We start from the raw sequence: 144,179 nt of genomic DNA, 5'->3' as shown, positions 1-144,179 counted from the left end.
CATCTATTATTCACTTCATAAGCTCAAGTTCTCTCACTATCCTAGACTACTATTAACCTTTCTTTTCTTGTGTCCCAAATATCTTCAAGTTAAATTGAATCTCTTGCAAGAAAAAAAAACCAACAAAAGGGAAATAAACTTGGGTGTGATAGTGCACTCTTGTTAGAGTAGTTGGGTGGATCAATCTACTTTACATCTTTGATGTAGCTTCTAATTATTGGAGTACTTTGTTGGCATAAAATAAGCATATGAAAGTATGATTAGATGTAGAAATACAACTTAAGTATTCAACCTAAAAAGGTACATGGGGTACATTTAAACTTTGTTTCTTGTGAAAAGTGGATGTCGAAGGGAAGGAAGAGATGAGACATAATTGGAACCTATAAAATAGTACTAACATAGTGATGACACCTTGATGACACTACTATTAAAGAGTACTTTTAAATATACATCAACACTAAATGATTGATGTTATAGTTAACTATTTTCTAAAAAATGATAGTGAAATGTGTGATGGAAACCAAGTACTAATTCAGACCTCATAAACATTATTTAGACCCAAAGTAAACAAAGAACACACGTTTGATTGATGTATGACTAACTATCAACTTCAATGATAGTGATTTCCATCAAATTGATGATTAGGTTGAAAAGGAATCACTCAATCCACCCACACTAAGCTTAGTTGAAGCTTTAGGATATACTACTTTTGTTATATAATGAATCCTCTCTGTTCTTTCTCGATTATTGTGACATGAGCATTATAGATGTTTTATGATGTTAAGAACAACTTTATTCATATTACATCTCAAGATGATGGTTTTAGTTCAAGTTATTTAGCTCTCCAAGTTGGTGAGTATGTGTAGACTAGATTAATTACACTTTTTTGCCAACCATAATGTAGCCTTGATATTAGGTGATGTAACCTAGATCTGAGTAATCTCAATGGCTAAGTTCTAGATCACTTTGAGAAAGACATATTTTCTTTTTTATACTTGAGAATTTTAATGGTTATGTCAGGACCAAAAATGGGTTCGACAATGGCTCTATTGGCTCTAGTCACGCTCCTACACACACCATAAAACCTTCATGGCCTTGCCGGTAGGAGTGTATGGATGATTTGAAATGGTTTATTTGACTAATGAGTTTGTAGGCATAAGTTTCAAATTGTAGTCCAATGGTTTGCCCACCCCAACTCCAAGAATAGGGAGCTTCCCTCATATAGGTGACTACTTCACCTCGATTTACACATACAGAGGGCACCCCCCAATTGAATTCTATAGCCCCTCTAGCTCTCCTATACCCCAAGGACTAGTCCTAGGATTCACTACCTTAACACATAAATAACAATGAAACATAGTCCTCTCTTTATATTTTTTTGATCTAGGAGATTTATTATTTTCTCACACAAACTTTTTCCAAGAATAGCTACTCTAACCTATGGCAAAGGAACCTCTTTCACTCAATGTAGGTCAATAATTCAGTAGATAAGTACTATGCATCCATGAGTTCTTCTTTGATACCATGATTAATGAATATGCAGTGTGTCATGCCCTAGTATGCTCAAATAGTCTTGACTAAAAACCAACCATGTGATGTGCAAATACATTTTTTCCATGCTTTTCCCTAACGCAGTGCGATGTTGAGAAGATAGAATTGGGCTAACTTGTGCTTCCACTCCTTTAGATATTCAACAAAACTTATGCCGCACTTCAATGCACAATCATTCATTTCTCCATGAAAGAAAACTTGGCATTTCAGTTCTTCATTGCACATTGATTTATTATATGGACCATTCTTCATGTTATATGATGTTTTTCCATAGAAATATCCTTTTAGATTTAAAAATTATTTTTAATTTTTTTAACTATTCTCTTAATTTTTCTTAAATATTTCTATTATAAATACTCATTATTTTGCAATTTTTGATCATACATCAACAAAAGCAATCAATATACACTATTGCATCCAGATACAATATTACTTCCACCAATTTTATCAAGTATCATCATATTTCTCAATTTTATGTGTTTTGCATGTACTAGATAATTAATTTTTGCATAATGACAGGTACACATTCTGAAATTTTGAGCTTGTAGCCTTTAAATATAATACATATCACTTTCATATCAAATTTTAACCCATACACATCTCAATTTCATGTTAAAAAAAATAATAATTGAATTTTCTTTAAAACTATGACTTACTGTAAGAAAACTACTTAATTTTTAATGATTTCGGAGATGCATAGACCGCGTTGACACTCCACATAGCTACTATTGACCACCTTTGTGCTTCCTCTCTCCATTTCTTGCATCTTGTTGTGGGATCCAACACCCCTCCCCCCGCATCCTCTCAACCCACATGAACAACAATTATGGCAAGAGAAAAATAGGAGAGATAAAGACCAATTTTCCAACTTTCAATATAGTGTATAATTTCTTGTGCTTGTTGTGGTGATTTGAGGTGAAAAATTCTACATCTCATGCCTAGGGCTACTCCTTTTGATTCAATAAATTGCAAAATGTATTTTTTAAAGCCAGTGGGTGTGCCAAAAAATGCGTCCCCCCTCTCCTCTCATGAAGATTTTGTGGATTTTTAACTCCCTTAAGCTTAATTACTCAAAAAACTAGTTCAATCCTTTTTGTTCATACTATTGGCAAAATGGTTTGCTTAGAATCAGAGGTCCAAACAAACTCATATTTGAGATCTGAAAACACAAATGCATTCGTGGTGTTGTTTTCTACTAAGTTGGCCTCTTGGATGTTATTTTCGCCTTCTAGATCACATAGTTGCTTTGTAATGTGAAAGTTGTGTCTCTTAAATGGACCATTTGATGAAGTTTGATTGAAGAACAAACACCTCCAATGCATTCTGAGCCACTTACTTTCATTAAGAAGACTCTGGAGCCTCTTAATTTTTATTCCAAACACTTCATTTTTGGCGCCTAGTCCCGTTAATGCTCACGATGTGCCTCTTTAAATGGAATGTCTAATGAACTTCGATTGATAGACGACTGCTTCCAACTTGTTTCTGGACACTTGCTTTCACTTAGAAAACTTTGATACCTCTTGATTTTTACTAGAAATGCTCTATTTTTCGCTTTAATTAGGGAGCCTAAATACACCTCTTATTACTGACACGGACTGGGTGACTTAGCTCGTCGAATCCATGAATGGATTTGCACACAAAGAAAACATAAACAGCATCAAGTTGCTTCAAATAAATACACAATATAACACAAAACACAGCCCTCACCCTACTCCTTGGCAAAATCAAGGCATAAATTCTATGAGAGATAGGCTAAGCACAATCTAACAAAGAGATCAAGAGCTAGCACCAAACCAATTGCTCCAACATAGACTAGTTAAAAGAACTATCAAAGAAGTCATCCAAAGAGGGGGTCTGACCTACCTAACTATCATGGGACAACTAGACCAAGAACTCCTACTAGGCGAGGACTCCTATAGCCTAGTCCACTCGAGTTTATATATTTTTCATGTTTTTGCATTCTTTATTCTTTAGTACTTACTACTTGGATGTACAAAAAGTAGGAGCTAAGTATATTGTGACCCAAGGAAAATAGAATCAGCCTAGTCTCGGTACCCAAGAACCTACCAATCGCTCACGAGGTGACACTAAATCTTTTTTTCCTGATCACATTTATTTTTGCTCCAACTATCCTTATTTTGTTTTGTCTATAGTTTATCCCCAAGAAGGGCAAGGCATTAGACTCATCCCCATGAACCTACCAGGCCTCTACAAGGCGATGAATATTTACTCTTTTGATTTTATTCTCTTTATTTTCTTATTTCAGGGGTTAGAATCCCTTTTTAATCTCTCAATATTATAGGTATTTCAAACATATTTACCATTTTCTTCTTTTATTTGGCAGGCTTTCCTAACTACCTCACAACTAACATGAATTCCTAGAACTAGCTTTTTGGAGGCTAGCAGGACAAGGTCACTAGGGATACCACTAAGATAAATCTTTGCATGCCCAACATTGTCTTCACAAGAGGCAACCACCAACTATCCAAACCTCCCTAGACATGTCTAAATAATCCTAGGACTTCATGCCTTGGACGTTGATCCCCAACAAAGTAAAACCATCCCCAATTACATTGACACATTCTCCTTAAAGAGACAAAACATGGAAATGAAAGATATCACTTGGACTAGCCACAAAAAGCGTCCATGTAGCAATTGGTTTCCTTGAGGTGATTCTTTAAACTTGTCTACTACAACACTAAAAGAACCATTAAATACACCCGCACCAAATAGACACATGACCCTCTTGGCCTGACAAGATAAATCATTTCACTGCAGCAAAAGACGTGGCTCTCGTGGCCTAATGAAATAAAGCAATACAAATTATCCTACATCTCCTCTTGAAGTGGGATTGGACATACAACAAGATGCACCATTCCAAGGAGAAAATAGGGCCCTTAGTCCTAAACTTAATGCATCAATTTATGATCCATACCTCTTGCATATACATCAAGAGGTGTATGCATAACATGCCATCTAACGAGCTGATGGGTCCAAGATACTAATAGTAGATGGGTCTCAATTACTTTTTGCATCACCTAAACTAACCATTGCCTACCATATAAAGCATGTTTAAATAATAGTCCCCATAATCGACCAGGTCCCATCTCATCATCAAGAGATATATCCAAGACATGACCATTGTTGAAAAAGAGATCCTCTTCATACAAATAATTTGCTAATGAATTGGCAAACTTATTCTAATGTTGTGGAACCTTTTGAACTCAATGATAAGGTCCATAGCAGCGCAGTAATACATGTGAATGATGGGATTGTTGAAATGGAAGTGGAACCCAAGACAAAGAAGCTTGGCGAGGAGAGCTATGGCGGATGGAGAGCAAGAGCCAAGAGAGAGAGAGACTCAAAAGTGGGAATACCAATAGCTACAATGTGTGGCCGGGCCTTCCTTTATTCAAACTGTCACTAAAAGAATCAGGAATAAGTGACTATGATGGGCGCCCATCACCTGCATTATGTAGTGGCGGGTACTGTTAGTGTAGTAATACACGGGCGGCTAGGCGGAGGCACCTTTACCCCCAACAACCTCCCTCTTAAAGGCGAATCTGGCCCAGTGAGAGAGAAAAAGAAAAGACAGTACAACATGTACACATGTACAACAGGATGAGGAAAAAGATGTCATCTCATCCAATGCCCATCAATCTCCTGAGGAAGGCAAAGCGCTCGGTAGTGAGGCTTTTCGTGAGCAAGTCTGCAGGATTCTGCTCAGTCGAAATCTTGACAAGGTCAATAGACATGTCCTCTTAACGACCTTGCGAATGAAGTGATACCTCACCTCAATATGTTTCGTCTTCACATGGAAGACCGGGGATTCTTGGCCAACTGAATGGCACTCATAGAATTTGAATGCAGTGTAGGTATAATATCTGTCATACCAAGGTCTGCAATCAAATGGCCTAACTAGATAGCCTCCTTGCAAGCCTCTGTGGCTGCAATATACTCGGTCTCTGTAGTAGAAAGAGCCGTACACTTCTGCGCCCTGCACATCTAAGAGATATCCCCTCTAGCATAAGTGAACACATAGCCAGAAGTAGACCTCCTACTATCTGCATGTCTTGCATAATCAGAGTCAGTGTACCCCACGATTCCTGTATCTTCGCTACCATAGCAAAGACACATATCTATTGTGCCTTTCAGGTACCTCATGATACCCTTCACAGCATCCCAATGTTTCTTGCCAGGTGTAGCCATATAACGTGCCACAACTCCAACTGCAAAAGCAATATCTAGATGGATGGATATCATAACATACATAAGATTACCCAGGGATGATGCATAGGGAATCTTAGCCATCTCGGTCCTCTGCTCATTTGTTTGCGGACAATCGGCATGTGAAACCTTCACATGGAAAGGTAATGGATAGCCAATAAGCTTAACATCCTGCATGCGGTAGCGCTCAAGGACTTTATGTACGTACTCCCTCTGTGACAGATAGAGAAGTCCCTGAGATCTATCGCGCGTGATGCACATACCAAGTATATGAGAGGCATGTCCCAGATCTTTCATCTCAAAGCTCTTCTTGAGCTGAGCCTTAAGAGCATCGAGCTCCTCATGACCTATCCCTGCTAAAAGTATGTCATCCACATAGAGTGCCAAAATCAGTAAAGAGCCATCACGAGCATTCTTCATGTATAAGCACGGATCCATAGCACTGCGGCTGTAGCCTTGTGACTGCATGAATGCATTGAACTTATGGTACCATTCCCTAGGTGCCTGCTTTAAGCCATATAGACTCTTCTTTAGCTTGCACACTAGGTGTTCCTTGCCAGGGTCTGCAAAGCCCTTAGGCTGCTCCATGTAAATCTCATCATGCAAGTCCCCATATAGAAAAGCTATCTTGACATCCATCTGGTACAAGTCCAGGTCAAGCTGTGCAACCAAGACCAAGACTAAGCGTAGAGTGGTCATCTTGACCACATGAGAAAAGACTTCATCAAAGTCAACACCATGCTCTTGCTTAAAACCCTTAGCAACCAATCGAGCCTTGTATGCCGGCTTGGGATGTCCAGGGGTACCTTTTAGCTTGTATACCCACTTACATGGCAAAACCTTCTTAAGGAAACCAAATCCCAAGTCTTATTCTTATGCAATGAGTCAAGCTCAGACTGTATAGCCCTCTCCCAAGAGTGATAATCACCCCTGTGCATAGCCTCATCATAAGTAAGAGGCTCTCTTACATCTCTAACTAGTACATAATCCATAGAGGGTGCAAAATGGTCAGGAGGTCATCTATCTCTAGTAGAATGCCTCAACCCAGGCTTGACCAATATCCTGTCTAACATCAACATGTCTAACATCTGGGCGATGAGCATCAGGTGATGCTACATGCTGTCTAGCTGGCCGTGGAGTGGGCTAAACGGGAGCAGGTGGCTCCTCTTGAAAGATAACTATGCGTACCTCAACCACTTTTTTAGGTTGCATATGCATTTTATCCTCATGAAATATGACATCATGGTTGCGGATCACTTTCCGCACTTGCGGACCCGAAAGATGGTAATTGATCTTTCCTACATCTCCATAGCCAATGAAAATGCATTTGACACTCTTACAATCCAGCTTATTGCATTTGTCCTAGGGCACATGGCAGAATGCCTCATAGCCAAAGACATGCAAATGATCATAAGAGGGGGGTTTGCTTGCCCATACCTCCTCTGCAACCTAAAAGTCAATGCCACCGCTAGGCGACCTGTTAATGAGATGCACTGCAGTAGTAACTACCTCAGCCCAAAAGTGCTATGATAAGCCAGTCTAGCTAAGCATGCTACGAACCCTTTCCTGAATGGTCCTATTCATGCATTCAACCATACCATTCTAGGGTGGGGCGTAAGGGGCGGCCAACTCATGCTTAATACCCCGCTCATCACAAAACTGCTCAAAAGCACATGATACACATTCACCCCCATTATTTGACCTTAGGCATTTGAGCCTTTTCCTAGACTGGTTCTCTGCCAATGCAAGCCAATGCTGAAATATGTTTAAGACATCGGATTTTCTCTTTATGGGATAAGCCCAAACCTTATGTGAGTAATCATCTATGAAAGTAACAAAGTGCTTTGCCTCACCAAGTGACTGACAGGGCATGGGCCCACATACATCTGAGTGCACAAGAGCCAAGGGCTCACCCATGCGTTTCTTACTAGACTTTTTATGCGTATTTCTAGTCTGCTTGCCATACAAACAATGATCATAAGAATCAAAATGCGAAGAGTCAAAAGACGGAAGATACTGCAAAGTAAGGAGCATTTTCATTCCTTTAAGAGACATATGCCCCAAACGAGCATGCCAAAGGGATACATGGAAAATAGAACCCACAGACAAAACATGATCCAATGTAGCTCTAGATACAAGTAAGGGATAGAGGATGCCAGACTTGGCACCTCTTGCAAGTACAAGCCTGCCACGAGTAATCTTCCATGTAGAGTCTCCAAAAGACACAAAATACCCTGCATCATCAAGTTGTCGAGCTAACATAAGGCTACGAGTCAACGCAGGTACATGGCATACATTAGGCAAAACAAAAGAGCTGCCAGAAGGAACCTACAGTCTAACAACTCCAATGCCCACAATGTCAAGAGACTTGTTATCACCAAGACGCAAAAACCAGATGGTACGATAAGTATGAAACCAATCTCGATAGGGTATCACATGAAAGGACGCACCCAAATCCAAGAGCGAGCACTGCGCATACATAGAATGTATCTCAGAAGTCTATAAGGCTTCGCATGAAGAAGCTGCAAGTATGTAATCATCATCTGAATTAGTGGCCTGCGTGACATTAACCTCTTTTATCTTCACACTAAAATTTGCAGGTACTATGCTACGCTCAAAAGACTTTTCTTGCACATTATCTTTTTCCTTTTCCTTGTGCTTATCATCGTACATTTTATGGCACTGCAGCCTAATATGTCCTACTTTCCCACAGTAATGATAGGTAAGATCAGACTTTTATCCATGGGACTTACTACGACCACGTGAATTGGACCTAGACTTTTGAGAGTCCCTACCCTTATGATCATTATCATGCCTGCCATTTTTGCCATCTCTAACAGTCAATGCATGTGAAGAGCGGGAAGCATCATTGTTTCTCCTATTGATTTTCTCAATCAATAAAGCACTCTCAACATTTTTGATTTTTAGCCTATCAAGCTTGTTCATGCATATGGCAGTACGGAATACATCCCATGATTCAGGAAGGGTGCCAAGCAGAAATAACGGGTGCAAGTTATCGTTGAACTCAATACCCAGTGACAACAGATTCTTCATGATAGCATGAAACTGACTGAAATGAGATGATAGGGATGACCCCTCCTTCATGCGAAGGTCCATTAACTACTTCAACCAATACATCTATGACGCAAGACTCTGTTGCACGTAGAGCTCATGAATCTTCTCCCATAAATCCCATGCACTCTGATTCTCATCTTCAACAACATTATGATGGACATCTTCTGAGAGTGACAAAATAATGGTAGACTTGCATAGCTCATCAGCTTCCATCCAAAGATCATCATCCATATCCTTAGGTTTGACACCTTTGAAACGCAAGGGTTTAATCTGCAACTTCTATACCAAAACCTACCATATTTGGAACCTTCAATACCCATAGTTGGTACCATCCAACTTGGCAATGTTAAAGAGAGTTGTGTCTTTCAAATGACTAGCCATACTGTCCCAAATCAATGCAAAAAGGCAAAATTGTAGGTTGCTGTAATTAGCGGAAAATGCACTAAAACCATTGCTAAAACTGGCTGAAAGAGTGGATTTTACCAAGAGAAGCACATGTCTACCAAATATGGCCAAGATAACATCAAATAGTAAGAATTACCCTTAGAGAAGTGCTCAAAATCTACAGATTTTAGCTTGCTGTAATAAATGATAGATTTGAGTAAATGAGAGTTAACTGTGCTAGAAGCGGATCCCAAGTCAATCATAGACTGCCAAGACCATAAGCAGCATCATGCGGGCATAACATAGGCATATGACAGTCGATAAGCATGAATCCAACACCGAAACATGTCATGAAATATTTGCGAGTGAGTAGACACACCCCTAGTCAACAGAGCAAAATGTTTCTGCCACTACCAAGACTTGACACAAGTGGGTGTCAGCTCAAAAAGAGAGGGACCCAAGTCAAAGAGTCAGCTCATAAGCATAAAAAATGAACCAAGACATATAGACCATGCATCATCCCAAAGGTAAGAGATCCCAAATAGTTTCAAAAGCTCAAATAGCAAAAGATCCGCTTGCTCAATGCCGATAAAGCATGCAAAGACACTCCCAATGGCACAAAAGCCGTAAATATCAAGCAACAAAGCTCGAACAAAGCATGTACAAGCACCAGTGTGACAAGTGTCCAAGATCAAGCATCAATGATACATCCCGAATATGTAGGCGGTAGAGCATCCATATGTAGCATCCATAGACATCAAGTACATTCCAAAATAATCTTTGGCAAGCCAATAAATCTTCAAAGTATGCTCCAGATAATGGAATGTCAAGCCCAAGTAAAGCTCCAATAGCATCCAAGCTCAAACAATGTAACTGACATAGGTAGGTGACATGAGCATGAGTGCATGTCCAAAGTGGCCAAGCATAGACCGATAAGATACATCCAAGATAAATATCCAAATTCTATGGAAAGCGGATCTCAAGCTCAACCAATAATTAAGAAGCAATGTCGAACTCTTTTTCAATCCCCGATGGTCAATACATCAATGTACATCTCCAAGACATGACCTGAATAGCATAGGCATAAGCATACATGAGTAGAATAGCTTCAACCCAACTATTTACAACAGACATTCACTACTCCAAACTGAGTATTTCAAGCCTCAAATCAGTACCAAAATGATGGCAATCCATTAACATAGCATCTCCATACATGTAGACATCATCCGGGCATCAATGTGCATCAAGTGATCAATCTCGATAAGCATAGACTTCAAGAGATAAGTGCTGCCTTATTTTGGCCAAATCTAGGACTGTTCAAAACAATCAATGGCTGAGCTAAATCAGCTCCAAATGTATCTCACATAAGAGGCATAGCATCCACAAGTGATCCGGTATCAATAGACATTAGTAGAAGCATCACATAAGCCATAAGCATACAAATACATGCCGTCTCATACCTGAAATCTATTGCAAAATATTATGTCATCAGAATTTGGCAAATCTAACATCACCATCATGTCCGGAGTGTGCCAAAACCCCAAGTTAGACTCTTACCTTGCCTGAATCGGGTTCCGAATGCCCGAGATATGATAAAAAGAGTGATTTTTGAGCCATTTTTGCAAACAAGCGCAAATAAAATGTGAGCATGATCATGTACTTGAGGGGCCAAATCAGGGTGGGTAGGGGATAAGCAAGAGCCCAATGAAGGCCTACAATAGGCCTACACAAGCCTAGGACAAGTCCAAGCAGCTTCAATGATGGATGCTATGGCTGCCTCTTCATAAAACTATGCTGTTCATGTCAAAGAATGGCTGAGAACTGAGTGAGAAGCAAGCTCTCATACCTCGTGTAGATGCCGGGGAAGGCCGGGAAGTGCTTGCAAAGGACCTGCTTTGATACCAGTTGAAAGGTGAGAAGGATCGAAGCTTGCACGCGAGAGCTATGGCGGGAGAGTAAGAGCAAGAAAGAGAGAGACAAGAAATGGGAACTGCAACAACCACAATGTGTGGCCGGGCCTTCCTTTATTCAAATTGTCACTAAAAGAATAAATAATAAGTGACTATGATGGGCGCCCACCACCTGCAGTGTGTAGTGGAGGGTATTGTCAGTGTAGTAATACACGGGCGGCTAGGCGGAGGTGCCTTTACCCCCAACATTAGCTTGTTCTCCTCTACGATGGCCAATGAATGTAGTCAATGGAACAGTCCATAAAGAAGTATATATCTCTACCTGCTATGATCTAAGATTTGATCAATGAATGTGGCAACGAATAATAGTCCTTAATTGTTTGTTTGTTGAGCTCTCTAAAATCAATGCAAAGTCGAATTTGATTATTGTTCTTCTTTTTTATGACCACATGCAAATACTACTTTGTGTGTTACATGAAAATATCAGGCTATCCTTAAGTAATTTCTATAACTCTTCGAATAGCCCATCCCTTAGCTCAAAAGCCATGCATCTCACTTTTGTCAGACAAGTCGACTTTTCTCTTTTAGGGGAATGGTATGCATAGCTAAACTAGATGGAAATACCCCTCAATTCATCATAACTCCAAGTGAATATATCATAAAATTCTTTGATTAAAGACATATATCCTTCCTTTCTTCCATGCTAATGAGTATAGACCCTAATTTGATCGATTGCGAATCATTTGACGTACCAAGGTCTATCTCTATCACATCCGCATCTCAGATTCTATCTTGAGCTTCTATTAGGATTATTTAGAGTTATCTGGTAAATGTCCTCCATAGTAGACTCCTCTCTTGATTCATCACTTGATGAAGTCTCACTACTAGAAGACCCCTCTAGCACATCCAATTTTGTTGAGGATACGGATGCTCTCTTGATTTGAGATGATTCTGGGTAAGCATAAATTACAACTTGTATGGCATCTCTACCAAAGATTAAACGAATGGTTGGCATGGTGACTAGGCAGTTAGATTGTAAGATCCATGGCCTTCTTAATAGTACTTGGTAGCTTGGCTGCCTTGTAAACCTAATAACCCTAAAGTCTAAGATACATTCAATGTTAGCAACAGTTACATGGACTTTGGTAATACAACCTTTTTATTATTTCAAACTATCATCAACCATCCTTAGAATTATAAGGATATCTTTTTGGATCTCTAATCCTAGCCTCTCCATCAATTCTGAGCTTATAATGTTGAGGGAGGATCCTATATTCACAATGGCATGATCCACCAATACACCATCAATATAAGCTAGGACCCTTGGGCAATGTTTTTCGACATGCTCAAACATCACCGACACAAGCTATACCCAAGGGCTTGACAATGTATCTAATGTGAAGGATCTTTTCAAACTCCTTACACACTATTGGGGATAATTTAATTAAATGTAGGAGGTTGATTTTGGGCTTGAACACACAAAGAGAACTTGCTAAGTAAAATTCCTAAAAGTAGCAATAGTCCTCTTCTCCCAATGAAACCATCCACTCTCTTGGTCACTTCATAGGCTTAGGTGCCTCTTTCTCGGCCTTCACTTTTTTCTTTGTCATCTCCTTATTCCGGCATTCTTTGCCATCAATAGCCTTCAAAGGACCACCTTGCACATCACAATTAAGAATTTTATTACCCTTGTCCTTATGTTTAGGGGTTTTCTCAATAGGTTTTACATCATCTCTATCTCCCTTTTTGGTCTTCTGACTTCTTGTAATTACTCGTAAATTAGAAGCGTCAGTGCTATTAACCCGAACTGCTTCTATTGGACTTACACCACTGCTACTAGGCAATTCTCCTACTATAGCCTTTCCTCTTTGCAAAATCTACTTCGGTCTCTCATTAAAGATTGTGTCCTTGTCCTGGATGATTAATAGAACCTAGTTGTCTACTTCCTTGTTTCTAAAGGAAACTAATCTTGCTCTAGTATGTGCTCGCTAAAGTGGCGAACTTCCCTCATATGTCACATTTTACATTGGGATAGTTTTGAGGGAAGTGTTGACTACCAAACACCCTCTTCAGGGCATGACTTTCTATTAAGTTTTATTGCTTCTTTAAGAAGTTTATGTCTATGGCTATTTGTCTATAGTGTTCAAATATCATGTTAGTATAATGCTTCATCATGTCCTTGACTTCCCCAAGAACATTCGATGCACTAGACTCATGACAATAATCATCCACACGGTGTGCCAATGGCTTAACTAGCTGGTTAGGTATTGGTAGCTGATTAGTTGGCATTAAATTGGGATTCATCATTTGGCTTCTGCTATTTAATGGGCCCATTTGGCTAGCCGTTGGCATAGAAGTATTAGGAGAAGATGGCAACATAGGTATATTTTGCATGACACCTCCTCTTGCATTAGGGTTTGTTATGGGTGGATTTATTACACCTTGACCTCTACTAGCTATAGTTTATGCCAAATTATTGTTAGGGCGGCCTAGAATTGACTAGAGATTTTTCCTAGATGCATATGCCTCTTGTAATCATGACTCTATCTCCTCTACTTGTGTAATGGAAGTATCTACATTAGAGAGATGAACACTACTCAACTGCACTTGGATGTTGAAATCCAATTCATGTAGGAAGTACTATAGTTGGGTAGTAGATGGAATGGGAATTGACGCTTATAATTTGCGGAGCACATCTTCAATTTCTTGGAGGCGATGAGGATTGTTTGGTGTGTGTAGGAGCTCGACTCCAAGCACATGGAGCTTCCTGTATATAGGTGACTACTTAACGACTACTTCACCTTGTTTTACACATATAGAGAGCACCTCCAATTGAATGCTCTGGTCCCTATGGCTCTCTTATACCCTAGGGATTGGCCCCAGGATGTGCCATCTTAACACATAAACAACAATGAAATATAGTCCTTTCTTTTTTTAAAATTTCATTACACAAACTTTTTCCAAAAATACCCACTCTAGCCTATGGTTAAGGAACATCCTTCACTCAACATAGGTCAATAATCCAATAGACAAGTATTATGCATCAAGGAGTTCTTCTTTGATACTATGCTTCATGCATATGCAATGTGTCATGTCCTAGTGTGCTTGAATAGTCTTAACTAAAAACTAGTCACGTGATGTGCAAATACATTCTTTTCATGCTTTCTTTAACGCAGTGCAGTATTGAGAAGATGAAACATGGCTAACCCATGCTTTCACTCCTTTAGATATTCAATGAAACTTATGCTACTCTTCAATACACGATCATTCATTTTTTAATGAAAGAAAAATTTGCATTTTGGCCTTCATTGCATATTGATTCATTATATGGACCATTGTTTACGTTAAACAACATATTCCCATAGAAATACCCCCAAAACAGGTACTCTAACACACAAATGGATGTAGACTAAGGCTAAACCTCATACCCTACATCGCACAATGCATCTGAACATGTTTTACTAATTTTCCTTCATTTTTTGGATTTGAAATTATTTTTATCTAATTTTTAAATGATTTCTATTATAAATGCTCATTATTTTATAGTTTTTGATCATATAGCAACAAAGACCAACCATGACAACTAGCATAAACTATTTCATCCACATATAATATTACTTCTACTAATTTTATTAATTATCATTATATTTCTTAATTTTATGTATTTTGCATGTATTAGATAATTAATTTCTACATTATGACAACTACACATTTTGAAATTTTATGCTTGTAGCTCTTAAACACAACACATATTACTTCCATATCAAATTTCAATCCATATGCATCTCAATTTCATGATAATAATAATAATAGAATTATTTTTCCATTAAAACTATAACTTACTACAAGAAAGCTGCTTAATATTTCATTATTTTGGAGACATATAGACCGCCCATTGACACTCCATATAGGTGCTACCGACTACCTTTATGCTCCCTTGCTCCATTTCTTGCATCTTGTTGTGATTTGACACCCCTTTCCTCTCATTCTCTCAGCCCACATGAGCAATAATTATAGCAAGAGAGAAAGAGGAGAGTGAAAGACTGATTTTCTGACTTTTAGTATAGTACATAATTTATTGCTTGTTACGGCAAACCAAGGCAACAAATTGCTATATCTCATGCCTAGGGTTGCTCCTTTCGATGCCCTCCCTCTCCTCTCATGAAGATTTTGTGGGTTTTTGACCCTCTTAAGCTTAATTACTCAAAAGCTAGTTGAGTCCTTTGTGTTCACATTATCAAGAAGTGGTTTGCTTAAAATCAGAGGCCTAAACGAACTCAAATTTGAGATCTGAAAATATAAGCGTGTTCCTAGTGTTGTTTTCTACAGAGTTAGCCTCCTAGATACTATTTTTGGCTTCTAGATCAAATAGTTCCTTTGTATCATGAAAGTTGCGCCTCTTTAGATGGGCCACCTAACAAGCTCCAATTGATGAATGAAAGCTTCCAATTAGTTCTAGGTCACTTGCTTTCACTTTAGAAACTTTGATGCCTCTTGATTTTATTGCAAATACTTCATTTTTTGTGCTTAGTCGTGCTAATGCTCAAGTTGCGCCTTTTAAAATGGCCTATCTAATGACCTCAGATTGACAAATGGACACTTCCGATGAATTCCTAGCCACATGCTTTCACTTAGAAAACTCTCGTACCTCTTGATTTTTATTGCAAATGCTCCATTTTCCACTTTAACTTTGGCACCCAAACACACCTCTTAGGTTAGATTTTGAGATGTCATCTCTACGAAATTACATTTTGAAAAAGGTTACTATTTGAAAATTTCACTCAAATATAGACATGGGTTAAATATTTATGCAAATAGTTAATTTTTTGTAATTAAGATGCATAATTACTATGCTTATATGCTTACATTGATTTTTGATCACTCTTGAGCAAGTAAAGGGTAACTTGGAAATTGGGCAAAACCTCGGTGGACTTTTTAATTTTCCTAGTGAGCTCTGTAGGAGCATGAGATAACTTGGTAGGCCCAAGAAAAAGCATGGCAGACTTCAAAATCTACAAAACCAAAGCCCAGGTGACCCACATGGCTTCATTCTACTCTTTCTCTCCAAATAATCTCTCTCTCTCTCTCTCTCTCTCTCTCTCTCTCTCTCTCTCTCTCTCTCTCTCTCTCTCTCTCTCTCTCTCTCTCTCTCTCTCTCTCTCTCTCTCTCTCTCTCTCTCTCTCTCTCTCTCTCTCTCTCCTCCCTTGTGTGTGTATATGGTAGGGTAGGCTTATCGATTGGGATGTGCTATGAATTCAATGTATGCATGTCATGAGGGAATCATGTCCTAATACTTAGTATATATGTATATTTTTGTGTATGTGTGGGGGCACATATGCATATATACATGTGCGTAATAGAAGGGGCCATCCAATTGGCATGCATTATGAATTTGACATTTGCACATCATGAGCATTGATGAGGCAATCCCCTACTATCACTCATTGTTTCTGTCTGTGTATGCTTCTTCGCATAGATTATATGGGAGGGGAGATATTGTTGATTGGCATACATTATGCATGTTATGAAGGGGTTCTCTTTTGTCATGTATTACCTACATGTGTTGTACATGTGTTATGTTGTGTTGTCACTTGTTAGACACGTGGATTGACATGTGCCATATATTTAGCGTATACATATCATAATACTTGTGTCCAATTATGTATGTGAGTAGGGCTGAAAGATGCTTGTCAAATAAGCACTCGAGTGAGTTCAACAACAACAAGTGAGTGTATTTTGACAAGTATATCTTAGTCACTTGGCATTGTGTCATGAACCCACCATAGATTTGTCATTTTGATTGTTATACCCTTCCTTTCCCCTTGGGTATGGATGGGCATTTGGTCATGAATTCAACAAGATAGTATCTTGATGGGCAAGTTTTAAATAAATTAATGGGTATTTGGTCAAGCATTTAGCCAAATAATGTCCTGATACATAAATTTGTTTGGTATTACTTGATGGGATAAACATTGTGCAACGTGTATTTGACCTGAATATGTCCTATGAGTTGTTTTATTTCAAATCTTGCAATGTTTTTGCCTTGCACTCAATAATGAACTCATACAATTACAATTTTTAAATAAAAATTATCTACACCTCTACTAAACTTAAATTAAAATTAAACATTCTAGTTTTAATTAAATATTCTATGCAATTGTTAAAATACTTAAAATCGTTTCATAGAATCATGTAATGTTTTTACTTTGCACTCAATTTGTGAACTCATACAAGTACAATTTTCAAATTAACAATATCTACACTTCTACTAAACTAAATTAAAAGTTAATAATTATAGTTTTAATTAAATATTCTATGTAATTGTTAATTAACTTAAAACCATTTCATACAATCATGCTTCTCAACTAAAAATTGTAGTATTTACCTTAGGAACGAAATAGGATACACACATACATACACATATTTTTGTTAGAGGAGCAAAACATGCATCGGAATAATGAAAGACACAAGATCAATGAAAGAGACAATGCGCAAGATGTAACTGAGAATAGGCATCCACTATAACACAAGTACAATGGTTGAGTGCCAGCTCACACACTTCATCAGCTCTCTCTCTCCACACCAAGAATCTGCAAGTACATGAATGGATAATTGGCTATGGCCACACTCCCTCCTTTTATAGACAAAAATAAAAGAGTTGTCTTATCAAAAAATAGATTGACCAATTACCAAATAAAGAATAAAGAGAGTGCCATAAATTAGGTCATGGATGTCCATAAACTTGTGATGTTACCACTTCTAATACTCTCTCTTAGAGCACATGTGAATGAGCAATGAATAAGAACATCCAAGATACACCATGGATACTCCAACACCATGCACTCTGATGGATGTGCCTCAGTAAGAAAAAACCCTACACAAAAAGTTGAAATGCCATAATCCCTCCCTAAAAACAAAGTAGTTAAGCTACCCATCTTGTACTTCCTACAACCATACAAGCTCCACGGATAGCTTGCCATGACACCAAGATTCCTCTACTATAGCATATGCATGTCTTTAGGTCTCCTCATGCAAGACCACATGAACACATCATGTCACTCATCCTAGCATGAACTTAGTAGTGGACATACTAGTCCAAGGTTTGGATTGCTAGAAGATGTGAAATAAATGACACACATGAAATTCACCAATAACAAAAGAGCATCAACATGTCCTCTCTTCACCCACACACTTGTCTCTTTTGGCTAGGACCATGTACAGGTGTGCAATATCACTAGAATGGAGAAGAACCATCCACTCGAGCCATCGATAGGCCTTGAGTGAACTAAAATGATGTAGACATGTGTGCGGTCTCATCCTCCACCAAGCAAGACCAAGATATCAATTGTAGGAAGTAATAACATGCCATTTGTATCATCATTCTTCTCTTCACATGTGTTGCCATGCCACATCATTCCATCTCTTCATCTTCATGTGCATGATCGCCATGTTAATGTCACATTGTGATGGAAGCGGAGACTCCTCCAAAGGTTGGAGCAGTCTGACACTCTCTTTGAAAATCACTAGGAAGTATAGTAACACTCAACAATAGCTCCGTGAGATGGATTAGATTATTGAATCTCTCGGTCACATTAAAGGGCACTAGTACAATCATAATGAAGTGAAACGAGAACAAAAACCTACTTACACATACCTTGATAGGGAGAGTAGCAAAAACAACGGGAATGCGATGTGCCTACAAATGTGGAAGCTCAGACCAAAATACAATACTGAGATGAGCCATTGCAAATAGATGGCATGTATAGCACATGAACACCACTAAGTACTAGGTCAAAACATTCAATGGGAAGCATCCATTAGGTTAGAATGAAAACCATTATATCAATGCACGGAAGATGATGATGATGTAAGAAAATACACACATGACAGCACAATCATTGTCAACATAGGATCATGTCAGCATTGCCAACATTCATGGTCGTCAGCCATACCCATGTAAGGTCAATGGCGCAGCAACATCGCATCATCAACAGCATGCACATCAAAGAAAGAGGTGGTGCATGTCAAGCAGGAACGGAGCCAGGTGCAGTTCAAGTCGAGTCGGCCATGGACAAATCCACGTGCGACAATAACATGCAGGTCGGACATGGATGGCCTCTAGACATCGCTCGTGCAGGATCGATGGCACAAAACCTATATTTCCAATCATAGCAGCACATCCAATGTCGGCAACGCATGTAGGAGTAGGTTGCCGAACGACGCAACCCTAGCCTGGTCAATGGCTTCACACCCACTCATGTCAAAACTCCACACATCATTAGAAATTCCATGTCAAATGTAGGCCCCTAGGCATGGGTCTACCGATAAGGTGGAAACTCCACCAAGATCACGGTAGGCCATAGCAATAGTCGAGACATAGAGAGTATTGCATTACTGGTGTTCATAGTAGTTGGCCATATCAATAGCCAATGACTCATATCTTGCTAGCCACCAAAACCAATGCACCAACATGAATTGGAACACTTGCAAGGTACTCTCAACTAGGGTTGGCCCCAATGCATCAATCTATGTGCAAGAATCACCTAGCCGTGAACATCTGATACCATGTTAGAACATCAAAACATGCAGTAGAATAATGCACACAAGATTGGATGAACATGATAATGTGAGATGTAACTGGGAATAGGAATCCACTATGACAAGAGTGCAATAGTTGAGTGTCAGCTCACACACTCCACAAGCTCTCTCGCTCGACACCAAAAAACTGCAAGTACATGAATGGATAACGGACTATCGCCACACTTTCTCCTTTTATAGACAAAAATAAAGGAGTTGTCATATCATAAAATAGGCTAAACAATTACCAAATAAAGAATAAAGAGAGTGCCATAAATTAGGCCATGGGTGCCTATAAACTTGTGATATGACCACTTTTAACAATTTTCACACGTACACACACACACACACACACTCTCTCTCTCTCTCTCTCTCTCTCTCTCTCTCTCTCTCTCTCTCTCTCTCTCTCTATTTCTCTTGTTTTTTGAACATGAATTGCAATGATAATATACAACCAATACCAACCACATGATCCTCTAATGCTATAGCAATTCCAATGATGCTATAAATGTTATGTAAATTTAACCGAGAATAAAAATATGACACCCCACACACACACACACACACACACACACACACACACACTCTCTCTCTCTCTCTCTCTCTCTCTCTCTCTCTCTCTCTCTCTCTCTCTCTCTCTCTCTCTCTCTCTCTCTCTCTCTCTCTCTCTCTCTCTCTCTCTCTCTCTCTCTCTCTCTCTCTCTCTCTTTAAACATGAATAGTAATGGTTTTAAATATGAACATCAACTACACATATAATCAATTTTTGTTATTACATGAATTTAAATGCTTTTATAAATATCATATAATTGAGTTGTTTTGAACGAAAACAAAAAAATGGCTATTCTATCTCTCTCTCTCAATCATGTTTTTAAAGTCAGTGTGTGGAACAAATTGATGTATTTTATGTGGTATTTTATACACTTTTCCTTTGTTATGGAAGATTATAAGAAACTATTTTTATATTGTAAAACATGATAATAAATTATAAGATATTGTTTTCATACTTGTTCTCATTTATTGTAGAAAGTCAAGAGTTTGTGAGTCACCAAGATGGCACTAAATCTAGCAAAAGCCCTCAACATTTCCTCAGTGCAAGCTATATCCTTGAGCTTATATGAGTAGATAGAATTTATCAATAACAATGAGATCACACTTGTAAAGTTCTACAATGGGGCACACGCGAGTATATACTCACTATTGCAATAACATGGCCTTGGTCATTTGGTTGTTAAGATTGTTTGGAATACCGAGAAGAATTTGCATTTATACCACACATTGTTAGGAAACACACTCAATATGTTGAAGGATCTCAAGGAGTTGGCATCAACGTCAACTTTAAGGGAGAAGTTGGCTCTTTAGATGCAAAGTGAAAGGCAGGAGTAGATTCCAAGTGAGCAAAAGACCTATTGGGTGTAACCTCTTTGCCAAGCAACTCAAGGTCGCCATAAGTGGCAGTTCATTCTCAGATCCTGCAAGGCAAGCAACCAAAGCATCAGAGGTGTGCACACTCATGCGTGCTCTTCGAAACCATCAAAATGCTCCAACCATTGGTATAATGTATGATGCCCTCAAGATCAACAAGCTTATAGGCCAAGGTACCTTCAAAGAGCGTGTCAAGGTCACCATGGAGAGCATCACCTATTTCCCTTCAGATGCAATGTACCGCGCAAAGATATACGAGGGCTCGAATAATAGAAAGTTGTAGTAATTCCAAGTGGAGCACAGAATGTAGAAGGTTAATGCACAATTGTGTGATGCATTACCTTCACCTACGAGGTCCCTTGGGTTATTGTTTTCCTCTTGCTCAATAGGAGCACATTGAGTGACAAATTTCATAGGCTTCATTTCGACAAGTGTAGATATAGGACACTTGAGCTCCTTTACAAGCCTTTAATTGGATTTAGGCTAAATCTTGATGTGCCAAGCAGCCTAGTCTTGATTTGCAAGCTAGAATCATAGGTGTGATTGAAAACATGCCCAATATCCTTCACGCACATGGATGGGATGAAGGCCATACACATCACTGGTATCATCCATTGGGACCTTCATAGGAACAACATAGTATTATACTTTAATAGGGATAATACCTCAAGAGTGGGTATTATTAATTGGGGCATTGTGCTCATATGCGACATAGTGAGGCCATCTTTGAACTAGAGTGCTAATATGCTTGATGCAGAGCCACATATACTACAAAAACACCAATGGAGAGGCAAAGAAAAAAGGAGAAAAAGATCATGGATTGTGCCAAAATCTATGGTCCACTCTACCAATTTTTATACATCAAAGAGTCAGATGTTTGCATGCTTGATTGGCTCTTCATCTACCTTGTCAAATTTTGGCAGTCTTCCATACTAAAATAGATGAAGGCTATTCTAATGCTAGTTTTCAAAGGTTTGGGTGTTCATTGGCATGCCATCAATATGTATGCTAGTACAATTCTTAATATTTGTGTCAATATATACACTCATATAAGCATCGGTATTTTTGTATTGGTATTTGCACTAGTATATGCGTCAATATATGTGATGGTACATAAAATTGTTTGCATTAAAAATATGAACAATAAAAGACCAAAGCTAAGAGAAAAGTAGTAGGCAAGAATTAGTGAGGTAATCTTCTCATTAGTGGGAAAGCTTGGGTGTGGATAAGATTCTCAATGATAAGAAATTCTAAGTGGGAGAGACTTCTAAGTGGTAGGTAAGCCTAAGTAGGGTAAGCTTGCTTCATTGTAGGTAAGCTTACGGGTGGGTATGATTAAATGGGTAAGCTTGGAGAGATGTAGAAAGTGACCCTGATGATTTTCCTATTATTTAACCACTTTTTATTATTCAATTAATAAAAAACAACAAAACCTCAATAGAAGGAGAGCTTAGAGAGTACTTGACTTGTAAATGTGGATAGCTTCCCTCTTCATGCTTCAATACCTTGTGCACTTATCTTTATCTTTCTCTCTTCTCTCATTCCTAGTTGGATAGCGCCCCCTACATGTAAGTATGCTTTTGCCTCTCCTCCTTGGAATTGTGAGGTGTGGTACCTCCTATGAAATCCTACCGAAGATTATAAGTGACTAAGATATTGCAAATTCATTGATGGGGGAGCTTGTAGGTCACGGCCTACAACATGATCAATAGTAGGATCTTTTAAGTCATTCCAAATCATTTTACAATAGTAATGGGCTATTTTAAAGCAACCCAATCATTATAACAGAAATAGTAGGTTTTTGGAACATTTTCAACCATCCCAAATCTTTTGGATTAGTGAAAATCTGTTGGGCATTAGTCATGCTCATTATTTCATAGCGTTGGCCTATTTCTAGAAATTCTCAATAGTAATGAGCTATTCAAATAATCATGCACAACAATTATGTTTTTCAATTAGTTATGACAACAGTATGAAACTTATGCATATTTTAGGTGTAAGCAAGGTGCTCATTAAGAATGATAGAAATATATCTTCTAAGCAAAGGTGACCTCTCAAGCCACTATTGATGGAAGGTTCTCAATCTTCTGCTTGTAGAATCTATTTATATATGTAGAGTAGAAGATCACTAGGTTATAGTAAGCTATACACCCCTACCCTAGCACATGACCTAATAGATTTATTACAATATTTCCAAACTAGAACAAGCTATATATCCATATGCCAACACATGGCCTAGTAGCTTGAGTACACAAAACATCATTGTTTCTTTTTGAAATTGAATTTCCCACAATATCAATGGTAAAATACTCTGACCTCAATACCTTCTCTTCATGTTGATTAGCCTCCTCCTCATCTTGTCTACTTTCCCACAATTTGTGGTGTCTTCTTTTAAACTACCACTATTGGTGCCACACACTAATTAACAATAGATCCTCTTGGAACAATCAATCCTATTATACAAATTGGCACTTACAATCACTATAAAGAGCCCCAAATCTTGAGTATGACAACCAACCTCTTCACAAATGATGAACTCTCCTTCTCTATCCTATGATTACTTCCGATTCTCCACCATACTTCTTAGTTTGACAGGTTGCAATTACTGATAGATGTTCAATGTCCTAGCCACCACTGTTTCAAATCTACCTAACGCAACAAATACACCCTAAAGCCTAGTCCAATTTGCTATCCCTCCATCAATATTTCCAAATTACATATCTTGAAACAATTTTAGGCTAGAAATAAAAAAACAATTAGTGACTACATTTTATTGACAAGTCTTTCTTAAGAAATCATAGTGCATATCCTATTTTGAGAAAACCACCCATATTGATGTTTCTGCATGCTTATCAAAAAGAAGTTTTTCATCTTGCACCAAAATTGAATCCTCATGTACACCTTTTTCGTGACACTAGTGAATTTATTTGAACATGCCCTGCTATACTTGATAATCAAACTCTATTTTTTAGATTATTAGTGCTACACATATGCAATCCAACATAGGCACATAATTGCAATATACTCATGGTTTTCTTTCTTTAGTTTCAAAGCCATGCATGAAAAATTCTACACCTACTTAGGCTTAAAATACCGTGGATAAAAATATTTGACTCGGGAAGTATCATCGATTTTGGATAAAGTAGAGAAGCACTATAAATACTTTTGGGTGAGCGTTTTCATAGTATAGTTCATTCTAGTGAGTGGATTTTAAAGTATTTCATGGTCTGGTTGCTACTTAGCAAGAGAAGGGGAAGTAAAGGGCAACCATGTATGTGAGAAGAGAAGGTAAAACATGAAAAAATGGGAAGTTTTTTGATAGCTTGCAAACTCCAGAGAGTTGAAGATGAGTGGAGCTAAAAGTTATGTTGCTTTTGAGTTAATTGGCAATGTTGACAGAAATTGGAGCTTTGGATTTGGATGTACTAGTTTGAGAACCTAAAACCATGAAAATCTAAAAGCTTGAATAGAGATTTGTTTGTAAAGTAAGTGATGCAAGAAGGATTCAAATTGGTCATAATGTCAACTTGGTTCATTCATTAGTAGGAAGATCCTCAATTTTCATCCTATTCCATGGAGTTTGTTGCTATTAGAGGCTGACCATTAAAGTTGTCTACTAATTAACAATATGCCATAGTCAGGGGAGCTTGACCCATCATTTTGGGACAACCTTGTCTTCTTTTTATGTAGGTTAGATAGGACTAGCCCATTATTTTGAAGAGGGAATGTTGTAGTTGGAAGTTGGAATACTTTCATTAACTATCTAAGACAACGATAAAGAGGATATAGAAGAAACCATTGAAATTTTGGAATAGTAGTATACAAATGATATACATAAAAAACAAGCAATTCAAAGTTAGCTGCATAACCATAAGGATTTTAGAAGCAACCATATGAATAAATAGAGATTCAAGTGCCTCTAATGAAGTAAGAAATCATGGTAAGAGCATGCATGGAAAAAAGAGGATGGATAATATATGCAAGAATTAATTTAACAATGGTAAATAAAAGTACCACACTCTCTTGTGGGGACTTGAAGAAGTGAGTAGCATAAAAAAGCCAAGGAGTTGAAGATGAAGAAAGAGCTTACGTTCATAATGCAAAGGAAGCTAGAAGAGATGGAGTACCCTAGACAAAATATGCAGATGAAGATTGCTATTATAGATGGTATAGTAGGATCTATTGATGATATGTGTAAGAAAAATTAGGATTCTTGATCCAAGATGGCATGATGATATATTAATGATAATGAATTAGCCCATACTTTTGTTAACTTGGGGATAGCTAAAACTAGGCTTACATAACTTATAGACATGCTACAACAAATCATGATAGTTTTAATTTCCTAAAATTTGGTATTGAATAGTAAGTTATTGATGGCATATGACATATCATGTGCATTTCAAGACCTTAAAAATTCCTATACCAAGTTTGGTGACAATCCAAGTTAGTATAGGGAAGATATGAGCTTTGGAAGTGCAACAACATGATGGAATTACATGCAAGAAAAATGTATTATGGTTCATGGAGGACTATTTTGTAGCAAAGTTCAAAATTTGGTCATAATTTCTTGCAAAAATTTGTAATTTAGAATTTGGGCTAGAAAGCTTGGTGACCTAACCTATGGATCAAGAGTTATGGACAATTTTTTGTAGGATTGTCTCCCAACAAGCTTTTTTGAGCAAGATTTATATTCTAGTCAATGAACAGAATCCTAGCAAACCATATATGTTGTAGATAGCAAGGAGCAATACGAAGTGATTATGTAAGTTCTTTTGACCTTTTTACTCCCTAGCAATATTCTACTCAATCGACAAAATCCTAGTAAACCATATCTGTTGTAGACTAGCAAGGAGCTGTAGGACGTGATTATCTAAGATCTTTTGACTTGTGTATACCTTAGGAAATAAAATTATATTCTCAATAAAAATTATAGGTATAAAGTATTAAGCACTTACTGTATTAATATCAACAACCTTCTATTTTTTATATTCAGTTACACTAGGTCAAAGCATGGTTTGGATCAAGGTACGGTAATTCCAAGTAGTAGCTAGTAGCACACATCTGTTAGAGTAGTACATTATTCACTATCATAAACTATGAGCTCAATTTCCACCAAGCAAGCAAATACATAAGGACTTTAGTTGCAAACCTCTCTTTCTACTTGAAAACTTGGAATATTTCTTTTGCTTGATTTCTTAGCATTCATAATTTTGATATTCTCATATGCTTTTGCTAGCTAAATATAACATGTTGATAAAAGAGTTTACTAAGCAAAACACTAGATCCTAAGTATTAGAAAGTGGAGCTAAATAAAGTGGTAGTGATAGTAGATTTTAGCAATTTTATCTCTGCTAGTCTGCTACATGTTTAATAGCATCCGAGTTTTTTTCCAATATCTTGCCTTTTCTCCTCACATTGGAGCACCTACCACACATTTCATCTAGCATTAGACTTGGTCTTCACTTGCACTAGCCTTGCTTTCAATTTCACTTGAACTCGCTTCATCCTCTTCACTTGAATTGGGCTCCACCTCTTTTTATGGCATGGGTTGCCAGTGCAACATCCTTACATCTTGGTGGGTTGTATGAGGGATAGTAGCGCATTTATTGCTAGTCCCTTAGCTCATGGGCTAGATTGTCCCTTGTCTATGTCCTCAACCAAGATCAAGCACTTTAGGTAGATCTTTAGATCTTTCATAGGGAAACAAGCACTCTACGCATGACAAGAGATCATATTTGGATACCAAGGATCTCACCTCTTCCTGCTAGTTCATCTTCCCTACACTTTTTGGTATATTGATCAAAATGATTCTCAACACGCATTGATATTTGCACTAGTATATGCACTAGTGTATGCAAGAGTATATGCTTTGGTAATTCCAATAATCATACCAACATGTAGAGATCAAATCTTTTACTGATTCGTATTTTGATGGTGGGGCTTGACATTTTAAAATAAATTAATGCATATTTATATCTTAGTTATTATTGATATACCCTTCATATGTTCTAATGCCAAATTCAATGCTATATAGTCATCTCACATTTCATAAGTGTCTCCACTTTTTGATGTAGATCTTCTTCCACAATTCCTCAAATTCTCCATTTTTGCACTTGGTATATGGAAAGAAACAATCTTGTTTGGAAAATTCAAGGGTTTCTTGAACATATAATAGTCAAGATGGTGGCTTGGGATGTTATGGGCCCTTGTCCTTGTTTTATCAAAGAGAACCTCTTTACAATGATAGGTATAGAGCATTTCACCAAATGCTTTGAGAGATACATGATTTGCTAATGCAACTATAAGTAATTTAGCTCAATTCCTTATACAAGTGGTGATGATTCATTGAGTTATTCACCATGGTTGTGTAGACAATATTTGCTCTCATCTCAAGAAACAATTTTCGATTCAAAAATATTGAGAAAACAGTTTCTCAATGCTTGTAGATCAATGAAAAATCGTGTCACCATATTATCCATAAACTAATGGACTTTGCGTGAGAAATTGAGTAAAAGCAATCAAGAAAATGTTTAAAGCATTCATTAACACTTTATAAGTCAAAGTAGGATGAGTATTTCATGTATATTGCATGTATACATGTCTTCAAAAATTTATACCATAATCCATGGTACCTCAATGAATGCCATTATCCATGAAAGTCCTAACCTTGGTGCTCAATGTACATCCTCATTCCCACTTTCTATACTTAAGATCCATGCTTAAGTGCCTTACACAAAATTTAGCATGAATGAATGAAACATGAGCTGCTATGCCAACATGAACTACTATGTCTCATTAATGTATCATACCATAAAGAATACCCACATTGTTATTCCTTATTGGTGGAGTATAACTATCCTCATTTTAGAAACTCGCAATATGTTATTGTTCTGGAAAGTTGAAGGGCAGTTTGGGAATATTAAGGAGAATGGAAGTGTCATATTGTTCTTTTGGCCAGTTATGAGGGTATGTTGATCATAATTTAGAATTGAGTGGTATTTTTGAATGGTATTTTTTAGAATTGAGTGGTATTTTTGAATCTCCACAAAAGAAGTGTCCTTGTACTTTAGATATTCTCTCTAAACGTTAATAAAATCTAGTTGATTAACTAGGTATTATCTAAGCCATATGTGTGTCAAGTACCCTCAATTGATCTTGAGTTTATGTATAGAGCTATTGATTTGTAATCAATGCATAGAGAATATCAAGGGAGTGTTCATAAAACATATTGTGTCATTCAAAATGTGTTTTTCATTTAGAACTTCCTAGATCATGTTTTGAGTGAGGCTCCTTTTTGATTGATACTCAACTTCATCATGGCCTCATATTTCCATACGAAACTAGATCTCAACCTCACCAAGCAATTACCTCCATTTTGAAGTGGCCATTGTCCATTTCAAACTACTACCTTTGCAACTTGTGCTTCCACAATTAGTGACTTCCCATATTGCTAATGCAAACCTTGTGAAGTGTATCCATTAAAAGTATATGATATAGGATCTACATTAAAATTTTCCTTAGTAGGATCCTCTAAGACCTATAAATCCTAGAAAAACTCTGTTTGACTAGACTCTAATGATGTTGATTGTGAACCTACCATTTGATACTGCTTGAGCTTGAAGCATATGCTTGAGAGAGAGAGAGAGAGAGAGAGAGAGAGAGAGAGAGAGAGAGAGAGAGAGAGAGAGAGAGAGAGAGAGAGAGAGAGAGAGAGAGAGAGAGAGAGAGAGAGAGAGAGAGAGAGAGAGAGAGAGATGAAATGAATGGAGATCACATTTCAACTACTTTCAAGTTTTTGGAAAAACTAATTTGTCTTTAAAAGCATTCTTTTTCTCTATTAAGCGTTCTCTATAGCAAGCTTCATAGCTCAATATCTAGGTGTTCATGGACTCCAAGGATTGAGCCATATAAATGAGACTCGTGGAAATCCCCCCCATCCCCATCCCCATCCCCATCCCCATCCCCCTCCCCCGCCGCCCACTGCCCCCCTCCCCCCCCCACGCACACACACTCACTCACTCACTCACTCACTTGGACATGTGGGTGTGCATATGTACATGTATGTATATATGTATGTATGTATCTGTTGCCTATGTCTTGCCTCTTTTGGCAAGACCAATAAAGTGAAGAGTACTAAGTTTTGGGAAGAGACGAAAATGCATCACACACTAAGAAACAAAAAATACAACAAGTGTATAAGTTCATAATTGTTTTAGATTGAATGCTTTGAACATTTAATCAATAAGAAAATTTAAAGAAAAATGTGACACCCCCTCTATCAAACTCTAAGGCATTTCATTGAGCAAACCAAAACTAAGACACTAAAGGATAGTGTGACCTAAGGCACATGTTAATGTGCTTTTGAGGTGCCTTTCAACATGTAAGCAAATTGACAAATATATTATAGAATTTAAACAAAACCTTTGTATTTCAAGGTAGAAGTTTTACAATCTTCAAATATCTAGATAAAGTTATAAGAATATATGAATCCTAAAAAGATGGCATGTAATAACTTATAGATTATTAAAGGTTTTCCCATATAACCTTGAAGCACAGAAGGCATAGATTTAACTATACGTCTCATTCCCTTTGATTGGGGTTTCTTGTTAGCCCCAAGTATAATTTAGAACAATTTCTAAGGGAAGCATTTGAGTCCCAACGATTTATTTTAGCATGGCCTATTCTTAAAACATAGGATTGATTGAGAACAAGACTTTGTGTGATCTTTGCCATCCTCAATCAAATGTGTGCATCGAGGGGCCATTGAAACATTAGGACAAGTAAAATATCTATACAAAATTTTAAGATTTTCATAAATAATTCCATTCATTGTGTATGCATATAAAGTATTTCCAATCAACCATTCTCATCATCCTCAATGTGACTCTCTCTCTCTCTCTCTCTCTCTCTCTCTCTCTCTCTCTCTCTCTCTCTCTCTCTCTCTCTCTCTCTCTCTCTCTCTCTTTGTGGATGTGTGCGCATGTATGCCTACGAACCCTCCCCCACCTCCCCAATCACGTATGGGAGAGGGTTAAATTTGAAGCCTTACCCTAGAAATGAGATGTACCCAAAGACTTTCTCGATGATCTTGGCATCACTACCCAAGTCAAATCAAGAGAACATGAATGAAGTACATCCATCATTGATTTTGCAACTTGGAAGCAAAGAATGTAGTCTTCAAAGACTATGAGAGTGCTATCCACTTGGTAGAGCTAAAGGGAAAGCTAGCAATATTGATATAGCTACAACTAATAAGAATTTGAAGATGAAGTAGGGACATGGCCATCAAAGTACAAGAGGAAGTACATGAAGGAAATTGAAACAAGGAGGAAAACAAGTAAGGTATGGCATACACTATCTATTGAGCTACTAATAAGCTATATCAACAAGTAACATTGTATTTCATGAACATATAAGAGACCTCCTTCACTAATGGCATGAAGGAAAACACCACAAACTGAGGCCAATGTGTGAGATAAAGGGTTCACTTGATGAAGCCATAAAAAATCACCAAGCTACAAATAAATCAAGAAACTTTACAATTTGGAAGCATGCAAGATAAAGTCAAAGCATCAAGAAATGAAATTATTTCAAGGGAATCAAAGTACAGATCATATTGGAACTTACCAATACAAAAGGCATGATCAAGTGAAATCGCCAAGATAAAGACAACTACAAAAGAGGGAAAATGGGCAATTATTGAGATGGTAAATCCATTGTACAAGAGTTTAGAAAGCCAAAGCACTGAGCTACTTTAGGGGTATGATGTATTTTGTCACTTTTTTAAGCTTTAAAAGTGGTTTCTTTTTTGTACCAATGGTACCTCAAAGTGGATTGTAACTAAATTCTTGATGTGCTTCTCTTTGTCCCATATGCCTTTGAGATGTTTGAAATCTCTCTCTCTCTCTCTCTCTCTCTCTCTCTCTCTCTCTCTCTCTCTCTACAAACTCCATACGAGTGACATGTAAGCAAGCAACAACCTAATTCGACTAGGGACACTACATGTGTTGAGTGAGCTCATGGATTAAAAATCTACTTGGATGGGTTCTCAAGGTCTTTCACCTCTAGGTGAGCGACACCTTGGACCAATACTCTTCTACTCAAATAATACAAGAAATTCCAAAATGGACTACATTATTGGAAAAAATCCATATGAACTTAATCATCTATCCACACTCAAATAGACTATAGCAACGATGAGTAACATATCCATGTTCAAGATGGACCATCACTCAGCAAATTTCATTTGTACTACCTTGAATACTAGTAAAAGATAATAAAACCCAAGTATTAATCCAAAGTTACCATTCAAGTGGATTTCTAGGATGCCCTTTAAGGTTGGATCTAAAGATGTTATTATGCTTGTGTGCTAATCATGGTCCATTCACTCAATTTGATAAACTCTACTCTTGACAAGCCTAAATTTAATAAGTCAAAAAATTGCATTCTCTCATTGCAATCTCTTAATATAAACTTCTCAATTTCATTGAACCATCTTTGACTTTATATTTGAAGCCTACATAGAGGCTATGAATTTGTGAGTGCCTCTAGTGAAGCCATCTCTGCTCTTGCCAATCTTGGAAATTTAAAAATGAATAAGTAGACATTATAGTATATAAAATAACATTGCTAAGAAGTAGGCAACAATCGGTCTCCTGAACTCTACATGAGGAATACATTTCATTGGAAGATATATAGGGTAATCTTACGAGATATTCTAATATTTTAGTTCTTATGATAATGATGGCATTTCATAACATTATATATAAGCCAATTGTGCAAGGTATTTCAATATTTCACTATCCTATTATGATGATGCCAAGAGTTTTGCATGTTGCAACATAAACAATTTCATGCATCCTCAAACAATTGGTTCTCTTCCCTAAAGTCTTTTGAAAATTATGATGAAAATCTTGTGTCCAACCCTTTATATGTCCTTACTATATTCAACCATAAACCTTGCTTTGGATGGACCTAGAAAAGTAATGTGAGACATTCAAAATATACAATTTGAGGTGTTATAATTAGCATAACATATTGAACTATCCACATCCATACAATAGGACAATTGGATATAACACATCTAGAGTGGCTAAGTTTTGGCTTCTACGTTTGAGAGGTTTATAATTGCCTATGGATAGAATAGCAACTTGCATGCTTTGTTAGGCTAGATCTTCCATGGACTCATATATACACGCAAAAGATTGTAATGTTGATGCCATATTGTAGGGGTTATTTGAACATGGTCTTGGAAGTTCTCATTCTAACCTTGGCTGTCTGCGGAATGTTATCACTTTACATGTATATAGCACAAGCGTCCCTCCCTCACAACATTTATGCATGACACCATCTTCACATTAACAACACACCACACATTGCCTTCAAAGGAAACTAGCAAGGCCTGTAGCATGGTTATCCATGTAGATGCAAAGCCCTCCGCATATCCACGATTATCGCTAAGCATGCATATTGCCTTTTGCTAGTTTTAGCCAAGTTGGTGACACCTCTATACATCCATTGATAGTACTAAATATAACTGCAGTACTAATGACCCCTCCACTGCCTTATCAAACAAAATATGATTGAGCAAGCTTTGTATTAGCTTCAATGAAGCCAAAAAAAGCCGAGCTAGGAGGCACAAGAACAGAGAAGAAGGTGGTCTAGTATTAGCAGCTCATGGCTTTGTGAAGGTACAAAAAACCAACAAAACTGGCTCAGCAGGCCATGGACACTTTTCAGGGTATGCAAGCTATGAGCTTGAATGGCGTTTGCAAGCACGTACACAAATTTCATGATTTTATTTTCGTTTCCCCATACGTCTTGAACTTCACCAAGTCATGAAAAACCTAGTTACCTTGAAAACTACTCATGCTCGTGTACACAAGCTATGTACACAGACTTTTCAAGTCCTTAATCCTCTTAAGTTTGTGAGGTTCCACCAGTTGCCCTCTTCCTCAAGAGGGCTTGCACATCGAGCTCGCTTATCTTTGCAGCAAGGATAAAATCGTTCTCTGTCAAACCACCTGGAAAACGGGGGAAAAGAAATCAAGGTAACTGAAATCCAGATAATGTTACTTGTATGCAAAAGTAAGCAATTGCATGAAACAACAAGAAAACCCAAATAAAGCCAAGACATTTGAAGTTTTTAGTCTCTTCCTCATCTTGCTTGGATTGTCACTATTCAGTCGAGGTTCAAGGGTGGACTTAGGGTCATTCTTCCAAATTGCCGAAGTAGAGTCCTGCTTGTGAAGCTCATCATTAGAGGCCTTCTTCACATGAGGAATCATTGAGGAAGTTGTTACTCTCAAGATTGGAGGAGATTAGACCTAAGTGAGTGGTCTCCAGCAGCCAGGTTTAGGTGGATATTTCATCAAACTAGAGCTAGAGACTTGGAAGCCAAGTGTTTGGGGCTCTGAGGTCAGGATTGCAACAGCCATCATCAGACCATGGAGGTCAGATTCTAACTGCCTATTCTTAGATGTTTCTCAGATTGCTGAAGACAGGATAAGGCAGCGTTTCCTCCTCAATAATCAGATTAGGATTATATGGAGGCATAAATCAAGGTAAAGGCCTCATCTCTCATAAGGGAGAAAAAATCTTCAGTATGAGAGATTTTCTTCAGAGGTTGCTAGCAAAGTCATAGAGTGGTTAGCCTTCACAAACAAGTTTTAAAGTGAGAGATTACAGACTCGAAGGAGGTGATTTGATGATCCATTGTATTCAGCGCGGATTTTTGGGAGAGGATAGATTTTGACATTTGGCAAACTTGGGTGGGTCTGTTCTCTAAAGGAGATTTTGTACTAATTGTAGACATTCACAACCAAGGATCCTTGGATCTCTTTGTCATATTATAGAGTACGAGAACCAAGCCTAGGTCTCTTCCTCTTGGAGCTCTAGAGGGGGGGAATAGCACTACTATAAGATGGGAGACCAGCTCACCCACAGGGACCTACACAGAGAGTAGTGGCAGACTTTTTCCATAGATTAGGCCCTACAAATACTATTGGTCCTGCAGGGACAAAGCCACCCTGCCAAACAACCTTATTCCATGCACCAGAGCCACACCAAATAGAGCTATCTCACTCCACCAAGCATCACAACTCCATCTACAAGGAACACAACTAAGGAGACTGCACCAAAATCGGATCAGAGCCATCATTGCAAGACACCAAAGACCCACCACCGAGCACATCAATCAAGCGGTTAGGGATTGCATCATAGCTGACATTGTGCAAAGAGCTTGAGATTAGCTAGTCTCCACATCTTACATATATAGATCCAAATGTACACTGCAGCTTCCTATAGTCTCCACCACAATTCCTTAAAACATTAGTGTTAGATTGGGATTTCTCTATCATTCTACCAATCAGACGATATTAGACATGCATACACTCTAGCATTGTCTCATTGTACACTTATTCTCAGCATAGGCCACTTATTGTACTTTTATTGTTACCTCCACTTTACTAGTGAGATGACATTAGATGTGGTTGTACTTTGGATTGTCTTATAGCCACATTGGCCTTGTGTAGAGATTAACGTGTCTTTTTTTTTCTTTCTTTGTAAGTTATTATTGCTTTCTTACGAGTGTCCAATTGAGATTTGAACTCAACGATCTCTTTGTCTTTGGTTGCTACGCATATGTTCAATTGAGAGAGAGAGAGAAATGAAATGATTTATTAACGTCTACAAGAGGCCAAAATGACCTATGAAATGCAGGCTGTAATGATGATGTGGCAGAAAGGCGACAGCTGCTAACTGCAAAATGTAGGGGGGGCTAAGACATCGGACGAAGGGTGCTCGATGACCTTCCAAGGCCTAGAAATATAGATAGAATTACAATAAACTTATCTTTTTCTTTGATTTTTTTTTTTTGAAGTGTTAACCAATAGTTTTCATCCTATTGAGTAATCTATGCCCCTATTGGGGAATAAAAGGGATAGTTAGACCCAACACCACTAAAAATGGACAAACTATCCTGGCCACATGTGGGTGTTGAAGAGGAAGAAAGTTATGGGGATATGTGATGAAAGCAAGGAATGGAGACCACCATGGGAGTTGTTGTGAATATGGTGGATCCACATCCAACCACTCTCTGACTAAAAAGGGATAAATGCACAAAGATGCATATTTACAAGAATAGAATGTTGTACATGGGGTAATGCAAAGGGCAATGCAAGTCATCGTACTCATACAAAATGCTATGCAACAGTGCCACTTGGACAATGCTCTCATAGGGAGATTATTTAGCTGCCCAAGTGCTCTTTTAAAATCATGGTCATCCTAATGATGCAAATGATGATACAGTAATACAAAGAATAAAATGTCAATGAAGCATTCCGTAATGAAAATCTTGTCACCATCAAGAGAATAAGACCGTTTCCAACAAGTATTGAAGAATTGGACTAGCTTGGTTAGGATATTTGCAAAATTATTTGATGATCGCACAAACTCTAGGCGGATGGTGACTAGGTCAACCTACTCTCTTGTAAAGTGATAGTACATGACAATGTGCCTCATCCACTAACTAATGATGGGGTTACCAACTAGTGTAAAGAAAAAATACCCTAACACAAAAGCATAAACAAAAACCGTACGACAAAGCACAAACTGATAAAAAGAACACAGTTAGGGTTAGGGTTAGAGTAACTCAGAGACAATGAACACAGTGAATAAATGAAATAATACGACTACTAATAATACGATGCTCGTGCAGCAAACACACTATGCAGTGAATGAATACAAAACCTCGGACTCCTGTATCTCTAGGATCAGGGCAAGGGTAATGAGCTGGAGAGTGTGTCGTACTCCGAACAGATCCCGAATTGTAGCAAGGCAGCCTCCGGATGTGGAACACCAATAAACGCAACAATGAGAAGCTGGATTTGATGCAGACAGCAGTGAGGAGAAAGAAAGACTAAAAACGGAGCCTGCAGGAGAGAGAAAGACTAAAAATGCAGGCAGGACAGTCTGCAGGAGAGAGAAAGACTAAAAACGGAGCCTGTAGGAGAGAAAAACTGAAAACGCAGGCAGGACAACCTGCATGAGAGAGAAAGATTGAAAACGGAGCCTGCAAGAGAGAAAGACTGAAAACGCAGACAAGACAGCTTGCAGGAGGGAGAAATACTAAAAACGCAGGCACGACAGCCTGTAGGAGAGAGAAAGATTGCAGTGACTGCAGATAGGAGAGAGAAAACTGTCAGGGTGGCAGCTAGAGCCTGCAAACGCAGCAGTTTGCTGGCATGGCAGGCTGTACGACGGTAGTGCAAATAAACAGCAGTCAGTTGCCAAGCAGAAACAACAACAATCAGCGTGTGGAGGACTAAAAGCAAGCGCCAGACTGTAGGGAACAGTGATGGACAGCAAGGGCTGAGATGTCCTCCGTGACCAGGGTGTGGGTAGCAAGCTGGTAACACCTGAAACCTGCAAAAACGAGATTGTAAAAGAGTGAAGAGCTAGCTGCAAATTTATAGAAAATTAGGGTTTTAGATCCTCTCCCACTTAACTTTCTCGATCCACTCCCCGTTTCAGGGTTTTGGCTAAAATAAGCCTAAAATAAGTATGTTTTGGGACTGTTTAAGTGGCTAAGTGTATTTCTTAACACAACAACTAGTGCAATAGCACCCTCGTTATTGCAGAAGATGATAGTTGATATCATGCATAGAAAATATAGTGCCACTAGCTAGCCTCTCAAGTACACAACCTTTGTGATGCCTTTGAAGAGTACTTGATACGTTGCCTTAATAGTGGAAGTTGACACTATCTCCTCCTTACGGCTTCATGATGAAATGGGAGCCATACCCAAAGAGTAAATGTAGCTACCATAGCAATGCCAAATGTTAGGATCACCTATCCAGTCGAAATCAATATAACCTTGTAAATCCAAACCATGACCATAAGTCAGTCTATAAGAATAGGTATATTGAACAAAATACACGCAAACAAGTAGTCCAATGTGACATTTTAGGTTAGGTGCATTGAAATACTTACTAAGCAAAGACATTGAATAAGCTAAATCTAGCCTAGTGTGACTCAACCAGAGTAATTCCCCTACAACACATCTATGTGTGTGCTTATCACAGTGCAAACCATGGAAATCCTTAGCTATTTTGACATGGGAGACGTGGCCACAAGTCGTGTCTGATCAATGTAAACTTGTTCAACTATTGAAGTGTATACTTCTACTAAGAAACAAAAATAGAATCCCTAGATCATACTATCTCCATCCCTAAAAAATAACACATCTGATTGAGTTCAATTATCTCAATGGTAGAGCTAAGTTGTGCCTTAATATCTACAATGGTAGTAGAATCTGAGCTTGTAATAAGTAAATCATCTATCTGTAGAAGAATATAGTTGAGCCCCTCTGAAGTAGATTGGATGTATAAGTTTAGGTTGTAAGGGATAGAATGGAAGCAATGAGTTCATAGAAACTCATCTATCCTATGGAACTGTGATCGTAGTGCTTGCTTCAGTCCATAAAGACTTTTTCGCAAACAAAAGACCTTATCTTTACGGTTTGCAAGAGAAAATCCTCGAGGCTACTCCACATAGACTTCCTTCTCTAGGTTACCATTCAAAAGATACTTTTGAGGTCCATCTCATAAATTAGGCGACTGTGGTGAGTGGCTAATGCAACTAATGAAGGGGAGAGTGCGCAATGGAGTGCAAGGTTAAGGCGTGTTGAAGAGCAGAGTTGAGAGAGTGAATGCAGAGATAGGTCAGGTTAGACATGAATCTACTAACAACTCCCACTACATGGGCAATGTCAGAACGAGTTGTAACCATGACATACATCAAAGATCCACAGGTTGATGCATAAGGTATACCCTTCATGGCACTAGCAATTGCATCATCCTTAGGGCAATCAGCTTTGCTAAGCTTTGTATGTGGCAGTAAAGGCATACCAAGAGGCTTAGCATCAGCCATATTAAACCTGTCAAGTACTTTGCTGATATATTTGTCCTGTGAGAGAGACAATAAATGTTGCCCTCTGTCTCTTTTAATGCGCATGGCCAAAATGTGTTTAGCTGCTCCCAAATCTTTCATGGAGAAGGCTGAACTTAGCTGCCTTTTAAGAGCATTCAAAGTACTCTTATGCTATCCTGCAATCAGCATGTCATCCACATATAAACCCAGCACAATTAAGGCTGCCATCATCAGCCTTGTTAGTATATAAGCAGTGATCTGCATGGCTGCGTTTAAATCCATGGCTGAGCATAAAGGTATCAAATTTCTTGTACCATTGTCTAGGGGCTTGTTTTACCCTATATAAGATGCGTTTCAACTTACAAACCAAATGCTCTTTTCTTGGAATAATAAATCCTTATGGCTGCTTCATGTACAACTCTTCATCCAAGTCACCATGAAGAAAAGCAGTCTTCACATCCATCTGATCTAACTCTAAATCCAAGGATGCAGTGAAAGCAAACAAAACACGAAGCGTAGTCATCTTTACCATTGGTGAAAAGACTCTTAGAAGTCTATGCCTTCCTTCTGCGTATAGCCCTTAGCAACCAACCGTGCCTTGTACTTGGGCTTCCCATCAATACATTTCACTTTGTAAACCCATTTATTAGGAATAGCTTTCCTATCCTTGGCCAAAGGTACAAGCTCCCATGTGTTATTTACATATAGAGACTTCATCTCTTCCTACATAGCAAGCTCCCACTTTCTCTTGTTTTCACCTGGCTGTGCCTCTTTAAATGTTAGAGGCTCACCCTCATCAATCAACAAAATGCAATCCAAAGATGGCTGAAACCTCTGTGGTTGCCTTCCGACACGCGTCGACCTTCTTACCCAATGATCTGTATTATCAAGCAATGGGCCTACATCCTGAGGAATGTGCACACCATCACCAAGTAGCTAATTTTCAGCATTTTCTTGCTGATGTGATCTATTTTCAGCATGTTCTTCTTGCTGTCCTATTTCATCCCGTCCATCTATTTGCTGTTCACAATCTTCTAGGTGTAGCACAATAGATTGCTACTCATTTTCAGCATCAAAAGGGACAAAACTTTCAGCTAATGGCTAGCTGTTCATGCTGAAATTTGACCTTCTTTTTGTCAAGATCACCATGTGAAGCATTTTTCAGCAACTTTGCCTCATTAAATACATCTTGGCTACGTACTATCTTCCTGCCCTGAGGAAGACAAACTCTATAACCCATCTCTCCCTTGTCTCCATATCCCATGAAGACGCCCTTGATGGATTTCATGTCTAGTTCGGTCCTCTGTTCTACAGGTACATGCACAAAGGCATCACAACCAAAGATACATAAATGGTCATATAAAGCAAGTTTGCCAGACCCAAACTCTTCAAGAATGCCATTTTCCAATGCACGATTGGAAGAGCGATTGCATACATGAACTGCAGTTTTAAGAGCCTCCCCCCAAAACTACTGCGGGAGATTAGTTGTGGACAGTATGCATCTGACTCTCTCACAAACTGTGAGATTAAATCTTTCAGCCATGCCATTTGATGCAAGATTATAAGGGGCTATCAACTCCCTCTTAATGCCATGCATCTCACAAAACTCGTTAAATTCATTTGAGACATACTCACCCCCATTATTTGTTCTTATGGCTTTCAACTTAAGCCCTTTTTGTGTGGTAATAAAAGCATGAAACTTTTTAAAAACATCCAACACTTTCTTTTTGCTCTTAAGTACACACACCCATGACTTTCTACTGAAATCATCAATGAAAGTAACAAAGTAGCGCGCACCTCCATATGAATTAACAGGTATAGTGCACACATGAGAGTATACTAAGTCAAGAGCATTAGACTTCTTAACGACACCAGAGTAATAAGGAGGCTTCACTTGTTTTCCATATAAGTAATCATTACAAAATTCGAGACAAGAGCCTTTTACATCAAATCTTCCTAAAGAGGAGAGAACCGAAGGCCTTTCTAGCTCATATGACCAAGTCTTTTGTGCCAAAACTCCATCTGTGAATGGACTTTAACCATAGCCAAGAACTTGCTAGGTAATGCTTTACAATGCAAGTAATATAAAGTCCCCCTTTTGTCGCCTTTAACAATCAGCATAGAGCCCTTATGGACCTTCCAAGATCCACCACCAAATGTAGTAAAATACCCTTAGCATCAAGCTGCCCAACTGATAGTAGACTCTTCTTTATGCCAAATACAAATTTGAAATCCTACAAAATCAACTCTTGGCCATTTTTAAGAGCCAAGTGAATGGTGCCAACACTCTCACCTGTATAGTTATTACCCAAGTAAACCTTGCCTAGGCAACCTGCAATGTATTCAGAAAATGACTCCAAAGAGGGGGTAACATGAAAAGAGGTACTGTTGTCCACTGTCCATGATTGTGATAGCCCATCATGAGCTGAGAGTAAGGCATCAATTACCTCTTTTTGGTGATGTGCATATCACCTGTTGCTGCCATAATATCTGTATCATTACATGAGGCTACAACAAGTATCTCTTCAGTGTCAAGAAGCTCTTCAATGACCATACTAGATGCAACATTTGCCTTTGCAACTTCTTTTGAGGAAGTGTTGTCATCATCCTTCTTTTTCTTACCCTGTCGTTTCTTTCTTCTTGCACTTTCTTGAAGTACCGGCAATCGGGCTTTTTATGCCCTTTACACCCACATTGATAGCATGTGACATCTTGTTGTTTGCCCTTGCTTTTGCTTTTGCTTTTCCCTTTACTGACTGCATTACCCCTCTTTTGAGACCTGCCTCTTACATGGTAAGCTGAGCCACTGCTTTCACCACTAGACTTTCCTATGATTTCTTCATTAAGGATTGAACCTCTAACACCATCAAAAGTCAAGGCGGGGTTGTTGCTAAGTGACACAACCAAAGATTTCTAGCTGTTAGACAAAGTCATCAATAAGAAAATAGCTTTCAATTTATCATCGAAAGCTGCCAAACCAGAGTCTTGCAACTGACTCAAAACTCCTATGAAAGCACTCAAATGCTCAAATGCTGGCTTAGACTCATCCAATTCCATGTTCATAAGTTTACGCATAAGATGCATTTGATTCACAGGAGTTGTATTTTGATAAGTTTATGCATAAGACGCTTGATGTTTGTAAATACATCATCAGACACTACCATCTTAATGTATGCAATAGCCTTCTTATTGAGTCTAGCCCAATCCACATCTGTCATAGCTGCAGGCTTAGTCTGAGAGCATCTTGACAGTCCTTGAGAAACAAAATGCCTTGCATCCTATCCTTCCACAAGTCAAAGCTAGTGTCATCAAACCTCTTGATTTCAAAGAGGGATTTAGTGTCATTGCTGCTAGAAGCATTTGCAGCCATTTTTCAGCAATAAACCAGAAATTCAATGCTGCAATTTATGACAGCAAAAAATGAGCTGAATGTTCAGTTGATTTCAGCCCAATTTTTCAACAAATAATAGCAAGATTCAGTCCAAGTACATGTACAGCAGTAGAACGAATGACTTTCAGCAGTATGACTGCAATTTCAGCATACATTAAATGCATACATCATTGCCAAGTAACTCCCACTTCAGCAATGTCACCAAAAATACATCTGCACCAATCCCAGATCTGCAGATGATCATTAAGACTGCTGCAACATGAATAATCAACAATACATCAACTCAATGGGAGCTGTCCAACATGTGTACCACACACATATGTGTTCGTATCATCTTCTGATACCCAAAACACCAAGAAATCTCTGCAATTTCTCCAAAATCGCACAAGCGGGAGATAAAAAAATGCTCAAATCACTCTACTTATAACCACAAGATTTCTTCAGCAATATTCCCAAATGCATTTTAAGTATTAACTTTGCCAAAATCCATAGATGTCAGCAAAAGCCCCAAAATTTCACTGACCGATCTACTCTGATTGCATTAATACATGTTCCCGAAAGCATTAGACGGGCAAAATTAGCAAAATTTCACAAAATTTTGCAAAAGCCCCAAATTTCTCGAGTCCAATTGTGCACCAATGTCAACCAATCTGACTCAACTGAACAAAATTTCACCAGTACAGCAAAAGCCCCAATTTTATGGGTCCAATGTTGAGAAATTTCACTCGAATGGCGAAATCCCCAATTCAAATGCGCACAATGTCTGCAATTTCTGATGCAAATGCCTCAATTTTTCATGAGCAACACTCAATCTGAAAAGACCCAAATTTTCGGGCATAAATATGCACAAATCTGAACTTTGTGCTTGCGCACGCAAACCCCTGTTGAGCCAAGGGGAAATTCCAAGAGAATTTTGAAGAAAAAAAACGAATTTGTGGCCCAAAAAAGATGAAGTGACGAGGTTTGTTGACCTGCCAGTCACGTCGTCTGCCCGATCGCCGTCCCGTGATGGTCGCATTGATTCCTGGTCGCTAGCATGTCGCACTTGGTTCGTGTGATGCAAGAACCCCGTCGTCGACCTATCTGTTTGACTCGTGACATCTGATTTTGCTGGCGCTTGGTTGTCATGTGTAGCGGTTGGTGCCCGTGTGCACAGTAAGTCGTGGTTGCTGATTTGTAATGTCGCGCAGAATACGAAGTCCATTGCTACTCCCCACTGGTCCACTCTGGTAGCACTGGAACTACCGCCTGGTTCTGCTAGACTGCTACTCGTCTCCTATCTGCTGACGGTCACAAGCTACCTTCAACCTCGGGAAGCATGCACTCTGGCTCTGATACCAGTTTGAAGGGGAGAATGCGCAATGGAGTGCAAGGTCAAGGCGTGTTGAAGAGCAGAGTTGAGAGAGTGAACCCAGAGATACGTATACCGTTTGTGTGATGGTACACAAAGAATAAAAGAATGTATTTATATGTTAGGGTACATTAAGGGCGTGTTTACACCCATAAGTCTATTTACACGGAGATAAAGAGACTTTACACCCAACAACTAACAAGTGGAATGATATCAACAACATTCCGTCTATGAAGGTCTCCTCATAATCTATGCCATGCTTCAATTGAAAAGCTTCGAAAAGCTTGCAATACAAGGAGAGCCTTATATTTATCCAAAGTTCCATCAACTTTCATTTTGACCCTAAAGATCCACCTAGTCCCAATGCCCTTGTGTCTTGGACAATCCACCAAATCCAAGTTCCATTCCGAACAATACTCTCAAGCTCCATTACCATGGCCTCATGCCACTAGGGATTCTTTAGATTCTACTGCTCAGAATACGCTATCTAATCTGTTGCAAAGACAAACGCAAATCATGCAATAGATGCCAATCGAGTAGGTCTTCTTGAGTCCTTTGGAATGGAATCTAATGGAAGGATTCCCGAACCTCACATAGTATACTAGTATCAACGAGGTAACGGGCCTCTAAGAGAAGGCTTGAGAGCAGAAGACTTTACAGGTGGATAACGAGTGGGTAGTAGACTCAGCTCAAATGGCACTATTTCGATGTCTTAGGCTAAGGATTCAGCTCAAAGGCAGTGCAGTGGGTTGTACTATATCCCTTTGGGTAAATTATCATTTCATCTAAGGATTGAACAAGCAACAAACTTTCGCCTCAAAGGGGTATCCTATAAACTTTGGATAAATCATCATTTCATCCAAGGATCGAACAAGCAATAAACTTTCACCTCAAAGGAGTATCCTATAAAAATCAAGAGATCAGCTTGAGGATCGAGCTTTCCTATCTTATTATCGAGTGTATATGTGTAGGCACAAAACCGAAGACTCTAAAGGGGGAGATGACAGACTGAGTACCAAAGAATACCTTGAAGGGCGTCTTCTAAGGCATCGCTCTAGTCGAGCGCTAGTTAAGGATGTATCCTCAATCCATAGGCGCTCAAGGAGCTCTGTTGCAAACTCCATTCTAGGACGGGGAGTTCGTAGAGATGATCTCGTGAGAGGAGATGTGCTCATGCAAGAGCTCAGAAAACTCCTGGGAGGTAAACTCACCACCACTATTACTTCTCATAGATCGTATATGAGGACCAATCTAATTTTGTACAAGGCACACCCATGTAGAGAAATATGTAAAGATGTCACATATCTACTTTAAGAAGTACATCTACATGTATCTTGAATAGTTATCCACACTTGAAAAGAAGTACAACACGCCATTAAGGGCAGTAGTGGATACTAGCCCACAAAGATCAACATAATATTGAGCTAAAATAAGCATTACATGTTGAATTAGCAACTTAAACTGCCCCAAGATGCTTAATTAGTGAAAATCCTAAAATGGTGCACCCTTTGAGAAAGTTTTAAAACAATACGTAATATGAGGTCTTGAAACTCTCAATAAATAGGTAGGCTATCCTCCATTCAAAAAAAGTTATTTTTTGTAGGTTTCCGACTCTCTAGCTTTACCGCCCACACCCTGTTCACGGAGGACATTTCAACTGAAGCTGCATGTTGGTGTCTACATCCATCACATGCCTGTTTCCAACCTCCATCATGCAATCTACATCAATTTCTGATGTGTTTGCTGATCAACCACATCGTCTACAGCTCGTGACCTACTTAACTACTATATTTGTGATCTGCAAAGCTGTTGTTCAAACTGCCATGTCATCATGCCTATGTTTATCAACCACATCATCTATAGCTCATGACCTGCTGAACTCCTCCATTTCTTATCTACAATTGTTGTTGTTGGGTGTAAATGCCCTTTGCTACTCCCGTATATAAATTTACTTGTACATGTGATTGCACCCTTGCAAATGTAAGTATACCGTACCCTAAGTATAAATACATTCTTTTATTCTTTGTGTGTACCACACTGGTATACACCCAACTTGAGTGTCCACTCTCTCTACACTCTCTACTGCTACACACGCCACCTGGGCACTCCCGCTCCCCTTCAAACTAGTATCAAAGCCCCGACAAAGGTGTATGTGATTCCTAAGGCCTGTACGGGTTAGCTTCTATGTGCATGCGCAAGGAGATCGGCAAGTTGTCACTTCTTTGAGTAGACGACAATGTCTTCAATAGGCATGACCAATCGGCAGTAATTGGTTGTTTATGCAAAATAGAGACCCAGAAATTGCAAACATTGTGTGCATTTGCCTTAGAAATTTTGCTCAACTAAGCCAATTTCACTAAAATTTGTGCACATTTGGACCCTGAAATTTGGGGTTTTTGCAGAATTTGTGAAATTTCTGCAGCATTTGCCCATATTTGACACTTGGGACAATGTATTAATGCAATTGGGGCAGATTTATTGTACAAATTTTGGGCCTTTTCGCATCGCTGATACATTTTGAGCTGATTTGTGCTTTGATAGTGAAATTACAATAGATTCACTACTAAATGGGAGAAATTTGGACTTGGGATGTATCAAATGTTGTAAAAGGGCAACTTCTCTTGGTACATGTATTGCTAAATGCTCATTGTGTAGTGAAACAATGGCACATACAACACTTGGGTTATTGCATTTGGGCATTATGGTGATGTATTATTAAAGTGCGAGCAATCTTTTATGCATATGTATCAGATTAGGTTGATGTATATGTTGTAATCAGCCCTTCGGACTGAAATTATAGTAAAATATGTGCTTCTTGGGCACTTTTTGGAAGTGCAAGTTTGCATACTTGCTGTTATATTCAGAACCTTGCTATTGGCTGAAAGTATTCAGCGTTTTATAACAGTTTTTATTGTTGTAAATGGTTGGCAATGCATCTACATCTAACACAGAATCTTTATGAGATTCGCAAATTTGATGACAATGGCCTTGATCTTTGGAAAGATTGTATGCAGGGTATACTTTTTCTAAAGGATTGTGATGACGCTTTGACAGAACATAAACCTGTTGCTTTGTCAGATGAGGATTGGGCTAAAATGAATAAGAAAGCCATCACTTATGTCAAAATGGCGCTTACAAATGATAGCTTGGTTGATATCAAGGGACTCACCACTGTCTATGCAGTTTGGGAGAAACTCACGGCTATGTATGAGATTACAACTCCTATCAATCAGGTCCATCTCATGAGAAATTTGGTCAACTTGAAGCTTGATGAGTCTATGCCCACCTCAGAGCATTTAAATGCTTTCGCTGGTATTTTGAGTCAATTATAAGATGCAGGCTTGCTTGCTTTTGATCCTAAGCTAAGGGCTATCTTCTTGCTCATGACTTTGCCAGATTCACGAGAAGCCTTGGTTGTGTCATTGAGCAACAACCCCAACTTGACATCTAATGGTGTGCATGGTTCTATTCTCAATGAGGAGATTAGATACAAGGCAAGTGGGGAAAACAATGGATCAACCTACAATGTAAGAGGACGAACTGAAAAGAGGTCAGATGCTGTAAATAAGCACAAAAATCGCAGCAAAAGCAAGGAGAAATAGAAAGATATCACTTGCTATCAGTGTGAATGCAAATGGCATAAAAAGCTTAATTGCAGGTATTATAAAAGGGAGCAAGAACACGAGAAGCAAGCTAATGCAAAAGGCAAAAAGAATGAGAAGGATGGCAACTCTAGCCCTAAAGAAAGAAAGAAGGCAAATGTGGTGTCTAATGTTGTTATTGAGGAGATAGAAGAAAATAAAGATGTTGATTTGCTAGTTGCATCTTCAGATCCACATGCTATGACAGTGGAAGACATGTATATCACTAAAAGGGATGTGATGGATGCCTTGTTGTCTACTCATGATGGTTTGTCACAATCATGGAACAGTGGTGCTTCATTTCATGTCACTCCATCTTTGGAGTGTTTTTCTTCTTATGCAGCAAGTAACCTTGGGAAAGTTTACCTAGGGAACAACAATGCATGTGATATTTAAGAAGTAGGCACCATACACTTGGCTCTTGAAAATGGCTAGAAATTGATTCTTCATGATGTTAGGTATATACCTAGCATTAAGAAGAGCTTGCTTTTTGTTGAGTAATTAGTCAAGGGTTACTTCACTACCTTTAGTGGTGGAATGTGGAAAATACAAAAAGGATTCATGCTAGTCAATAGAACCGCTAAAAAGGAAACTCTACATTATTTTCACTGCAAGAAGATACTTCTTGGAAAGTTTGTTGCACTTGTAGAAGTGTTGCCACACATGGAGTTATGGCACAAGCGCCTTGGACGTATGAACCAAAAGGGTTTACAAGCACTTTCTTCACTTGACCAAGTTCATGTGAAAAACTTAAAGCTTGACTTTTGTGATGACTGTGTTTTGGGAAAACATGTACAGAGTTAATACTCTCATGGAGCCTCTAGGAAGGTATGTATTTTGGATTTAGTCCATTCTAATGTATGTACCATGCCAATAGAAACTCATAGTGGTTTCCATTATTTTGTGCTTTTTATTTATGACCATTCTAAAAAGCTATGGGTTTACTTGCTTAAGCAGAGAAGTGAGGGATTGGATGCTTTTAAAAGGTTTTATGCATTTGTTAGTACTCAAAAGGGTTTAAAATTAAAATGCATATAAACAGACAATGGGGAAAAGTATGTATCTAAAGAATTTAATAACTTTTGTGATGTCAATGGGATTAAACAGGAGCTTACAGCTCCTTATAATCAATCATCTAATGATGTGGCTGAGCGAATGAATCGCACTTTATGTGAGAAGATTTGATGCATGTTGTCCACAACTAATCTCCTACAATCGTTTTGGGGAGAGGCACTTAAAAGCGCGATGCATATTTGCAACCAATCTCCACATCGTGCACTTGAAAGTGACACCCCTGAACAAGTTTGGTTTAGCAAACTTGCTTCATATGACTACTTAAGGGTCTTTGGCTGCAATTGTTATGTACGGGGTGGCATTATAAAAAAACCAACTTGTTGTCTTTGTTGCACCCTATGATGGTCATACAGTTAGATCCGCTAGTATGTTGCATCATTTAGCCTACACCTATAGGCCTTGATATAGGCTATCTTCCACCCAAGTCTTGGCCCAAATGGCTACACCTATCTCCTACGGTGGCAAACAAACCAGGGTTGTCTAAAACCCTAACATAGGAAGCCATAGCCACTTCTTCTCAAGCTTCTTTTTCACTTCAATTTTTCACTCTATTCAGCTCAGGGAACCCTATCTGTTGATAGTTAAAGAGGGCAACCCATACTCACCTCCCCATCCGGTTAGGATGAAAGCTCACATCACTCGATTGTTTGTCGATGAAGATCGCATCATCAGTTGTTGAAGAGGCGTACCCAGGGAGGTAGCCACCAAATCGAACATTTTATTGGACAGGAACATGTCGTCTGCTAGAGGACGGGTAGTCACTTTGCAGAGAGACCCAGGACACAGCGTACCAAGGGAGGCAGCTTCGGAATTGGATCCGAAGGATATCAATCAATGAATCCACTTTCTGGACTGCTGGGTGTTACCACCTTTTCCACAGCTAGCTTCCCGCCCAAGGGTGTTTACCACCTTTTCTTGGAACGAGTGTGTGGCCAAAAGTAGCCCTCCTCTTCTTCTTCTTCTTCTTCTTCTTCTTGCTTGCTTGAGCTTGTGCCTGAGAGAGGAAGTGTGAGAGTGTGAGGGAGTGAGTGTGTGAGGGTGAGGGACCGTGGGGTGGAGAAGCTCTCCATCTTCTCCTCTCTTATTCTCTTCTCTTCTCTTGTCTTGTCTTGCTCGCGGCAATGGAGCTTGAGTGGAGCTTGAGGATGGAGCTTGCTTGAAGCTTGCACTTGGATCGTGGAGCTACCGGGGTGCGCGGGAGGGGAGGTAACTCGAACGGCATGGAGGTAAGCTCACTACACCCGTAGATATGGATGGCGCGTCGGCTATGTGAGAGGTAGCCCTTAGTGCTCGGCTTGGAACGCTTGAATCAATAAGCAGTCCGTGGGTCTTGGCGGTTGAGTGAAAGCTTCCACATTTTGGTTCCGTTGCCGGGACAAACGGATTCAAGCCTTGAGCGCTTGCACGCTTCGAATCGAGCATTGGAGTAGGGTTTCCCCCGAACCGGTGCTTGAGATAGATAGAAAGCGAGGGGGTTGAAGATGATATTCGATCTCCTTGGCAAGTAGGTTTGTTGTTTTTCTTGAGATTTATGTTGTGAGATGGAGTAGTGTAGGTATTTACTTTGTGATTTGGATGCATTAGAGTAGGAGAAAACAAAGAAAAACAAAGAAAATAAGCATTAGGGTTACTGTTGTAAAACAGGGCAGAAACAGGGCAAGAATCGTGCAAAAGTGGTAAAAAAAACTTACTTGTGATGCCTAAGATCGGTAAGTGAGTTATTGGGGGTGCCAATACCATACCCGGAAGAGGGTATAAGAGCCAGAAGTGGCAAGAAAGGTCACAGTGTGCATTGCAGGGTTTCAGGAGAGCAGGAGAGAAGAGGAAAACTTAGCGAGGAACTCCACTTCAATCTTGGCATCAGGGAGATCTTTGGCTAGCCCAGGTAATTCTACACCTCCCCCTACAGTAGTAGGACCAATATGGAGTTGCTCGACAAGGGGGAAGACCCCCAGCGCCTTACACGACGAATTTTGCGAGTTTCGGAGAAAAAACACGCGCGGCATTTGTCGCATCTGAGTCACGTCAACTCTGGTCCGAGGCTCAGACTCGGCCCTCAGACCACCTGGTCCACTCGGCCAAATCCTAGTCGGCCTCGGACCGTCCGAGGAAAAACCCGTCCGAGACTCAAATTCGGCCCTCGGCCCAAGTACCTCGGCCCGGCCGAGTGACCCCGTCCGAATTCGTCTGAATCGTCCGAACTTAGCCCTCGGCCCATGCGCCTCGGCCCATCCGAGTGACCCACTCGGACCCTGCAATTCGGACTTGTTAGGCCGAATTTAGATTTTCTCAAATTTCAACCTGAAGACAGTGAAATTAACCGAGAAACCATATAGAGCCGAAACCATACCATAGATCCATTACCGAACTGAAACTGAGAGTAAGTTCAAATTTGGCTATAAACGGTCCTCCAAATTGTGCATGGCTTTTACCGTAACAGCCCTGCGGGCCGGGGGGGGACTGCCCCCCCTCGAACCCCCGCAGAGGGGGGCTCTACCCCCTCCGCACCTTCCTCGAGTAGGTTGGAGAGACAACGCATGCTGTGACAAGTCCTTCAAATTGGACCCTAGTGTAGCAATGGCTCCACACAAGCATGGAGCCTCACTTGCAATAGAGCAACCAAAACCCCATTCCCGAACAGAGAGAAACAAAGACCCTAGAACATCAATGGGCCAATCTAGCCATCAAGGGTAAAAAGGCCACACCACGAGAACACAAAGACATTGTGTTCAAACCGTGTCTAGTCAGAGCAAAATGCAACTTCAGCAAGCTACAAATGCAAGGATGACTAGACACGACACTCTTGACGAGAGATGTACCTTGAATAGCACTGCACTGACGATCCAAGACGGCAATGGAGAATCCACATCTGGTCGTGCAGTAGAGAACTCAAGGGCATTTGTCAGAAGGCTTAAATTTACAAGCCAAGACCCGGAAGATGAAGACATAGTACCACCTGCTCATCTTAGGGTCAAACTCACAGCGAAAAAAGAGCATACTACTGATGCTCTAATTGATGAAGGAGCTGATTTTAATATCTTAACCTATGAATCATGGACCCTACTAGGCGAACCAGAGCTCACACTGACTGATGTAACTCTTAATCCTTACGGGGAACACCCACAAGCACTTCTAGGGAAGTGCAGAATCCTTGTAACAATTGAAACAGAAAGCTTGCCACTCCTGTTCTATGTTCCTCCCAATAGCAAGAATGGTGGAAAGGAAATCCTCCTAGAAAGGCCCTTCAAAAAGGCTACCAAGTGTGAGACGGACTACGTAGCTCAGAGGATACACTTGACACTACCGGGTGTGAGGATAGTCACGACCTTTAGCAAGGGTGACCTCAGCAAACCTCGAGGGAAAGGCAAGGAAGGTGCTGACGTAACAGTCAAGCCCGTTAACGAGAGCAAGGACTTGTTGGAAGAGTTAATACAAGCACAAGTCGAACAACGAGAGCCAATGAGTGAGGCCATGCCTGAACCAAGAAGGTCAAGAGACAATGCCAAGGACAGGCTTTGGACCTACAAATATCGTAGAAGACCCCAAAAGAAGGCCAAGCCTTATAGACGCAAGCATCAATGGAGAGCTAGCACAACGCCACGATGGATATCCAAGGAGTGGCTTCGGGCTCAAGGGTATTATGCAGGCAACCGATGGATTTGGGTGCCAAAACCCCTTGCTAAACCTCCGTGGTCAACTGAAGGCCAGATCGTATCAAGAGCAAAGAAGCATAGGAGGAGATCTAAGCGAAAAACCAAGTCTCGAGTCAACAACAGTGGAGTGACCGAGCCCCTCATAGTCGAAATCAAGAAACCAAACGGGACCAATCGGAGGGTAGATCTTCGGCCTAGCATGCTTGACAAGCAAATGCCAGATGTAATCGGTGAGAATACGCAAAAGCCGCTAGTGCCCAAGGAGCTTTTGATTCCCCAAGAGGATAGCAAGCATCATAGGCACAACATTGCTCAGGGCAAGGTTAAATGCTCAACAAAACAAATAGCACAATCATCTAACAACCACGAGCAAATCTCCAAGCCAGTGTCAAAGCCACTTAGGAGTCCTAAGTCTCTTGCACCCTCTTCCCCTACACGGACACAGGAAGCACAACACTCGTTAGGTGCGGCTATTCAATCCCAGTCTCGATCTACATCGAAGCTTCCAAATGTCCAAGAGGTAGGATACGACACCATCTGTGGCTCTCCGCCCAAGGATATGCCTATGCAACCTAAGATGGCTAGCTCAACTGATACTCGGCCTACACAAGGGAATGCTCTAAGAGCAACGACCACTTCTAATTGCCCTAAGGACTTGACACCGCAACCCACCAAGGATAGCCAGCCCACTAAACTAGCTGCTACTACTTCCAATCAGGAATCACAGCAGTCACAGCCCTTAGCCGTGACAAGACCCCTTGCGGACGGTGTCCTTAGTAGTTTGCCTATGGAAGAGGTGTCGCAACCAACTTCCTTGAAAACTCCAGCACTTTCAGAGTGCCTAAAGCCTAGGCTGGAGGAGTTAACCTCAAGGGAATTGGCTGAAGAGCTAGACTCTCCGAAAAGGGAGGTAATTGTGCTCTCACAACCTAGCAAGGCTATTCAGCAGGCCACGGCCATGTCCCGTAAGGACACACTAGAGGAAGAGAATGCTGAGGCCCAACCAAGCACATCAACGGTTAATCTAGTTCAGGGTCCTGAGTCGTTGATCGATGCACCTTCATTGACCAAGAAAAAGAGGAGAAAACAACGAAGGCAACACCAATCACAGGTGGTTGTGGACCCCAAGAGCATTGAGACCAAGAGCGATGTAGAACTAGAGGAATAAAGCATCAAGTCCATCTACCAATGAACCCGTTAATGCCTCTCCTAATAGCGGTGAACCCTCAGACACACCCGTGTGCTCTAAAGAACCAAAGCAACCGTTGCCATCAACAGTTGCTTGCAACATTCTATCCACTGACAATAGAACTCGCATTGACCAATCAAGAGTGGATACAACATCATCACAACAGGGTGACAAATTTATACCAGTCACATCCAAGAAGAACCATGACAAAATAGCAGCAAAACCTCAGGAGAAACCTGAGAACCCCAAGAGCATAAGTAATCGTAGCGTTGACCAATCTTGCTCATCTAGGCCTGAGCCCCCAACCATGCTAAAGCCTAAGGAAACTCTTAGAACTTTGCATGAGATAGCAACCGAGCAAGCCCTCGTTGAACATAGAAGTGTCACAGAATGCTTAACTGAGTTGGATGCTAAGCTCAAAGTGGTCGCACATGTCTACGTCCTTGCGGAAACTCTTAGAACTTTGCATGAGATAGCAACCGAGCAAGCCCTCGTTGAATATAGAAGTGTCACAGAATGCTTAACTGAGTTGGATGCTAAGCTCAAAGTGGTCGCACATGTCTACGTCCTTGCGGACATGGGCAGAATCTCCAAGGAGCAGCTCGGAGATTACTTGACCTTTCCTCTATCATGGGAAGAACAAGAACATCTTAACGAGCACTACGACAGGCTCTTGCATGAACGCATGCGACTCATCTCTGACGAGGAGGCTGACGAACTGCGCTTAACCGTCATGTTCAATGAAATGCTCTGCTGACCAAATCTTGTAGACATAGAGCAACTAAAGCGACTGTCAGCAGGCCAGAGTCAATTTGAGGAGCGTTGGTGCGAAATCCGCGTTGTAATGGCCGAAATAGGGGCTCATATCATGACGGTCTCAAAAGAGCGATTGGCCAAATGGCGGTCTCAAAGAGACCCAACCTATGTGGCACCAACTTCCCTTCGAGTGCTGACTGCCATTCGGGGTATGGACTTAGGTGGAACTAGCCAAGAGAACGCTCTGTTTGATAAGGTTCTCACTGAGGAGGAGTTACATATAGCCAGTAGACTCGGACAAGGTTCCATGCTACTCGATGTGGCAAAATATCTATCGGTACAACCCCGAGTTCTACACTTGGTTCTTATCCTCGTGAAGTGACATGGATTCATAAATATGTATATAAATAAACACTGCCTTTTGTGTCACCGTGTATAAACAATGTCAACACACACAAGCAATGATAGTTAAGCGCAGGGAGAAGAGTTGGATCAGATAAACTAAGCTCCTCAAGTCCTCCTCTCATCACGCATTTAAAAGCCGAGTGACCATCCCCACCTCCAAGTGAAGGGCATGCAACCCACATTGCCGCCATAGGAAGCCTTGACCAACAACTCTGATGGTGGAGACAGGGCGTAGTCCCTTCCAATACACCTTCTTCCCTTTTTTGGCCTATCCTTTCGAGGATGTGCCCGGTCCCACTCCACGACAACTAGTCCACACAACTTAGAATAAGACAATGCCTACTAATGGTTGGAGGCAAAACGAATATCATCATGGGGGCCATCCCTCTACAACAAACACCGCATGCCTCACCCCTCCCCTTTTTGTCATATGCGCTTGATAAACCACACTAAAATCCCTTCCATGCAAACAGTTGTATCCTATATCCAGGTCTAACCCTTGGATTGGATCTTGCAGGCTTCCTTTTTTGACGAAACACATGGAGAACCATGGACATCTAGCATGCGCAGACGCTCTTCACAAACGACGGGAGCATGTGGCACGCGCCCCTCCACCGGAGCGCTATGTGCCCACTCTCAAGAGGTATGCCAAGAAGCGAGGCCCTAAGCGACACTGTCCAGGAGGAAGACCGAAGAATTCTCGAGTCAAAAAAGTCGAGACTCAAAATGCGCATCAGGTGGCAATACTAGTGGCACAAACCCCCAACTCACGCTCGAGCACCAGATGCTCAAGGGCAGAAAGGGCAGCTCGGGAAAGGAAAGAATTTAATGAATTGTTTAAAGACATTCTGGAAACGGTAGCGGCCCGGGACTACACCATTCATGTCCCGGCCGACATGTTCCTTGCCCAACCCCACGGGAGCCCTACACCAGCAGAGCCCCAATCACCCGGCCACCCAGACTCGCCCCGCCTCGTACAAATAAAGTAGCCCCATGTTGTATAAAGGGCGTATCAAATGCTACCTGGCCGTCACTTTTTGTCTTTAAATGGTTAAGTATGGCATGTTCCCGAATTGTACGAACTTTTCATATCTGCGTTTAATATATTTCACGTCTTTAGCAAGAGATAAAGCTAATCCAGCGCAGGTGATAAGTATCTAAGTCAACACCATAGAATTCAGAGAAGTGATGCCTCCTTGCATTGCACTGGTTTATTATAAATGCGACATATACCATGCATGTACTCTCATGAAGCGACAAGTGGATATAGGATGAGACAGGTCTTTGGGCGAAAGTGTTCAACGCCTGATCACCGCAAAACCATCAACCCCACGAAGAGCCGCGACAAAGCCACGCTGCCGACCGCCCACATCACATGGTCCAAAGCACATTCATGGGTCACGCTCCCTTTCTGGGTCAAGCTCTATAGTTGATTCACGGCAGTCATTACCTCAATCGTACCAACATCGCGTGTATCGCAAGGAAGTTGCAATATCTCAAGTGTGTCTCTCCATCTCAACAACGACTTCTCTAATAACAAGGCTAGGGCACAATCATCATTGTACTATCCATTTCCTGAGCCTTCGAAGCTTGACATTTTCCAACCCATTAAAAGGCTAATAGCCTCAACATATTGTAATGGTTGTACTCAGGCAAAAAAAAAAAAAAAAAAAAGAATGAAAAGATAAGAAGCACCCACGATCACAGCACAGCACCTAGGGGTCCTCAAATTAGGTACGTCCGATGACCTTGATTGACTGGTTCCGTCCCTAGTCCCCTAGCCCCTTAGCATCACCCACAATTGTTCAGGGCACATCAAGGGCAGGACACACTTGGGGAGCTTGTCTCGCCTATGGTTAGACCTGTCACCCTGACCCACTTGCACAATTCTCTCTTGCACTCTGCCTTAGTACCATTGCAGCCAGTGGTGATAAGCACCGCACGATTGGCCATGAATAGTACACCGTACTCATCAAGCAAGTCCAAAAATTTCCAGCTACGGAAAGTGCAGTGTCCATGTATTCAATTATGCTACGTCGTGCAGTCACAATGAAAAGGATGTCTCATATACCTTCACGTGGACTTTTTCTCCACATGGACAACTTTGCTTCATCCACGCATTGTTATGAGAAACTAGCCCGCGGTCTTCTAACTACGTAATATCTAAGTATGCACAAGCACTCACATAATATCTGCACCGAAGTATATCCACAGTTTGGGTCCTCAAGTGCAGGACAATACTCTAGGCTTGCTTAGAGTTCGACCTGTCTCCCAAACTAATCAAAATATGTCTTGTGCACAATAGTCTTGGCGGTTGAGCGAAAGCTCCCACAATGATATTCTAATTTTTTCTAAGACCATCCAGGATCACATTCAACATTTGCAACAATTTGCTGAAGCAGTTGAAGAAGCAGCCATGGTACTCTCTCCAACCAAATCTATCATGTTCACCATCTCTATAGAATTTTTGGGCTTATAGATCCATCATGGAATCATCAAATTGCAAGACCATGTCTTACAAAAGGTATTGGAGTTTCCCTCGAAGCTAACTTCGGTAAAATATCTACAACTATTATTGGGTTGCTTAAAGTGGCTTAACTTAGCAACTCCTAACTTAGTCCTTTACACAAAAGATATTTACCTCTTATTACGAAAAGATCACTTCCATTGGAAACCCTTGCACACCGTGGCCCTCCAACAAATCCAAAACCTAATCAATAACCTTCCTCCACTTCATCTACTTACAAAATTACATTTTAATCCTTTTCATCGATACCTCTAATTATGGCCGGGGTGCTATTTTGTGTAAAAAAGACAAAAGCATAATACCTCCAAAATTATACATTTGCCGTTATGCTTCACGTATCTTTAACAAAACACAACTAAATTATCCATCATATCAAACAGAAAATCTAGCCATAATTAAAGTTATTAAAGCCTTCCGAATATTTGTAGAATTTGTCCCTTTCACCATCTATATAGATCTAGAACATGTTCCTAGCTATGTCACCAAGAAGGCACCTAGTGAGATTGACAACAAAAGGCTCCTTCGGTGGTCTCTCTTCTTTGATACGCTAGATGTCACTTTTCAGTACGTCCCTGGCTAATAAAATCTTTTGGCATATCTTTTATCACGCCAATCACCATAATCAAATCACTTTTCTTTTGTAAAGATTTCCATGTGCACTTATAGCATGTATAATCCATCTGGCAACAACCCAAAAGATGCCCACTAAAGCCTACTCATGTACATCAATGATTGCTTTCACACATTCTTTGCCTATATAAGGAGCCCTCTCGCTCCATTGTAAACAATGGCCTCTAGCAATCCCCTAGTCTTCAGCTCCCCTCAAGCCTTGTACTCTCCACTCTACCTTGTATCAACACACTTAGCCTTAACTGGCCTTATTGACAAAATAGATCATCTAGTCACTGTATGTGATTATGTGCTACAGCTCTGTCAAATCCTTGTAAAGGTTAAACGGCCGCTACCTTCTTCATCTATAACTGATTCCTCTATTTCTACTTCTCCTCAAATGGTAATCTTCTCCCCAATTCCAAATTAGAATATTTTTTCCACTAAAAAGATTACAAAAAGGTTAGGGATCTCATTTTCCTTCACTTGCTCCTAGTTTTCTTAATGTGCATTGCACTTCACATTCTCAGGATAAAGATAAAGCAATAGCTGAAGACGATGATGAAGATCCTTATGATCCTGACTCTATTTTTCATGAGCTTCAATAGATTTACTGCCCTAGCTTGAAGACCCTTTTTGCTAACTCCAGTGACATTGGTCCAAGTAATGACACTCTTTGGAAACCCTATGGTCTTTATCAAGATCCTCTACAACCTGCCCAGCTAGCCCTTGATCTTGCAGAATACTTAGATCTCTTATTTCTAAATTGGTCTGAATAGGATTATAAGATTGCTTTTGGTGAGATTGATGAATATGTATTTGAGAAAATCCGCAGACAACAAGTTGCCAATAAAGTCTTGGATCAAATGCCCTTATGCATTGATCCCAAACAAAAAAGTAACGACGATCTTACCAAGGTTGTGCACAATAGATATATTTCTAGAGTTATGGAAGAAGAGATTGACCAAAATCATCCTACTCACTCTGACTCTCTTTCAACATGGTACTATATGGATCAAACTGCTTTCCAACAACGTGTTGCTTATACTCTCTCTTCTTCGGATGATGATGGCGATAGTATAGTGGATGACAATTTTGTGCCAATCAATTCTCATAGATCCTCATCATCAATAGATATTCCTCATGAAAGTTTGAATGCTCACATTATGTCTTCTCTCGACTCTAGTCTCCAAGAGTCCTCCAATCTAGGTTTTAATATGATGAATCATGAATGCTACCTCCACTTTGAAGTCTGCTTATTCTCATTCTACTTTCTATAAGAAGATCAGAGTTCTTGAAAAGATTGGTATCTTTCCTATATGGTCCATTGATGGAAAGTCACTTGAAGAAATTAAGCTACTTATCTACATGATGTATGCTTATGTTGGCCAAAAAATCCTCGATAAACCCTAAACTAGCAAAATTGATATTTTAAATGTGATGACTCATGGGTTTGTGGGAGGCTTGAAGCAATGGTAGATTTCCATATATCCCCAGGTAAAACTAGCTATTGTACAACATGCTGATCCTATAAAGTTTTTCTTTGAGCTTTTACTTGGAGAACTTGTAGAAAATAAGGTGGATGATGTATTGGAAGCAAGAGAAGCATTCTTTAAATCTAAACTCTATGATCCACGTAAGTATAAGGAATATTTCATCTATATGAGAGATTTACTCTATAAAGGACTTGGCGCTCATGACAATAGCATAAAAGAACACTTGGTTTGTTCTCTTCTTGAGCCAATTCCCTTCTACTGCAAACAAAAGATAAAGCAGGAAAACATGGACTTTTCTAATAGTATTGGTCAGATTATCAAACGATCGAATAGACTATAACGGAGGTCTGTCAACAACAAAAAATAACTTCTCTTCATAAAAAATTTCCACAATTTGTATGCAAAACTGCTTCTAAATATGATGTTGATTTTGGTTGCACCCAATGTTCCTGCCAACCTGACAGCAATTCGCAAGTCAACCCATTGCTATAGACATCACAAAAAACATTCTTACAAGCACTGGCAAACACAGAATCCAAAGCAGAATACAAAGAACAACCATCTCAAATGTTATCTCTGTGGGAGTTCTTCTCATCTAGCCAACAAGTGTCCATCCAAGAAAAAGAACTCAATCTCTAAAGAATCAACTAATGTAAATATGCACTATGTTCTGAGTCTAGCTGTTCTCACTATTCTACTGAAAGTGAGACTAAAGAAGAAAGCTCATGGTACTCTAGTGCTGAATCAGAGATGACCACTGATGATACACTCTACACTAAATCCAGTTTGGATATATCTTCTTCTTTCTCTCCTTCAACTTCTTTCAATTTAGTTAGCAGTTTAGATGAACCCATACTACTAGAGACTTTTGAGCCGGTAAATGCCCATTCCATTCATTTTTCATTCTCTTCCAAGCAAAAAGATAAACCCTTCTTTGTTGCCTCTAGCTCAAGGCAAAAATAGAAAGGCAAACTATACCAATCAGACAATGATGATTCTAATACTACCACTTCTACTGAAGACTTCTTTGACAAAAGGGACAAAAAGGCTAAAGGTTAACTTCGCCAATAATTCTTTCATAATCCTTATGATTTTCCTGAACCAGGTATGCTTAGTTCAGACACTATTAAAAAAGCTAATATATTTGTCACATATTCGTTGGACCAACTACATCATCCCAAGACCGTTGCTCAACTTATGCAATTCCTCAAACAACCTAGCCAAAAAGTCCGACGTGAAAGCAAACATGGTTCAAGCTTTTCAATAGATGCAGCAAAAACTACATTCACTATTTTTCAGAAGAGTTCTTTGTAGTCAAAGGCAAATTGCACACAATACTATGGATTTGTTAGTAGAATTACAAACACAAGTTGTCGATAGTGATCCCAAACCAGTCAATCAAAATAGAGTCTCTTTTGCCAAACTTGTGACACATAGAGTGAATGCTTTATCATCGGGTAGTCCCATTCCTATGATTTATGTTCAACTATAAAACATGTCTAAATTTTTTCTATATGTTGATGCTCTATTGGATACAGGTTCAAGCCTTACTATTGCTCCCTATGAATTATTTCCTCCTAATTGTATACAAGTATCCAATCCCATCATAGTAGAGCTATCCAATAACAAAAAGATCACTCTAGTCCATGTCACTCAAGCTTATTTTCATTTGAGTCATATCAAGGTCCCAATTAAAATACAGCTGATGGAACAAATGAGGTATAACTTACTTCTTGGTACTGATATCCTTCAACACCTAGCCCCATACACCAAGGTCCCTATTAAAATACAACTGATGGAACAAATGAGGTATAACTTGCTTCTTGATACTGATATCCTTCAAAGCCTAGCCCCATATACCTTTTGGCAAGAACACTTTACTGCCTCATATTTGGGGAAAAAAGCAAATATCCCTCTACTCACCAAAATTGAGCGAAGTATCTATTCTATTGTTGGACTTCCTCATCACCAAAACATTGAAGCTACAAAACAGTGGTTGCAAAAAGAACTCAAAAGGTATGCTCCCGAAGTTGAGAAAATCATGACTCATCTTCACTCCTTCATGCACGAAGATCCACTAATGTTTAGAGAAAAAAGAATATGCTATAGCTCTATCCCTCAAAGCTAATGCCGCTCCTACCAAAGCAATTCTCCCAAGCATGAAAGAGGAAGATTTGGAATTATGCAAGCAAGAAATTCAGACTTTGCTCTCTAGAGGATTAATTGAACCCACCAATTCACCTTGGTCCTATCAAACCTTTTATGTTAACAAGCACTTTGAACAGAAAAGAGGAAGGAAACACTTCGTCATCGACCAACACTTTGAACAAAAAAGAGGGAGGAAATTCCTGTAGGTTTGGCAGGAACATTGGGTGCAGTCAAAATCAACATCATATTTAGAAGCAGTTTTACACACTACTTGTGGAAATTTTTTATGAAGAGAAGTCATTTTTCGTTGTTGACAAACCTTCTTTATAATCTGTTCGATCGTTTGAATAATCTGACTAATTTGAATAATCTGACTAATACTATCAGAAAGTCCATGTTTTTCTTCTTCATCTTTTGTTTGCAGTAGAAGGGAATTGGCTCAAGAAAAGAACAGACCATGTGTTTTTTCATGCTATTGTCATGAGCACTAAGTCCTTCATAGAGTAAATCTCTCATATAGATCAGATATTCCTTATACTTACGTGGATCACAGAGTTTAGATTTAAAGAATGCTTCTCTTGCTTTCAATACACATCATCCAACTTATTTCCGACAAGTTTTCCAAGTAAAAGCTCAAAGAAAAGCTATATAGGATCGACATGTTATACAATAGCTAATTTTACCTAGGGATGTATGGAAATCCACCATTGCTTCAAGTGTCCCACAAACCCATGAGTCATAGCATTTAGAATATCAATTCTGCTAGTTTGGATTTATCGAGGATTTTTTGGCCAACATAAGCATACATCATGTAGATGAGTAGCTTAATTTCTTGGCCAACATAAGCATACATCGAGGATCTATGAGAATTGATTGGCACGAAATTGTCATCCACTATACTATCGCTGTCATCATCCGAGGAAGAGAGAGTATAGGCGGCACAATGTTGGAAAGTAGTTTGATCCATATAGTACCATATTGGAAGAGAACCAAAGTGAGTAGGATGATTTTGATCAATCTCTTCTTGCATGACTCTAGAATTATATTTGTTGTGCACAGCCCTGGTAAGATCATCGTTATTTTTTTCTTCAAGGTCAATGCATAAGGGCGTTTGATCGAAGACTTTATTGGCAACTTGTTATCAGCGGATTTTCTCAAATACATATTCATCAACCTCATCAAAAGAAATCTTAATATCATGTTCAAACCAATCTAGAAATAAGAGGTCCAAGTATTTTGCAAGATCAGAGGCTAGCTGGGCAGGTTGTAAACGATCTTGATAACGAGCTTGGGGTTTCCAAAGAGTGTCATTACTTGGACCAACATCATTGGAGCTAGCAGAAAGGGTCTTCAAGCCAAGGCAGTAAATCTATTGAAGCTCATGAAAAATAGAGTCAAGATCATAAGCATCTTCATCATTGTCTTTAGCTATTGCTTTATCTTTATCTTGAGAATGTACAATAGAATGCACATTAATAAAACCTAGAGAAGGTGAAGGAAAATGAGATCCCCAACCTTTCTGTAATCTTTTACAGCCTGGCATTGGAGGGAAGATCACCATTTGAGGAGAAGTAGAAGTAGCAAAAGTAGAGGAACCAAATGTAGATGAAGAAGGTAAAGGTTGTTTAATCTTTACAAGGGTTTAACAAAGTTGCAGCACAGAATCACATACAATGACTAGATGATCTATTTTGTCAACAAAGCCAATTAAGGCTAAGTGTGTCCAATTAGTAGCCTGTAATTCTACAGTCCATGAAGAAGCGTCTTGAGTTCTAAGATATCGAGTAGCTTTGTAGCTATGAGCTTCATATTCAAATTCCTATACCACATTAACAATGGAAGAAGAAGAAGACTTCTCTATCAATTTTTTGCAATGTTGGCAGATGCCATGAACCACTGTGGAATGAGGGCAGTGGTGTGCTTGAAACTTCAACACATTAGCTCTTTGGGATGGTGAAATTTTCAATTGGGGTTGTGGAGTTGGAGCTATCTTAACAACTTTAGAGGATGTTTCCTTAGTAGCTCTCTAAGGCAATTGTATTGCCTTGTTCTTAATATTTTTCACAAAAATGATGTTTGGGGGCAAAAGGCAACAGTGCCTTCTTGTGTAATGAGGCAATATCCAAGTGCCATACATGAGGTAACTCAATATTGGACCAATTGACACATTCTGGTAGGAATCTCTGAGTACTTTCATCAGATTTCATGATGATCGTTTGACCCTTATCTTTGGAGGAATTCATACCTTCTAATACTCTGGGAATTGCTAATGACATGCATCTAAAAACCATGTAATACTGAATTGCTGAATGAGCTAAGGATGCTTCATGTGGAGTCCCATGGTTCTAATATGTAGCATGAGAAGATCAAGAAGATATGGATCATCCATGGCAATGACATAATTAGGTCTTAGTTCAAAGAAGATTGGGCCATTGGATAATGGAGATACGACAACACTTACTCTCATATCCATGAGTTCTATATGCCTAGTATCTAATATAGCAGCCATGTAAGAGACATTCAATCCTCTACGAATGAGTGGAATAATACCAATTGCTATATAGCCAGAATGCAAATATGGATAGTCCTTTTTTAATTGTCTTTTTCGGATTTTAGGCAAAACTAAAGATAGTAAATTCACATGTTGATCTTCTGCTAAGTTTTCCCCTACTGTGTGAATGACTTGCTCTTCTATGTAGAGTGTAGAAGCCTTAAACTTGAAGAGTTGTTGTTCCCCATAAATCTAGGACACACCAATCTCAAGGAGAATCCATTTCGAGCTGGGATGTGCTTCATCAATAATAATTGTTGAATTGCCCAATGATTTATAGCATTCATTACAGCAGCCTGAAAATAAATTACAACTTGAAAATGCAATTCAACAGCCAAATAATGAGATCGTTCTCTATAGACAAAGCATGTTTCATGAATGCTATTTGACCACTCCCCGTTGGTAATCACTCCGTTGCCCATCATCGCTGACCTACCACCGCACCCCCGCTACCCTCCCTCCCCCCGGTCTCTCCCGTTGACTTGCCACAGCGCCCCACGTGACCCACCCGCTTTGCCCGCCTGTCCCCTCCTGCGATGCGTAGTACCTTCCCCCCTCCCCCCCCCCCCCCCCCCGCCAGATTGTCACGCCATCGGGTTGCCTCCCATAGGGCTGTCCATCCCCCCACCCGCCTTGGCTCCGCCAACAAAACCCCTTCGCATCAACCCCCCTCCGCAGTTCAGCAATGTGATCCGCACGTTTCTCAGGACGGGCACACAATGGAAACTTCTGGTCAAACGTGGCGCATTCTACGAGTGCCCCCCAGTCAAACACCTTGCGCGTCGTCCTCTCCAAGGAACAGCTCTTAGCAGTCTGTGCCACAGAGTTGGAGCTAAAAGAAACAACGATCTTTGGTCAAGTTTTAGGACACTCCCCATCCAGGGCTCAGCTTTAGGATTGGCTTCACTCCAAAATGCGCATTGGCACTGCGCAAATCATGGAGGCTGTTCTCATGGGGCAAGGGATCTTCATGGTACGACTCACCTCGACACACACAGCCCGTGAGCTAGTGGCGAGTTCACCCTATGCTTCCACGAAGGGGGCCATCTACATGGTTCCCTAGTACAGTGGTTTCACAGTGGAGGCATTTGCGCTCCAAAACACGTTCCTCGGGCATCCGGTCACCCTACTCTTCCCTGGTCTCGCGGTAGAGTATCGCCAGCTAGTAGAGAACTTCGGACGGCTATTGGGCACTGTCCTTCCCACCTCCTTTGCAGATGTAGTGACAGCAGCAAGAGTCCTGAAGGTATAGGTGGCAGTGAAAGAGACAAAGAATATACCACAGTTTGTGGAGATTGAGGCAGGTGGATACTCTTCCAAGCACCGGGTTATTGTGATTGGGCAGCTAGGGCAGTGCCTGCATTGCTATGAGTTTGGGCATTAGGCAACCGACTGTATGCGATTCGGAGCCAAGATGGCTTCGCCGATAGCCCCACAAGCAGATGCGGATGGCTTCACATGGGTCCAAAGACGTCAGAGGGGAAGACGGCAGGGGGGGCTGCAGCCACCCCCTCAGACACAGCCACGGTAGCAGGGAGCAGGAGGGCAAGTGTCCCCCCCCCCCCGCCCCACCAGGTAAGACCACAGGCCTACGCATCCACCCCCCCACAAAGGCATTATAGGCCATCTCCCCCGAGTGCCCACATCCCCCATCTGAGCATTATCTTTTGAGCCCCTCCACAGTGGAGAGCTCTGATGGATGTGATCGAGTGGCCCTTGGCTCAGGTGGCCCGCTTCTACCAATGTACAGAGTCTCGCCTCTCAGCCTAGCTGATAGATGCCATGGTGGTACCACCAAGCGCATCCATCACCCCCATGGTCCACCCGAGGGCTACCATGGGGGAATGGAATTCAACGTCCAGGCCGGCAGCAAAGCATATCCACATGCCTCATAGCTCCTCTTCTTCATCAACAACTTCCAGACCGAACTCGGCCAGTCACAGGTTTCCCCATGAGTTTACATCCTGCATCCTGGAATGTAAATAGCCTCCACTATAGTGGAGCATGTGGTTCCAGGAAGTTGATTGTTCAGCAAGAGCTACAGCCTACCCTTGCTGGACGAATTGACATCTTACTTCTACACAAGCACAAGCTCACTCCAGGCCCAACAGGTAGGAAAGGTACTCCTGGGCAGTTCACACACTTATTGGGAGCACGCCATCAATGGCCACAGCAGGAGTGGAGGCGTATGCACCTCTATTGGCCCGAGCCTCACCACTTGTGTACGAGACCACAAGACGATTATGGCAAGGAGGATTCTATGGATTAGATTGGATATTGGGGACTCATGCCTTGGAGTCCTCAATGTCTATGCCCCTACTGAGGTTAGGGCACGCAACAGCTTCTCAGTGGACATCGCAACAGGCCTCCCAGAGATGGACTCCTAGATTGTTGGAGGAGATTTCAACAACCTGGACACCTTAGAGGACCAACAGGGCAGAGGCAAAAACTACCAAGGCATGGCAAGGGAGTAGGAGGAATGGGAGGACTTCCTACTAGCAATAGGAGCACGCGATACTTGGAGAGACCCAGCTTTCCACAGGAGGGACAGGTCGCTGGACTTTTCTTGGAAATACAAGCGGCTAGGCAGAGTCTTGCTGGAATGACTGGACAAGTTCTATGTGGGAGAGTGGGGATGTTGTCGTGGAGACCAAGTAGGGCAGTTGGCGGACACCACTTTGTCTAATCACAGCCCATTTCTCTTGACAGTTAATCCCCCAGCATTTTCCCTAGACACACGATCCTGCTAGATCCCTGACTCCATCTACAGGAGGGAGGAGGTGAAGAGAGAGATTGAGCAGATTTGGACTAGGGAGTGGGACAGGAGGGACTGGATCACAGAGCACGTTGCAGAGGTCCTAGCCTAGTTGAGCAATATTTGCTAGGAGGCAGCCTTACAGGCCAGGCACCAACGCTGGGAGGAGGAGAGAGCACTCTAGCGGGACCTAGAAGCCATGCAGATATTACTACAAGAGGCACCAGGGGATCCCATCCTCCACGCATAGGAGGTACGCACACGAGCAGCCATCGTCGGCCTAGAGGACAGGCGCTCGGAGTTCTCATTCCGTACCTCAACAGCCTTTTGAGCGCAAAAGGGAGACACGAGGTACATGGAATTTTTTCCACGTGCACCAGCCGCGCACCTTAGGAGAAAGATACGTAGTCTTCACGATCAGTATGGGATTCGTTCTAGCCCAGACGAGGCGATGGAGATCGCCACTGATTACTACAGACGCCTTTTAGGAGATTGCCTTAGCTAGAGGTCAGCAATGTAGATAGCAAGTCTGGGATCACATCCCATCCCTCGTCACAGAGGAGATGGAATGCTCCCTCCTAGCCCCCTTCACAGAGAAGAAACTAGAGGAAGCCTTCCATACACAGGAGGGGCAGAACTGCCCGTGAGAGGATGGCCTCTCTAAGGCCTTCTTCACTACCCACTGGGAGGTGGTGAAGGACCCCTTATTGCTGGCTTTCCAAGAGATTTTCACTTCTGGACGTATCCCACGAAGTCTTTCGGCAGGTCTTATCAGTCTCCTCCCAAAAAGAGGGAGACTGGTTGGAGCTATCCCAGTGGAGACGGATCACCTTGTTGTCAATGGCCTATAAGGCACTGGCAAAGATGATTGGTAGGTGACTCTGCCCTGTACTTCCGGACATCATTCATGACACACAGACAGGCTTTGTCCAGGATAGGAGTATCCTAAACAATGTCTTCACCTTCTTTGAGGCGACAGAGTGGGCCCAACACAATGGTCAAGGATTGGTTGTACTACTCTTAGATTTCGATAAAGCCTATGACAAGGTGGACTAAGATTTCTTAGAGGGCACTATGGTGAGGATGGGCTTCCCCCAGCATGGATCCGTGGGGTCTCCGTACTGTACAGATCGGCCACCCACAGGGTTCTCATAGATGGCAGGCGAGGGGAGGAGTTTCAATTGGAGAGATCAGTCTCGCACGGCTGCCCCCTGGCCTGTTCTTACTCTTTGCAGAGGCGATCTCTCACTTCCTCAGGTCACATGTGAGTGGGTTACGCGGCCTTTGACTTCCAGTGAGAGAGGACACGGAGCTGTTAGACTCAGGTTATGCAAATGATACAACACTTTACATAGAGGACAATGAGTTGATGCTGGAGAGAGTGAGATTGGCCCTCGAGGTATTCTGTACTGCAACAAGAGCGAAAATCAACTGGCGAAAGTTAATTGGTTTTCTTACAGACCCAAACTCTAGCACAGAGTGGGGTGTCCAGTTGGGATTAAGATGGGTGTGAGCAGAGGGCAGACCGTCCATTACCTAGGGTTCCACGTGAGACTCGACATCACTTCTGCCAAGCAGTTTCTTCTAGTCCTTGATTCTATTCGGAGGAAGCTAACCTACTGGAGCACTGCTCGCCTTTCCCTAGCAAGCCCAGCCCTGGTGGTTAACCAGGTCCTCCTAGCGACAGCTTGGTACATCGCCTTGTGTTGGTGCTTCTCCACGTCTTGTGTAGCTCAGCTTCGCCGCCTCGTGCGGAACTTCCTCTAGGCTAGGTCAGATGGCTCTAGGGACTCCCGAGCCAAGGTGGCGTGGGTGACCATCATCTAACATCGGTTAGAGGGAGGACTTGGGATCATCGACCCAGAGTATCAGAGTATGGCCCTCTTGGGTAAGCTAGTAGTTCGTGGCCTCAAACCAGGAGGGCAGACCTAGAAGATCCTATTGCACGAGGGTCTCCAAGTACAGACCGAGATTTGGCGGTGATTGGAGGCTGTCCTTGAGATGGATTTTCACGACAGCTCACATCAAATCCCCCCCACCCCCCCAAGATCCCCCTTCCTACGCAATCTACTTCGTGTGTGGCAGGGCCTCTGTAAGGCCCTAATCCAGAGCCCCCCAGGTTGCTAGGAGAAGATAGACCGCTAGCCAGTGAGCTGAAACCCCCAAGTCAGAGATTGGGAGGGGGTACAGATTGGTGAGCGCCCCCAAATCCAATGGGTTGCTTGGGAGGCATGCCTGGCTCGCACCATCAAGACATGGCGGGAGATATACAGGAGGGTGGATGAGGAGGTGTTGCAACGGGCATCAGGTTGCCAGAGAGGAGTTGAGTTGAGGAGAAGGGAGATTGATGCAACAATGCCTTAGGAGTGGCTCGCCCCCTCGAGACCAGAGCCGGTAGAGCCCAGGGAGGTATGGACCGCCAGGTTTTAACCAGCAAGTACCTCCCTACAGGTGGCAAGTAGAATGGGAGGTGCCCCACTTGGGACTTTCTTCACCGTGCAAGAAGAGGGGTGTCTAGCCCTTGACAGAGGACAGCAGGATGAGGGGATAGTTGTCCTTTCATAGAGAAGGATTCGGGTAGTTGGCCTTCAAGGGAAGATATGGCGGTTGGACCCTTATGTCTTTTGGGAGGAGCTTAGGGAGTGGCGTCTCTAGATTTGTGAGAGCAGGCCACTTGATGAGCTGGAGTGGAATCTGAGAGAGTGGCTATGGCCAGCCATTGCGGTCGCCAAGAAGCCATTGAGATTCCTGGAGTACACAACCAAGATTGGCGAACACGTACTAATGCAGGAGAATGAACATGGATTGGGCGTCGTCACACAACAGGCATTGGGCGGAGCACAACATCACGAAGGCTTTCCGTACAACACACTCTCTCACTCAGCACCTCTGCCTCGGTCCTCAAAACATGCGAGTTCGGGGTACACTTTTCATTCTTGTATGGTTTGTTTAGTGCATGAGTATTGTATATTCAGGACTTGGTCATTCATTCAAATTTCGCTATGTTCATTGTCTTTGAGTTATGCTAACCCTAACTGCATTCTTTTGAGTTTACACTTTCATGTATGTTTTTGTGTTAGGATATTCCTTCACACATGAATCAATCTAAGTGGCTCCTCAACTCTATGTGGTCTACTAAGGGAATGGTGTGCGATGATGCTTTCCCAAATGACAAACTCTACAAACATCCTTGGACAGTTTCAAGCAAGGAAGACCCTCAACCATTTGACGTTGTGACACCTCATAAAGAGAGTCATATCCAAGGTGCCTAAAGGGAAACTACTAGGACACTCATTGTTCATAGACTCTTATGATGTGGCTAAATCCTGAAAACGATGCAAGTCAAAAATCTCGATAGTCGACTAGAAGAGAACATGGGTCATCATATAGCGGCCACTAGGCTATGCCTCGTGCCAGAAGCAATCACTAAACCAGTTTGAGAGTCTATGACCTCGACTATGGTCGCAATAAAGAAGGCTACTCGCGTCAATCACCAAAACTATTGAATGGATAAAAGGTTCACCCCAATTTAGGGGATAACACACATCGTTGAACAAAGTAAGCTCCTAGTCCTTATCCATAACAAACTTGACATGACCTAGACCATGCATATTGATCAAGGAGATACTCCCACATCGGACATTCCTAGTTGTAGGGGGAGACAAAAATGCCCTAGATGGGAGTCATATGGTGGATGGCTCCACCATCCACAATCCAAACACGAGAAAATGTGCTCAGCCAAGTAGAGTGGGCATCTGCAATTGCCTCATCATGAGGTAGCTTGCAAATATGGACTAAGCTCAGATCCTCTAATGTCTCTACAAAGACGAGATGGGCTTATCTTCCAATAGACCAATCAAACATACCCTCTGGATTTGAGAACAAAACTGGCTATGATGGGACTAATCGGTGGGGCAGTGTGGGTTTGAGGCTTCCATTGCCCTCGATTTTGGTTACCACCACCCTACTTGTCCTATTGGGGATTACTGGAATGAGGGGCAAGGGTCTGATTCTTAGGTTTTGGTTGGATATCTCTTGCCTTTGATTGACACTCATTGTCAAAATTGCCAACCTTCTAAGAATTTGGCAATACCTATTTTTCTTTGGTACATTCTACCACCCGGACTTGAGAGAAAACTAGGTGTTCCCATAGAAAACAAAGGCTTATACTCCATGTTGGATTCTCCAGTAGAATGGCCTGTTCGTGGAGTGTCTATCCTTTGTGCAAAATCAATAGACTTGTGTCCCAAATCTAGAGGGGATAACAAAGGTTTACCTTCCAGCAACAATTGAGCCTCATACATTAGGATAAGATCATAGTTGGCTCGTGTAATCTCGTAAGTTTCTAGACTTCGTGCCAAATCCTTGCGAGTAAGCAGTGAAGCCCACTCCGGCTCATGTCTTTACATGGAGGGCTTTGGAGACTAAACGTAGAGATGTGTTTCAAGCCAACTTCCCCTTGTGAACCTATTTCTAATGACGAGCTCTCCAATCAGAAGCCTAGGCTTCTTTTCTGAATACCTAGCTTTAATACCATGTAACAAAATACTCATCTATAGATAACAAACACAATCGTACAACAAAGCTCTAACTGATAAAAACACAGTTAAGATTAGGGTAACTTAGAGACGACGAACTTTAAAGAAGACAATAAATGAATAATAAATGTTAAATATATGTACGATGCTCAATGCAGCAAACACACAATGCAAAGGTAAAATACCGGCTCCCAAACTTGTGGGTAACTAATGTCAGTTTGGGTCTAGGCCCTTAATTTGGCCATTCAATCTCTAATGATGACATTAGAGGGACTATGCATTAATCAATAAATTAATGCTAAGTCCAAGGCCAATTAATGTTGGGACATTAAATGTCCCATTGGGGGTTAGCACATTAATTGAGGATGGGCACTAGTGAGTTCTCAGGCAGGGTCAAAATAATAATAACTTTCAGAAATTAAATTCTGAAAACTAATTTTTTGATTATGGAAATTACTTTTGGAAAGCTACCAAGTGGCAAAACAAGCTATCACTGGTCAGAAATTCCCAACCAAACTAGAGGAGGGCTATTTGGGGGCTGGATGAGGGTCATTCCAGCCATCAATGCATTATGGAGACAAAGGGAGAGAGGCTGGGAAAGTGATGCCACAGTAGGAACCAGCAGGAATAGAACATTTCCAGCCAGCTAGAGGGTGATCAACACCAAGCGACTACTGCAAAAGAGTGATCAGCAATAGTCAATAGCAATCTGGGGCTGGCGACAACCTTCTGGAGCCATCAGAACAGTAGGTGATAGCATTTTTGTTGCATTAGATAGCAACCAATTTGGGCACTTTATCACGAGCTATAGAATTGAGAATTTTCTCTCTCTACAACTCGTCTCACATCCTCTGACAATCCCTCAACAGTTCTCAACCATTTCTAGCTTGGGGTGAAGAGAAATTGTATAAATTGCTACTAAAGCCCTAATTTGCAGCAAAAATTAGGGTTTGCATAGCCACCTCGAGCTCTCGGCCCAATTACTAAAGACCTAGCACTTGTGTTGCATCTCAAGGCAAAGAGATTTGCAATTAAACCAAGGGGTAGCCCATTCACCAATTATTGTGGCCCACATGTAAGCGATTGTGATCCAATTTGAGCCCAAATTGTTGCACAATGAAGGGGCAAATTGTGCCCAATCAATGCTAGTCATTTTATGTCAACAAGTCTATCAAAGATTGAAGGAGATCAGCTTATAACTCATTCTACTTCAACCTTAGAGCAATACAACATAAAAAAATACCGCAAAGGGTGCCAATTGTTGGGGCCAATCAAGTGTCAACTGCCCAAGATTAAAAGGTAACATTTTATATTTCAGTTTATGTGTATTTATTTCTTGTTGTAATGTGAGTTAAATCAGGTTTATACCACCCTTGCCAAGAAGGAAAGCAGGTTTTACCATGGCAATACTTCTTAATCTGTCCTAACATAGGCACATCTCTAAATGAAGTAACTAGTGGCAATGCTGCCCAAAACCTTGAGTTTTACTCATCTAAGTCTTTGCACTATTCAGCACCTAAAGCTGTCATTACATCCACCTCAAAGGTGTTTGTTAGCCACACGAGAGAAAACCTGCTTAAAAAGTACTCCCATGTTTGTTGCCTCCCCTTGCATAAGAAGAGTGCTCCACCACTATAGTGCATTACTCTTCAAAAAGGTGGCTTCCTTGTGCAATTTTGAAGACTCAATGAAGTTGCCTCCTAAATAAGCCACATCAAATTGGTGCAAGAAGTCATTGTAATCTTTAGTCTTTCCCCTATGCGTGAGATTGCCTTAAACTGGTGGCTGCAAACATGGAGGCACAATAGGTACCACTCCTACATTTGCATCAGCCACATCCATGCTTGGCTTACTAGGACCCGCCCCTAAGCTTTGCATTCCATACTACCCTGTGGGGCCTCCTGCATGTCCATACAAACCTGAATGCCACCCTGGCTGCATGCCAATATTTCCATACATGCCATGTTGCATTCCACATTGTGCACAACCAAAAACATTACCCTGTAATTGCTGCAAACCAGGCTATAAACTAGCACCACAAGTTCTTGCATACCAAGAGCACGTGATGCATTGCCATCCATGGCTTGGAACAGTGAACCACCTCCAAAATAACCTAGATGTGTAGATGGTTGCTGTGTAGTTGGCTGCCCAAATGCATGCTGAAATTTATTCTCTTGTGCATGCATATTAGCACCATGTCCATGTACAGCCTACTGAATTGGAGCACCATGCACATTGGGCTGCTGCCCATTAAATGGCACAGTCTAAGGTGGCTGCCCATGTGCTCTTCTAACATTAGAATGTGAATGTCTCTTCTTGTGCTTTGTCTTTTGAGATCCAAGAATTACATAAAAAATTTTGAATGTTGTACAACCTGTGCCAATGCATTCATCAATTGTACCCAAAGCATTGCATTTATGTCATCTTCCTTCTATGACTTAGAGGTGGCATCAGTTGCATTAGTGTGCGACTTATCCAACATTGACATATCCTTCAATTGAACTTGCACTATGTAACGATTGCTCCTCAGCAAAGGACAATGAGTTGTCATTACTTGCATGTCGTTCCCTATGAGACAACTTCGCTGAATTTCCAGAAATTCACTGTTGTACACTAAATAACAGCTAGCCAAAACTTGTATGTGCATCTCGAAACACCCAGAGCTCACCCCCTTAGGAAATATGGTGAATGCTTACCTGCAAGATGGCTTGCCTAACATGGCCATAAGTGAAGGCCCCAATCATTTTCTTCCCCCTCTTCTTGGTGTCCACGACCCACAAGAAGTACGTGCCGAGCCGACAAGGCACAACGCTATTGATAATCTTGTGCTCCTATCAATCCCTCCATTTGTAGGCGAGGATGAAGCATCCATACTTGGCGCATGCAGCTTGAATTGGGTTGAGGGCTCTATTGATCCTCTCCTTCTCTTCATTAATCTTCTTCGTCCCCTTTGTGTTGTACGAGGAAGTGAGAGCTTGAAGCCTTGATGTATAGAGGGAGAGTGAGATCTTATCACTTTGTGAATGAGACTTGAGCCTTAAGGCACTTAAGAAAAGAGTTTCCATGCAAACTAGTCAATCAAACAGACTAATAACGGCCAAAAAGAAACACAATAGTCAAAAACTAGTAACTAGATGCCAAATGGTCATGGAAAGTGCAACCTCCTTTTTTTCACAAATCTATACAAATACATATAGTGTGGTACCGATTGTACAAAATGAACAAGTCCATACCACGTACACTGCAACTACATCCACTAGAGAGAGTCGTGTCAGGCTCTAATACAAGAGCTTTTACTTAGTGCTCAAGAATAAGGATCCTAGTTGTTGCTCTAGGGTAATATTGATGTCTACATGTAACCAAGGTATCTCACTAAAGTGTTGCAAAGAACCCAAGTGAAGTTCTCATGTGGCCTCCAAACTGCTAAGTGTCACAAATCCAAAATCCATAGGACTTATGCCCATTGATAGGAGCTCCTAAGGCTCTACATAAAGTCTCCATCACAAGCATAAAGACCCTAAAACTCTCATGTCTATCAAATGAGACAATTGTGCCATTTGTGAACTCTGCATCCAAAAGCTCCTCAAACTTTGGGATAGGCAGCCTAATACCATGGATACATGTAGATTTTGAAAGGTGAGAAGGATCGAAGCTTGCACGCGAGCTATGGCAGGAGAGCAAGAGCAAAAAAGAGAGAGACAAGAAATGGGAACTCCAACAGTCACAATGTGTGACCGGGCCTTCCTTTATTCAAATTGTCACTAAAAGAATAAAGAATAAAGTGACGTGACGGGCGCCCGCCACCTGCAGTGTGCAGTGGCGGGTACTGTCAGTGTAGTAATACACAGGGCGGCACGGCGGAGGCGCCTTTACCCCCAACAACCTCCCACTTAAAGGCGAATCTACCCTAGTGAGAGAAAAGAAAAAAGAAAAGACAGTACAAATGTACATAGGTACAAGGGATGAGAAAAGGCAACATCTCATCCTATGCCCATCAATCTCCTGAGGAAGGCAAAGCGCTCAGTAGTGAGGCTTTTCGTGAGCAGATCTGCAGGATTCTCGTCAGTGGAGATCTTGACAAGGTCAACAGACTTGTCCTCCACAACACCACGTATGAAGTGATACCTCACCTCAATGTGTTTTGTCTTCGCATGGAAGACCGGATTCTTAGCCAACTGAATGGCACTCATAGAATCCGAATGTAGTGTAGGTATAGCATCAATCCCAAGGTCAGCAACTAGACGGCCTAGCCATATGGCCTCCTTGCAAGCCTCAGTGGCTGCAACATACTCGGCCTCAATGGTAGACAAAGCCGTACACTTCTGAACCCTGGACATCCAAGAGACAGCCCCTCCAGCATAGGTGAATACATAGCCAAAAGTGGACTTCCTACTATCTGCATGTCCTGCATAATCGGAGTCAGTGTACCCCACGACCCCTGTATCCTGGCTGCCATAGCAAATACACATATCTACTGTGCCATACACGGGGCGGCACGGCGGAGGCGCCTTTACCCCCAACAGATTTGTCCCTCAAAAATGGACTCATGGCCTCTCCTACAAAGAAGAAAAGTAGAGGCACAAGGGAGCATCCCCGTCTCACCAATCTATAAATGTTGAATGAGTCACTTCTAGAACCACTAAGGAGCCTCACCATAAGCTACGGAATTGAGGGCCACTATGCCTCTCACACAACTCTGGAAAATCCATCATCAGCATAGTGCCTTCTACGAACTTCCAATCAACTCTATCATACTTCTTGAAGTCAAGAAGTAACATGATGAGACCATATCTCCTAGAGCATGCAAAAGCTATGGATTCCCAAGTTAAAGATATTATCTATGATATTGCTTTTCCAAACAAAACCTATCTAAGTAGGGTAGATGAGGTATGGCATGTGAAGAGATAATCTAAGACTAATTGCTTTAGGAAGGACTTATATGCAATTCCAAGTAAACGATCAGTCTCTACCCAAAGATCTTCAATCTATGTACACTGTTTCGGGATGAGGTGAATCAATCCCTCAAACAGCCTCTCTATCATGTGCATCTCCTCATGCCATAATCCTCTAGAAGCGTACAAGAAGTCTTGTGCTAACAAGGTCCCAAATAGCCCAACAACAAGACCCTATCCAATCCATCATCCATAGGCACTTGAATGAGGACAAGGATGATATAACAATTTCTTTTATATATAGAAGCAAAAATGGTACACTTATTGCCCATCCATATTTAACCTATTCTAGTGAAAATCCGTTTGTAAACCACAAACAATTCCTTGCATTTTCACTTTTCTAGGCTCGAAAAATGGTAGTTCCCACATCCCTAAGGATTTGGAATGCCATTCACGACTGTGACATAAATTAGGCAGTCAAACCCATTTTCAACTTTTGTAATGTTCCTCTCTCCTCTTGGCAATCATGGATTGCCATTGAGTTGATAAACCCATTAGATATGAACTAGTTGTACCTCTTACTCAAGGAGTTTACTTGCACCCTCTTCAAGGAATGAATCATACACATTTAAGCACAACATTATACGACAAGGTCTTAGAAAAGTTCTACACATATATATTACACCAAGCCACACAAAACTTAGCCAATTAGACCTTTACAAGGAATATTCCTTGTGGAGAAGTGGAATCGGTCCTCTTTGGGCTATTAATATCTAGAGAGATTTGTTTGCAAAATGAGATTAGTAGCAACAAAATAGAGTTGAGTCAAAAAGAGACACATACAGAGCTTGTCGAGAAAGCCTTGAGAATCTTACCTATTGCATGTGTCCATATATCCACTCTTGCATCATTCCAATTGACTAGATGAAGATTAGGGTGATGACCTGAATGGCATGAAAAAACAAAAATTTTCAACAATGTGAAACCCCACTAAGGCCTATCATAAAACAAAACGTGAGTCACCTCAAAATATTTGCTAAGGAAACATACAAAAGTAAGGATTTTTTAAATTCTACAACTAAAAAATAAATTTGAGAACAAACGAATTCTCAAGAATATTAAAGGCTGAACCGTATGAAATGTGTTTGTCATTATCTTATATTCAAGTGGCTCTCTCTATAAATGATGCTTGTGCTCTTGTGAGGAAAGTGTCTTTTGCTTCATCCCTATGTGCTCGTCATACTTTTTGCTTGTGAGCACTTGATTTCTCCATTTCTTCCCTTTAATACTTAATAGATAGCTAGGTTTGGTGCTTTTCTTGCACTTTGACTGATTGAACAGGTTTACCACATACAATGATAATCATCACTACAAATCAAACTAACGTGCTAAATGATGATAAGTGGCATATAATGCAAAACAAGGAAATATAAAGTGGCGTATAATACAATGCCCATATAGGCATATAACAAGAAGGTGGGGTGGTTGTACAAAGATATACATGGCTAACTATGTGATTGAATAATGCTAAACCGACGATTGCATCCATCTAGTCACGATCGGTGGATATAGTATGTCATACATCTTTGACAAGATAGTGGGTAGGTAGCATCTGAACTAATCTCTCAGCTTTGTCAAGTATTGCTTGTGTCGTTGGCAAATCTCCCTGATCTCTCTCTCTCATGTAGCCTCTACGTTTGCTACCCCTATACCCTCAGTCCGTATGCTATCCTGATCCCCTCAGCTCTTTAGATTGTCACCCCTCTTTGTGTAGGTGCAATATGTGTGGTCATTGTCTCAAAGAAATCGATGAGTTGTGATCGTTTTCCCCCCCTCCGGCCCCTCTATAGGGTGCTTGCCTAGAGTAGTGATGTATGGAATGTCTGAATCTAGCGGAACTAGCCTAATTGTTACTAGTTTGGAAACTCCATCACTAGTGTGAGGGGAGTGTCTCCTCTTAATAATGTGGGGTGAGACCCTGAGTTGGTCAATGGCAACTCGCATCTCATGAGGCATGGATATGTCTAAGTATCTAGGTCTCTCAATGAAACAATTTGTTATAGTTCTCATAAGTGGTCCTTGTAGTATGACATCTTTGAGGCCAAAGAATGCTAGGATGAGATCCGTGTACATTGTATGTGCAACTAGTAAAGGTCTTGTTGCATGACTAGGCTCCTCTCAGTGTGAGAGAGGTGTATGGAGGGGGAGTCCATGTCATACTAGAAGGGGAGGAGGTAACCCATATCGATCTCATATCTTATGAGCCATCGACCTGTGCATAGCTTGAGCTCACGTATCTTGTCTATACTAGTTGCATGAAAGCCTCAAAAGCTCTCCTAGGGAATCTATCTAATTACATCCTGCATCATGCATACACTATGCATGAAGTTGATGGTCTAGAAGAGGACCCCTATCATCATGGGGGATGTCATCATAGGGGATATAGCAAACCTTGCTCAAAGAACAAAGGCGAACAAAGGCGAAAAAAGAGTAAGGCACTATGGATTTTACTCATACCACTACATAAAAAAAGAGAGGGGGAGATGCAAGGCTCAAAAAGGTGTTCCATCAATTCTATGGTTGGGGAATCCCGTTTTGACTAGCAATGGGTCATTTTGATCCTATCATGACCCTTGATGCATGTTTTTATCTCACCTAGTTTGTGAATTGACTTGTGACCAGCATAGTCTGCATCCGTAAAGCCAACGACAGATACCTTGCTTTCCAAAGCAAATGCACAAATCCTTTGTACCTTTGAGGTATCTCATAATACCTTTCACTGCTTCCCAATGCTTTTTACCAGGGTTTTCCATGTATCTACTAACCACTCCCATTGCAAAGGCAATGTCAGGACGTGTAGCAACCATAGCATACATCAAACTTTCAATAGCTGAAGCATATGGTATCTTGGACATTTCAGCCTTCTCATCATCAGATGTAGGGTTGTCCTCTACACTGAGTTTCACATATGGAGGCAATGGAACCCCAATTGTTTTTCCCCCCCTCCATATTGAAATGTTACATAACCTTGGAGATATACTCTTGCTGGATAGAGTAATCCTTTTGACCCATCTCTGAGTATTCGCATGCCAAGAATGTGATTTGCATCACCAAGATCTTTCATGTCAAAGCTGCTATGAAGATTTTGCTTCAGTGAGTCCAAGGCATGAGTATGCCTGCCAACAATCAGCATGTCATCAACATACACAACCAAGATAATCATGCTGCCATCTGCTGCCTTCTTGGTGTACAAGCAGTGATCCACTTGACTTCTATGGAAACCTGGAGACTGCATAAATCTATCAAACTTATGATACCATTCTCTTGGTGCTTGTTTCAACCCATACAAACTCCTTTTGAGTTTACATACCATCTTCTCTTTCCCTTTTTTTTACAAGCCCTTCAGGCTGATGCATATATATGTCTTCATGTAGATCACCATGTAAGAATGCAGTCTTTACATCCATCTCTATGAGCTCCATATCTTCAACTGCAACCAAGCCCAAAATGGTTCTCAATGTAGTCATCTTGACTACAGGAGAGACGATCTCATCAAAGTCAATTCCATATTCCTCCTTGTACCCCTTCGCAACCAATCTTGCTTTGTACTTTGGTGAGAAACCAGAAGTGACCATCTTGTAAATCCATTTGCATGAAAGTGTTTTCTACCCTTTAGGCAACTGTACCAAGTCCCAAGTACCATTTTTCTCAAGAGATTCCATTTCTAACAACATGGCTTTATACCATTTCTTGCTGTCCTATGTGTCCATTGCTTTCTTGAAGCAAGACGGTTCACCGCAGTCTGTCAACATGACATAATCAACCACATTGTTTGCACCAGGAATGAATCTATTAGGTTATCTAGTAGCCCTAGACAATCTCTTAACCCAATGATCATTGTTTGCTAGCTGTTGAGCATTTTCAGCTCATTGTCCTGGCATTTCAACCTGCAAATCAGGATTAACAGCTTGTTGTCCTAGCTGTTCCTACACATGTAGTAGCTCATTATCATAGGCAATAGCTAGCTGATCATTTCCAACATTATTATTTGCATTTACAACAGGTATTTGGTGCTGTACAGTGGGCACATTTTGTTGTCCAAAAGGCATTTCTTCCGGAAATACAACCCTACAGACCACCTCAATCTTTTCGGGCTGTTTATGCATGCGATCTTCCCGAAAGATAACATCATTGCTACGTACTACTTTCCTTTTCTCAGGATCTCGTAATCTATACCCCATTTCACCCTCGTCACCATATCCTAGGAAAATGCATTTACAGGGCTTTGGCTCAATTTTGCTGCGTTTTTCTTTACGAATGTGCACAAAAGCCTCACAGCCAAACACTTTCAGGTGAGTATATGAAGGTGGCTTGCCCGAACACGCTTCTTAGGGAACTCCCCCCCTCCCCCAAAGACCTAAATAGATTAATCAAGTGTACGGTTGTCATAACATCCTCTGCCCAAAAACCATGGGGTGATGCAACATGGGACAGCATTGTACGGACCTTATCCTGTATGGTCCGATTCATACGCTCTGCAACGCCATTTTGGGGTGGATTATGAGGGGCAATGAGCTCCCTTTTTATCCCTTTGCTATCACAAAATGCCTGAAAGGCCTTGGACACATATTCCCCACCATTGTCAAAACAAAGACACTTAAGTGTCTTATCAGTCTGATTTTCAACGAATGCCAAGAATTTTTTAAACTTGTCAAGCACTTCATCCTTGCTACGAATAGGATAAACCCATACATTCCATGTAGCATCATCAACAAAGGTAACAAAATATTTATTTCCCCCTAAAGATAATCCTGGCATTTGACATACATCCGAATGTACTAACTCTAGAGGAGAAGATTTCAACGAAAGAGACTTTTTATGAGACATCTATGTATGTTTACCATAAACACAATGATCACAATGCTCAAAATCAGAATAACAAAGACTAGGCAAGTAACCCAAACGAGAGAGCAATTTCATTCCAATTTAACTCATATGTCTTAAACTGACCATGCCACAAAGAAACATGCCACAAAGAAACACTTGGCTGCTCTGTCACGGCAACAACATGGTCACGCACACTAGATACATAGAGAGGATACAAGGTATCACTTTTACAACATTTGGCAATCACTCCCTTACACATCTTCCATTTTCCATCACCAAAGGTGGTATGAAATCCTTCCTCATCTAGCTGCCTTGTGCTAATCAAGCTCTTCTTGAGCTGAGGTACATGCTGTACATGCTGAAGTATGAAGACAAAACCATGCTGAAACTGCAACTACACACTGCCAATACCTGCAATGTCACATGCATAGTTGTCCCCAAGATGGACAACACCATGTCGACCCCTTGTATAGACAGAGAACCACTCACGATGAGAGGTGACGTGAAAGGAAGCACCTGAATCGAGAATCCAAGCATGCATGTCATCATCTGTATTTGCGAGTAAAGCATGTGCACCAAAGTGTGAAGAGACAAAGAGTACGTCATTCCCACTGTCACTATCATGTGAGTGACTACATTCACCTCTTCAATTTTGACATTGCTCTTCTTAGGCTGACTCTCTTTCTTCTCTTTCTTACTATCATCTATCTTCTTGCCCTTTCCTTTCTCTTTCTTTCATTTGTAGCAGTCACATTTAAAGTGACCCTTCTTGCCACAATGATGGCATTCAACATCTTTGCCACGTGATTTACTCTGTCCCTTGCTATCAGATTTACCTTTCTGTTGTGATCTGCCTCTAGTATGCAAAGCACTGGAAGACTTACAGGATGCATTGTTATGCCGATCCATTTCTTCCATGAGTAGAGCACTCTCTACATCAGCATACAAAAGAATCGCATTAGAATTGCTCATAGCAATCCTGAGTGTATCCCAACTCTCTAGCAAAGTGCAAAGCAAGAACGTAGCCTTAAATTCTTTATCAATCAAGAACTTTAAGGCAACAAACTAGCTGAAAATGGAGTTAAACTCACTCAAGTGAGTAGACATTGTTGTACCCTCTTTCATACACAAATCCATAAGCTTTTTCAGCCAATACACTTTGCTTCCAACACTCTTCTGTGCATACAAATTCTTCCAATCGAGTCCAAATAGCATATGCAGAATCCAAACCTTCAATGTTAAACAACAAGGCATCAGAAATCAATAGCTCGATGGCTAAGCATGCAAGCTCATTTAACTCATCCCAATCTTCCTGTTCCATGTCTGCGGGCTTTGCCCCTTTGGTCTTAATCGGCTTTGTCTGCTTCTTCTGCAACAAGATATTGTAGCATTGTTTTTGCCAGACTGCAAAGTTATGTGCTCCTTCAAGCTTCTTAATGTGCATGAGATTAGTGCTGTCACTGCTGCCAGCCATGATTTTCAGCCCAAAGGTGACCAAAAAATTCAGCAAATGCAGGCCCGAACTGTCACACAAGTAACCAAGGTACAAACAAGTACCAACCAGCAATAAATGACCACATAGAAGCAAAAATTTCAGATCTGTAAGTAAATTTTCAAAAGCACCAAACCATGTGCTACAGCACTCCACAATTGATTACAGCTGTTCCAAGGGCACATACATCACATTGCATGAGAAGTCCAAATTTTAGCTGCAATTTCTGTTGTACATGTATCCACGAGCATAAAATTTGACACACATGGTCAAAAGCCCCAAAATTTTTGTGCTCAAGGCATCAACCATACATCTGCACTGTCTATGGCATGCATAGAACAGGCCAATTTTGCCAAAATAGAGCAACTTCAGCAAAACCGCCAAAATTTTCCAAGTGCTAGGTGTCCAAATTGCATGGAATTAAACCCGCATGTACATAAAATGACCAAATGGCGCACAAATTTTACCCAAACAGCAAAAGCCCCAAATTGCACAGGGTCCAATGTGCATCAATGTGTCAAGAAATTGGGTAAATTTCAGCCCAATTTTGCATATACATGAAAAACCCCAAATATCGAAGGCAAAATGCCACAAATTCCTGCAATTTCTGACACAAATGGTCTTGCTCTACATCACAATCCCCAAATCCGAGAAAAGCCCCAAATTCTCGCCAAGATTGCACAGATCTAGAAGTTGTGCCTCCACACACGAAACCCTGTCAAAGGGAAAAGGAGATAAAAGATTTTTTTTTCCTTTTTTTTAAAAAAACCTGATTTTTGAAATATGTGACCAAGGGATCGTTGACCCGTGTAGGTCGCTGGCTGATCGTCGCCCATCCGTGGCACACCGTGGTCCTGCCATCAACGTCTGTGAAGTCGCGTGGCTGCCATATCCTGTCTGCAGTGTTTATCATGCAACTCCGTCACGCAGGACACACTCGTCAGTCGCGTGATGCAAGAATCCAGAGTCGGCCTGTCGCTCGCTGCTGCCGTCGCCTACTCCATCACATGTTTGCACCTAACTCACGCCGTCGCCATCTGCATCCCATGACCTAACTACTAGCCTTTGATTGTCAATTGTCTGCAGACGTGCCCAATCTGCAACCTGATGTCTACTCCTCAACTCGCCCTCTGCGTACGTGGTCTTCTACCTTAGCCTGACACACACAGGTTGCCAAGAACTCTAGCTGTCTGCTGGTCTCGTCAAATCTCGAGAAGCGCGCAGAACCTGATGGCTCTCATACCAAATTGTTGAGTTCAAAGGGCGCAGGGATTGAGACATGCAATGCTTGGTGCCATAACTTCATGTGTGACTGCACTTCAACAACTACAACAAACTTTCCAAGAAGTGCCTTGTAGTACAGATAATATAGAGTTCTCATTTTTCCATCTCTAGTAACTAGCATAGACTCTTTTTGTATCTTCCACATTCCACCACCAAAGGTAGTGAAGTAACCCCTCTTGTCTAGCTGCCCAACAAAAAGCAAGCTCTTCTTAATGTCAGGTACATACCTAGCATCATGAAAGATCAATTCTTGATCATTTTCAAGAGCTAGGTATATGGTGCCTATTCCTTCCTTTACCTTTACTGTGAAGAATGTGACAATTGATGTAGCTTTGCTGACCACCCTCTTCACCTACTTGAGCTTCCCAATGTCCTCCATGAGCAAGTCCAAACAATGACTTGCATATGGAGTCCACACAATCGTAGGGAACTCGGCCTTGAGCAAACGGCCCATGCGTTGACAATTCGATGCATTGTCAGTAACAACTTGCACCACATTTGAGGGGCCCACCTACAACCACAATTACAAATTACAAGTTATATATAAATCAAATTTCAATCATGAATCATGATATTATCATAATGAAAGAAAGTGAAACAAATTTAAAACACAAATTGCAATGTATACCTCAATGATAGCTTGTCGAATGTGGTGGTAGATGAATCTGCCCGTCGTTTTTCTCCCCCTCTTTCCAATATCTACGGCCCACAAAAAGTAAGTGCCAAATGGACATGAGACAAGTATGTTGATGATGCCCCGTTTCTTACGATCACTCCATCCGTCGGTCAGAATGGAGCAACCATATTTTATCCATGCGGCCCGAATAGGATCAAGGGCTCTATCAATCCTCTCCTTCTCTTCATCAATCTTTCTCGTCCTCATGTCGTTGTATGTGACACTGGTCCATCCTTCACATGGACCCACATTGGCAATGACTTTTACCATCTTCTTCCATTGCTCTTGCTTTAGGACATCGAATGCAAGATTGCACTCAATCACCGTGCGTGCAATTTCAATGTCCACAAGTCGTTGCCTTTCTCTAAGAAAGGCAACCGATCCATGCACATGATCGGGAGCTTGAGAGAGAGATGATTGTCTCTCCGGTGTTGCATGAGCCTCCACTCTTTATCTTTTACCGAAGCCGGATGCAGATGTGGAGCCCCCACCAGCAATGGTAGAGGCCTCTCCCGCATCGGTTGAAGATACGCCCACATTGGATGCTTCCTCATTAGTAGGCATAGGAGTTGGTGCCGATAAGCCACTTCCTCCTCCTCTTGTGGATCCCCCTCTCATCTTGGCGAGAATCTCATCCACAATGTTCTGAGGGATCTCCTTGCATGGAGCAACTTGCCCCCTCCCCCCCCGTCTTGGAAAGATGTTGGAGAAGCCAAGTCGCACCACTTGTATAGCGCTTCCTGCAATACTTGCATATCCAATGGTGGGAGTTGGACTCTTTGTGTCCCTCTCCACATGGATCGCATGCAAATTGAAGACCTCATGCTTCTCAGGAGTCATGATGCCGATGATGGATAAAGAGGCCCGAAAGAGAGAGAGAGAGAGAGGAGAGAGAGAGAGATGCTTGAGTCTCGACTCTTGAAAGTTGAGAGGGAGACTTGAGAGGCCCGAGGGTTGGGGTAAAGTTGAAAGAGCAAGAGTGAGAGAGAGGGGACGGGAGATGAGAATGGCAAATGCTTTGATAGGGTGCACCGTGTGGGATAGAGGGGATGGGAGATGAGATTTGAGAATGGCAAATACTTCCATAGGGTGCGGGAAAGAGGAGATGGGAGGTGACTCGTGAGATTCAAGAATGACAAATCACACGTCCATTCAAGAATCAAGTGACGAGATCCAAGAGAGGAAGATGAGAATGATAAGTCACAAGTTGCTGAATTGGTATGGAAGCGTGGAGGAGAGGAGCACCTTTTGTAGATGAGAGAAGGGTCAAAGTTCAAACAGTCAAAGAGGGGTCAACGGTCAAAGAGAGGGCTACCAGCTAGAAGAAATCCAAAGAGGGCTGGGGAGGGGAGTGCATGGCTGGAAAACAGAAGATGCACGCCATTCCTTTCATGGTTCCATCTATTTGGAGTTTTGCTCTTCTATCAGCATGGAGGCTTCCCCTCCCACAGTGGATCGTGTAGTATCTCTCTTAATACTATCATGGCAATGTCTTCTATCTTTGCTCTTCCAGTTGGGATGCTTCATCATTTTCATCCACATGGTTCTCATCAGCACTATACAAAGACCGATATCCTTAGGCTCTTTTTCCTTCTTCGGTATCAACATCCAAGTTTCTACCCTTCTTGGTATTCTACAAGTTTCGACACTTGACATTGGCCTTGTGAGATGGAGAGAAGATTGAAGCTCACCTCAAAGTACAGTAGACAATGTGAGAGTGAAGCATGACACCCAATGCAATAGATTGAAAGAGTGTAAACTAAAAGTACAAGGTACAACCCTTAAACCTTAGGGTTATAGCGGGTGTTCACACCCGAATACGATAAGTGCCCGTAAGTGTGTGGCATAAGCACATACGAAATAAGACTAAGTCTGGGGAAAAAAACCTCTTGTACCGAGAGTAAAAAGTCCCCCAGGGTACTACTAATCACCGACACTCCTATGTGAGCGTAGGCGTAAGTGAGGCGGAAGTGAAATACCCAACAAACCCCCCTGAAGTAAAGAGTGACCAAGAGTACAAGGATCATCCGCCACCAAAGGAGATCAAATTTAAAGCATTGTAAAATGCTTCCAATTTATCACAAGGAAGAACTTTGGTGAAGATGTTTGCCACATTACTCGTGGTAGGACAATAGACAAAAGGCTAGTATCACCTGCATATAGCCTCTCTCTGACAAAGTGATAATGTATCTCAATGTGTTTCATACGTGCATGAAACACTGGATTCCGTGCTACTACAATGGCACTCTGACTGTCAGTGAACAAAGGAGTAGGCTCCGTAACAGATACGTCCAAATCAGCTAGCAAGCATCTAATCCATACGCATTTCACTATGGTAGTGAAAGCTGCCTTGTATTCAGCTTCACATGATGATGTGGCAACAATGGATTGTTTCTTACTAACCCAGGATATACAAGATGAGCCAAGAAAGAAACAATTGCCACTAGTGGAGTGACATGAATCATAATCACCAGCCCAATCAGAATCACTGTAAGCATGTAACTGCAATGGTCCCCCCTTGGCATAAAGCAATCCAAGAGATCTAGTACCTTGCAAGTAATGATAGACACGCTTAACAGCTTGCCAATGTGACATACGTGGCTGATGCATATATCTGCTCAGGGTTGAACCTACAAACTGTATGTCCGACCTAGTGTTGCATAGGTAAATAAGATATCCAACTGCTGGAGCATATGTGTGTATATCAAACAAATCACTGTCATCATGTAATGACAGCTTTAGTCCAGGTTCCATTGGTGGTATCTTGACTGTGATAAACCAATACCTCTAGCATCATGTATGAACTGAATGCCCAAGTAATAATGCAAAGACCCCAAGTTTGACATGTCAAAAGTTTGCTGCAAATTTTGTTTGAATGCTGAAATATGATCAGCATGTATTCCTGTAAACAAGAGATTATCAACATATAGACAAATGATCAGCATTGATCCCCCCTCTTTACATACGTAAAGAGTAGACTCAGATGAGCTGTTTATGAACCCTTGGCTAAGCAAGAAAGCATCTATCTTTGCATATCAAGCTCTAGGAGCTTGTTTCAAACCATATAAAGCTTTTTTCAGCTTGCAAACCAAGTGTTCCAATCCCTCAACTGCAAAACCAATGAGCTGCTGTACATATACTTCCTCATGAAGTTCCCCATGTAAAAATACAGTTTTAATATCCAATTGATGCACAGTCCATCCATAATGGGCAATCAAAGAAACCATAGACCTGATGGTCGTCATTCGGGAGGTAGGAACGCATGTCTCCTCATAGTCAATGCCTTTCTTCTGTGCATAGCCTTTAGCTACAAGCCTTGCCTTGTATTTGTCAATGGATCCATCTGCATTCCGTTTCAGCTTGTAGACCCATTTTGTTCCAATGGCTTTCTTCCCAAATGGCAAAGACACCAAATCCCATGTTTGATTCTTAGTGATAGAATCCAATTCAGCTTTCATTGCTGCCATCCAATGCACACTCTGTTGTGCATCCTCAAAACATTCAGGCTTCTCATTATCGAAGGTGCTTGCTACCATAACGAACTCCATGGTATGTGCAGTATCATGCATACGAGCTTGCCTTCTAGTACGACCAGCCATGGGTGCATCCAAATGACTATCTTTCATAGTCTGTAAATATCATCTAGGCATTTTTCTTGCCTCATGACTGTGCATAAGCTCTTGCTGAATTTCAGTTTCAGCACTTTGCTGAATATTCAGATCAGCCAATGGCTGATTTTCTGCATTTTCCAAAGGAGTAGCTGGCTAAACATTGAGTTCACTAGCTAAAACTCCAACTGAATCACCAAATGTAATGGGCAGCAGCCCTTCAAATACATCACGGGCAGCCTGATATGTGTCTAAACCAGTAAGGGACAATTCTGATTTTTTATCAAATAGTACATCCCTATTCACAAATACCTTTTCAGAGACAGGATCATATAGTCTGTAGCCTTTGCTTTCACTACTATATCCCACAAAAATGCATTTGGCAACCTTGTTATCCAACTTTTTTCTGAGTACCTGTGGAATGTGTGCATATGCAAGACACCCAAAGGTATGAAAGTGTCCAACAGAAGGTTTCCAACTGTTCCAAGCCTCAAAAGGTGTAACTTTCTTCAATGCTTTGGTGGGATATCTATTCAAAACATGGCAAGCACACATGACAGCTTCCATCCAAAAATTGTGTGGCAAGCTCTTTGCTTTCAGCATACATCTGGCCATCTCCATGAGTGACCGATTCTTCCTCTCTGCAACCCCATTCTGTTATGGAGTATAAGCAGTAGTGTACTAATGGACAATGCCCTTCTGCTTCAAAAAAGAATTCAGCATAGAGGACATGTATCCCCCCCCCCCCCCGGGTCTGAATGGAGAGTCTTAATTTTACAACCAAATTGGTTCTCAACAAGTGCAACAAAAGCCAAGAATGTATCATACACTTCTGACTTTTTTTACCAAAGAATAGACCAAGAAAAATCGTGTAAAGTCATCAATAAAAGTCACAAAAGAGTAACATCCTTCCAATGATTTTGTCTTCATGGGAAAACGAAAACCGATGCATTTTCCCCAAAATACATCCTTCGCACAAGTGCTCACAGGAGGTCTCTCCAGAAGAGGTAATCCATCTAGCATCTATGTACGTTGTAAAAGCATCAGGCTACCAAAGTTCACATGCCCCATCTGAGCATGCCATAACTCTGCATGTATCATAGCAGGAGTAAGAGTGGCTGCCAAGTACACTAACTGATCAACTGAAAGAGCATCCAACTCGTATAACCCATGACATAAAGTGCCAGTCAAGACCAAAGTCATGTGTTCTTTGTCTCTCACCATGCATCTGTCATCATCAAATGTGACCTGCAATCCACAACGTGCCAAAGAAGAAATAGAGACCAGATTCTTCTTTATGCCTAGCACAAACAAAGCATCCTGTAGGCAGAGAATAGAACCATCAATGGCTGTGAGCACAATCTCCCCGATACCTCTAACAAGGTATGATGCATTGTTGGCACACTCTACAGACTTGCCAACTGGAGCTGCACCAATAGAAGCAAATCAATCTCTGCGAGATGTGATATGCCTAGAAGCACCATTGTCAAATAAACAGTCTATCACTGACTTAGACTGCAATGCATGTATCAATGTCCTCAAAAAACTCAAAAGCCCCAAAATTTTTTATAAATTTGCTCAAAAATTTGCATTAACCTTGTCTGGGACACATATTCAGTGTTTTGTGTCTGCCTGGGCAAAAGCCCCTTTTTTTCAAAGATGAATCTGGAATAACAAAGGCAAAAGTTTTTAAAAAATACCTATGAAATCAATCGATTACTCAAGCTGGTGGCCACTGGCACAAGTACAGGTACAGGCGGCACCTCCTGGCGAGTACAGGCAACACTGCTAAGGGGTAGCCGGAGTACAGATGAGCTGCAAGGGGGGTGGCGAGCAATGTAGGGCAAAGGGCACCGGACACAAGGCTCAGGTACAGGCAGACTAGGCATCACAACCATCATCAGAGGCGGGCATGGCGGCTGCACGCATCGGCAAAGGCGGACTTGACGAGCGCTGACCAGGGGCGGTGCAGCCAACGCAAGCAAGGTGCAAGGGCACTGGTCGGGCACAAGTACGATGGTCAAGGGACAAGGGTATAGCAGACTAGCGGGTGGCTCTCTCAAGTGCAGGCAGCGTGGAGGAAGCTGACGGCGCTAGAGGTAGAGCTGACGGGCTATCTGACGTAGCAAGCGGGGCGCAGCACAAGGCTTGGCGGGTGTAGGACAACCTGCACATACGGGCAGGCTAATGGACAGACATGCACAATACGCCAGACTGGTGGTGGGCAATGTGAGAGGGCAAAGTAAGCAGTGGCCTGGTGGGTGCAGGACGACCTGCTAACAGGTCCCCTTGCTAATTGGTTGAGAGACTGCAGAACAAGCACCACAAGGCAGCACTCTGCAGGTGTTGAGAGTTGAGTTGAACCTGAGCAAAAGCTGAGCTGATCTGCGTTGAACAAAGCCAAAGTTCTAATACAAATGTGAGATGGAGAGAATGGAAGCTCAGCTCAGAGTGCAATAGACAGTGTGAGAGTGAAGCACGACACCCAATGCAATAGACTGAAAGAGTGCAAACTGAAAGTACAAGCTACAACACTTAAACCTTAGGGTTGTAGAGGGTGTTCATACCCAAACACGATAAGTGCCCGTAAGTGTGTGACATAAGCACATACAAAATAAGACAATAAGTCTAGGGGAAAAAACCTCTCGTACCGAGAGTGAAAAGTGCCCCAGTGTCCTATTAATCACCAACACTCCTATGTGAGAGTAGACGTAAGTGAGGCGTAAGTGAAATACCCAACAAGCCTCCCCCCCCCCCTATTATACCTTCTCCTATACATTGCATGATCTCATCATCTTTGTACTGGGGTGCTTGGGCAAGTGAACAATTTTCCCACGAGAGAGATTGTCCAAGTGGGACGTGCTACATGAGCATTCTTTACCATGTAGCAAACTATACATCCCATTGTGCAGAGCACCACTGAATGGATCCTAAGCTATTTCCATCGGTGGATTACACCACCATCGTTCTTTTCATGATACTTTATCACCTTTTCCTCTATCAACATCCTTAAGTGGTTGGATAAACTTGTACTGTTTTGTGATGTGTTGGGTGTATCATCCCTACTCCCATCTTCTAGGTCACTGCTACTTAATTAGCCGCCACCCCTAACATTAACCTTTCAAAAAACAAAATTTTAAAACAAAACAAAAGTTCAATGTGGTTCCATCCACCTTTGTAGAACTTCGTAGGCCACTAGACAGTCACCAAGCACCCTTCGTCCGATACCTTGTCCGCTTTGGGGTGACTACTTGGACTCCCTTGGTAAGATAATCATCGCCTCTATAGTCTTGGTACTGCACCACACAGTTTACGTGTACCCTTTGTTTGATACCTTGCCTACTTTGGGGTGGAACACCTTAAGATAAACATTGCTAGCCTTTTCTTTTAGGCTCAATTTTGGACTTGAAAGGGGATGTTGATCTAAAACATGCTTTACAGCTCATTACATTTTTTAACAATCCCAAAACACACTTAATTAATTAAAAACACAAATTTGTTGCACAGTTCGAGAGAGTTTCAGTGATCACCCAAAACCCTAATTTTTGGGAGTACCCTTCAACATCTATAAATAGACAAGCTTCCCATCATTCAACCTCATTTTTTCAATGCAAATTTCAGCCATCGATCTTCACCCACGTGGCGGTCTACTCTTCACAACTGCTCCCACTCCTTCGTCAACCCTTGCAGTGCCTAGTGCCTTCCTCCCTGGAGATCAACCACTGTTTGGCACCCTCCTTCCTTCTGCATTTGGACTCTTCTACAATCACCAACACACAATCTGCATCCTCCAACTTGCGTTTAGACACTCCTCCACCAAGGGACAATTGGCAATGATCTCCCATACCTTCTGGAGACCTGTTGCTTCCGTTTGGCCCTCCCGCCTGCAGGGACAGTTGGTTGTGTTCTTCCTCCTCCATGTGACCCTTCCACTGCTCCGTTTATAGCTTTTTGCTACCATCTAAATCATCAAGCATCATCCACAGTTGTCATCTCAATTCCTTCTGGAGACCTATTGCTTGTATTTGGCCCTCCTGCCTGTAGGCAACAGTTGGTTGTGTTCTTCCTCCTCCATGCGGCCTTTCCACTAGTCTGTTTGTAGCTTTTTGCTACCATCTAAATCATCAAGCATCATCCACAACTGTCATCTCAATTCTTTGACACTTTGCTGATCAACTTTTGATGTTTTCTTTGACTTCGGCACTCTGACTAGCACTTGGGATCAATCTCCAATGGACGCCACTCTCTGACACTGCATTACTTTGCCCTTGGGCATTCTGTACACTCTTACATTCATTTACAGCATTCATTCACTTCAAAGTTTCTTCTCCCTATGTTTGTCTCTGTATTTGAGTTTTTGAGTTTTTGCATTTTTCATTTAGGATTTGAGTTTTGCTCATCTCTGTCTAAGTCTCTGTGTTACAGTCTTGGCCATACATACTATGCTTTCTCAATCCAAACCCTAGCATATCTTCACACCTAGGTCGGACGATATGTTTAGAGAACATAGCAATGGTTGAAGCCAATCTTCCTCCTCGAATAGACTGGTAAATAACTTGATTTAACACTACTTACAGCAAGCATAAAATTCATATAAAATTGAAAATGCAAATGTTACCACTTAATATTGGACAATGGACAATGTGTTGGACCCAAAACTGGCGCCCCTTGCAGTATTTCTTTAACTCTTATTACAAATGAATAGAGCACAAGTAAGATATTTGGTCTCCTCTGTTGATCCAAGTGCCTCTTGCGGTCAAGACTAACCACCAAGGCTTCAAACCAATCCGTCCCTTAATTTTTGCTTGGGGATTGCCTTCACCCTGCTCCTTGAAAGAAAAATTCAGTCCAAAATCTAATATTGGCTGGCTAGCCTCTTGAATCTCTCTAAAATTGAGCAACTACTGGAATTCAAGTCCTAGGTCCTTGCCCTAAGCATCCATTCCAAGGCAGCTGTCAAAACCTAATTTTTGTTGTAAATTAAAATTTACTGTGGAAATTGACTGAAATCTCTTCCTCTAATGACTCAAAATGGTTGGATCTTGTTGAGATAACTTGAGAGATAACTGGAGGATGAGAGAGAATGTTGTAGAGAAAGAAATTTTAAAGTATTATCATGAGAAAAGCTGAAAATTTGTTACTTCCCTACTCAAACAACCATGAAAGTTATCACCTACACCTTAGGACTACCGGAAAGGCTACTGCCCCTTCCTGTATGCTGTCACCTGCACTAGGAGAACCTTGGGCTGCTCATGTGCACACCTGGAGAGCTCCAAATTATTGTTGCTTGTTGTATGACTAGTCCCTAGTAGCTACAAATCACATTAGCATCCCCTTGCTCTCTAATAACCTTATTCTCTCTTACAATGACTGAAATAGACTTTCAGTAGCCTCCAAAAATGATTATTCCCACTTGTATGGGTAAGTTTTGCCAAGTAGTAGCCTTCTGATTCCATTTTCCAGCATTATCTAGCTTATTAAATTAATTTTCAAAATATTAATTTTAAAAATTAATCTAATAATTAATCTAGTGCCCAGAAAAATAATTCTACCAACCAATAATTAAATTGGCTAGTCCATTTTGTCTTCCAAGTATCTCTGAGCAATTATTATCCAGTAGATTAGCATGAATTAATTGATTAATGCCTAGTCTCTAATGTTACCACTAACATTAGTGGCCAATAAATTGCTCTACGTCAAAATCTAACATCAGGTACCATCTACTCCCTATCAGACATAACTTATTATAACTTTTGCCTTTGGCATCAACTGATATTTCAGGGTCCTAGATCGGCTAGTTTATGCTAGTTTCCAGGTCGACCAACTCTTTAATGATCTACCTCTTTATAGGCTCCGCATTTGTATACACATACATCTCATTCATATCTAGCATTTTTCTTGCACATGGGTTCCTTGCCTTGGGCCTTTGTTCATCTATCTTCATTATTGTGTGTGTTCTCTCTCTCCCTTGCTGTCCACTCTGTTTTCTTCCATATTGCACCTCTGGTTTGATCATGGCATCTATCGATCCTCCCCATTGAAGACTCAAAGTGGAAGGTGTAGCCACTTGTCCGTAGGAACATTGCAGTCCGGACCTAGGGTTCTCTCAACAGAAGGTGACATGACTGATCAGTGTGCTGCTGCAGCAATGATTGGTGCTTCCCATCATCCCCAGTGTTGTTTGTGGCAGCAGGAGGGTGCATTTTGCAACAGTTTGCAGACCCCTCCCAAACCTTTTTGTATCACATTTCCTAGCCTTGTTAGTAGCAGTAGGAAGGTATTTTGCAGCAGTTGCATAAGGAGCACATGTATTGATGATGTTTGACTTCCTTTTTTTTAGAGAAAAAACATTTCTATTAATATAACACCTCAAGAAAAAAGCCTTCATGAGGTAAATCATGTTTGCTTTAGTATTCACAATAAAACAAGACTTTCTAATCACATTTATTGTAGGGGGACCGCTTAACCATGGCTTGAGTGGGGACTGCTTAGCCATGTCTTGAGTGCTTATTTTCTTGACTAATCATGCTTAAATGTGACATCATACAGGAGAAGAGATGCTTTTCTCAGGATCTGGGATTCTGCCATTTCTTTCATCATACAGGATCTGGGATGCTTTTCTCAGGATCTGGGATTCAGACATTTCTTTCATTTTGAATCGCACACGGTCTGGCATTATAGACCTCCTGATTGGCTGTTCACTAAGCCTTGTACTAGACTTTTCTATTTTGTTGCGTATCTATTATATCTTGGAAGTCTATTACAGGGCTCATATTGTACTTTGGCTCAGAAAATTTGTTCTAAGGATTACAATTTCTCCTCTTTAGGGGCAAAAAGAATGTAACAACATACATAATCTTACTGATATGAGTATTCCCAGCCTAAAATTTTGAAGTGACAAGACCATACTATATATTGAAACAGATTATCTATAATGCCACACAATTGAGGAAGTGTTGCTGTTCAGCGTACCTTCAGATTCAGCGACATCAGCAATTGCTTTAAAAAGCTCGAGTCCCTTAAGAAAGCTTTTAGTCTTCCATGACCGTTCCAATTTCAAATGCCCATCTTCAGATGACAATTTCCACCCTGGCACCTGAACAAGCCAGAGAATATCTTTTTGCATCACATCACACACTTTTTTTTATGAAACCAAGGTATTGAATTAAAGTACATCAATGTAAAATTATAACTATGTTTCAATCCGGACATAACCAAAGTCAAAAATATTGAAAAAAGAGAGTACAGGTTCTGATCAAAATGCTAGCAATCATATAGGATTGCTGCAAAGATCTCTGGAAGAAGGAAAAAGTATCAACGATAATGTCACCAAAGCCCATATAGTTACAAGATTTCCAAATGGTCCTAAATGTCCAAAATCTCATCCAGGTGAAAAACTTAGTACATGCCAAAGGAGAGGAAAAATATCACACACACACACACAAAAGAAGGTTTGTCCATATTTGGAAAATTCTTCTCTTTTATCAAATCCTATGTAACCTTTAGAGAAAATTATCTGTATACAAGAACAAGGTAGTGGATAACACAAACCAAGAAAGCTTTTCCTTGTTTTGCTTATTTGAAAGGAACAGCCTTCAAAATGAGTACCTATACGCTCATAAAAATTTCAAGAAGTAGAAATTGACAATCAAAATTGGTGATAAGCTGCTAGCTGTTATATTGGCATCAATAGCATTATGATTGTAGCATGAAAGTTTGAGGAGCAAATCAAAAGATGATGCTGTTTGGAACTAGCTTTGCATTCATGTTACATGCAGTGCAAAGCAACCATGCAGTAAAAAGGTAAAAGATTCACAAAACCCTGAATACTTTAAAGGCCAAGGTTTACATAAGGTTTACATGTGAAAAGGCAAATACAAAGGTCAACTCTTTTCACGCAGTGACTATGCTATAATAGTGTTTTTTATGGGAAGACATTCAATATCAAAGATATCATTGACTGGGATGACAGCCATCATGAAAAGTCTTATGATTGGGACAATACTACGTAATGTTGAGGGGGCATTTAACCAAGAACATAAATTCAGAAATGGGCTTGATATCAACCTTTTGCAAGAGGACTTTTGCTGCATCTTCATCCATGGGCCTTAATTCCTTAGAGCTGCAGGGTACACATTTCTTCCTGGCTAGGGAATCTACTACTTCTGTCATCAGCATAAAAAGGGGGAAATGATGTGATTCCAACAAGCATTGGAACTTGCTTTCGAAAGATAATATTTGTAAAGACAGGGAATTAAAGAAATCAACTACAAGCTCTTATTCTCTCCTTCCCTCCCACTCCCTCTGATGTTGGCCTGAACCACCCTCTCTCTAGTCATAAATATTTGAGATTTCTTCAATTCCTTGTTAAAAATTCATGTTCCTGTCAATATTCACTATTTCTAACACTTGTATTTCCTTTCATCAGATAATGTGTAACATGGCTAGGTCTACCAAAAATATTCGGTGAATCCATTGAAAATTCTAGGAGACCCATACATTTCTCAGAAGGATATAACAGTCAAATAAAGAAATCACCATTATGCTGAAAAGATCAGCTTCAGTCAAAGTCGCATCATTAAGATACTGTCAAGCTGTATTCTATGTCTGCCAACATCTGCTGTCCTTGACAAACTTAGATACGATAACATGATAAAAGACATAAATGAACTGTTGAAAGTGCTGAAAAGATCAGCTCTACTAGAAACTGTACCATTAAAAAACTATTTTTCTGCTGCAGAGAGCTAAAGCATTAATAAGCATCGTAACTACTAGAAAAACCAGCTCCACCATGACAATCATAAATCTATGAAGTTCTTAGAACGTGCCAGATTCCAGATATGCTTGACAGAGACTTCAGCATCAACAAATTGTATAATCAAAACAGCAATACAGCTAGTGAATGTCAAAACATGTGAGGAAGTGAGTCTTTTGTAGTTCAGATTTTGTACTTTACTATGTTCTGCTGCTGGGGCATTACTATGAGGACGTGATTTTTTTATATTTCAGAGCTTGTACTTTACTATGTTCTGCTGCTGGGGCATTTCTATCTTTGTCTGGAGCATTCTGAATACTATTGTTCAGAATTTAGCGGGCAAGCTTTAAACCTTCTTCTACTATCAGATTTTTTCCTCAACATCTAGATGCTTGGGACTACCACTGGATTCAGTTCATGCCATCCTCATTTGTATCCACATCCAGAACAACAACTCTTCATCATTATAGAAGAAGAACCATGTCCAAAAGCTTGAAATCAGCCCCAACCTCAAGTGATAGGCAGTGCAAGATCACCCCTTTGATAATGTTTTAGAAAAAGCAAAGTTAGAAGAAAAGCAAATGGGTCGCTTGAAAAAATAAGGCCCTGCTTTGAGATGTGAACTACTCGGTATCAACAGGTTAGATATATTTGGAATACATTGTGTAGAAGAACCAAGGTAGTCTTGTACCATCTTTGGCTTCATCATGAGTAGTGGACTGCATGATGATAGATCTCTTAGGGAAATTCACCAAGCCAGCAATGTAAGGAAGCTGAGATGGAACCTGCAAAACATGCCAGGAAGAACAAATATGTAGTTAAGACCAATCAAGCAGTCAAACTCATTTTCCCTTGATAGAGCAGACAAAACCACTGATTCCACCCAATCCATCACTCTTATATTACTTTCCTCATGGAGATAAAAACGTTTTGACAATGTACATCATGCGCTTGACCAACAGAGTTGCTTGTGGAAAACCCCTCCTCTGCATATAAAAAGTAAAAGGAAAATAAAATCCTACTTTGTTTTGCAAGTTCAAAAGTGATGTTACAGGAACACAAGTACACTCTCTCTCTCTAGTGCCCCAGCCACCTATCCTTTGAACACTCAACTAGAATGTAACATTTCATGTGCATATCCATGCATTTAAACAGGCCATTGATGAGATTTATTAGCAGTCGTGTGTCATGTATGCTCATCTCGTTCATGTGAGCCTCATTCTAAGTGAGAAAAGGACATTTGGGGCTTTGACAAGGTATTTGTCCATCGTTTCTTTTGTTCTAGACATTTTAGATGGAGGTCCACACCTCTTGTAACCAGCCTTCCTTTTGTGGATAGATGGTAATTTCCTAATTACAACTTAGCTACAAAAGTAACATTATTACAAAACTAAGAAATGTAAATTAACTTATAATCTTGGACAATGGACACTGTAACCAGCCTTCCTACTCGGATTGGATGGTAAATAACCTAAATAAGCATTATTTACAGTAATTAACAAATTCACAAAACTGAAATGAACACTTTACCATATAATCTTGGACATTGAACACCCTGTTGGCCCCAAAACTAGTGCCCCTTTCCGTATTTATTTAGCTTAATTGAAAAAGAAGTTAATGTAGAATGGGATTCTCCCAATCCCTTTCGGTATTTCTACTCCCCTTGCTGTCCAAAATGACCAGCAAGTCTTCAATCTGATTTGCCCCTTGATTCATGCAATCAATTGGCCTTTACTAGCTATACTGGAGATAGAAAATGCCCCAAATTCATTGATTTGCAGGTCCCTCCACTTGAATTTGACTAAAAATAGCTTCAACCCTGTTGAATCCAAGTCTTGCAACTTCCAGTTTTTGACACGCTTCCCGAGGCTACTACTAAACCCTAATTTCTACTACAAATTAGGGTTACAATAGAGAAATTTGAAATTTCCCAATCTCTGGTGATCCCAATGTTATAATCTTCGAAGCAAGGCTAGGAGATGAGAGAGAATGCAGAGAAGAGAGAAAATTCAAACTTCCTACGTGAAGAACTGAAGAATCTAAAATTTACTGATGTTGCCTTGTCTCGACAGCTTATAGATACTGTCACCTGCTGTTGATTGGTCTTCTCCTACCCCTAGCTGCCTCAAAAGGTCCTCCAATGGTTGCAAATCAAACCAATAACATCTTCTCCCTCTCTCTTGCAAGCTGAATATACTAAAATGCCTCTCTCGAGCCTCTAAAAACGTTTTATAGTATTGCGTGGGCCCAAATGGTTTTTCCAACATTATCCATAATTAATTTTCAATCTTTAAATACTCAAAATTAATCTAATAGTTACTTCAATGTCTTGAAAAATAATCTAACTAGCCAATAATTAAATTGGCTAGGCAACTTCCATTCCCGAGTGTCTCTCTGTCATCTTTGACCATCACATTGGCGTAAAGTACCATTAAACGCCATTTCTCTTATATCACCAATTGACACTTATGGTCAAATAAATAACCTAAGCTAATAACTGGCACCAGATACCACCAAGTACCTATGCGGCATAACTTATAGCAACTTTTGCCTTTGACATCTCGTGATTTTCTCAAGTCTTGAGCTCATAAATTTACTCTAATCCCAATTACACATCACATGTGCAACATTTACTTAACCATGTGATTAAAAATTAATCCACATATTAAGTGAGGTTTCGAAAATGCATGTCCTCATGATAACCCTCCCTCTTAAAATCCTTGCAATCGTTCTCGATTGCACTGCCAAATGCATCAAAAGCAAAATAGTGGATTTGAATTTCCTTAAGGCATCATAGTTAACACAACATTGTTGCTCAACCATTCCATATGCCCAACACATGCTGAAAATTACCAACCAATCATAACATAAGACTCACAAAGACTTTTAATAACATTGCGAGATTATCATATGACATATCTATTTCTCATGAACTCAACTCATGTAGCAAAACCAAACCATAGCATAGCATAACCAAACAAAAACCATGGCTAAAACATCAATGGCATCATAACATATGCTGTTGTCCATGGAATCTAATATAAACCATTGAAAATTGAGTATAATTTGATCATAAACTGATCATTTTCTAATCTAAGAACTAATCATAAACTATTGCAAATGTGACCCCAAACTGATCACAAACTCATTGCAAAAATTGATCAGCAAATCAATGCAAAAACTGATATAAAACTAATCTCAAAAGTGACCATAAACTGTTCTCAAGATAATCAAAAACTAAGCTAAAACTTATCATAATTTTTGTCTCAAAATTGAGGCAAAATTCATGCCAATTTGATTATAAGCTGATACAAAAGTATAGTTCCAGTGCCCGGACGAAACTCATACTCATCTGCATACATCTCACAGTGATTAGTATACTGAGTAGTGACCTCATGGCAAACATACTGTCAACATAGTACCTTGGATGCTTGCTGAATACATCCAATATCCACTATATACAAGAGCTATCCATAACTGGAGGAATGGAAGTGCCATCTCCCCCTTGTGCATCAAGCAATACTCTAGACCCTTGCTTTGTTGAACCTGACAGAGTCCTACGGAACTAAAGTCGGCTCTAACTGAAATGCATCTAAGTAAAGCTACAACAATTGAGAATGATTTGTCAAGTCATCCTCTTCCATCCATTTGGCATCCATTGGTGAATAATTCTAAAATTGCACCAAGTATCTCCTAGAAACTTTACATTTTACCTTTCTTTCCTTATATGCCAAAATCTGCTCGGGTACTAAAATCTCATCCAGCTCCTCAACCTCAAGTTGAATGTCAGCAGACATATCCTCTAGTACATCACCATGAAAAGGCCTTAACAAATTGACATAAAAGGCATTGTATCTCCGCTAATATGGAGGTAGCTTCAACCGATATGTCACATCGCTGATCTTATCCAACACCTGAAAGGGCCCATAGTATCTCATACTCAACTTCGAATACAATCTTTCTTTTCCTTTCATCTTTTTTAGCCTTGCTTTTTCAAAACACAACAATATATAATCACCCTCTACAAACTGCAAAGCATATCTGTAGCGATCAGTTGCCCTCCTTTGGCTTTCTTGCAATCTATGAAGTGCATATTTTATCTTTGCATAGACTACATCCAAGTTTCCCACATAACGATTAGCCTCAAAGATCTTATCCTTAGTTTGTAGAATAGGTAGTACCTTCTTGCTATCCTCAACCACCTCAAATGGAGCTTTGCCCGTAGAACTATGCACTATATTATTGTAAGCAAACTCAACCAAGGGCAAATACTGCTCCCACTGTATCTTGTGGTCTGAAACATAGCACCTTGAAAGATCTAACACTGTGGAATTTGCTTCCTTAGACTAATCATCTATCTCTAGATGGAAGTATGATGAGAATTTTAGCTTGCTATCCATATTCTCAAACAATTCTTTCCAAAATAAATTAGCTATCTGAGGTCTCAATTACTCTGGCATACCATGATACTTAAAGATTTGTTGCAAAAACAATCATGCCATATGATCAGCCTTTATTTTCTTCCTCAAAGGAATGAAATAGACTTGGTCACTAAACTTACAAATGATAGTCTATATCCCATCATTCCCTGTGAGTGTCTTAGAAAGCTCAAAAATAAAGTCCATTGCAATGCTCTGCCAAGGCCTATCTAGAATAGGCAAGGGCTACAACAAAACCGGACATCTTTTGCCTATCATGCTTTACCTTCTGGCATATGATGCATGTCTTAACAAACTCTTCTACATTAAGCCTCAAAGCTGGCCAATAAAAAAAATGCTCCATTGCATTGACCGTGGCATCATTACCTCTATGTCTTGCATATAGAGAACCATGACTTTCTGTGATAACTCTGCCTTAACTACTTTGTGACACACAATCGTCCATACATCATCAAAAATCCATCTCTTAGCACAAATTGTTCATGATGTTCGCCGTTGCAAAGCTGATCATAAACATTGTGATAAATCATGCTAATGGCATCCAATTCATTGTGATAAACTATGCCGATGGCTGAAATTTGTGGCTTACATGGCAATACATCAACCACAATATTCTTTTTACCATTAATATATACAATCTGAAAATGAAACATAGAGAGAAAATTTGCCCATCTCATATGCTTCTCTAATAACTTTTTCTGTGTCAGAAAGTACCTCAAAGTTTGATGGTCTGTCTGCACTGTAAAATCAACCCCTAACAAATAATGTTTCCACATAGACAGTGCATGAATTACAGCTAAGAGCTCTGTCTCATAGACCTACAAATTTTTTTCTGCATCATGGAGAATTTGACTCTCATAAGCCACAACTCAACCGTCCTGCATAAGAACAGTCCCAATGTTGTTACCACATGCATCACATTGAACTATGAATGACTTCCTTAGATCAAGCAACACAAGCACACAATCTAAAGTCGTCTTTTCCTTCAACTTTTCAAATGTTGAAATTTCCATTGTTATCTATCCAAATGGCACATCGTTCTTCTGCAAGGCATGCAATGGAGATGCAATTTCAGCAAGCCCGCGTACATACTTCCTATAGTAAGAACATAAACCCAAGAAGTTGCAGATCTCATGTACATTCCTCAAAGGTGGCCATAATCGTATTGTCTCAACTTTTGCAGGGTCCATGCAAATACTATCAGCCGATACAATATGCTCCAAAAAGTGGATTTCATGCAAGAAAAATTCACTTTTCTTGTCATTGATAACCAACCTATGCTCACACAGTTCATTGAACACAATGTCAAAGTGTTTTCTATGCTTTGCCTTGTTCTTTGAATAGACAACCATGTCATCAAAGAAAGTGCCCACAAATCCTCTGTGTGGCCTGAAGATACGATCCATCATCCGATTAAAAGTGACAAGAGTATTCATAAGTCGAAAAGACATAACAAGGAACTCATACAATCCAAAAGATGTCCTAAAAGCTGTCTTAGGCACATCTTCCGGTCTAATGCATATCTAATGATACCCACTTTTCAAATCTATATGGCTAAATATAGTTGCCCCTTGTAATCTATACATAACATCATCGATCTAAGGAATTCGAAAGTGATTCTTTATTGTGATCTTGTTCAGAGCACAATAATCAATGCACATATGCCATGAACCATCCTTTTTCTGCACCAAAAGCACTAGAGAACAAAAAGGAGATACACTGGGCTGAATCAGCCCTTTTTCTAATAGCTCATTTACCTAACTCATAATCTCCTCCTATTGGGCTGAACCGACTCTATAGAGTGGCTTATTAGGTGAGCTACTTCAAGAGATAAGATCTATACCATGATCTTATGGCCTTTTAGGTAGTAAATTCCCTAGAAGTGACTGAGAGAAGCAATAAGCATACATTTTCAAAAATGACATGCGATCTTTCTCTAACTTAGACATGTTCCCAACATTCTCACTATCATCTTTATCCTTAATGAAAACCAAGTACACTGAAAGATGATTTTTCATTACTTTAGAAATGACAGCTACAAATACAATAGGGACAGATCCACCTTTCAACATAACATCAAGTGTAAGTGCCTTTTCCTTATGTTGAATAGTGATCTTTTTTGCACGAGAATCATTCACTGAATGCATACGGTGACACCATGGCATACCAAGCAATACATCACAACCCTCAAGTGGAGCAATGAAAAACTCTTCGTTGTCCACATATCCTTGTATATGTAACCGAAGCTTTCCAATGATCGGTGTGACAGGCTCTACATTGCCTTTACATGTCATTCCAACTTTCCCTATGGGTCTCATCTCATCCTCTCTAATACCTAAAGGATAGCCATGTCAATAGAGATGAAGTTGGCTCATGCACCATTATCAAAGAAAATCGATGCATGCTAATCCCTAATTTTGCCGCATACTCTACACAACTCAGTAGAATCATTATTGGGTTGATCACTTACAACATCGAGCACCAATCCCACTGATGTTTTGGTTTCTTTCCTTTAGAATCTCCCTAATTTTCTGATTTTCCAGCTTGCTGCCTATTAGGACAGTCCCTTACAATGTGACCCTCCTGTTCACAAATAAAACATTTATTTGCAGCCATCAATTCCCTATGTTGTGCCAATGTTTTCAATCCCTTTCTTTGTTGTTTTAGCCACTTTTCAGGCTGTTTTTCAAATCTGACTCTTTTCTCGACCTAATACAACTTTTTATTGGACTTCTTCCCACTCTCTAGGAAGCCCGAATCCTTCCCACGCAACAAAGCATCGGCTATAGCAACAGTCTCTATGAGCTGAGACATGCTAGACACGATGGATTTAATGCAAAAATCCCTTATTCCTTTGGGCAGTCCACAAACATATTTTTCCACTTGCTCATGAAGGGGTATGGAGCGATAAGAAATAATAGGCAGCAAAATGCATCCTAGAACTTCTTATTATTTTGCTCTAAATTCGTACATTTCTTAGCATCCTACTTATTCCAAGTTGTCATAATGCCCACCTCAAAGGCACCTGTCAACCAATTCGATGCAAACATTTGCTTGAATTGTATCCACATTAACAGTGCTCTACCTTGCATCAAAAGAGTGGACCACCACTGTAATGCATTCCCTTTCAAGAAAGTAGCTACCTTTCGAATCTTTAAGGACTCCATGAAGTTTCCCCCTGAATAGACTGCATCAAACTACTAAATGAAAGTCAAAGCTTTCAACCTATCTTATACACCATTAAAGGACTCAAACTTCATTGCTTTTCCACCCACATCATACTCTTTAGCTACCCCTTTGGGTATCAAATTGTCATACATTGGCTACTGCAAAAAGGGTGCATTTGCTGAATTCACATCAAAACTAACGTCAAATGGAGCATTTGCATAACCGGCATTCATTCATTGAGCCCCATAAGCATTCAGGGATACAGATGCAATACCAAGCATGCTACTTTGTGCCCCAAGCATCAAGCCAATGCTGCCATACATAGAGTTTTGCATATTTCCAACCATACCCGAATACATTGGGCCTTGTACACAATGCATTGGTTGCTACATACTATAGGGATTTTTGCCATACATTTCGTATGCGGTCCTTGTCCAAGCATGGCATGAAAAATCATGTTTCCACCAAAATATCCTGACTGCCCCATCATAGCATGCATGCCCAACTGTCCAAAATCCATTGGATTGGCACTTTTGTAATGGCCTTGCATTTGCATTCCTTGCCCCGTAAGTACCAAAAGACGTCTTCTTCTTATTGCCTTTGTTATCCTTCTTTGGAGCATTTAAAAATCAAGTAAATTGAGGATCCTTTGCCAATTCAGCAAAGAGATTTGCTACTATCCTCATCTAGTTCTTGAGCTGGTTATCAAATTCCTCCACTTTGCTGGTCATCAACCTCCTTATGCCTTGAAGGCGCACCTCTTGCCCAACAACAACATTTTCAACTTGATATCCATGGTTTGAGCCTTGTCCAAGGTCAGAGCATTGCATTTTCTTCATTCCCATGTGAATGTTCATACTGAGAGATATTATCACTACTTGAGTCCATCTCACTGTATGAAGACATATTGCTATAATTTCCTAGCTGAGAGTAAAAATCAACACTAGCACAAAGTTTTGGCTTGCAATCACGTGCCTCGCGGAGGGCCCACCAAATCAAGGAAATGATTGGTAATCCCAACAACGAAACCATGTAACCAGCCTTCCTTCTGTGGATGGGTGACAATTCCCTAATTACAACTTAGTCTCAGCTGTCAATCCAATGTGTCTATTAAGATTTGCATGGCATGTGGCTGCTATCCTTGTAACAATTACTCTATGATACCCACGTTTCGTACAAAATATTGAGTCAAATCAAACTCATATTAATTATAATGAAATTTATTTTGGCAAAATTCTCTGAGTATTCTTGTGCTATTCTTTTCATTATGTTTCATGTAAATTGTATGATTAAAGTAATGCCTTGAAATTGAATCTATACTTTGTGTTGATGTACATAATCGGCTCAACTCTCGAGCCCGTTCCTTTCTCTTTAGGAGTTCTACAAGATTATGTTCTTGTACATGTTCGCAAGTTGCCAACAGCGGTAGAAGTGTGGGCGAAGCTTGTATCTTTGTATCAGCACAAGACGTTTGCCCACGAGATCTCTATTAAGAAGAAATTGCAGATGCTCAGTCTTGATGTTTCTTCTATGAAAGAGCACATCACGAAGATGGAGGATATGAGGAGTAAGCATGCCTCTCTTGGACGGAAGATCTCCTCTGAAGATATGGCTATGATTCTTTTGACTCAGCTGCTGCCATCTCCTCGATTCGATATCTTCTACACCAGCCTTATCACCACAAGGACCTGTGAGAAACTCTTATGGGAGGAGCTTTCACCACTTGTCTTGGAGCATGACGAGCGACTCAAAGAGGTGGGGGCCAATGGTTTTGGCTCCACCAAGGCTTTTATTGCAAGTACAAGTAGCGAGAAGAAGATGAAGAAGCACAAGGAGAAGTACAAGGACAAGAAGGAAGAGGACCAAAAGGATTCGAAGGAGAAGAAGCCCAAGTGCCCACACTGTGGGAAGGGCACTCACCCTAAAGAGAAGTGTTGTAAGTGTTGAGAAACCCTTCACCTGCAATTTGCAGATGTAAATGTTGTAAGTGTTGAGAAACCCTTCACCCGCAATTTGTGTTTCTGTGTTTTGCGTTTAGGGTTTGTGTTTAAGGTTTGCAGCCCCAAAAAGGGGCACCATCCTAGACTGACTATGCCTATTTATAGGCCACTCTCTCATTCATTCTTTACAGCTGATTCATTCAATCCATCACCTCTTCTCTCCAGCCTCTCCACAGCCCTCCATCCCTTCAGGAGGACATTGCGTTTCGTGGTTCGTGGCTGTCTTCATCATCTTCCTTGTGCTGCGGCACCCTTGTTTCCTTGTATCACATTCACTCCATGATTCAAGTCTTCATCATTCCATTCATCATAGTTTCTTCTCTCTTCTCTTCTCTTCTCCATGTTTGCCGAGTTCACTCCGTTTCCTCCCCGCAAACCCTATTGTCTGGCTGGTACACAATCTTTTGACATGGTATCATAGTTGCATCTGCTCAAATAGTGGCAAAGTGTGAGAGTGCGCAATGGAAGAACACGAACACAGAGGAGAGGAGAGAGAAAGCAGGGAATGAAGGAAGAAAGTCTGCACTGACTGAGATGAATGCTGAATACACTGAAATGGACAGAGCAGTCCCTGCACGCAGCCCGGAGCGTCAATGAGGGCACCACAACAGACTGGAAGCAATGGCAGCACCAATGCCGGAGACGGAGATGACGGAGACAGTGCTGAACCTGCAGAGTACAATGCTGGAATGACTGGGGGGGCTGCTATATATAGCCCCCAGGCCAGTAAACTGGCCGACCTGCCAAATCTGGCCGACCTGGCCAGATTTGGCCGACCAGCCAGATCTGGCCGACTTTGGCCAGATCTGGCCGACCTGCCCAGGAAACTGGGCCGACTGCAGAATAACAGCCCAGTATGGGCTGTATGACTCCCAAAGGCTGCAGACTGACAAGGACAGCCACTAAACGAACTGACAGAGCTCCTCTGTCTCCTGTCAGACTCTAACAGGAGCTCACAACCAGGAGATGACAGACTGAGAATGATAAAGAGCAGGCTAACACCCCCTCTCAGATCCTGGGAGGGTCTGAAGACCCAAGAACCGCATGTGATGAAGCAAAGAAGCCTGAGGCAAAGGCTTCGTAAAGAGATCAGCTGCATTGGCCGCCGTAGGACAATAGACCACCACCAGCTCCGAATCCACGATCCGCTCTCGAACATAGTGATATTGAACCTCAATGTGCTTCGTGCGAGCATGAAACACCGGGTTCTTGGCCAAAGCAAGAGCACTCTGGTTATCCACGCGCAGCTCCGTAGGTCCGGTCTGGGAAAAGCCAATCTCCGCCAGTAAGCGACGGAGCCAAACTGCCTCCATAGCGGTCGAACATAGGGCCCGATACTCAGCCTCTATAGAAGAAAGGGCCACAGTAGGCTGCTTCTTGCTGCTCCAAGAGACAGCACCGGATCCAAGGGTGAAAGCATAACCTGTAGTGGATCGTCTCGAATCCACATCACCTACCCAATCAGAATCACTCCATCCAGAAAGAGTAATCCCATCTCCATACATGATCCCGAAGGATCGAGTCCCCTGTAAATAGCGAAGAACCCGCAAGGCTGCCTGCCAGTGATCCTGGGTAGGAGTCTGCATAAAAGAAGACAATAAAGCCACCACAAAAGAGATATCCGGCCTAGTGTGAAGCAGCCAGATAAGAGAGCCGACAAGGCACCTGTAACGAGTGGCATCTGTAAGGGGAACTCCTGCTGTCAAAAGCTTGGACTCTGGGTCCATGGGGCATGAGATAGGCCGACACGCAGCCATATCAAACTCCGAAAGAAGCTCGGAGATGTGCCTGTGCTGCGAGATAAAAATGCCCTGTGCCATCTGATAGATCTCCAGGCCTAGAAAGAAGTGAAGGATCCCGAGATCCGTCATGTCAAACTCCTGCTGAAGAATGGACCGAGTATGCTCCACCTGCTGAGTGTCACTCCCTGTAATGATAAGATCATCCACATACAAGATAAGGAACACAGAAAGAGAATCCACAACCCGTAAGTAGAGATTGGGATCATAAGCGGAGCGCGCAAAGCCACTCTGTAGAAAGAAGCGGTCAATCCGCTGGTACCAAGCACGAGGAGCCTGCTTCAAACCATAAAGAGCCTTCCGCAGCCTGTAGACATGATCCTCCTTCCCCTGCACAAGAAAACCAGGAGGCTGTGAAACATAAATCTCCTCCTCAAGAACGCCATTCAGAAAAGCAGACTTGACGTCCATCTGATAAACAGGCCAACGGTGGTGAGCAGCAAGAGCCAAAAGAACGCGAATGGTGGACATCCTGGCTGTAGGAGCAAAAGTCTCAAAGTAGTCCAAGCCTGCGCGTTGTGCAAAACCCTTGGCAACAAGCCTAGCCTTATGCTTGTCCAAGGAGCCATCTGCAAGATACTTGGTCTTAAAGGCCCATTTCACACCTATCACCTTCCGTTTCTCGGGACGCGGAACAAGCTCCCAAGTATGGTTTCACTCGATGGAATCGAGCTCGGCCTGCATAGCCTGTCTCCAAATATCCTGTGCAAGAGCCTCCTCCACAGTGGAAGGCTCGGAATCCTGAAGAATCTGTGACATAAGAGCATAGTTCACACATAGTGAACTATCCCGCTGGGCCTGTAAACGTGCTGATTGACGTGGACCTATAGAAGAAGCAGGAAAGTGAGTAACACCTGAATACTGCATGAGCCGGCGATACCATAAAGGAATCCTGAGAGACTCCTGCTGCTGTGAGGGAGACCGGGGGGTCTCCGGAACCTGCAAAGCACCCAAATCGGAGAGGGACTCCCCCTCACCGAGTGAAGGTAGATCCTCCGCATCAAAAGAAGGCTGTGTATCCCGTGAAGATCCCGAAGTGGAGATGGAAGAGCTCGTAGAAGACGGAGTCACATCCACCAAAGGGGAAAGGGAAGCCGAAGGAGGAGGGGGGGGGCGTCGATGACGAAGAAACATCTGAAATGGAACCATCAATCGGATCCTCAAAGGCCGAAGCCTCATCAAAGATCACATCCTTGCTCACCTCAACCTTCCGCGTCGTCGGGTCGTAGAGCCGATATCCCTTCGTGGTCGTGCTATAACCAACGAAGATAAGCTTTCTCGACTTAGAGTCAAACTTCGTCTTCCTCTTCTTCTTGTCCACATGGACAAAAGCATCGCACCCAAAGATGCGAAAATGGGACACAGAAGGCTTCTTCCCAAAGAAAGCCTCATACGGAGTCATGTCCTGTAACGCCGAAGTCGGAGAGCGGTTGCGAATATGCACCGCTGTAGCCACCGCCTCACCCCAAAGGAAATGAGGAAGACTCCTATGCTCCAGCATAGATCGGGCCATCTCCACCATGGTCCGATTCGCACGCTCCACCACACCATTCTCTGATGGTGTGTTCGGATGGGAATACTCCACCCGAATACCATGATCCCTGCAAAACTGAGAGAAAAGGTGAGAAGTGAACTCGCCACCGTGATCAGCTCGAACGCCACGAACCTTGGAAGTTGTTTGGGTCTCCACAAACACCTGCCACTCACAGAAACGGGAGTACGCCTCGCTCTTGTACTCCAAGAAATAAGGCCACACATAACAACTAAAGTCGTCCACAATCAGCATCAAATACCTAGCCTTCCCAAGGGAGGCCGTGCCCATAGGTCCGCAAAGGTCGGTGTGAACCAACTCAACCAGAGAAGTAGCCCTCCTAGAAGCAACCTGAGGGTGAGGCTGCCTGTGCTGCTTGCCCCTCAAGCAGCTAGGGCACAAAGTGTGAAGAGGAGGGAAATCAGGAAGTCCCTCCACCATCTTTCTCCTAGAAGCCCACCGAAGAGAATCGAGGTTCAAATGACCATACCGAGCATGCCAAAGCAGCCCAAGCTCATGGGAAGTCCGCGCAGCCAAGGCTGTGAGCGTATAAAGCCCACCCTCCTGTGTACCTGTCCAAAGAGCATCACCTGTAGAAGCATCCTCCACTATGACTGCATCCTGTGTAAAAATGACTCGGGTACCTAGCTGAGTAAGGCCATGCACAGATAATAGGTTAAAACCCAAATCAGGAACATAGAGAACTTTGGCGGAGGAAGACCGCCTGTCAGAAAACATAGGTAAAGTCCCCACGCCTCGAACAGGAACTGTAGAATTGTCACCAATGGTGACGGTACCCCCTCTGGAACGAAGATCCTGAAGCCAATCCTGACGGAAGGTCATATGTGAAGATGCTCCACTATCGACGAGCCAAGGCTTCTCCTGTGTGGTAGAAGCTAGGGATGTATCCTCCTCAACAAAGACATGCACAAATGCAGATTCTGTTGTGGCTGAGGCCGCCTTCGAGTCCTTCTCCTTAGGCTTCAAATGGGGATACTTCTGCCAACACTTCTCCTCGGGATGAGTGCCCTTCCCACAATGGGGACACTTGGGCTTCTTCTCCTTCGCATCCTTCTTGTCCTCCTCCTTCTTGTCCTTGGCCTTCTCCTTCTTTTGTTTCTTCTTCTTGCCGCCACCTGTGCCGGCCGTAAATGCCTTGGTGGAGCCACTGGCTCCCACCTCTTTGAGTCGCTCATCATGCTCCAAGACAAGCGGGGAAAGCTCCTCCCATAGGAGTGTCTCACGGGTCCTCGAGGTGATGAGGCTGGTATAGAAGACATCATAACGGGGTGATGGCAGCTGAGTCAACAGAATCATCGCCATATCCTCAGACGATATCATACGACCAAGAGAGGCTAACTCGCCTCGCATATCCTCCATCTTCGTGATGTGCTCCTTCATGGAAGGAGAATCATCAAGACTGAGCATCCGCAACTTCTTCTCCAAGGAAATCTTGTAGGCAAATGTCTTGTGCTGATACAAAGATGCAAGCTTCTTCCACACTTCTGCCGCGGTCTGTAACCTGTGAACATGTACAAGAACGGAATCATGGAGACTCATAAAAAGAAAGGAACGGGCTCGAGAGTTGAGCCTATCCCATAAGGCTACACGGTCCATAGAGGTGCCATTGGACGAATCCGCGGGGGGACGGTCGATGGGTGAAGAAACAAGCTCCCAAAGGTCAAATGTATGGAGGATATAGGCCACCTTGCATGACCAGAGGGAGTAGTTGGAACCATCCAACTTATCTTCCTTCGGAAAGGAAGGGAGAATCGGCACCTGAATAGAGGGAATCAAGGAAGGCATCCGCACATCTGAAGCAGTCTTCACGGAAGAGACCTTCGCGGTAGATGGAACCCTCTGAGATGCATGGACTGAAGAAGGACGAGTGCGAGGAGGTTCTTCCCGACGTCGAACCTCATGATAATCCCGCCTCCGCTCAGAGGAATGATGAGAAAGAAGTTCATCCTCTGAGTCATCAAAGCCTGAAAACTGGTAAGACATCTTCCAATCTGCAAAATACCAAAGAAAGTTGTGCCGATGTCGAAATATGACCAGCAATGTGGTCACCAACCACCAAGACGCAGGCTGAGAATGCCTACATACACCTGGATCTGCAAAACGCAAAGATAACTGATGACGATCACCAGAAAAGAGACCACCAGTACCAGGAAACAGCCAAGAAAGGAGTCGCCAACAAGAAATGTGCCGCCTAGAGTGGAAGCGACCAGCAGAACAACAAAACGCAGCCTGTAGATGAGTCGCCCAGCAGAAGAGGGACAGCCTGGTGGAAAACGCAGGGTTGTTGCGTCGCTGGATGACGTGGCAGCCTCTGTAGACAGCATGGACAGAAAACGCAGGCTGAAGAGCCTCCAGAAGAAGTCGCCTGGCAGTTGTTGATCAGATGGCAGCAGCAGTAAGGTATCTCACTCCTGAGGGTATGTCCTCCGTGCTCTCAATCAGGCGATGATACCATGTGAGAGTGCGCAACGGAAGAAGAACACGAACACAGAGGAGAGGAGAGAGAAAGCAGGGAATGAAGGAAGAAAGTCTGCACTGACTGAGATGAATGCTGAATACACTGAAATGGACAGAGCAGTCCCTGCACGCAGCCCGGAGCGTCAATGAGGGCACCAGAACAGACTGGAAGCAATGGCAGCACCAATGCCGGAGACGGAGATGACGGAGACAGTGCTGAACCTGCAGAGTACAATGCTGGAATGACTGGGGGGGCTGCTATATATAGCCCCCAGGCCAGTAAACTGGCCGACCTGCCAAATCGCCAACCTGCCCAGGAAACTGGGCCGACTGCAGAATAACAGCCCAGTATGGGCTGTATGACTCCCAAAGGCTGCAGACTGACAAGGACAGCCACTAAACGAACTGACAGAGCTCCTCTATCTCCTGTCAGACTCTGACAGGAGCTCACAACCAGGAGATGACAGACTGAGAATGATAAAGAGCAGGCTAACACAAAGATCCTCCACTCCAGTGATGGCAAAGATCGGTGGCGGGTTCGGCATCCACTTTTCTTCTTCTTCCGCTACATCGAAATCTCGTTTTTACAAGTTTCAAGTGTTTTCAGTTTGCTGCCCACACCCCTTTCACGGAGGACATCACAGTCTCAGCTGTCCTTTGATGTCATCTACAGTCTTGCATCTGTTTCTAGCCTTCCACCCGCAATTTGCAATTGTTTACAGCAGAGCGATTGTTGCTGATCACTCTCCATTCAGAAAACAATCTCGTTTTTGCAAATTTCAGGTATTTCAGCTTGTTGCCCACACCTCGGACGTGAAGGACATCACGGTCCAAGCTGGCCATTGCTGTCTACAACAGTCTGGCGCCTATTTCCAGCCTACCACACACTGTTCAGAGCTGATTTCAGCATATTGACTGCTGTTGCAAGTTTTTCCTGATTTTGAGTCTTTCTCTCTCCTCTAGCCTGCGTTTTTAGTCTTTCTCTCTCCTCACCTGCGTCTTTCTACTTGTTGCAATCTCTTACTACTGGTCGCATCCTCCTCCCACTGGCAGCTTACTTCCAGCCCTTCCACTGCCCTCCTAGCCCTTGAGGCGAACATTGCAGTTTATGGTTCGTGGCTCACCTCTTCCTTCTTCAGCAAGGCACACTGGTACCCATGGCTTCTTTACCAATAGATAACCAAACTACAGGGTGCTCCTACTGTGGCATCACTGGACACACCACCGATGCATGCCGACTTCGACCTTTGCTTCCCAACCCCCCACAGTATATGCATCTTCCACCAGGCACTCCTTGTGCCACCTCTCCTTTCTGGGCTGCAGAGATCATTCTCCATCGGCTATCAAAGTACTATGCTTAAGACAATAAGACGCATCCGATGCGCACTAAGTTCTTTTGAGCACATGGAGGATAGATTGACGCTACGATTTCCTCGAGATTGTCGCAATGCCAGCAACAATCTTCTCCCACTCATTTTCAAGTACAGTGGCTTCCACGACCTACGGATCTGCACTCCGCTCCATGGAGAGACAGTGATTGTTTGATACCGTCTCCTCGTTAGTCCGCTCCTTCGAGAGACAGTGACTGCTCGCCTCCTTCCTCTTCTTCGGCTACCCAGTCCACTCCACTAAGAGACAGCAACTGTTACCCACCTCTTGCTCTTTCTTAGCCCCACCCTCAACTACTCAAGTTCGAAAGGCCACCTCCAGGAATTCTTCAGCACCCCAAATACCTTCTTCGACATGACCGGCGGCACTTCCTTCGTCATCAGACATTTCAGAGTCCGTGATCCATGAGTTTTTCAATTCCCTATCTACTTCAAAGGGGGATTCAGAGAGGGATGTTATTTCTTTGCCCTCAGAGGGGGCATCTACTACTTCTTCGACTTCAGCAAGGGCCCCTCCACCACCCACCTCAAAGGGGAAACCTACTCCACATGAAGTTCTTCACCCATCCTCTACTTTCAGTACCACCTAGATCGGGACCTCGGAGGTTTAGCCGCGACTTGGTGACGAGGCCTTCCTATTCCTTCCAGCATGGATGCACGGAACTAGTGGCTTCTCTCCCGAGGTTGAGTTTCGGATTCTCCAGTTCACACTATCTTCTATTCTTTATTGCAAGTTACCTTTCCGATGGAAATCTTGGATCTTAGGGATCCTCTACATCTTATTCCTCCTCTTCTCTTCTTGCCTTGTTCAATTAGTCAGCATGGAGCCAACTCCCGAGATCGAGTACAGGCATATCCTTATGGTTCTCGACACCACACAAAGTCCAACATTCCTCCTATGCATTGCATATTTTCATCATCTTTATACTAAGGCGCTTGGACAAGTGAACAATTTCCCCATGAGAAACATTGTCCAAGTGGTACCTATTGCATGAGCATTCTTTGGCATTTAGCATTGCATCTCCACCTCACTCTTCTCTTATTCCCCTTTTTGGGCTTGAGAGAGGGTGTTGAGAAACCCTTCACCCGCAATTTGTGTTTCTGCGTTTTGCGTTTAGGATTTGCAGCCCCAAAAAGGGGGCCATCCTAGACTGACTGTGCCTATTTATAGGCCACTTTCTCATTCATTCTTTACGGCTGATTCATTCAGTCTGTCACCTCTTCTCTCCAGCCTCTCCACTACCCTCACACCCCTTCAGAAGGACATTGGTTTGTGGTTCATGGCTGTCTTCATCATCTTCCTTGTGCTACAACACTCTTGTTCCCTTGTATCACATTCACTCCATGATTCAAGTCTTCATCATTCCATTCATCAGAGTTTCTTCTTTCTTCTCTTCTCTTCTCCATGTTTGCCGAGTTCACTCCATATTCCTCCTCGCAAACCCTATTGTCTCGCTGGTACGTCATCTTTTGACAGGCAGAAGTACCCTCATTTGAAGCCAAAGGAGAAGGATTCGAAGGATTCGAAGGCTACCCTCGCTACCACAGAGTCTACCTTCCTACATTTGTTTGAGGTGGAGGATACAACCCTAGCTTCTACCACTCAAGAGAAGCCTTGGCTTGTGGACAGCGGCGCATCTTCTCACATGACCTTCAAGAAGGATTGGCTTCAAGATGTACATTCCAGAGAGGGCACTATTACCATTGATGACAATTCTACTCCACCATTGCTTTCCTCTCAATGTGAGTGTTCCCTAAAGGAATATCCAAAGTTTCCTTGAATTGTGAGTCTTTGATGTGCCTAGGGAGAGCTTTATTCCATTTTCTTAGAGTTCAACTTTGTTGCTAGAGATAGAAATAGAGAGAAGGACATCTAAAAGCGGCTCCCTTTGAAACATTTTACATGCATTTTAGTGTCTGCGAATCCCCAACTATATATCATTCTATTTTGTAGTTTCCAAACCCCTTGACAAAGCGCCTCTCCTACTTGTTGATTATTGATCACATTAGATATTGAAGTTTGATGGAAATCCCAATGCTTAAAAATCCTCTATATCTACTTCAAAAGCTCACAACCACCAAATGTTTTGTTCGGATTGAATACACATTGGTGCTGCCATCTTTTCCAGCCTGATCTGGTGCCCTCAATGATGCTCTGGGCTGCGTGCAAGGTCTAATCAGTCCACAGCTTTGTATCCAGCATTCATTTCAGTCAGTGCAGTCTTCCTTCATTTTCTGCTCTGTGTGTGTGTGTGTGTGTGTGTGTGTGTGTGTGTGTGTGTGTGTTCCTACTTCTATTGCGCACTCTCACACAATGATGATCAAGACCAAAAAGACCAAGGTTCAAATCACGAAGACTGCCGAGATTGAGAGAGTGATTATGACGCAAATCAACAGACAAACTGTGACTAGGGTCCTTCTCGACCACCTTCATATCATTCTCTCCTTGATACCTCTTCCATGGTCACCAGTCCACAATTGGCTGTTATGGCACAACCCGTAGATGTGCCTATCCTGCCCTCCCTTTCCACTTCCAAAAAATCTAGATAGGATGGACTATTTTCTATGGTAGTGCAAAGTTGAGTGCATCCTTGACATCTTTGACATATGGGATGTCATGATAATCCAAGTGGAGATATACTAGGGTTTGCATTGAGAAAACAAGAATGTATGAACACTACCAAAACGCAATAATTCACACAAAAATGCAAAAATGCCAAATTAGAAGAAGATGCTCTGATAAAATTAAATACATGCTAAAAGTAAATGAATATTTGTATACAATGCTCAAAGGCAAAGTAGTCCAACAACCAGTGGCTCTCATGGGAGCGGGCTGAGGGAAATGTCAAAGTGTAATGTCTACCAAAGATGGATCCCGAGTGCTGAAACCCCTCATCTGAGCTCAGAGAAATGGACAGGCAGCAAAAGCGCAGCCTGTGGGACTGTGTTGGGGTAGTGTATGACCTCCAAGATCTGTACAGCAGCGGGGCAGCTTATCAAACTGAAAACACAGTTGTCGACAAAGGCTGAATCAACAGGGCAACAGCTGGGAACAGCCTGACAGGAACTAGTGCAGTCCAGAAGCTGTCCATCATGCAGTAGATGGTGATCAGAACCCAGCCAGCTGTAGAAAGTCGCAAAATGCAGGCAGCCTGAAGATTGTGAAGCTGTAGAAGATGATGACACCAGCAGCTAGGGCAAAATGCAGCTTGTAGAAGCCTCCAAAAGGGTAGGTGGCAGTTGAGGATGCCCACAGTAGGAGCTAGAAGAAGGTGGCAGCCATAGGCAATGGAGCCGGCAACCACGAGAACTCAATGGAGCAGGCTGAACTAAATGATCAAGGATACTAGTGACTATGCACACCATGTATTCATAGATGAGGAACCAACCACACTATGGGAGTTTGCTTATGGGACAATGGACATAGAAACTCTTTTAGCATTAAAGTTTGAGGTTTGACCTTTGGGGCTAGTTAATGAGCTAATTAGGAGAGAGCCATGTGCTTAGGGCTGCTCTACACAATGAGATGCATAGAGCAGTCCTATTTGATGAGCATATGCATGCAACAAGGTGCCACTTCAACAATGTCCCTCATGGGGGAATTGTCCCCTTGCCCAAGCAGCCAATTTTACAAAGATGATGATCGAGCAATGCAAAGGGTAAGTACAACAAGGAAGGGATGCCGACATCAAGGATAAGAAGACAATGCTGAAACCTGTGGTACCAAATGAAGGAAAGAAACCCCCTCTCAACCATGGATGTCAATGCTCAAGGAGTAGCAGCCTTTATGTGGTGCCAAGAACCATGTGATGAAGAAAGGAGAACCAAAAGCACCCCAAAATCTCAGAGGAGAAGACATGATTTCAGTCTATTGTGTTGTAATAATTTGTCTTGATGGAATTTAGATCAAAAACAGCAACATAATTTGCCGTAAATGGAATTACAAAGCTGCCCAATGGATTCCCCATATAGAGAGGAGAAAATTGGCTGCCATCCTCAACTGCATACATATTGTCAACTCATGTTTCTATGGCTAAAACTTGCAATTTCTATAGCAAAGAAGAGAAGAATGGCTATATCTGAACTTGTGCTTCTTAAATGAGAGAGAGAGAGAGAGAGAGAGAGACACACCCTAAAATGAGAGAGAGAGTCGCCACAGAGTGTGTGTGGAGAGAGAGAGAGAGAGAGAGAGAGATGGCGAGCGTGCGTGCAGCCTTGTCGTCGCCTGTGCGTCTTGCCCTGCTGCCGCCTGTTTGACCTGTGGACCACGGCCCCTGACGTCGCCCAGTCCTGTGCGACCTGCTACCGTCGCCCGTTTGGCCTGTGGATCGCGGCCCCTGCCATCGCCCTAACCTGCGCCCTCTATCGAAAGGCTCCGTTGACGCCCGACATCTGCTCGCCAGATCCGCCGCTGGTCACTGGTTCTGCGCCAGCGTGCAGCGCCCTTCAAATCTGCCCCCTCGACGCCTGCCCTGTGCCTGACCCCTTGACACCTGCCCCGTCGACGTTTGACCTGTGCAGAGAGCTCCGTCTGTGGTCGACTGCTCTGCGTCAACGTGCAGGGCTGATGCAGCCGCGTTGAAGCCTCACCTGTGTCTAACCCGTTGCCTTGTGCCCCGGTTCATCTGCGCGTGTCTGTCCTGTTCTCCACAGCAGCCCTGTTGCAGTCCTGTTGCTGCAGCCGGGTGGTTCCCTGATTTTGCAGGTCTGCGGGACTTGCACAGAGAGAGAGAGAGAGAGAGAGAGAGAGAGAGAGAGAGAGAGAAGACAGCAGCATGGCTGGCCTGGATATAGATTTTCTAGACCGGACGGTGGCAGCCCTTGGCCCTGATTCCGATACAGAGGAGCCGGAGGATATGGTGCCGTGCACGGAGGAGATGCCTCCGGGTTCTGAACTGCCGCCTGCAGGCAAACGCTCCAAGCATACTTCTGACGAGCCAATGGGTCCTCAGGAACGTTCCTATGCGCAGGTTGCCTCTGATCCTGTGGATTCGCAGGAGATTGACTGGGAGCATTTGCTGGACTTTGCCAATACTCTGCTTGGCGATTATGTCCAGCATAATAATGAAACTTTTTCTGATGCAGGAACTGATGATGTGCTGGAAGCCACGGTGGACCCGAAATCAGTCTTGCGGTCCTTCTCGGTGTTTTATGACCGTGCAATTATACTTTTCTTCACTGGCAGGATCCCAGTACTTTCACATATTCGCCAGTGGATGCACCATTTATTGCAAGGGGAGTGTGTTGAGGAGATCTTCCTTGGACCTCACGGCTTTTATGAGGTGCTGTTGAAATCGGAAACACATCGAGCTGAGCTCCTGTCCAAGTTGCCATTATTCTTTGATCGCCGCTTGGTCCATGTTGTACCATGGCGCCCTATGGGCGACTTCCAGCGTCTGCTTCAACGAGAATGCCCGGTGTAGGTGGAAGTGGAAAATTGTCTGGCGGTCTATTGGCCATTGTTGAAGGATGCGATGGCAGTTGTGGGAACAGTGCTGGTTCCCCCAAGCCTCAGGGCTATGAACCGAAACCGTTTATGCATGTTATGGGGCACGGCCAGGAAAAGGCCTGCGTGGCTTCGTCTCAATTGTTCTGCATCCTTTGCATTTTCGCTTAAAATGGGGCAACTTTACAGGACACTGCTTTTCATGTGGTAAATTGGGCATTTTATGGCCGAATGCCCTGAAAGGCAACCGTCTTCTGAGGATGCGCAGGTTGTGCTGCCTAAGGATGACATGGTGCTTGATGCCCCGACACAAGAGGCCCTTCAGCCACCTAATGTCGTGGATAAAGGCAAACAACAGATCCTAGGTTTGGATTCCCGTAGCACTGATTGGATTGAGGCACGTCAAAAAAAAGGTAAAAAGTTGGATGCAGGCCTGGCGGATCCTGGGCCTAATGCTTCACAGGATTCCGTGCGCACGTATACGCACAGGAAAGAAATGGTCACTTCACAGCAGGCTGCGCGTACTATGGCCTCGTCTGCCCCCCGTAATCAGTCTACAAGGAAAGTCTATACAGACGGCCCCAAGGGCCCACCTGCTAAGCTGGCGTTTGATACAAAAGGTAATGTGATTACACCCTGGGATCGGGGTTATCCCCGCCCCACTCCCAAGGCAGTGGATTTTCCTTCTACCTCTAAAGCAGGTCGCCAGAATTCGTTTGCAGTATTGGCTGATTTTCTGGATGAGGGTGTCCTGGATGCTCTCGCGGAAAAGGTGAAATCGAGGCAACAGGCGCCTCGTTCCTTACTTCCTTTTTTTGAAGATATATGAAGATAGCCACGTGGAATGTGCGAGGCATTTACTCTCGCCATAAGCAACATGCCATGTGGACTGTCTTGCATGAGAACCAGTGGGATGTATTGTGTGCAGTTGAGCACAAAAGTCACGGTGAAGCAAGAAAAGTTGTGGATTGTCATGGATTCCGTCTGTTTTATGCAGGGACACATGCTACGCACTATTCGGGCGTGCTGATGATTGTCCATGAGAAATACCAGCCTGTTCTTGTTAAAAATGATGTGCAGGGCCGCTTTCTGGTAATCGAAGTCTTATTTGAAGGAGAGATTTTATGGTTGCTGGGCCTCTATGCTCCGAATGATCCCGCATCTCGACGAGATCTTTGGTCGACTTTGCAAGGCTCCATGTCACTTGGCCGAAGGGGGTTTTTGATGGGAGATTTCAATATGTGTGTTGACTCTTCTCAGTCCACTTCAGGGCATTTGGTAATGGATACGCCGGAAAGCCGGGTGTGGAATTCCTTTGCTTTGCGCGTACTTAAGCAAGATCTTTGGTCGTGGCTTCACCCTTCTTTTTCAGGGTTTACTTTTCATTCCGCACAATATGCAACTACTTGGTCGCGGTTGGACCGAATGTATATCATGCAGGGGGATGATTTTCTTCCCAAGATGCTAGAAATGAAGGTCTTGCAGCAATATGCGTTGTCGGACCATTTTCCCCTCCAGCTTGAGATGCGAGCACAATCTATTGCACCTTTTATGCAGTTGCTGGATAGGCTCCCTTTACGTTTCAACTCCTCTTATTTGAAGCATCCAATTTTTCAGGGCTATATGCAGCAATTGATTGAGAGGTTCTTATTGGACTTCGCCTCTGAGGGCTTGGCTTCATTTGCACGGCTGCTCTCTAATGTGCAGCGGGTTGCTCGGCAGTATGGGATTCATCATGCCTCTCTTTGTCGCCGACGTCGACATGCAGCAGAGGACTTACTGGCTTTGGTCCGTTCCTTGCTCCTGGATTCCCCAGATGATGATTTTCTGCTGTCACTGGAGAGGCGTTTGGCCCATCTTATTCAAGTGTTTCAGTTGAAATCTTATCAGCAGGCCAAGCTGCATAACTTGACTGACACATTGCAAGATAGTGCCTGCCAGTCTCATAAGTTCTTTCGCGCCTTGCATGCTTCTCCGGCTCGCGAAAATATGACTAGACTCCAGGATTCAGAAGGTCGCATGGTCACTGATCCGCAGACCATTGTCAATATGTGCAGAAATTATTTTATGGAACTTCTTGGTTCTTCTCCCTCGCCTTCTAGCCAGGTTACGCATGCCCGCTCGGTCTTCTATCATCTGGTCTGCCAGCACGTTCCATTTGATATGCAAGCCACTTTGGAGGCGGATATTTGCGAGGAGGAGGTTATGGATGTTTTGTTGCACCTGCCTGAGGATAAAAGTCCTGGTTGGGATGGTCTCACTAATGAATTCTTTGAGAACTCGGCCACGCAGTTGGTGAAGCCATTGGCGGTCATGTTTCAACAGGTTTGGGAAACAGGGGTCATGCCTTCCTCATGGAAAGAAGGCCTTATCAAACTGATTCCAAAGGTCCCTTCGCCATCAAAGCTGCAACACTGGAGACCAATTTCTTTGATGGGCTCGATGTATAAAATCTTCTCCAAAGTGTTGGCGAATCGGCTTCACAAGCACCTTCCAGCTATTGTGCATCCTCTCCAATATGGTTTCATTAAGGGCCGCAACATTCTGCATAATATCTTAAATGTGCAAATGGCTATTGACTATGCGCGGCACTCCAGTCAGGAAGTGGTATTGATTCAATTGGACTTGGAAAAGGCGTTTGACTATGTGGACTGGTCTTTCATTGCAGATCTCATATCTGCTATGGGCTTTGGTACCCGGATGTCCCGATTGATCTACACCATTAGTGCTGCGGCTTCTTCAAGAGTTATGCTCAATGGTGGGGTTACAGAGCCATTTGTCCTTGCATGCTCGGTCAGACAGGGTTGCCCTTTGAGTCCTCTCTTCTTTGCCCTCGCGACTCACCCGGTCCTTTCAATGTTATCCTCAATGGCGGCTTCTGCTCAGCTGGCAGGGTTGTCTCTTCCTTTGGGGCAGCACTTCATTAGCCAATCTTTGGCTGATGACACCTTTATGATTTTGCGGGCGGACAGGGACAACTTTCGAAAGGCATTAGATGTTTGGACGCTCTTTGGTCAGACCTCTGGTCTTCGCATCAATGCCTTTAAGTCAGCCATTCTCAGTTGCACGGAGCCTGATTTACAGTCATTAGGCTGGCAGGGCCAAGTGGTTTCCCGTGGCTCCATTGTCAGGCATCTTGGATACCCATTGGGGGTGGATGTACGGCCAAAGGATCTGCTGGAGTGGATTTCACAAAAACTGGCGGCAAAGTTTATGTATTGGAAGTCGCAAGCGTGGCCATTCCATGTCCGCCTCAAAGTGGCTCAGACAATTATGCTACCAATGCTAACGTATTTCCTGCCATTGCTGCCGTGGACGCCTACTACTTTGAAGGCTCTCACTCATCCCATTCGTTTCATGCTATGGAAGAAGGATTCACTGCAGGCAGGCATTTCGTGGATTTCGTGCCATGTGTGTGGATCATCACCCGTGGACCATCATAGCCCGTTATTTTCTTGAGGACAGCGGGCTACGCCATGGTAACACACGGCTTCGGGCCTCCTGATGGCATGTCCTTAATGCTGACTCTCGATTTTCCAGTCCCTCTTCCTCTTTGTTACTGCACTTGGTTGGCTCTTGGAAAGTGGTGCTCCAAAAGGCCCGTTGGCATCCAGTAGGGGACCGCTTGCGGACTAACTCCTTTCAGCTGGAATTGTTGGCAGTATCGAGATTACTTTCATGGGAAGATAAACATCAGCTCAGACCGAGATTTAACCGCATGGCCTGTTTAGGTGTGACTTCGATTGCGGATGCTACCCTTGCCACTCGCAATGTCCTCGCATCGTTTCGGACTGCTAGGAGACTTTTCAGGATCCCGCGCGGATACCGTGATTTATGGGGAAAGCTTTCGTCGGAGCTTCAGGCATAGAAACAGGGAACGCCGTTCCGGGCCTTAGGAACGGATTAACGCGTTCCGGCATGTGTCTACCAGCAAAACGCCAATGGAACGTTCCTGCCCGTTCCTAGCCCCGTTCCTGCCCGTTCCGCACCGTTCCGAGCCGTTCCAGCAACCGTTCCCTGTTTGGAACGGTCGTTCCCTGGAACTGCAACAAGCGTGGACAGACGACTGGAGGCGACTGCTGTGCGATACGTAACAGGCAACAACTGCACGCGACGGGGCGACTGCACGGCGGACACGGCGACCAGTACGTAACGGCGAAAGGCGGGCGTCACAGCGCACGACTGACGGGTCCGTTGACCCGTAGATTTTTTCAAAATTTCAATCTTTTTTTTGAAATCTCCTTCACCCATTGACGGGGTTTCGTATGCGTGAGCACAAGATCTCTTATCTGTTCAAAATCGGCTCAAAAATTTGGGGCTTTTCTCGAATCTGGGGATCTTAACACAGAATTGGACAATTTGACTCAGAAATTGCAAAGTCGGTGCACATCTACCCGGGAATTTTGGGGCTTTTCACATTTTAGTGAAATTCTTTCAATTTCACTGAAATTAGTGCACGCAGGACTTGGAAAATTTGGGGATTTGTCCAGATTTGGTGTGAGCAAGATGCAACGGTGATATCATGCCACTCTTCTCACTTCCACCATGCAATCTTCCAACTAACTTAATCTCTCTCTCTCTCTCTCTCTCTCTCTCTCTCTCTCTCTCTCTCTCTCTCTCTCTCTCTCTCTCTCTCTCTCTCTATATATATATATATATATATATATATATATATATATATGCCGTTCCCTCCGTTCCCATTCCCTAACTTTAGGCGTTCCCCCCGTTCCGGGGGGTCCCGTTCCCGTTCCCGTTCCCTGTTCCTGGTAACTATGGCTTCAGGGTAGGCAACCCTTTCCTGCCCTGGCTGTGGATCGCCCTTGGCAGGACTGGGACCTTGCAGGCCGGTTGAATCTGGAAAAGGCCTCTACTAATCAAGTGTATCATCTTCTCATTCAAGATCACCAATGGCTGGGTGTGAAAGCTAATACTGTTTGGGGACCGCGGAAATCGCTGTCATGGTGGCAGGCAACGCTGATGGAGAGCTGGCTGAATAAGACACCTTTCAAATGCAAGGTCTTTCTTTGGCGGGTAATGATTGGTGGTCTTCCTCTTGCCTCGGCCCTTTCCAAGCGTCGAATCTCGAATGGCAATTGTTTCTTCTGTACCACTACGGCGGAATCGGCCCGACATCGTTTTCTTTCTTGCCCGCTCGCCAAGAATATCTGGTCACTCTTGTCGCAAATCTGGCGCGCAGTGGTGGGGTCCTCACTAACTCCTTTCGATTGGGTTTTTGTGCACCCAAAGTATCCCACACCGCCACAATTACATATGAAGATCTTATTTCACTTTTTCAGATGCTGGGGATGCTGGCACATTTGGACCACGCGCAATGCTTTTCTCTTTGATTCGGCCTCTAATGTACCGAGACATATTTCCAGGCTTAAAGGGCTTTTGCATTGGCAGCTAGATCTCATCCGGCACTCCGACTTGCTCCCTCGGGAGGATTTGCATCCCTGGCACATGGCAATTGCCTCTGGGTCATTGCCATGATTGGTGTAACCTTTTTAGCGCATTAGTACGGGGATTTCCCACACGTTGGCCTAGGGCCCTCGTGTCTCTTGTACTCATGTAATCATGTAATCTTGTACCTTTTTTCCGTAATTAATACAATTTTACGAAAAAAAAAAGACACACCCTAAATAACCAAGTTCAGCTTTCTAAATTAGTAATCAACTACTTAATCAAATCTCATTTTAGTCAAGGGCTAATTAATGCTTGGGTCCTTCATCATGAGTGAGTTGCTCATTGGACCGAACTAAAGCTCAAGGCTTGCTTTAAGAACTCAAGCAAGTTGCTTACTAGGCGAAACTCTCAATGCCTATACATTTGTCCACTACATGCCTCAATGTCAAATCCTTCACTACCAGTGCAATGGTCACCATACCAAGAGCTACGAATACCAAAATTAGAATTCATTTTAATTAAATCATCAAGTCCATTTCTCATTTATAGTGCCGATCATGACTAGAAAGACCAGTGTTCTAATCGTTGTGACCATGAGGATCATTACAAAGACAGTCAAGATCCTACTAGTGATCGTGATGCACATTGACAAGCACACCATGACTGGTCTCCATCCCAACTGCATTCACATCATTCTCCCCCTATTCCCCCTTTCATGGCTTCAAGTCCACAATTGGTATGTATGGCATCACTTGTGCAAGTGTCCATCCTTAAGAACTGCCCAAAACTGCTGCGATCATGCTAGAGATTGCTGCAAACTGTCCGATCTGATCCCAAAATGCATAAATCTGCCCTAAAATACCTATACACTACTTATACATGTTCAAGGGATGATCAAATCTCTAACACCCCCTCTCAAATCATGGACGCACCATAAGGCTCAAGGATTTGAGGTATTGTCAAAGAACAACTTGAGGAAGAGCCTTCGTAAACAAATCTACCAAGTTATCCTTTGTCTTGCAATACACCACATCAATAGTCTCATCCAAGATCTTCTCCCAAATGAAATGGTACTATATTTCAATGTCCTTCGACTAAGAATGTAATACAAGATTCCATGCCAAAGCAGTGCAACTCTCATTGTCACAATGAAGTGTAGTAGGATCTATGCTTGGACAGCCAAGCTCTCCTAAGAACCTCCAAAGCCGCACTGTCTCACAAGTGGTAGAAGACTACTCTCTATACTCCGCCTCTATAGATGATAGGGCTACTATAAGCGCTTCTTACTACTCCAAGATATAGCACTTGCACCCAAAGTAAAGTAATAACTTGTCGTTGACTTCCTATGGTCAACATCTCTAGCCTAGTCTAAATCTGTCCAGCCCCATAGAACAAAGGTTGTATCACATGTACCAGCTAGATAATAAATCCCTAGGTCTGGGGTTCCCCCTCAAGAACTGCAACATCTACATGGGAGCCTGTCAATGAACCAGCTTGGGTTTAGTCATGCACCCCCCAAGCAAACCAACAGCAAAGCACAAATCAATCAGAGTATTTAGAAGCCAATCTACCTATAACAAGTAGCATCTGTTGAGAAACCACTTCTTCAATTTACACACTTCATTTAGGGTTTCGCACTGATAGTCCCAAAAAGGGCTGGTGTCCACATTTTGGCCACTTTTTCATGGGCGCCCACACAACGGTGCGCCACCCTAGACAGCTTATGCCTATAAATAGGTAGTCACTTCATTCTTACTACTCTCTCTTCAGTCATTCTTCACCACCTTCTTCGGTCACCACCACTTCCCTTTTCTCCCCAGCTCCTTCCACTTCCCTCACACCCCTTTAGGAGGACATTGCATTTCGTAGCTCATGGCTGCCTTCACCCTTCCTCTTTTGCTTCACGCGCCCTGTTCCATCATCAAGCCTTGCATCTAGAGCATCTTCCACCTAGCATCACCATCATCAATACCCTTGTTCTTCAAGCCCCACCTTCACCTACGTTTTTCAATCCGAAGGTCTTCTCCTTACTTGGTGTCATCATCTCCGATTTGGCGTCAACATCCTAGCCTCTAGCAACAATCTACACCACCTAGCATCAGTGATTTCATAATTCGTCTATCACAAGGGCTGCTGGGACCTCCGTTTTTACAGCCTGGCTTCTCCTCCATCATCTAGCGTCACTCATCTATCATAGGGACTGCTAGGACCTACGTTTTTGCAGCCCAGCTCATCCTCCATCATTTGGTATCATCATTATCCACCTGGCATCAGCATTTGGGCTGCTCTTCCTACATTTGACAACTCTGGTTCCCTTGTATCACATTCACTCCATGATTCGGAACTTCATCCTTCCATTCATCAAAGTTTCTTCTCTCTTCTCTTCTCTTCTCCATGTTTGCCGAGTTCACTCCATGTTCCTCCCCACCAACCCTACTGTCTCGCTGGTACATCATCTTTTGACATGGTATTAGAGCCAGTTTTGCTCAAACAGTGGCAAAGATCCTCCACTCCAGTGAAGGCAAAGACCAGTGGTGGGTTCGACATCCACTTCTCTTCTTCTTCCGCTACATCAAAATCTCGTTTTTGCAAGTTTCAGGTGTTTTCAGCTTGTTGCCCACACCCCTTTCGCGGAGGACATCACAGTCTCAATTGTCCCTTGCTGTCATCTACAATCTGACGCCTGTTTACAACAGAACGACTGTTGTTGATCACTCTCCATTCAGAAAACAATCTCGTTTTTGCAGATTTCACTCTCTTACTATTGGTCACATCCTCCTCCCACTGGCAGCTCACTTCCAGCCCTTCCACTGCCCTCCCACCCTTTGAGGCAAACATTGCGGTTCGTGCTTCACACTGTCCTCACACCCCTTGAGGCGGACATTGCGGTTCATGCTTCACACTGTCCTCACACCCCTTGAGGCGGACATTGCGGTTCATGGTTCATGGTGGCTGACCTCTTCCTTCTTCAGCAAGGCACATTGGTATCCATGGCTTCTTTACCAATAGATGACCAGACTACTGGGTGCTCCCACTGTGGCATCACCAGACACACCACCAATGCTTGCCGACTTTGACCCTTGCTCCCCACCCCCCTGGAGTATATGCATCTTTCACCAGGCACTCCTTGTGCCACCTCTCCTTTCTGGGCCACAGAGATTGTTCTGCATCGGCTATTAGAGTACTATGCTCAAGGCAATAAGACCCATCCGCTGCGCACTAAGTCCTTTCCATCACATGGAGGATTGATTGGAGCTACGACCTCCTGGAGATCATCGCAATGCTAGCAACAGTCTTCTCCCACTTATTTTCGGGTACAGTGGCTACCACGGCCCGCGGTTCTGCAACCCACTCCATCGAGAGATAGTGATTGTTTGATATCGTCTCCTTGTCACTCCGCTCCTTCGAGAGACAGTGGCTGCTCGACTCCTTCCTCTTCTTCGGCTACCCAGTCTACTCCACTGAGAGACAGCAATTGTTGCCTACCTCTTGCTCATCTTGAGCCTCCTTCCCCACCCTCTTCCAGTCAGGTTCGAGAGGCCACTTCTGGGTACTTTCTGGCTTCCTCTTCGCCACCCCAGATACCTTCTTCGGCATGACCGGCGGCACTTCCTTCGTCATCAAACATTTCGAAGTCCGTGATCCATGAGTTTTTGGATTCCATATCTACTTCAGAGGGGGATTCAAAGGGGAATGTTATTTCTTTGCCCTCAGATGGGACATCTACTTCTTCTTCGCCTTCAGCGGGGGCCCCTCCACCTCCCACCTCAGAGGGGAAACCTACTCCACATGAAGTTCTTCACCCATCCTCTACTTTCTTGGGGTGGTTGTCTTCGACCAGTCGTCTCTTCTACTGATACCCAAGATCTTCAGGTACCACCTAGATCAGAACCTCGAAGGTTCAGCCGCGACTTAGTGACGAGACCTTCGTATTCCTTCCAGCATGGATGCACGGAGCTAGTGGCTTCTCTCCCGAGGTTGAGTTTCAAGTTCTCCAATTTGCTCTGTCTACTGTTCTTTACTGCAGGTTCCCTTTCCGGTGGAAATTTTGGATCTTCGGGATCCTCTACATCTTCTTCCTTCTCTTCTTCTTGCCTTGGTCACTTGGTCAGCATGGAGCCACCTCCCGAGATCAAGTACGGGCATATCCTTATGGTTCTCAGCACCACACAAAGTCCGACATTCCTCCTATGCATTGCATGTTTTCATCATCTTTGTACTAGGGCACTTGGGCAAGTGAACAATTTCCCCACGAGGGACACTCTCCAAGTGGCACCTGCTACATGACCATTCTTCAACATGTAGCATTGTATCTCCACCTCACTATTCTCTTGTTCCCCTTTTTGGGCCTGAGGGGGGGTGTTGAGAAACCCTTCACCCGCAGTTTGTGTTTTTTGTGTTTCTGTGTTTTGCATTTAGGGTTTGTGTTTAGGGTTTGCAGCCCCAAAAAGGAGCGCCATTCTAAACTTACTATGTCTATTTATAGGCCACTCTCTCATTCATTCCTTACGGTTGATTCATTCAGTCCGTCACCCCTTCTCTCCAACCTCTCCACTACCCTCACACCCCTTCAGGAGGACATTGTGGTTCGTGGTTCGTGGTTGTCCTCATCATCTTCCTTGCGCTACGGCACCCTTGTTCCCTTGTATCACATTCACTCCATGATTCGGAACTTCATCATTCCATTCATCAGAATTTCTTCTCTCTTCTCTTCTCTTCTCTTCTCCGTGTTTGCCGAGTTCACTCCGCCGTGCTCTTCCCCACCAACCCTACTGTCTCGCTGATACGTCATCTTTTGACACGGTTCTCCTCAAAGATCAACCAATCCTTAAAATGGGAGAAGGCTTCGAACTTCAATTCCAAGAAATACACCCATGTCATCCTCCTCAAAATGGGAAAAGGCTTCGAACTTCAATTCCAAGAAATACACCCATGTCATCCTCCTAAAAGCCTCAACAATTAGAATGTAAATAAAACACAAACTCCCCTTAAGGGACTCTGTCCTCATTGGTCCACATAAGTCCGGCAAAACAAGCTTCAAGGGCTCCTTGGCCCTTTACAAAGCCTTATTGGGAATCACATCTCTATGCTACTTGCCACGAATGCAAAACACACATGGCGAGTGCCTCACCCCGATTTCCAACAATCCACAAACAAGCTAACCACAAGAAGCCGCCTTTTTAAGGTACTCATACTCATAGTTCACCAAGCATGCCATAGCTCTGTCTATGTCTATGAAGAGAGGAGAGGAAAAAGCCGATGAAATCTGCACCTTGTAGAGTCCATTCTCCTCGTGACTTGCACAAAGAACCTTTCTTGAATCTCCATCAAGAACCCAAAAGGAGTCCTTATTGAGCTTGACCGTAAGGCCAAGTGCACAAATCTTGCTCATTGAAAGTAGATGATATCCCAAACCTAGCACATGGAGAACCTCTGATGTATGAGAACCACCATGCCCATTTGGAATCAGCCGCATATCACCTTTGTCTTTGATGGGGACCAAAGAGTTGTTACCAATGAGAATTTGCCCATACATCAAACGCATAGAGGCAATACCATTTGTAGGAGTCATATGGCGGGAAGCGCCATTGTCCACAATCCACTCGTGAGGCTCTGGATGTTAGCTTGCCACTTTTAGTGTTGTTAGTCTATCATCTCCCAGTTGTGCGCTCCTATCAAAGTTTAACAAATACATGGAAGCTCTGGCATTTTAGTGTGCATTTCTCCTGTCTTAGGCCCTTTTTCTATGTTTCTCAGTCAATTTACACCTCTTACCAATGCCTACCTACTTCCAAATTGTCCAAGATGCCACCTCATTATTTGTCAGATTTTCCTATACAATCGGATTGCAATTATTGCAGTCCTGGGTTATTTGCAACATTTGGAATCAGCCGCATATCACCTTTGTCTTTGATGGGGACCAAAGAGTTGTTACCAATGAGAATTTGCCCATACATCAAACGCATAGAGGCAATACCATTTGTAGGAGTCATATGGCGGGAAGCGCCATTGTCCACAATCCACTCGTGAGGCTCTGGATGTTAGCTTGCCACTTTTAGTGTTGTTAGTCTATCATCTCCCGGTTGTGCGCTCCTATCAAAGTTTAACAAATACATGGAAGCTCTGGCATTTTAGTGTGCATTTCTCCTGTCTTAGGCCCTTTTCCTATGTTTCTCAGTCAATTTACACCTCTTACCAATGCCTACCTACTTCCAAATTGTCCAAGATGCCACCTCATTATTTGTCAGATTTTCCTATACAATCGGATTGCAATTATTGCAGTCCTGGGTTATTTGCAACAAGTTTGCCAAATTGAGGGCCCTTTTTGAAAGTCAACCAAATTTGGCGGTCCTTGACCATTTATAGCCGAGCACTATTCACTTTGGCCATCATCTTTTGCAAGTTGCTCCTTCGACTTTGGCATCCTTCTCTGTCTTCAATGTTGTTGTTGTTGCTGTCATCATTTCTAGCCTAATCTTGTGCCATCACTAACGCCTCAAGCTACATACAAGGACTAATCAATCCTCCCATTGTATTCAACATTCATTATCAATCAGTGCAAATTTCTTCCCTCTTATTATTGTTGTCTCACTCTTTCCTTCTCACTATGGTCGTGTTCCTTCTTTTGTTGCATGCTCTCACACTGGGGCCATCATTGCTACATCAAAAGCCAACAGTGCCGAATCCTCAGTCACATCCAAATATAGGAAGACTATTGATGAAGGAGTAGCCCTCACTTCAGAGTCCTTCGTAGATTTCTCCTTCTTGGTGTCCTTGTCCTCCGCGAGACAATCCTTCCAATGACCTGTCTTGCCACAAATGTGGCAAGTAGACTCCTTTGCTTTGTCTTACTTGGTTTGGTCTTCTCTTCCATCTTCTTCTTTGTGTTCTTCCCCTTCTTTTGGAAAGATTGACATGTCAACGCCTTTGTATTTGGAGCATTCTATTCTTTGAGTTGTTCCTCTTGATCCAAGGCCATCAAAACCAACTCCTTCCACTTAAGAGTGTCTACTTGCCTTGAAGCAATCAAGGCAAAGTAGAATGCACTAAATCCAAGCAATAACTGCAAGAGAAGAGTTATCGCCATGTCCTCTGAGGTAATCCCTTTCCCTACATTTTGGACTTGCATCAGCAATTACCAAAGCTTATTGATATGCTCTCGCGTGAAACTGGACTTGTTTGGGCTTACCATCTACATCATCCGCTTCATCATGATCATCCAATTGTGCAATTGATCCCAGTTCCAACCATTTATCCCAAGCCATAGTCAAATGCTTTATGTGGGCTATCAATCAGTATACATGAGAGAAAGGGGAACAATCATATGTGAGCATTCAACTTGTCCCAATGTGCCTAAACCTTCGCCAACTCACATTCTCATCTAAAGATTGGGTAAGTCATAGACTGAAAAACAATCTATGGCCTCAATCACAAGCTCCACCAAATCATAGGATTCCAAGATGGCAAGCATCATTACCCCCCATATGCAGTAATTCTCCCCATCAAGTTTCAGATCTTGAGGAAGAGCCATGGGAATCTTATGGTCCATAATAGCCTTAAAACTCTGCGGAAGACGTTGTCACCCAAATAACCTGCATAAAAACAAGGGTAGCCCCCTTTGACTCCTCTCAAATCTATTTCAATCATCAAAGGTAATGAAAACTCAAAACCTGCACCAAAAGGCTGAAAACACAGTGTTTTCTCCTTCAAGAACAACAAAACTTGCAAAAATCAACAATTTTGCTCCTTTCCCACACTCCTCCACTCGCTTCACCCTTGTGTTGATGCACAGCCCTCTGGCTTGCCCTCGAATGCTGAAAACACAACCTTAGTATTACTGAAACCAGCCTTCCTTCTCGGATAGGGTGGTTTAACCTGATTAAGCACTTAATTACAGCAATTAGGAAATGAACGTAAACTGAAATGCTCACTTTACCTTCATAAACTTGGACAGTGGACACCCTATTGGCCCCAAAACTGGTGCCCCTTTCGGTATTTCTTTAATTTCAATTGCTGATGGATAAATTACAAGCTAAGATTTCACAATCTCCTTGGTTAATTCAAAAGCCCCTTGCTATTCCAATAATCAGTAAAGCATTCGGGCAAATTGCCCCTTGATTTTCACCTAGGACTTGCTCTAATGGAACCCCAACTGGTCAAATGCTACCCCAAATTCACAATAGATGGGCTGGCATCTGAAATCCTCACAATTCCACGAATTTCCGGTGTTGATTTCAGTGTACAATGCCTTTGACTAATGGCACGGGTCCCAAGGTGGCTGCTAAACCCTAATTACTGCTGTAATTTATCGTTTACAGCAGTAAACTCTCTGCTATCCACCAAATTTGGCTGTACTCTGCTACCCATGGCTGAGAATTGCTGAGAATACTTGAGCATAGACTGGAGGAGATGAGAGAATACTGTAGAAAGAGAGAAAATCAGCTGAAATGTATCTTCTGATTCGTAGCTCTAATGACAAATCTAATGGCACCAACAGCTTCAAAAGGGGGGTAAAACACCAGCTTAGCTTGCGAGCCCTCCTCTCCTACTGCCGCCTCTCTTGAGGCAGAAGAGAGAACTTGCTGCCCCCTATCCTGTCGCGGCGCGCGATCAGTCATCATCGCCTCTAAGAGCCAAATCTGATCACCTCCTCTCCCTCCACCAAGCTCCAAATGGCTGCCATTCAGCTTCCACCACCCTCCAACAGCCTTCTCCCTAGTTGCATGGGAAAGTTTTGCCAAGTGGCAACCTTCCTAATGCATTTTCAGCCATTAAATTAATTTTTCAGAATTAATTAATTCTGAAAATTAATTTCAGCCCTTTTGACCCCGCCCAAAATTAAACATGCCCATCTGGAATGAAATTGGCTAGGCCATTTGCAACTTGGAGTGGTTCCCAACCTCTGTTGACCCTTAGACTAGCATTAATTAATTAATTAATGCTAGTCCCTAGTGTCACCACTGACACTTAATGGCCAAATAATTGTCCTAGGGTCCAACCTGGCACCAACTGACCACCAAAACCCAATTAGCATAACTTAACACAACTTTTGCATTTAACACCCACTGCACCCTCGGGGTCCTTGGCCCGTTCCCATGAAATAACTGCCATGTGCATCACGTGTGCTAAAAAACCTTGCACATTTAATTAGTAACTTAATCAAATGTTACTAGCAAAATTAAAGCATCTCAAAATTTCACGTCCACGTGACAATTACGCTGAAATCTCCTCTTCAAATCTACCCACGATCAATCAGACCTTCAACGTTGCTTTGACACCATGTCAAAGTGCAGCAAATGCGAAGTGTATGACCAAATTGAAAGAAAGAAAGCTAGCTGACTGCACAAAAATAAATTTAAAAATGCTCTGCAGGCAGGCTACTTGCCTCATGGCACCTACTTGCCCTACCTAGCAAACTTTGACCTGCCCAAAACTGTTGTGATCATGCTAGCGATTGCTGCAAACTGTCCGACCTGATCGGAAATGCATAAATCTGCACTAAAATACATGTACACTAGCTATGCCCATCCAAGGAATGACCAAATCTCAAACAATCAACTCTTCTCATTGGTCATGCACGGTCGAATGCATCCTCAATACCTTTGACCCATGGGAGTTCATCATAGTCCCTTCATCACCAACCTTCTACACTACCATACAAATCTAGATTCAACTGGCATCCTTATATCAAGTTTAAACATTTTGACATCAAATGACTCTTGAGTTGAAGCTACAACATCTCTTTCGCAAAGTCCCCTATGATGAAGGCCCACATCAACAAGATGGAGGAGATTCGAGATAAGCTTGCATCCCTAGGGAAGATCAAGGCCTCGAAAAACCTTCTTGTGACACTTCTGTCACATCTTCCATCACCATGGGATAACATATTCTATATGAGTCTTTCCGCTTCTCATACACAGGATACTATCACTTGGAAGGAGCCAATCCCTATGGTGCTAGGGCAAGTTGCACATCAAAAGGAGACAATTTCTCACGAAGCCAATGCATAGAGCCATGCTTTTGCGGCACAATAAATGAGTAAAGGGCAATCTAAACAAAAGAAAGGGAAGAAAAAATCTAAGAAATCTAAGCCATCTTTCGACTCTAATGCAGACACTAAGGAGAAACGCAAAAGATACCCCAAGTGTCAACACTCTAGAAAGACCTCCCATCTTCAAGAGAAGTGCTAGAAAAGCTATCATCACCTTCGTTCAGGAGCAAAAGAAAAAAGTGACAGCAAAGCCTCTATCAACATCTACCCCTACACCTACCATCATGACCAAGTTAGTTTTTCTTTACATCCATCAATTGTAGAAGCCTTCTACAAATATCTTGTTTTCAAAGAGGCCCTAGCTCATCAACAATGATTCTTCAAGTCACATGACTCCATGGGGAGATTGGCTCTAGAGTCCAGGATCTCCTCTCCCAGAAAGGTATAGTCATTGTTGGTGATATCTCATCGATATCTATTGTCAAGAAGCGGCTGAGCAACCAAGGAGACAATAGGTTTTGCAAGGAGAAACATAGTGTGTACAACAAACACTGAGAAGAGAAGAGAAACTTAGATGAACAAGATGATGAGATGAAATAATGAAGTGAATCTTATACGACGGTGCCGTAGCACGAAAGATGCCCTAGAGCAAGGAGACTGCCAAAGAAGCCTCTAAGTCTACAAATATAGGGATGATGAGGTGTCACTTGGAGCATGAAGACTACTGTCAAAGGGTGAGAAGCCTCTGAATCTACAAACATAGGGATGAAGAATGATGCCTAGAGCAAGGAGACTGCTAAAGAAGCCTCTAAGTCTACAAACGCAGGCCTGATGTGATGGATGGGTAATAAAGGTGACCCCCCAGACAATCCAAACATAGATGTTGAATGCTACCTAGGACTAGTACACTGCAGTGTACCCCGAAACGGCGTTTTGGAGAGTTCAAAACGGACCAGCCATTTCAGACCGGGATGGAAACGGTTGCACGCCGTTTCGGGATCCTACGGCCCACCGGCCCCGTTTCACGTGGTTGTCCAGCGCTTCTCCTTCCCCACTTCGTCTCAACTCTCGCTCGCGCAGCTCTTCTTCTTCCCCACCTCGGTCGCGTGACTCGCAACGATTCTCCTTCCCCACCTCGAACCTATCACCTACAACAACCACCTCCCACCTGCTCTTCCTCTTCCTCTTCCTCTTTGCCTTCGCCCCCCCCCCCCCCTCCTCCTTCGCCCCCCCCCCCCCCCCCCCCCCCCCCCTCCTCCTTCGCCCCCCCCCCCCCTCCCTCCTCCTCCTCCTCCTCCTCCTCCTCCTCCTCCTCCTCCTCCTCCTCCTCCTCCTCCTCCTCCTCCTCCTCCTCCTCCTCCTCCTCCTCCTCCTCCTCCTCCTCCTCCTCCTCCTTTAATCCATTACCTAGGTCCTAATTCCTAAAGGCTACTCATATCATGGCGTTGGACCCATATTGGAGACACATCACTCCAATCAAGGGATACGAGGGCTCCGGCGGATCAAAGAATATGGATAAAATATGGATGCACAATATTATGCGATGGATGGTCACATATGCGCCTAAGGAATGTTTACAATATTATGGATGCACAATATTATGCGATGGATGGTCACATATGCGCCTAAGGAATGTTTACAATGTTTTAGTGTCTTCATGTAAAGACACCATGTTCATTAAGGCCATCGATGCCTCTGCCTCAGATCTTACCATCACAAGAGCTTTCATTTGGGAGCACATGCGACAAGTCATCATGAACATAGGAGTCCAAAATGTGGTGCAGGTGGTGACAGATAATGGAAGCAATTGTGTGTCTATGGGACGTATGCTTGAGGAGAAGTTTCCTAGCATAGTATGGACTCCATGTGCATCCCATTGCCTTGCTTATTGAAGATGTTGGGCAAATATCTTGGGTGGATGGCATTTTCAAAACGGCAACAAGCATGGTAAGATTTGTGAAGAAGAGACCATCCGTCACAAGCATGTTTCGAGTCAATAGCACACTTAAGCTATTGAAGCCCTCCACCACTCGATTTGCTTATATGTTTATTGTATTGGAGAGGTTGATACGGGTCCATCCAAATTTGATACGGACCATTGCATGCCAAGAATGGCTCACATGGAGTGAGAGAGTCTTCAAAGGCTCTTACTTTTAGACGCAATATTTTAAATGAGAGGAGGCAGAGGCATTGGTGAAAAGTCTTACTCCTATTTACATTGTATTGCCCATCACTGATATGGAGAGGAGTACTTTGGGGCTTCTATATGAGTATATGGAACTATATCAGCTCCATTCCCCTTCTAGTATAAAGGGCGCTCTGAGACAATTTTCTATTGTCATACCCATCTCCATTTGTGCAGCCCCTATTCTATAGGTACTAACCCACCCTCACCATCTCCTCCGATGGTTCCCTTATATCCCCATCCCTTTAAAAGAGGGATAATCTTGGAGATGTGACTCTGGATTCCTTGCCCCTTCTTGTTCTAGAGGAAAATTTCTAGAATCATGAGGAGATTCAACTTGTTTTTATCATAACTTTCACGTACAAACTCTGAATATAGTCATTCAGGTACTCAAATTGAAGCGAGCAAACTTGATCGGCAAGCCAATGTGGGTAGAATTACAAAAACCCTCTTAGAATAATTGAAAATACTGCTTTTTGAAAAATTTATCAATTTTTGTTATTTTTAGGCTTGGATGCCTTATAGCACTCAAGATAACTCCTTGCATGTGTTTAGATCCAACCCAAAGTTCTCATTGAGTTAATAAAACTTAATAATGAAAACTTAAATTATAGTCTACTACTAGCGTTTATTTCATCATTGAGTCACCCTCCCTTACTACTTATATATCCATCCCATGGCCCTTGGTCCCTATTGCTCTTTTTTGGCAAATTACAACTCTTTCAATAGCTCTTGGCTAAAATCTCTAAATCGGGTCAAAGACTTGGCTCACCCATTCTCGATTGAACAATACTAGAGCGATCCCTTCGAGGCCTCCACACTCGTTGACCTGTGTTGGCAATTGACGTCCCATTGAATCGGGCTTTCATTTGGAGAGGGAGTCTAACTTCTTTGTTCACTTTCTTTGTCAACGAACTTCATCGATAGTGACACCTTACCTACAACCCTTGAATCCAACCCATCTCCTTTAGTCATCTAACAGATACAAGATCTAAGGGATGTTAGCCATCATGTGTCATGTATAGTCATCTCTTCCCTATGAGCCTCAGTTTGAGTCAGACAAGGACATTAAGAGCTCTAACAATGTATTTGTCCATTAGCTCGTTTGTCCCAAGCATTTTATGTGGAGATTCATCTAATTCTTTTGAGCTATATATGGATACTAGGTTATAGAACTACTTCTCATGGTTCTCTAAGTCATATATGAATATTAGGTTATAAGATTACTTTTTGAATTACATACCCTTAAACTCAATATTGGTTTCCTCGATGATAAATGCATTAGCTGACAAAGGTGCTTCTCTCATGTCAAAATCTTGCATACAATCATCTCTCTTACAATCTTGCATATCAAGCATTTCTACTATCTACCTACAATTATGGCCTGTTAAACTCTAGTTATGTTGGTTCTTGCATATCAGCATTTCTATTATTCACCCGTAATGAGGGCTTATTTACCAGGGATGAGGGCTTGCTGCACTCTACTTATATTAGCTAATCGCAAGTGCATACGTTCACATGGTGTGTCCGTGTAAGTGTGGCCCATTGCCCAGCTTTGAACTACCAAGGAGAAGGATGCCAATTCACAATGTTGTTGTGGCTTGTGAACTACAAATAGGAAGAGTTTTGGCCACTCTCTCTCGCCTAAGTTTCTGTGGGGGAGCACCTCCTTGTGAGCATTTGCACGTGTTCTATGACAAATACATGCGGGCGTTCATATGGTGCATACGTATATACATGTAGCGATGATCGTCATGTCACCAGCCATGGTGAAGAATTGAAAGAAGGCAGAACAGTTCAGCAATGCTATTGCAATCCTACTGAAAAGCAGATGACGATAGATGCTACAACTCGTGTCTAACATACACGATCTATGCTCCCCGGTCGCCATACGCAAAATCGTCTCATCGGAAGCTTTCGTTGCTCAAGGAAGCAGCAGTCCAAAACACAAGAAAAGACAAGAAAAAGAGGAACAAGCACCTGCAGTTGTCGCAGTCGAATCGAGACGAGACTCTGCAACCCTGCCATCGTCCTGATCAAAATTGCCCCTCTCGAAGTCTCTGGTGTTCGCTGCTACGTGTCAATTCGTGACTGGACAGTGCATCGACCAACGCGCAAAATAAAGTAGAAATAATGACTTGTTTTAAATTTGAACTTGGCACTTCCCACCTAAATTCTTCGAGCACTTTATATCATGTTTTTCCTGTATTTTTATGTTTCATGTGGTAAGAAGGTTCATGGGTGATTGAGTCACAAAAAAGCTAATCGTGTATGTGTATGTGTATGTGTGATTTATATATGTATGGTCATTTGTCTGGTCTTGTAAGCTCATCGTTTTTCTCTCCCCTCTTTTTTCTCTCTCTCATCTCTCCTTTCTTTTTTGCTCTCTTCTTCTTCCTCTCTCTCTCTCTCTCTCCACACACACACACACGTGCATGTACATGTGTATATGTGTGCACACGTGTAGATATGTATTTGCTTAATGTGTGTGATCCCATTTGTGTGCACGTCCTCTCTCTCTCTCTCTCTCTCTCTCTCTCTCTCTCTCTCTCTCTCTCTCTTTCTCATCATTCTTCTCTTGCCTCCTTTCTTTTTTTCCCTTAATCCCATGTCTCTCATCTTTTTTCACTTCATATGTGTGCATGTGTATATGTATGCAAGTATGCATGGATGTATGTGTTTGCATGCTTTATAATTTTGTACCCATTCTCTCTCCTCTTCTTCATTTTCTCTCTTTCTCAACAATTTTTCAAATCTCCCTCCCTCTCCCTCTAGTATGTGTGCATATGTCCATAAATGAGTATATGTGTTTGCACATATGTGTGCATGCATACATCTATATGTATGTGCATATGTTGTGTGTGTGTTTTTATAATATATGTACATTTGCAGGTATTTTTAGAATATGCACACATTACATGCATGTGTTCAACCATTGAATATCACTTCATCGAGAAATCTCATCTCTCTATATAGTATATATGCATTTTGTGGGTGTTTTTAGAGTATGCATGCATTGTGTAACGACCAGAATAATATAGTCACACATGAAAGGGGATTATGGAAGAAAAAATGAACAAATAATTTTAACCTTAAAAAGGGGAAAATGAACTAATTGATGAACTAGTAGAGCTCATTAACATCAGCAAGAACATCGCCATTTGAGTTGATTGACATCCTCATCTAAAGCAAACTCAAAGATCTAGGGAGTATTCAGACATAAGAATGAGCCTAAGGATTATCGAGAAATAACCTCCTCGTGTCGGGCATGTGACGGCTAATAAAGCCTTAGAACTAAGGCTCAAGGCTATAAAGCCTTAGCCTTAGCTTAGGCTAATGCTTTTGTTTTTCACTTGCCAAATGCTATTACACACACACACACAAAGAATAGGTGGAGAAAAAAAGAAAAGGAGGAGAAGAGAAGAGGTCGAGAAGCAGGGAAGAGAAAGAGGATTAGGAAGCAAGAAATTACATCAAGAATATTTATTTTAGCTATAAAGAAATTAAAATTTGCATCAAGAATTTTTTTTAGTATTTTAAATTCATAAATGTAGAGAATTAGTTTCTCAAACCATATGATTAAATTAAGATAATTAAAGTAAGTGATTAAACTTATTGATTAGAAATATCCTCTTTGGAGGAAACTTTACCATTATTAATTAAGTCTAATTCAATAAATTACGTATATAGTCATTAAAACTTTATTAAATTGAGTAAGTATCTATTAGAATCTAGGATATTCTAATTGATTCACTTCACCAACATGATAAAGTGAAATACGAGCCTTAGGTCATGAAGTAACCAAAAAGGGATTGTATAATTCTCATTTGAGGAAAAAATAAAAATTCCTAAGAAAATACTCACCTTATTGACTCATGTAGCTTTCAAGGTAAAAATCATGATTCAAAGGTTCCAACTTAGTTTCCATAAATTAGGATAAATTTTAATCATTTTTCAACATATAAGAACTTAGAAAATAGTCAAGAGTCGTAATAAGTCACGCGACCAACCTTTAACAAGGGTTACGAGCAAGATTATGAACAAAGACTAAAAATAACCAAAGAAATATCCAATGAAGAAAGACTAAATCAAAATTTAGATCTCAAAAAGGGGACTTAGGAAAGAAAACAAGGAAAATTAGGAGAAATCCAAGAAGCTATGAATATGGCCAAGTTGAAAATAATTATTGCTAAGTTAAGATCTTGCTCTGATTGTCTCCCTATTTGTGTAAAAATACTACTTGAAGAAGAACTACTTGTGCTTGTAACTGTCCATACAAGTTTAATTTGATGCACTTAGAAATCTGATTGAATCGAATCAAAATCCTAACGTAATAAGTTTGAAACATGATAAAAAGGAAAAGCGTACTAGACCTCCCCAAGGCAAACTGTGTATCCCTTTTCCAAGGGGGATTAGCTTTGCTGCTCATAGAGTTTGGACTAACCTCTATGGCAAGAGATCACTCCCTAGGGGTATCCTTGGTCAAGAGGAGTTGAGGGTGCCAGGGGGACTCTGACTAGTACATTCTTAGAATCCTAAAAATCATCCAAACCCCTACTACATGACTCAAGATAGACTTCTTGAGGGTCCCAATACTAGTTAGGAGTGGAAATCTTGGTAAAATAAAGGATTTTGTGCCGTTCTTCTGTATGGGCGAAAGGTGAACACTGGTATAAGAATCCCTATAAAATAAGGAAGTTATTTTCCAAAGGATTCTTTTCATTATTTGTGTGTCGTGATTTAAATTACATGAATGAACACTGTGACTAAAAGGATTAATCGAGGAAGCTGATTTGGTGTGCATAACTTAAATGTGTCAGGTAAGTAGACAACTAAAATTACCAAATCGAGAAAATCAAGAGGGTGTGATTCCTTACGAATCTACCCTAAGGCATGGTGGTGATGCTAGGAGGCATATTCCATGGTGGATTCCATGAGACCATGGTGGATTCCATGAGTTTTTATTCCACGGTGGATTCGATAAAACTATATTTATTTGTCGGGGCTCGTACACAAGGTGGATTCCTTGTGTGAGAAGTTGACGGGGACGCCTGTCCTTTTTGGGTGTCATGTTAATTTAATGAGCACGTGGGTGACTCCACAGCGAGTGATTTCACAAAATACATATTTAAATTAATGGACGTTTATGAGTTAGAGTGCACACTCGTATTAAATTAAGGTTACGACACAGAGTTCCAACCTATTTATTTATTTTGTAGCTGAAGACTTCTAGGTATTCACTTTTGTCAATTTAATTATTTTCTAACAATTGTGAATACTTCAGTTGATGTGTAGAGCAGGTAGTGGTGGCATTGAGAAGCACTGGGCGATTGCGTGTATTCAAATTACTTAGAAGAAATTATCATTTTTGATGGGCGCACGTCTTATCATTAAAGGCGTGGCACTAGTATTTATTTAGGTGCGCTTATTTATTGAAGCACTCGATAAATATTTATTATTTTATATGCGCATGGGCGCTCAGTTTAGATATTTCATTATTGGACATTGTAATTGGGCACTACCCGGCTCTTGGGTTGTCCAACCACTTTATTCTTTATTTGGGCAAAAGCATGCACAAAAGCCAAAAGCATGCTAATTGTCAAATTGGGCTATTTTTGAGCTTGGAGATTAATAGATTTATAAATACATGCCTTACGGAGCGCTCACACAAGGCACGGGGAAAGATTGTACCCAATTGGTCTCTTTTCTTCATGTCATGCAAACCTTCTTTCTTGCTTTTTGAGCTAAAGTAGAGTTCTTTTATTCTTGGGGACCTTTTGGCTCTCACTATGTATGCATTCAACATCCAATCTGCGCATTAGTGGTATCAAAGCGAAGCTGAGATCAAGGGCTTCCAATCGCTTACCATCTCGCACGAAGGCGAAGCTCTTGGAACAAACGGGCTCTATAGTTAGTTTCGCGATAATCCGCCAATACCAACATGTTCCTGGCAGTGAAGAACCCCCTGTTATGTTGTTGGATCATGAAGGACCAGTCTCTGACGGCGGAGGACCACTTCCTAAGCTCCTTCATCAAGTTGTTTTTTCTCAGAGAAGAAGATAAGTCAATTTTCATTAGTTGGAGTATACAAAGGTTAATAAGCTTATTAAAAAGCTAAATCCTATCAATTTATGAAATTATGGCGGCAGCACGTCCTACGCGGCATCAAAATTGACGAGTACATCCTCTCAACCTGCGCACTGTCAAACAATTAGTTTAAGCTTTTAGTTAAAAAGCTTAAGTCAAAGGCTAAGCTTTATTAAAGCTTAAAAACCTTACCTCTCTAAATCTCTTCCTTAACGGTTGTCCTTATTGCCATACTCCCGAATTGATTTTACACTTCTTTGCAAGCCTCTATTCGCACCCGTGCTGTGGCAGAGATAATTTTCAGCAAGTAGATTGCTACATGCAGTCTTCATGGGCAAATAATTCATCGAAGAAGGATTTTAGTAACTTTCGTATCTACAAAGAAGAAAGATCGCTAAAAGCCTTTTTTTTAAAATTAAAGAGCAAGCCTTATAAACTCGACTTTGAGCTACACTCATCCCGCTAACAAGATTTCGAGTATGTGAGGTTGTTTGAAATTTTGCAGGATGACCGATCAAAATATGGAAGATTTTATGGTCAAAGATGATTTACCGGAACCAACGATGGAGCAAAAAATTGGACCTAATTATGATGCAGCTTCAAGAGGAACGAAGAGCACGTCAAACTTTGCAAGCTCAATTGGCTGCTCTTCAACGATCTACTATCGATCAAGATGGACCGCAACCTGAAAATGTTATACAACTCACGATCGATGTGACACTTGAAGCACAATCTATCCGGAAAGAAGCCAAGATAAGTAAAAGAAATTTCAAATTCCATACTTTTAATTGGCTACGTGATGGAAAGACTGTTCTCGTTTTTATCAGTCAGTTTGATGATTATTTCCATGAAGAACAGTATGCCGAAAAAGACAAACTCAAGTGTGTCACTAATCATTTAGTGGACAGAGCATCAGTATGGTCAACTGTTGTCCGCCAAAGTATTGATTGTCCTACTACTTGGGAGGATTTTCAAAAGAAATTTTTGCATAATTTTCTTCCACCTCAATTCCACAAAAAAGAATTGAATTTACATACTGTTTCGACTCATTATCGCATGAAGGCTGCATTCTTAGGCACTAGATACAATGGAAATGGCTTAGAAATTAAAATTGACGATTATGTTGAGTGCAATAATTTCTTAGTTGTGCCTTTGCAATCTAGTGACATTATTTTAGGAATGCCTTGGCGTCATCAATATAATCCCGATATAGATTATTCCATGCATTCAATGAAGATTCATTCTAATGGGAAACAAATCACATTGCATGGTACGCACACCCTTGATAATTTTCCATTGCTTAGTCACACACAAGCTAAATGTGCGTTAAGAAAAGGTAGCAAATCCTATTTAGTATGGGTGAATGAAATTGAAGCTAAGGAACATCAGATGCATCCTAGGCATGCACAATTTCTTTCACAATTTAAAGATTGTTTTGCTGCTGACTTACCACCTGGCTTACGACTTACACGTCTTGAAGATCATAAAATAAACTTAATTCCAAGTTCTCAACCACCATGTAAAACACCTTATCGACATAATCAAATTGAATAGAAAGAAATTCAAGCCCAAATTGAAGAATTGTTAACTCAATGACTCATTAGGCCCAATATTTTTCCTTTTGGTGCACCTGTCCTATTAGTTTTTTTTTTAAAAAAACACCTATAGAGGATGTTCATTGATTATTGTGTCCTAAATAAGATCACTGTCAATAATAGATATCCGATCCCTAGGGTAGACGACCTCATGGATAAGCTACAAGGGGCCACAATATTTAGCAAGATAGATCTTAAATATGGATACCATCAAGTATGATTGGACACATTTGATATTTTCAAAACTACATTTAGAACACAATTTGGATATTATGAATTTCTTGTTATGCATTTTGGTTTAACTAATGCACCAGCCACATTCAATCGTATGATGAACCGCATATTTTTAAAGCATCAGCATTGTGTCATTGTTTTCATTAATGACATATTGGTTTTCAATAAGAATGAGAACGAGCATTATGAACATTTATCCTTGGTTTTTAAAATATTAAAAGAGAATCAATTATATGATAATCCTGAAAAGAGTGAAAATTTTCAAACCCACATTAAATATTTAGGACACATTGTTTCATCTGAATGTATTAAAGTTGATCCTAAAAAGATAGAAGGAATTTTGAATTGGCCGATACCTAAAAATGTGCATGAATTGTGTTCTTTCTTAGGTCTTGCTAGCTTTTACAGAAAAATTGTGAGAAATTTTTCATTGCTTGCATTACCTTTGACAAAATTATTAAAGAAAGATATTGTATATCATTGGTCTGAAAATCAGCAAAAGTCTTTTGATTTACTGAAACATGCCTTAACACATGCCCTTGTATTGCAACTACTTGACTTTAATAGACCATTTTTCCTAGTAGTCTGATGCTAGTGGATCCAGAATAGGAACTGTCCTTATGCAAGATTCACATCCCATAGCTTACTCTAGCTGTAAACTTAAACCATTTG

At 42.0% G+C, this 144,179-nt stretch overlaps 2 protein-coding genes across 4 annotated transcripts; both read right to left on the bottom strand.

Annotated features, from left to right (window-relative positions):
• Window positions 1-32,794: 32,794 nt before the first annotated feature.
• LOC148026464 (Transcriptional coactivator/pterin dehydratase) lies at window positions 32,795-137,730 on the bottom strand. 3 transcript variants are annotated; one of them, XM_087690459.1, is made up of 6 exons: window positions 137,572-137,728; window positions 96,452-96,545; window positions 95,073-95,170; window positions 93,978-94,101; window positions 75,934-76,002; window positions 32,795-33,176 (listed from the first exon to the last, which is right to left on the bottom strand). In XM_087690459.1, the coding sequence occupies exons 1-6, from the start codon at window positions 137,617-137,619 to the stop codon at window positions 33,073-33,075; spliced, it is 537 nt and encodes a 178-aa protein (XP_087546585.1). In that variant the 5' UTR covers window positions 137,620-137,728; the 3' UTR covers window positions 32,795-33,072. The 3 variants fall into 3 exon arrangements, with proteins under 3 accessions (XP_087546585.1, XP_087546583.1, XP_087546584.1); XM_087690457.1 differs by having other exon boundaries at window positions 137,458-137,592; XM_087690458.1 differs by lacking the exon at window positions 75,934-76,002 and having other exon boundaries at window positions 137,458-137,730.
• Window positions 82,549-93,681, bottom strand: LOC148026465 (uncharacterized). Its single transcript, XM_087690640.1, has 4 exons — window positions 93,553-93,681; window positions 83,350-83,820; window positions 82,681-82,905; window positions 82,549-82,593 (listed from the first exon to the last, which is right to left on the bottom strand). The coding sequence occupies exons 1-4, from the start codon at window positions 93,679-93,681 to the stop codon at window positions 82,549-82,551; spliced, it is 870 nt and encodes a 289-aa protein (XP_087546766.1).
• Window positions 137,731-144,179: the final 6,449 nt, after the last annotated feature.

This window comes from Lygodium microphyllum, chromosome 13 (genome assembly GCF_053477565.2).
Source record: "Lygodium microphyllum isolate KBCC chromosome 13, Lygodium_microphyllum_v1.1.10, whole genome shotgun sequence".
Classification (NCBI taxonomy): domain Eukaryota; kingdom Viridiplantae; phylum Streptophyta; class Polypodiopsida; order Schizaeales; family Lygodiaceae; genus Lygodium; species Lygodium microphyllum.
Note: the sequence above shows the minus strand (reverse complement) of the source record. Positions and strands in the feature narration are given on the sequence as shown.

What these genes read in the sequence shown, in the direction of transcription:
- LOC148026465 (XM_087690640.1), bottom strand. Translation starts at nt 93,681, where the DNA reads ATGCCAGACCGTGTGCGATTCAAAATGAAAGAAATGTCTGAATCCCAG. An exon ending in AGAAAAGCATCTCTTCTCCT is followed by an intron (nt 83,821 to 93,552) that starts GTATGATGTCAC and finishes GCAACACCGGAG; the next exon opens with AGACAATCATCTCTCTCTCA. An exon ending in CCTTTGAACTCAACAATTTG is followed by an intron (nt 82,594 to 82,680) that starts GTATGAGAGCCA and finishes TGTGTGTGTCAG; the next exon opens with GCTAAGGTAGAAGACCACGT.
- LOC148026464 (XM_087690458.1), bottom strand. Translation starts at nt 137,619, where the DNA reads ATGGCAGGGTTGCAGAGTCTCGTCTCGATTCGACTGCGACAACTGCAG. An exon ending in GACCGGGGAGCATAGATCGT is followed by an intron (nt 96,546 to 137,457) that starts GTATGTTAGACA and finishes CATGTTTTGCAG; the next exon opens with GTTCCATCTCAGCTTCCTTA. An exon ending in TCATGATGAAGCCAAAGATG is followed by an intron (nt 95,171 to 96,451) that starts GTACAAGACTAC and finishes TGCTGATGACAG; the next exon opens with AAGTAGTAGATTCCCTAGCC.